Genomic DNA, 144,179 nt, shown 5'->3' on the forward strand with positions numbered 1-144,179 from the left:
GAGCAATAAAAATTTGAACAATTTGGATTAGGACAATACGAGACAATAAAAACAAAGAGTTACAGACAGTCCTGGTACCTCTTTCTGGGCAAAATTAGCCTGAAAAAGGACACATGTTAACAAAGGATTAACCCTTAAAACAATGCCCTGTTGCATATTCATACATCTCATACATGATGCATAAATTCCATTCAAACACAGGATTCTGTCTGGTCAGCGTCAGCTTCTTCCTCTTAATCCTGACGGTGTCTTCAGGGCTGGGCAGGGCGGGAAGGAGTTAGTTTCCTCTGAAAATGGAGCAATAAATTCTTTTTCTCTGAAAGAATTACGGTGTCCTGTGTCTGCTATCTGGTGCGAAAACCTCATTCCTTTCTTTAAGAAAAAATATCCCACATACATATTTTCTATTTTAACATTATGTTATAACCTAAAACTATAACACACTACTTAAGAAAATTAATACAGCATAACTTTCTAACAAAACACATATAATATTAATTTTTATATTTGTGAAAAGCCAATCATAAAATACACATTTTTCACACCAGAGACAGCACGAGTCTGGCTGGGAAGGAAACTTGTAAGTAAAGACCCAAGTGTTTCAGAAGCTATGGGCTTAAACCATTTCTGAGAAAAAAAAATCTCAGTACATTCATTTGCTGAGTGAGGTTTTCTGGCCATACTATGCTGAAGTGCATAGTCATACCACTGCTGGTCAGAAATGATCCTGAACAGTCATTCTGCTAACATACAAGGAGAAAACAAAAATAATCAGGGTTTTTTTGTGTGAGCAGATCAAGACAGCCAATGTAGAGCTGTTCTACTGCTAGCCTAATTTTTCTAGGGTCTCTGTATTTCCCATTTAGAGGATACACTGTGCTTTAAATTTTGCCTGGCATGATAGGTGCCAATAGGTGGGGGGACAGTTATCCCTGTGCCACTGATACATCTTCCACAGAATTTTTCTTTTAAAATGAGTCTTCCTTCAAACCCCAAAAAACCCTGTTGGTTTCTTCATAACACAAGTGTAAATCCCAGGTACAGTCCAAGTAACAGCATTTGCATGTCTTTCTGCTTCATCAGAAGAAAGCTCCCTAAGCTCTGTGCACACTCTGTGTCATCAAGTCTGTAATAAATACATCCATTAATGTGATTCTGTGGATTACCAAACATGTGGGACTTGGAGATTTAATCCAACAAATTTGTGCTCTTGCACATTGCTTACTCACAGTGATAAGAAATGCTGGCACAGCTCCTGATCTCTAGCATAGATATGTCCACACAATTTTGAAAAATCTGTTACTTTGAAAGTTTACTTGAATCTGATTTTTGCTTCATAGCTGAGAGTTAGAATTTGGCCTTACTTTAACCAGTTCCTCTTCTAAAAGAGTGTTTGTAACGTCAGTCCTGTAGCATTCAGTATTTCCTGCTTCTGCTCTGCCTGTTTATGGCATGTCTCACTTGCCACTCCTTCTGTGCCTAGCATCAGGCCTCTGGAATAAACATACTCACCTTTTCCACAGTCCTTTCGATGGTACATATGGCTCTACCCGTTTTATAAAGAAACAGAAGCCAAAGGTCTTGTAAGATAAACAGAACAAGGCTTGAAGCTTTTAAAATGCAACTTGCTTAATGAGGGCATGTGCTGGTTTTGGCTGGGATTGAATTTGTTTTCTTTACAGTGTCTAGCATGAGGCTATGATTTGATTTGTGCTGAAAACAGGGATGTTTTCACTGCTGCTGAGCAGGGCTTGCACAGCACCAAGGCTTCTGCTCCTCCCTCCACGCCACCAGCGAGAAGGCTGGGGGTGCACAAGGACTCTGGACAAGACACAGCCAGGACAGGTGACCCCAGCTGACCGAGGGGATATCCCACACCCTATGGCATTATGCTCAGCATATAGAGCTGAGGGGAAGAAGGTGAAATAAGGGGAGATATTTGGAGTGATGCTGTTTGTCTTCCCAAGTACCTGTTATGCATGATGGAGCCTGACTTTCCTGGCGATGACTGAACACCCGAGCCAAAGGGAAATGGTGAATTAATTCCTTGTTTTGCTTTGCTTGCATGAGCAGCTTTTGCTTTCCCTATTAAACTGTCTTTACCTCAAACCATGAGTTTTCTCACTTTTACTCTTCCATTTCTCTCCATTCCATGGGGGAAAGTGAGTGAGCAGCAGCATGGTGCTTGTTTGTGGCTGGGGTTAAACCACAACGAGGCTTCAAAGGCCTGAACAGTGATCCTACAAGCTACCAGTCAGCACATCAAGCTTTGCTTCCATGAAACTCCCTCAGTTGTCCACAATGATGCTTCTGCCCAGATCCCAAACTGTCCCAGCACTGAAAACACTGATGACTGTGCATTCTCTTACCTAGGCCAAGTATGGTATTCTTTCATCTTCACCCTTCCAAGCTCAGTCCAATAGTTTAAGTAAACCCTTAGAAACTGGATCAGCAGCTCTTAATGTGTATTTCCAGCTGTCAGTTTTAAGATACAAACAGAGGTGCTTCTCACCATGTGCCCCTATGTCTAGTGAGGTAATGTCCTGGATTCTTGCTTAGACATGCAAAGCCATTTCTTCTGCCAGGGATCACCTATTTCAAGGAAATCATCCAAAATGCTGTATCTTTCTTTATCCAGCATATTTCTTCCAGGCCTTTAGCACACTTCTGGCTTAACCCAGGAGTGCCACAGTATTCTGTCTGAACCTGAGTACAGATATGCACAGGGTCGTGTAGTTCTCTCACTTCTAGTTCCTGCTTTCAATATTGTTTCTGTACCTTACTCTGAAACAATAATAATTCATGTAGTTCATGAGCAGAAAATAATAATTCATAGTTTCAGTTTGGTGCCCAATGTGATCTCTTGTTCAGAATATGCATCAGGTCATCAGTGGCCTTTTTTCTTTATAGCAGATGATTTTTTGCTTAATTCCACCACCTGCAAGAGTTTATCACCATCCATTCAGCCTGGAGTCTTGCTAAAATAAGATGGATTGTTATTTGCAGTCAAAATTTTGATACTACAGCAACATAGTCATTTGTCTGTAGCAAAGTTTTAAAAGGTGTGATTTGGCATGTTGACTTCATCATAAACTTCAGTCTGGTTTTACTATTCATTTCCCAGGCTGTTAAGAGGCTACAGTAAAAAATATTTCCCTGTAACTTTTCTGTAGCCTTGGAGTGAGGTAAACTGGTTGAAAGTATTCATCTACTGAATCAGCAGAAATGCAAAGAGGAGAAAAATAATTGTCATAGTGATGACTTTTTTTTTAACATAGATTCCAGGGGGTATTTAGGGAACTATGAGAGTAAGCATGACATCTGTGCCAGGCTACAGATGTCTAAAGGTAATAGAATTTCTAGCAGAGGAATCAAAGTAGTGAACCCAATGTGCCATGTTAGAGATTGCAAACAATATATTGTTTCTGAATATATTTAATATATTATATATATATATTTAATTTTCATATTCTTTATGCCATGCAATGGAATAAAGGCGTTAACACAAATTTCCTGTAGCTCTGTAAGGGACAGTCATGTCTCACACCTCTGCAGGGTTCTTCATGTGTACAGACAGGATGTGTAAGGGGTGGTTCTCCATCCAACAACTCGCCTGGGTTAAGAGGGAAAATCTGGACATTGATTCATAACTCTTGAATGAGACACATAGAGCAGAAGGTAGAAAGAAATTAGCAGCTTTCTAAGTACAGAAGGGTCTTCAACAGAGTGCAAAAAGCATCTGGTTGGAGTCTGTTCTGTTCAGCACACTCAGCAGTGTTTAAGAAAGGATATATACAATAGTGTCATATACAATTATACATATATTACACAATAGTGTAGTGGAAACTTTGCTGGTGACAGTGTTACTCCTTTGACAAGTGCACAATGGAATTGTGGACCACCTTGTCAGAGTGTGGTGGGTAAGCTACCAAGATTCACATGTGCTCTTATCCCCCATCTCCACACACTTGGGCACATCTGAAAATTTTCATCAGTGTGAGTCCCATGAGGCACTCTCTGTGTGAAGGAACTTCACTGCATTGCAAGGGAAAGCTTTGAGTAAGGAAAGAATTGTACAGTTTTTACAGGAGCCTGTCTTGTGTGCCTGTCATCACTATGACAGCAAAAGGCAATTCTCAGCAACCAGTACAAACCCCTCCTGTGCCATCATCAGCTTGGAGCATCCCATGGTGCCTTATTTATGCTGGTTGATTCTCTGGATCTTGCTGAAGGTAATGACTGTAAAAGTGCTGTGTGCCTATTTTTTGGCAAGATCAATGCTTTAGGAGTCAGGTGTGCAAAACAATTCTCATTTAGGTATTTTTGGTCACATCAGTGCTTGTCCATTAACTTCTGGCAATGCAGCTTCACTTGAAGTTGCTATGTTTAGATGATTTTATTGATGTGTGAAACAGAGTGAAAAGTGAAAAGCACATCAGCATGCAGGAATAAAAGTCATCAATTTCCTGGATCACAAAGAATAAGAATGCTCAATAGTTTAATACTAGAAAATTAATGCAGATGAGTCATCCTCACACTAAAACTATAGACAGCTGGATCGTGAGAATGTTTTTCTGTTCTCCTTTCTTTCTTGTAATAAGAACAATGTATCATTGTCTATCACTTATTCTCCAAACTACCGAAGTGTTTTGCACACCTGCCATTTAACTTTTCAGCATGCTGTATGTCACCTGGCTCCTGCATGTCTGCACAACACGTATATTTAACATGTATAGAAGAAAATGCTTTGAAAGTTTATCCAAGCAAAACATGCTTAGAAGGTTAGGAAAGTGAGCACACTTCCCTAATTCACAAAACTATCAAGTAAATTTTTTTCTCTCCTGTCTAATTTTGGAGGGTTGAAGAGGCCTCGTTGAAGAGATTTCCTTGCATGGACACAGAAGTAATTTTTCAATATGAGAAGATGTGGAGTACTTCATTAGATGTTTGTCCTGAGGAATTACAGCAAGATTGGTGCATTGTGAACTAGATTTTTACTGCTTCATCTGTCTTTGTTTTCTCCTCTTATTTTACCTTCATTTTATTGTGCGTGTCATGGTGGGAAAACATTATTTTGTGATTATCCTTGTAAACAAGTAATGCCTGCTTCCTGCAGCCTATATAGACTTATCTGATTTCTAGGTCATAGATAATTTGATAGATCATGGATCACTTGGATAATTTTTCTTTTAAATTAATCAGATTCTGGCCCAAAGGATCTGGCAAAGCTGATATGCCACAGCTGTGCATATGTTACAACAGGCAACCTTCTGATTGCTCCACCACCTCTTTGAAATTAGGTTTTACAAGCTCAGTGAAGGAGCTACACATAACTTATCTGCAGTAGGAGTGGCCTTTGTGAAAGAAATATAAACTAACATGTTATTGTAATAAATACATCTTCTGTTTTTTCCCCTAGTATGATGGAACAATGCTGTAGTGCCTGAAAATTGGAAGTGAAGTGCCATGCAAAAACAGGAACAGAAAGACTATGCAGTACTGTTTGTAGCTTTGAGAAATATTGCATCTGGGGTTAAAATAGTACTAATTTAGGGAGTAGGGATACATGTCTCTGTCTCATGTACATTCCCTTCTCTGTTGAAAGCTGAAGAGTCTCTAGCCAGTTTTTGAGCCTACAGCATCTCCTCCTTTCACCATCAGTCTCTGTTGCTTTGTTCTAACAGCTTCTGTCTGTATTCCTGGAAGTGTAGAAGGAGTGCTCTTCTCCTTCATCTTCTCAGAAAAAGGTAAAGCCAGAACAGTAGATTTTTGGAGAAAAAATGAAATGCTGAGCTACCCAGTGCTGCTGATGGTAAGTCTGGCTAAAGGACAGAAAAAAAATTTACTTACTCGAGCTTATGCTACATCTTTCTGTAACAGAGTCTACTGTACAATGACTTCTAGTGCCATTGTCAAGCCTCATTATTCTTAGTTTTTCTCCTCAGCATTTACTGGATTTCTCTGAAAAAAGGACAGAAGTGTGACCAAGGCAGCTCTTCACGCAAGAGATGCTGTGTGGGCAGATGTGTTATATCTACCTTGTATCTACAATGCTGATTGTCAAAACTTTGGACTCTTGGTAGAAAAAAAAATTGTTGGGCTAGACATATTTTTTAGTTTGAAAAAAAGATGTAAACAACAGGAAGTGGGTGTTGGCAAAAACCTGGCAGCCCTCTATACAGGTGGGAGAAATAATCTATTAATAATCTACCTGGAGCCATAGTCCTTATATTTAGTGTGTCTCTATCCTGAGACACGGCTGCAGCTCGTGTGCTGTTTTCACTGGTGCTGCAAGGATTAGCAGCAGGCCATCTGTTCAGCCACTGAGGAAAACCATGTGATTGGCAGGTACCACTGACCTAAGACAGACGTCTCCTTTTGGTGCTGCCTGCAGAGTGTAACTGTGTGCTGAGTTCCTTCTTCTTTCAAGTTGTAAATGAAATACATTCACTCTGAGGTGATAAAAAGTTGGTTGGTTGTTACGGCTTGTTTCTCTGGCATGTTCAACCACTCTGTGCTTGTCTTTCTCCTTTGCAATTTACTAAAACCTACAAAGTTGTACATCTAATCTCTAAGCTGGCACATGCTGAAGGGATGAGACACTGCAGATATCTGAGGGCAGATAATCCTGTTTGTCTCCAGAACTCCTCCAGGCTGCAGGAAGAAGTGGCAAGCTGCAAGAGGCCTGGACATTTGTCCATCAGTGTAAGGACAAGCAATCTTTATGTTGTTGTCATTCAGCCCAATGTCTGGGATTTGGTTTAATTTCATCATTAAATATAAGTGGAGCTTTTCCAAGAAAGGTCATTGTAAAATTTGATTCAGGAGCAGCCTTTTTATTTCTTGATGTGGAGGCAAGTTGTGCTCTACTTCAGGACTCACAGCTACCATGCAGACAACTGTCAGGCAAAGGACAACCTCCAAAAAGAAGATGAAGCAGATATTAAAGCTGCACAATGGATTTTCAAGGTAAGAAAAAAATGCAGGATTAGTTATACAAATGTCCCGTGGGAGGGGGTGAAATGGTGTGTCTGGAAAAGAGGAGAAATAAATATTGATGTCATGAACAACAGCCATAGGTTGTTTATCACCAAGACATCACTATTCATGCAGTTTTCCTTTTTCCTGAGCCTCATCCCCTGCCCTCTGTTCCTCAGCATGTTGCAACCACAGTGACAAAGGAGGTGGTGATCTGCCTTCCCACTAGTGTCTGCTTTCAAAGAATATAATAAACACATCCATCTAACAAAAATTATTCATACTTTGTGAAGCTAATCTGTTGCTAAAAGAGTGAGGGAAAATATGTTGCTTCATGGTGTTTAGACACTGAAGAGTTTTGCTGTTTTTTACTGGTATGTCAGATTATTTTTATTGGTAGTTGACAAAAGATGAAATGCCAAAGAAATCAAACTGCATAATACTGAAGTCTACTAGGGAGTTACAGTAAATCCTCTTTAGTGAAACTATAGAGTATTCCTTAATTAAAAACAACAGTCATGTATCTTCTAGGTTTTGTCAAAAGCCTGAAAGCTGCCTGAGGGGTGAGCTGCTATTAATTTTTTTTTCAATGCATGTTCCTATGCAGCTCAGCAAGAGAGACAAATGCAAGAAACTGTATCTTATAAAAGCTTTGGGGCAAAGGTGGTGCACCATTGTGCATGATAGGGGAAAGAATGTGATAGCAAAGTCCTGCGCTCCTGGAACCACAAAGGTTGTCTTTTTTCAGACTTAAAGCCAGCATAGAGAGGGGCTAAGGCATCCAGCTGAGTTTGTTGGCAGGGTTGGTGAAAGTTAAGACAGGGGAAGAAGCTGTTCCAAATTCCACATCTGCCTTACAAATATTCAAATTAAAGCTAGAATTGATCTCTCCATCCCATTTCCTTAGCCAAAGTATAACAATTTCTAAGAGGCTATTTCATTTGATTATAGGAATGCACTCATCAGAAATCCTAAATTACTTTCACTGCTTTTGCTGAGAGAAAATGTTCAGCCTGGTTTGCTGATATCAGAAAACTGTTTCTGATAATGAACAAAGTACCCTCTGTTCAGAATTTCATGCCATTCTGTTTTCTGCCCATTTGGCATATGAGCCTGGGGACTTCTTGACCCTCTTCAAGGCAAAAGGGATTTTGTCATAGGCACAATGGCTCTTGAAGTTAACCATTGACAGTCATAGTTTCCGAAACACAGATTCTGAGTTCTTCATCACTCATGTCCCCAGACATTTCTCATTTAGCCATCCTTTAATTCACTGCAGGTGAATTGTTCCCTTCAGCTTGCTGATTGATTTTGTAGATATTGCCTGAATTTGTAGTTTGTTGCTGGGGCTCTGAGAACTTGGTGCACAGTACTGAGTCAGTGACCTCGCAGAGGATAACTAATTATTTTTCTATTCTGCAAAGGATTTGTCTGTAGAGGGGCATAAATGCCACTGGAATGTTCAGAGCCAGCTAGTGTCCACAGTTCCTTTAACAACACTGCTGCCAGCTTCCCTTCTCCTGCTTGCTGTCTGTTCCTTTTACTTTGTTTAGTGCTTTTGTTTCTAAATGCTGCAGCTCTACTGGTGTGTCTCTTATCCCTGGTAGCAGAGACAGCCTGCAGGGACTGCCCAGGAGATGCTCTGTAGCCACTTTCTGAGCTCAGATGAGTTGAAATTGCTGGGATGTGGAAGCTCCAGTATGAGGCTACATCCTCTGGGGGAACATGTCTCCAAAATTTCATAAACCTTATCAGCAAATGATCCTTTCACATATGTAATGTAAGCAATGTTACTGGTAGCTAATGAGTCTACAAGGATTGTGTTAGTGATAGGAAGTTAGAAAACTTACCCATCCAGAAGTGTGTACAGTCCTAAGGCTGGGGAACTAAAATAAACTGCAGGCTTTACTTCACATGGGTGGGAAATGCCTTTCTCTTTTACTGATAGGAAACTACTGCACAGAGTGTTTACATTATTTTCTAGTAGTATTTAGGAACATAACTTCAGGTTTGTAAGTTTCAAGACCAGTTTGTCACTTACACTTCCAGAATCAAGGAGATCACATTAAAACTTTTGTTTTCTTTTTAATAACTGATGGGGAATGCCTGTCTTATGCTCCACTCCCCACTGCTGGACAAACTCTAGGAACTCCTTGGAGGCATACGCTGGGCCATTGTCAGTCTTAATCTCCCTAGGGATCCCCAATACTGAAAAGGCTTGCACCAAGTGTTGTTTGGCATGCACAGCCCTTTCCCCTGCGTGGGCAGAGACATAAACCACACCTGAGTATGTATCTATGCTGACATGCACGTATTTCATGCAACCAAAACTGGAAATTTGTGTGATGTCTGTCTGCCACACTTCACAGCTCCCAAGGTCTCGGGGGCTAACCCCACCACCCAGTGATGTCACTGCCTGAAGCTGGCAACTACAGAAAGTTCAGGATCTTTTGGTAAAACAATTCTATATGTGACACTGGTTGCTACAGAGAGATTATGTTCTTAGACCTGTAATTTGTGTGACTGACAGGGTCCTTGATCAGAGTGATTCCACAGTCCTCATTAATTCCCGTGCTCCCTTCCACTTTAGATGAGATTTCGGATTTGATACTTCTCAATGTGACTGGTGACTGCTTCTGAGAGCAAGTTGGCATCTAATTCAACATGCCAAAGAGTAAAAAAGCCAAAATATCAAATAAATTTTTCAATTAAAAAAAAACAAAAACAAACCTAAATATTTTAATGGAACACTTGAATGAGGTTTATTTATTCTTGAATGTGCTTTCAAAGAGAAACTGAATTACAAGAGAAATGTTTTTGAAAAGTGGTGGGCAGAGCTTAAAGGCCTTTTAAATTCTCTTAATGACATTTAAATTAACTCAATGAGTTGTTTGTTCTTATCTCCATTTACATTGCTTAAAAAGCCTTTCTCTCTGACATGTTTGCATCTTGATATATAAAAGTGTTAAAAAGCAAAAGTGAATAAACTGCTTTTTACCACTACCAACACAAAGATACAAGGACTTTCTTAACCCAAAGCTAACATAGACACATTTATGTGTGCTCCCTAGGAGCTTTTTGCTAGTAAACAAACTATAACACCCCTGAAGCATTATGACGCCTTGCATCATATGTTGCATTGCATGGGGAGATAGTGCAAGGTTTCAAATATATCACAGTTTCTTTCCCCTATGGACAAAATTTAGCCAAAGTCCTGTTCCACAGAGCTCATTGCTATACTTTCCTCAGAAGAGGGTGAGAATGTTCCCCAGAGAGCTGCCACATTTTAGTTCACGTTCAGATTACACCTGGATAGAACCTGTTTCACTTCTATAACATAATTGTGGTTTCTAAGCATACAGTCTCCAGATTTGGTTTGGTTTACATGAGTAATACACTAACAGACAGCAAGGGCCAGGGCAAGTGCAGATAGGAAAACAGTGTGAGGGCTCTGAGGGCATTGCTAAGTGTTCATGGCTCTGACCAGACTCAGCTGGGGCCTCTGCCCTCACCCATGGACCAGCAGCTCTGTTTAAGTTTAGCCCACAGGGCCTGTTCCCTTGAGTCTCAGCCAAGTGACAGCCATGGAAGGGAGCTTCCCACCCTGGGCTGACTTCCTGGCTTGGCCTTGGCTCTCAGCTGTCAGTGTGGACTTGCCTGGCAGTTGTGGGACCTGATTGTAAATCTGATCTGAGAGTTGACTTCCACCTTGCTGTGGTACTGTTTTATGATCTGGATCTTTCTTGAATTTGTCTCTATGTTCTGTTTGCCTTGCTCGAGTAGTGGAGTGGGATGTAGGATCCCTTTGCTTCCAGCTCTCCTTCTGTAAGGGGACAGCCCTGTTCTTGCTAGGGATTGAAGCAGAATCCTTTCCAGTTTCTGCTGACATTTGCCTCACCTGTAAGGGCTTCCTTTCCTCCACAGGGCATGGAGCAGAGAGGTGAAGAACAGCACAGTGTTAAGTGAGGAGGTATGTGCCAAGGAGATGCAGAGAGCGAGTATGAATCCTCCTCAAACAATAACCTGTAGGCTGAGGCACTGTGATACCTGCATGGTTATGCCAGCATGGCTTTCCTGCTTGCCAAGTCCTCTCCATTTAAATTCTGTGTGGGGGACCAGGCAGAAATGGAAATGGCCTCGAGCATGCTGTCTGAAGGAGCAGCCCCAGAAAAGTACGGCATCCTTTATCCTTGCTCTGGCTGATCTAGCTCTGCAGGAATCCTTTGGGTCTGGAGATGTCCAACATTATTCTGTGAACTGCTTGTAGTGTGAAAGTCACTCATGACCATGCATAGCTCACCTAAATTATTTGGCAACTGCTGTGAAACATCATTTATTTGATAAAATAGGAATCCATTCACAAACAGTTCCAGAAAGGTCAAAAATCATAAAAGTTGTTATTTGCAAAACTTAGGTGCCAGTTGAATAATTGCACTGCTTTTATCCAAGTACCCCAGTGTCTTCAGCTGATGAGTGCTGGCAGTCATTAATTGCTGTTACTCTTAACAGTCCCTCTGAAGTCAGATGTTTTCTTTATCTTTTGTAAGAGTAGGAAAAGTCCTGTTATTAGTAAATATACTCACTCTTTTCAGTCAATATCATCTCCACCAAGTGTGTTTACAGTATGTTTTTCATACTTAGTCATTTTTGTGTGTCTGAAAGCTTGTGGTTGTCAGAGGGTGTTGAGAACAAACCAAGAACACACTTCTTCTGTTCTTCTGAACAGATCTTATACACAGTTAAACAGGCTGAAACATAATTGAACAGTCACATATTATCTCTTATGTTTGAGATAGGCAGGGGATGCAAACTCTATGGCTAGGGATTGATCCCCTTTCAGATGCAGCCAGCATTCTTTGTCCATGCCAAAATAGTTATTCTTACACAGCAGATGTAAAATTTGAGACATGTTTGATGCTCTGTTTTATTCAGGAACAAGGTTTCAAAGGGAGACAGAATTCTGGGAGAGATATAGGAGTGTTATAGGGCATTTAGGACCACCAAGTTATGAGCAACTAGTCATACTGACAACTTCTTTGAAGATATAGAGTACTGTTTGATAGGGAAAAGAGTGGGTATTTTGCCAAATAGTTATAGCCTAAGATAATAAAATAAAATCATAAGCACTTAGTTTTAAAGGTAAGCAAAGTTATTTCTAGGACAAGCTGGAGAGCATTATCTCTGTGATGTTCTCTGGTGGTTAATTTAGTTTGCTGGACATGTATCCTTTATAGCAATAGTATATCTTGTCCCTGAAGTGCTTTCACTAGTTAAGAAAGGGCTACTGCTGCACATTTTTACAGACAATCAACCTTTATGAGACCTGCAGTGTTGTCTTGGTTTCAGCTAGGACAAACTTAATTTTCTTCCAAGTAGCTGGTGCAGAGCTGTTTTTTGGACTCTGTGAGACTAACTTTACTAACAAAGTGAAGTTTTAGATGTTGCTAAGCACTGTTTGCCCTAAGTCAAGGACTTTTCCATTTCGATGTTCTGTTGGTGAGTGGGTGCACAAAAACTGGGAGGGAGCAGGGCCAGGAGGACTGACCCAAACTGGCCAAAGGGCCATTCCATACCTCAGGGTGTGGTGCCCAGAATATGAACTGGGAACCGTTGGCCAGGAGAGGCCAATCCAGCTCTGGGGATCCTGCTGGGGGCAGTGGAGGAGCACAGTGTGCTGAGACTGGGTCACCCTGCAGCAGACCTAGCCTTGGAAGACAGGCACTGAGCCACTGGCTTCACTTCTGTCAGTGCATGGCACTCATCTCACCACTTGCTGGCTACGCCTGCACAGCCTTGCAGAGATCTTTAGTGTTGGGTTTGGGCTTTTCTTCCCACGTTTCCTCCAGGTGTCCATAGTACACTAGTCTGCTCCAGGCAGCTCAAACCATTAAATATAACTCCTTTTAAAACATTATCTTTTAATCTTTAGCATGAAAGTAAGAATAGATGAGTGTGGCTTAAGCAAGAATTGTTCTATCAGACAGAAAAAGTTGTGGTGAGGGTGGTGGGACAGGTTGCCTAGAGAGGTTTTGAAGTCTCAATCCTCAGAGGACTCCAAACCCTGCTCAGCACAGATCTGGGAAGCCTGAGGAACAGGAGGCAAAACAAGACAATATGCAGAGACCCCCTTCCAATCTCAACTATTCTGAGAAACAAAGAGCTCTTCAGAGAGTCGAGTCCTTCTTTTTAAACTTTTCTGTAATTACATGGCATAATAATACTTTTAATTCATAAATTCTTTTTTTTTCTTTTTGCATCCAGAAACATTTTTCAGAGAATAGGTGGCTGTATTGCTCATCATTGTCTATGAGCCAATAATAGCTGCATAGACAGCAATGAGAGGCCATTCTTTTGTAAAAGTTGTCAAAATAATAAGGTACTACACATTAATGGGTGGATTACTTGCATATTAATGGTGTGTAAATTTTCTAGTCCTCATAGATAATTTGTACTAATTTGCAATAATGTGTTTTTCTAATTTAGTCATTTACATATTTTACTATTGAAATAGTCCTAAAGCTTCCTGTTCACATATGCACCTTTGAAATGGGAAAAATGCAGATTCCTGGGCTGCTTAAGATATTGCTGTCAGAAAGAATTTAATTAATATGAAAACCAAAAGGCAAGGTGCTTTTACACTAGTTCTGGAAAATTTTCAGCAAAACAATCCTAGACTGACCTGAATTACCGAGATTGTTTTTATTAATTCACAATGACCTTCTTTAAGTGGAACAAAATGTCATGCTGATTAATAAATAACCTACTCAGCCTAAATCTAGATCAACTCATTTGAGATATGGGCAGCTTCGGGTTTACAAATACATTAATTTACTGTATCCTTTCACCAGCAAGAATTAACAATTTAGATAAAGGATGCTGGGAAAATAAACATTTCTCTGGAGGGCCACAGAGACCTTCTTAAAAAGGCATCTAGTCTGGGTGTCTGGGAGCCAGAAGGAATTTACCTTTACTCCATGATATGCCTCTCAGACTCAAACTTGATGAAAGTAAATGACTTTTGGTATAATACAAAATTAAAATGACATACCTTTCTGCATCACCAGCCCAGCATAATGCAGTTGGTGTTGCTGTGACTTGCAGCAGTTCAGCCTCTGTGCCATGATGTGTTAGAGATCACCCAAGCATAACATTCCCATTGTACTCTGATTTATCTCCAATACACCTTATTTCTAATTGAAAGAGGAATTGGTGTATGGGTTTTTTTCAGCTCATATTTCTCAGGGGTTTCTGAGTGCCAGAGGAATCCTGAAGTACCAGATCAGCAAATCCTTCCAGTGACCAGGAGAATGATGTGGGGTGCAGTATCATGGTAATCAGAGGGCTGGAACAGCTCTCCTATAAAGACAGGCTGAGAGAGTGTGGGCTGTCCTGCCTGGAGAAAAGACAGTTCCAGGGAGATCTTAGTGCTCACTTCCAGTGCCTAAAAGGAGCCCACAAGAAAGCTGGATAGGGACTTTTTACAAGGGTATGGAGTGACAGGACAAGGGGAAATGGGCTGAAACTGGAAGAGAGGAGGTTTAGATTGGCTACAAAGAAGAAATTCTTGACTGTGAGGATGGTAAGGCACTGGAACAGGTTGCCTAGAGAGGTGTGGATGCCCCATCCCTGGAAGTGTTCAAAGCCAGGCTGGATGGAGCTCTAGGAAACTTGGTCTAGTGGAAGATGTCCCATTCATAGGGTGTGCAAGGTTGGAAATAGATTATTTTTAAGGTCTCTTCCAACCCAACTCATTCTATGATCTAAGATTATCAGAGGCAGTTCTGGGTGGGGGTTTGAAAGTGTCATCTGACATTTGCTGCTAGGATCAGCCTGAATATCCCTGTTTAAATTCATTACTCCTTGCTGTGTATACTGTGAGTATGAAGAGTAATTTACTCCTCCTCCTTGCCTGTTTGTATACAATGCATGCTACGTGAGATGTGTTTGTGTACAATGCATGCTACCTGAGATGCATTTTTCATGAGTGATGCAAAGACACAAAAATCATGAGTTCCACACTTGCTTTTTCACAGTAATTTCTTTCCACAAAAATTTCAAAGACTCCACAGGAAAATAAATGTTTATTCAAGCCTTTTAATACTTACTCATTCCTACATTTGCTAGCCCCTTCTAGGACAGTTTTTTACTTCCATTTATTTGCATCTTTTCCTAAGGCTTATTCAGTCAAAAAAGAGATGCAAAAAGAGATCAGAATCCTATCACAAACACCTTACTTTCAAAGCCAATCTTCATGTTGCTAGCTGACAGCTAGGTGCATCCTTCTGAGAAGGTCAAAGCCATGCCAAGTCAGAAAATGCAAGGCAGAGACCATCACTCTTTCCCAGAGACCACATAGGGAATGAAAACACCTTGTTTATGTACAATGTAAGTAATTGTATATTTCTTCACAAGCATTAAAATTTAAAAGTGAGACAGGAAAAACATTATTTTTCCATCAGACTCATCCAAAACATGGGCTGAGGGGTAATACTTGGGAAATGGCAAGGATCTGTGAGCAGGTGAAACCTGGCTTGCAGCAGCCTGTGCCTGCTTACTGACAGTTCTGGATGTCTCAGAGAGCTTAGCCTTTCCCAAAGCCCCTCCCTGTCCTAATGCTGATTCCAAAACTTCCAGGAAATTAGATGTTGAGATCTTTAAGCTAACAGATATTTATCCTACCACCTTACGTGGCTGGAAACAGCTCAGGAAGTTAATTGCCTTCAATATTATACATTTAGTGTCAGTCTCAAAGTAAATCCAATCTAAAATACTGAATCAACTGTTAAAGGTAAGAGCAGGGTAAAATAAATCAGGAGCTGCCCAGTGATGCCTGCCAAGCAGCAGCTGATTGTCTCATAAAATGTCACATAATTTTTTCTGGATCACTGTAGCAAGCACTTAATTACTCTCACAAGAAGGATGAAATTATTTTCAGGAGCCTAGAGATGTCAAGTCTATGCTGAGGAGCTTATACAGAAAAAGGGGAAAGGCTCAAAATTGTTTTGTTATTTATTTGGTTCCAGTTGTGAACACAGCGTAATTTCAGGAAGTAGCTGTGATTTTTCCTATGACATTTTGTGTGATTTACTTTAGAACTAAGTAAAGAAGAAAACAGTTCTCACTGTTCTGTTGACTTCACTGCTTCCTTTGAGAATAATCAAGTTAAGAGCAAAAACAGTGGGTCAGTCTTAGACCAAATAGGATAAATTATTTGTTTTTCAACTGTAAAACAATTCATTATGAGAGACAGACAGATTATAATATTTTAAAGTATTAATTTTCTTGCATTGTAGTGCTTCATTTTGTAAAATTATGCTCTTTTCTTTTTATTACCAAACCAATTTGTTCAAACACACATATTCTTATGAGACAGTTGTCTTTAGGGAAGAAAATCTCCTTTTAAGAGATTCCTTGCTAATGCTGTAGTTTAGTATCCCAGCTGAGCTTTGGCACTCACACCCTTTGTGCCTTTTGGTACTTGGAACTCATGCTCAGATTTGCAGAGGTGCTCAGACTGTGCTGGAGAAGCTGCTGAGTTGCTCCTCTCTGACCCCTTGTCCTGCTTTTTCATTTGCAAATTCTTGCTCCATTTACTGATTTACATTACCCAGAATTCTGCATGGTAATGCACAGGACATGTATAGCATTTATATTTAATATGGGTTCTAAATAAGAGAGTTTAATGGTGTTTCTCAGTTTCCATCCAGACCTTCTGAATGGTTCAGCACGGAATAGTTTTGCACTCATAAGACTGACAAAGTGAGTCACAGCCCTTAAAAGCCAAGGACATTTCTATCAACTAGCATAACCTAATGTTCACTGAAATGTTTGATTCTGATTTTGATGACAGACTAGTCTTTCTTGCTGCACTGCATTTATTCTGCTCATACAGACTCTGTGCAGCTAAATGCATGCTTTTCATTTCAGTACAAGAATAGTGTCTTACTGAATGATTTTACCTGGAAAAGAGTGGCATGCTCTGGTTGTAAAATTGTTTCAGACTCACAAAAAAATTATGCTCTCTCATTTATCCCTCTGGCTTCTAAACAGGCACACTTTAAACAGGTTCTTACCAAGCTTTCCAAATCATCAGGAGAAATAAGTTAGAGGTGTTACAGAACAGAGGAAGAGGTCAGGCTATCACAGACAGGACAATTTCAGTCCCACTTTGTGTTTTCTGTGTTTGGTCAGGAGGTATGTTTGAAATGAACCCCAGGAAGGAGGCTGGAAGAGACATTTTGTCTGCCCAGGAGGGGAACATGGTCTTTCAAAGCAGTAGCGTAGCAGAGGGAAACAAGCCTCAAGTATGGCCTTGTCAGTGAGTTGATTTGAGCAGTGATGCACAAAGATGGGACACAAAAATAGGAATGTCCAAAATTCTATCCATCTGGAGTGCTGTTCTCCCTCTCTCAGGACAATTCTAGAATCCAGAGCAAAGAGCAGTGCAGGGAAACATGGTAGACAGCCCTGGAGAGGCCAGAGAAAAAGCCCAGCCTGCATAATGGAGGGTCAGTCTCTCTGTACATCAAAGAGGAGAAATGTGGTTTTGCAGGAACACATCAAGTGCCTCCCTCAGTAACTCTGAGTTGGGTTTTTTTTTGGGGGGGGGGGGTTTGTTGATGTTTTTATTGCCGTGTTTGTTGGGGTTGTGTTTGTTTGGAGTTTTTTGTTTGTTTCTTTATTTCTTTGTCTACTTGAGGTCCTCTGTCCTTAACTTGTAACTCAGTATCTGTGGTGTCAAGGGAGACCTGGGAACTGATACCATTTGTTATGCTGCTTCAAGCCTAAAGCAAGCACAACACTGAGCAGGTGACTTGGGCTGTCTGTAATTACAGTCTCTCTAATCTAGGCAGATACTCCTATAGGGGCAAAATCACATAAGACACCTCTGACATAAATGTTAGTGAGAGATTGTTCAAGGAAACTCCAGGGCTTTCTATTCACTTCCACAGGCATACTCACTTCTACACAACAGGGATAACCTGACCTCTTTACGAGAGTATTGGTTTGGTACCACTGATAAATCAGTACACTGGGATAGATAACACCTGAAGTCTTCCCTTTCTCAAAATATGTTCACAGTTTCTTCTTACTGTTATTCTTATCAGATCAACTCCTTTTCCTCTCATCATCATTCATATGTCTTTTTAAGATGCTGGATAAGTACTCCTGGTCAGCAGATCAATCTAGTTTGCAATGAGTCAAATACAGAGTTTTGTATTAATGCAGCACCAGCCTGCAACATTCTCATTGATACTGTCCTTTAACCTCATACTCTTCAGCAGTCTCTCATTGCCTGCTCTTTATTCTTTTGTTCTTCTTTTTCAAAGGAATTATAGTGTATTTCTCCTTTCATCTTCTCCACCACCAGTCCTACAAGTGCATTATATCTTCTTTTAACATGGCTGCATAATTTTACAATTGATCCATATTTTATAAGGTCCAAAACCTGATGAAAATTAATGGCAGAAATCACAGTGTCTTCCTCAGAAATCTTGTCAAGCTGGAATGTTACTGTGCAGCCACCTTGTGAAACCAGGCTTTCAGACTCACTTTGAACTACTCAAAGATTCTGAAACCTTGATCTGTTCAGGGACACTGGTTGCAAATTGCCCTGTTAATCTTCCTGTCTGAATCAGCTCTGGAATGTAACTATAAACTGCTCTAAAAGACCTAAAAATTGTATTCATGGCAGCTTTGATTTCTTCTTTAATTTAACTATATTTATTACCTTGCAAGTAAGAATTCTGTGTAATAATTAGGTTTTGTGTGACCCAGAATATCAGAGATACTTCTGCAGGTCACGTTTGATTGGTACCTCTTGAGTGACAGTGATACTATGGAGATATTTTTACTTTTTCTATCATGAAAAAAGAGAAATATTGTTCCCTAATGGATCGTTTGATTTCCATATGGGCAGAGAAGAGGAGCCCTAATAGCACAAGGAGGAATAGTGCTTTGGCACTAATCCTTAAATGTTGAGGTTCCCCATTCAAAGTGTAGGTGTACAGTGACACCTTCTGGAAGCTGTAATGAGCGTCCCTGAGCCACTTCCTCCATCGTCTGGAAACTCACAATTTTTGTATGCAGAAGCAAATCTTTTTCTGATCAACATTTTGACCAGAGACTTACCACAGGGTGTATCGTGTCACTGGCATGTACAATAACAGAGCATGGTCGTGATGGAAGGGATTTTTCTTTATAAATCAAAGCTGTAAGGGTTTTCAATTATTCCAAATAATTCAAAGGTTTATGGGGAAAAATAGAGGATAGAATTAGAGATGTATGCTAGCCTCATAGTTTAAAACAAAATGTATGCATTTTGGTTGGCATTTTACTTTTAATTATTTAATGTCATACATCAAGTGAGAGGATCAGAGAATATTGGGAAGATTCAATTTGCCAAACATGACAAATTAAATGAATGACAGCATTTCTTAATGCACTTGCCCTTCAGCAAAGATTTCATTTTTGTGTGTATCACGTTGCAGTTTCTAATTAGGCCTTCTCTGCCCAAGCCACCACATTCCTGTGTAGTCTGTAAATCTGCCAGAAACTCTGCATCACCAAGGATTTTAAGCATGAGTTGGGCCACAGAGCAGGCCAAGGGCTGTCCAAGGGCTCACAAACCCCACTGAGCCCACACCCACCCATCAGCTGGGCTGGGCCAGAATGAGGAGTAGAACCATCACTGAGCTGATTCTGACACTCTGAAACCCAGCATTCAGTGCCAATTCAGTATTACTGGAGAACATATCCTTAGCTCTAATATTGGATTCCATCTCAAATGTTATTTCTCTTTAAGTTTCCTCTGCCTTAGAAGTAACAAAGATGTGATATGTAGGAGTAGAAAGAAACAGAGTTGTGAGCAGAGATGGCAGAGGCTTCCTGCAGCTTTGGAGCAGACACTGACTGATTTAAATACTGAAGCTAAGGGTTTTGTCAGAACATACATATGGGACTGGACAACCCTGAGAAAATACACCACCCTAGAAAATGACCTTACAGTGATGAAATAATTATCAAAGCACTAAGCAGAGCCACCAACTGCAAGAAATTCTGACTGCACTGAGATTTAAATCACATCTAACCATTCTGATAATGTTTCAAGCCCTAATGTAATGCAATCACAGGTTTTAGCATCAGATCTTGAGAAACCTAGTCCTCCAGAAAAAGGCTAAGAGACACCCTGTGACTGCATGAATGACATGACAGTGGGACTTTCACACTTTGGCTTACAAAAAATAACTTCTACTGATTAATTAGCACACCACTATCAATGCTGATGAAAAATTAAATACTAGCAGGCATCCCTGCATGTAGGACAATTTAGTTAATGCTCTGTGGAACCATACTACTCTATGGTTGGTCTTACATGTTTGAAGATGCCAGTTTATTCTTCCATCAACTTTGAACCTATATTTCCCACTTGAAACCAACTACTGATAGATCCATAAAGAAAAGTGGCTTTGCCTGTAAGAAACTGATTTGAAAAAAAACAAATATTTAAATGTTCAGCAAAGCTGCTTCCCATAATAGTCACTGGTATTAAGTGAACATTATGTTCACTTCAAAATATGGTTATTTAAATGCATCTTTTATTTTATATTTTCTTTTTACATTTTTAATTTTTATTAAGGGGTAAGAGAAAGCAAATACTAGAATACTGCTGATACATAAAGAAAATTGAAGTTCAGCTGAAGTCCCTGAAACTCATTCTGCTTCTGAAAATATCTCCTTTCCCAGAAAAGCCTATCAGTCTTCAAAATTATTTGTTACAAGTGCACTTTAATGTCAATGAAAAAGGTAAAAAATGGCTTCTTACTCTCTGTTTGAATTGTTCCCTAATTCCCTATGAATCAGCTCCATTCAATGGTCTAGAAACTCTCCTTTTAACAATTTAAGGGAGCAGGAAACACTGAAATAGACTAGAACACAAAAGCTGCCATAGAAATGTGTATGACCTCTCCTTGGGCAGGGAGCAGAAGTTCAGGTATGAGACAGCAATTAGCCCTCACACCGTGAAGGAAAACAGGCCCAAAAAAAGCTGAAATGTTCATTATGTCACCCATTGACATGTGACTGCATGACTGTTGGAATACAATGTTATTAAAATACAGATACATGTTCTGTATTATCTTTCTTATCACCTCTCCTGAACAGCAAGAACAACTTAAAAAGTTGTTAAGTTTTCATTAAAAAATAAAATAAAATAGAACAATAACAGATTTCTTCATTTCCACAAAGGCAAAATTAGGAAAACATGTAAACTGGACAAGTTTGCAGAAAGAGGGAGGGTGGAGTCTAAGAAACATCCAAAGGGGCAATATTAAATAGCAAAGGTACCCTCATATAAAGCTATCTCTTTCTGATTTAGAATGTAAAAAAAACTACTGCATGCTGGGTAGAATTTCCTCCTAAAATTTATCAAGACCTTATGAGTCTAATGTGAAATATTCAGGAAAGCCAAGTAAAGGGTGGAGGTGGGTTTTGTAATGCCTGATATACTGGTAGATCATACCAATATTGAAACCAGATCTCCTGATCTATTATTTACCATGTATGTTACAGAAAAAAGTGCCATTATATGGGATAATTATATTAAATGCACAGCTCACATGTAAGGTCTCAATTTTCCCTAACTTATTTTTTGAAACAGAAATAAGTGCAAGGTCAAGTACTCCTGGGCCTTGCTAGATTGACATTTTGCTTTCCCTCTATCCCAGTGAAGTTGAATTAACCTGAGCAAAGTAGAGAAGTAGAGGGGACCAAGAGTAAGGTCACAGAGACCCATGCAGAGCAAGCTGCTCTGATGACTGGGGGAATTTTCTTTCATGCATGAGAAATGCATGTTCACATTCCTTTAGGGACAGAAAGGGTTCCAGTCTGGGTCTCTCAGCTCTCTAAGCTCTGTTTCACCAAAGTGCAAGCCCTTGTTTGTACAGCTCTGTCTCATGCAGCTGGACATCAGCCTGCATCCATCACTCACGGGGAAAGGAGGAGAAGATGTCTACATTAACAATTTTGTGAGGACTTTATGCCTCCACACCATTCAGCTGTTTCAGGATGTGGTTGTGTACACATGCAGTGATGCAGAGGCACCTGCCTACTCAGCGAGACAGAGTTGCCTACAAACTCCAACCACATAGTTAGCTTAGGTGGCTTTCTTTATCTAACACCATTTATGTTAGCGAGCACAAATATCGTATTTTTATACAGGACTACCCACCATCACTATGCATCATGAATTTTGAAAAAAAAATAGCCTTCTTTAATAAGATATTAGCTAGAAGCATAGAATGGTTTGAGTTTGAAGGGAACTTAAAGATCATATTTCAAACAATAGGTCATGACTCTCCTGAGAGAAAAGGAAAGGATGGCAGAGTAAGAACATACCTTCCAAAGGGGTTACATTCTGCCAGCACTTTAAGCCTGAACTTGATCAAGCATTCCTGCTAAGATTTAGGATGCCACTTGGGACTGTAGTCTAAAGAGGTCTTAGGAGAGTCACATTTACTCACCAGTCTGAGAAATGACTGCCTGTCCTGACAGAGTGACCAGGAGCTGAATTCAAAGGCCAATGGTGTTAGCAGGTGTTTTGAGCTTGGTCTTAAGTCACATAAACAACCACCTCAGTACATTTACTGAGACTTTTTTTCCTTTCCTCTACCAAGGAGTGAGGCAGTGTCATTTAACCCTACCTGTCAAACCTATAATATCTCCATAGGTCCTGTCTGGGCCTTGGCAATTGTAGTTTGGCACAGAAATCTGTTCAACATCAGTTCTACGCTTTCTGCCACAACCAAAAGGGCAGGGATTCACAGAAGGGCTCCTTGCCACTGGGGAGGAGGAATACTGAGTAGAGTTGTGGGGTGAGAATCAACCTTTCTATTTTTTCTGCTCTCCTGGGAACATCGTCCAGTTTCTGCCGTAGTTCACCTCTCCAAACAGACCTAGGGGAACTCTCTGCTGCTAAGCAACAGCAAGCTCTCCTTCTGTGTAGGAATGGCAGCTTTCCCCGCTGGTTTCAGCTCTAAGGAGCACCTTCCCTGGCATCAATGGCACCACAGTCATGTTCTCCCATTGCTCTGGCGGTGCCTTTGGCCTTCAAGGGCAGCACCATCACAGTGGGAAGAGCTTTCTTCACACCATGTAGCTTTCAGTTCCTCTCTGTCTCTTTGACGTCTGGTTGTAGGCCAGAAACAGGGACAACATTTTGGGATGGTCTAAACCTCGATGAAATCATGAAACCCCAAACAAAAACAGGTAGAAATCATTGCTAGAGAAAAGGGAAGCAGAGCAGTGATTTTTGTCCGTTCCTGCTCAGGGCCCATGCTCCATCCAGGCGGCTCCTTCCCTGCAGGGCAATGGCATTCAGCAAGGAAGGGCAGGGTCACGCTGCCCTGACGCTCGCAGGTCGGGGCGGGCCCGCCGAGCTCCGCGGGAGGCGCGGGGCAGGCTCAGGACCCTGGACAGGTCCGGGCGGCAATGGCTCTGTTCCGCTCCCCGCCGCCGCCGCAGCTCCGTCCGTCGTCTGCGGTTGGCTTTTCGGATGGGGATTTTTTGGGAGCTGCTCTTTGGGTGGAGGTTGTGGCCACATTCGTTCCCTTGCTCCTCCGGCCCTGTGGCCAGCCCCGAACCCCAGTGGGCGCTGGCTGGGTACGAGAGCTGTCCGCCGGCCCTCGCCTGAAGGACCGGCTGAGGAAAGCTAAAAAGACTGAATGTACGTGGAGGCAAGGGGGGATGCGAGGGCAGCAGGGTGTGGGCTCACGGCTGCCAGCACTCCAACCCTCATCTTAGCACTGCGGGGCTCTGCTGGCTGTGCCGGGCCCCCGTCTGCCCCCTCGGTGATGCTCATTTTGTGTTTCTCTCTTTCTCTCTCTCTCTCTTCCCGCCCCGTCCCTCCGCTCCCACACCTCCCCCGCTCGCCGCAGACTCCGAGGCCTGCCAGGGCCCTCGCCTCGCTGTCAGCTCTGCTCTCCAGCCCCTTCCTGCGGCCGCAGCTCCCTGCCCGCCGGCCTTGCCCGCGCTTCGTCTCGGCACCCCGTCGAGACGCCCCGGAGCCCCGCTTGTGTCCCGCGGGCTTGGCGGCGCTGCTGGCCGGGAGCGGGGCTCCCGCCCGCTGCCCGCTCGCCGCCCTGCTGCGGGGCCGCTGGGCTGAGCCGCCGCCGGCCCCCGCCCCGGCCCCGCCGCCGCCGCCGCCGCCCAGCCGCCTCCCCCCGGAGCGCCGGAGATGCCCGGCGTGCCACGGAGCCGCGCCGCCGCAGCCCCGCGCTGCCCCCGAGCCTCCCGGCGCCGTGAGTACCGCTCCTGGGGCCGCGTCCACCCCTTCCTCCTCCTCCTCCTCCTCCTCCTCCTCCTGCTCCCCACACCAGGGAAGCCGCTGTCCGCCCACGTGCCCTCAGCCGGCAGCGGCGTGGGAGTCTCGGGGGCGCCGGGCGAGCTCCCGCGGCAAAGCCCCGGGCGCCACAGCGGAGCCCGCTGGTCCCATCTGCCACCCCCAGCGCCCCCGGGTCCGCTGGCTCCGGCGAGGCGGCTCCTGCGGCCGCCCTGCTCCGCACCCGGTGCGCGGGCGGGAAGGGAACAGCCCCGACGGCAGCCGGGTGCCCAGCTCCGGGGACCGGGAACGCGCAGAGCGTTCACGCACTGGATCAGTCTTGGTTTCACGGGAAGACAGTGTCGGTCTGCCCGGGAGCGGCGGAGGTACTAGCAAGCCGCAGTCGTCCCGTTAACCTTTGTCCCGGCAGACGGCTGCCCGGGGGGTGGAGGCGGCGGATCATTATCGGTGAGAGAATCCCCTAAACGTGGCGATGTCCCTACGGGCGCCTCCGAGGACGGGCTGAGCGCCCAGCCCGGCGGCGCCCGGCACACGCCTTGCCCGGAGCCGCGCTGCCGCAGCCGTGTCACACCTGCCCCGCGGAGAGAGCCCGGCGGCGGCGAGCCCTGCGCCGCTGGAAAGCGGGAGGCGGCTAGGGGAGGGAAGACGTGTATCTTAACACGCAGTTACTTAAAATGCGAGCATGTTCCAGCGCCGGGTTGACAAGCCCGGCTCTCCTCTAAGGCATCTGTGAGCACAGAAGCGCCGGCACCGAGCCCCACGGCGGCACCGCCGCCTCTCCAAGCCCTTCCCACTCCCTCCCATCCGCGCACACACACGCACACACACACACAAACGCGCACACACACACTCCCCACTCACACGCTCTCACGCCGTTCTCTACGGCGTTTCCCCCTGCGGCGCCCGTCCCATGGCTTCCCCCGCGCCCTCCCCAGCCCGCCGCCGCCGTGCGGGCGCTGCTGTGTTTAATTCCGCTGCAAACCGGCCCTGAGCCGGAGCAGCCCCCGGTGTTCGCCGCGCCAGGGGCGACCCGGCGGCAGCCCACGCCGTCGGGCCGTGCCGTGCCGAGCCGGGGCGGGGAGCGCGGGCTGCCGGCCTCGCTCCCTGCGGCTCCAGCCACGGCGAGCGAACCCACCCGCGGCCGCACCGAGCCGAGCCCGCGGGGCCGGGCGCATGCGTGGGTCCGGCGAGCCGCCGCTCCCGGTCGCCCAGCCCGCCGGGACCGGAGGGGAAGCGTGGGAGGACGCCCGGCCGGGCCCCGCTGCCGACACCGTGAGTAGCGCTCGGTGCCGCTCGGCGGCAGCCGGGCACGGCATCCATCCCGAGCTCCGGGCAGGAGCGGGCTCGCCGCCGGCAGCCGCGACCCCCGTGCCGCAGCTGGAGCCGCCCCGGGTGCAGCGGGACGGGACGGGATCGGACAGGACGGGACGGGATCGGACAGGACGGGACGGGACGCGACGGGACGGTGGCCCCCGCGGCCGGGGCGGGACAGCGGCCTGTGGCCGCCCTCCCCGGGAGGAACGGCAGGGACTCGGCGCAAAAGGCGCTTCCCCCGGTCTCCCGGAGGGTCGGGAGCTGCAAGCCGGGAGCCCCCAGCGCTCGGGCTCTCACCGCCACGTCCCTCCCCAGGAGCTCCCAGCGCAGAGCTCGGGTAACACCCGTCTGACCTGGGCCCCGGGAGCGGGGTCAGGATCCCTCCCCGGGCGGGATCGCACCCCGGGCCGCGCCACCTCCCTGGCCCCAGCGCAGGTACCACCTCGGCTCGGCCCCCGCTCAGGGCCCTTCTGCCACGTCTCACGAAAATGAAGCAGCATCCGTGCAGCCCCCGCCCCACCGTGAAGGGGATCCCGCTCGGAGAGCGTCTGCTCTCGGAGCCCGGGGCTCCCGTGCCAAGTTAGAGAGAGAAGCAGCAACAGGCGAGTGTTTCCGTAGAGACACTTCCAGTGCCAGCCTGCCCCATCAAGAGAAAGAGCCCTTCCCGAGCTCTGTCATTAGGTAATGTCAGTGAGTAAGAAAAAGCAGGTAATGAAAATCGGACACAAATACAGAAAGTGAAATAAGATTATCCTTGTAGACTCCAGTAAGAACCCACAGTAATTTAATAGCGGTGTAATTTACTTTATGCAACCGTTCCATTATTTCATTTTTGCTGCTGAAAAATGTAAAATGAAAACTTTTCATATGATGCTTGTCGCTAGGATGTAATGGCAAGGAGTCTCCCTGTACCTCTGTTGCACAAACAGAATGTCAGCATCGAATCCAGTGCTCTGCAGAGCTGTGGGCTGTGGAGGTAGCTACATCACTGCTCTATTACAGGACCAGAAGCAATAAACACCAGTTTGACTAAACAGAACACCGGAATCATTATCCGGTAGGAGATTCCTAGTGGTGGTTCCTGAAATTAGGAACGTCATGTTAAAATTAGGAGTGTCTCTCTAAACTCAGAGCCAACTGAGTGTAAAACTAGCACTGTGTTTTATAAAATGCTCAAAGGTGAGAGAACAATTACTTTATTTCCTCTTTATTTTTTTTATCTACTCCTCTCATCAATACTTACTTTGATATCTTTACTCTGGGCCTCAAATACTTAATCATGGAAGCATCACCTAAGGTGTTATACACTCTCTACCCCTTGCTTAGAACAGACTGACTAGTGATGTCTGAGGACTGAGCTTAAAGTACTGGGGAGGAGTTTTCAGGCTGTAGGGTGTCTGTGTCTCTTGGAGCTCAGGTCAAATGTTGATGAAGTTGAAGCATTTAAGCAACTATCAGTACTCGGTCACTTACAGAAATTCATCCCATCTCCTTGCCACTAAGAAAACTGACAAAGGAGACAGCAAGTCTTGAAGTATTCTGGAGATCTCCTGGCATTCAGAAGTAAGAGGACTCTTAGCCAGAGGTTAATTACTCCTCACTTGCTGTTTTCAAAACTTGTCAAAGCCAGGTGAAACAAAGAAACCCAGGAAGCGTCATGGTCAAAGTGAATGTGTGCTAAGCCAAATACTGATCTTCCTTTAGCATTGAATTGACTTTGGTACTGCTCCTCCTGGCTGACGCTGCAGGCTGGCACTACAGCCGGGCTCCCCTGGCAGAGGGTTGCTATCACAGTGCCTGCGCTGCAGAGCAGCCAGATGCCAGCGTAGTACAATCCGAAGTGAATCGCGACAATCGGAATCAATAGGAAACAGTGTGTGAATCACCGCTTAATGCACTCCAGGGTGAGTCATCCCGATTCAAACCAGCTTTCAGACCAGCACAATGTCAGTCAGCTTCTCACACAGTTCGATGTGAGTCAGATCTCAGCACCGAGTACAATGTGAAATGAGTCACTGACTAACACAGCGCCATGTGCCTCCAGTACCCGGTGCGAGTTGTCAGAGCTTCTGTGTGATATGAGTCACTTCATAGTACAGTAAAACGGGCTTTTTGGAGGCCATTCATAATTAAGCACAATGCAACCAAGCGCTCAGGAGGAGATAATGGGAGTGAGCAGAGTAAACTGCTGCAGAGACCAGCTTCACTGCATAGTAGAGAGGTTTGTAAAATATTAGGAGGAGTGATTTTTTAAAATGTTATTGTTTCTTAAAACAAGCTGCATAAAAATAACTAGAAGCAGGTGCTTTCTCTGACATCAGAGCCAGCAAAAGCAGGGTTGAAGCAGTGGTAAAAATCCCAGCACTGGAGAAGTCTGTGGGGTTTTTTGCTGGTTTCTCTTCTAAGAGAACTGATCAGTCAGTGTGACTGACATACATCCACTGAGGCTGACCCCAGCTGCCACAGAAGACAAGGCAAGGGATGCTGACAGCTTGTGCTGTGCAGACTAGAAGATCCTGACACTGATTTAACTTAATTGCAGTTTGCAGTGACCTAGTTTGTGAAGGACTCAGCATGGGATGAAGTTATATCCATACTTACATTCATACTACCCCACTGTCATAGCATCCACTTAATCAGCTGGACAGAAACTACAGATTGCTATTGTTGCTTTTTCTATGGAACTGGTAAAGAATTCTTTAATGTCTTTCCCTTATTACAGGAGAAATAGTGACAGTGACCCTGCTAAATACATGTTAGAGTAACATTTTCCATGAAGTCTCTTGTGATAAAATCCAAACTAAAGAAATTCTTTATCCAGAGGAGATATAGGCATCTGTCTGAAAAACAAAAAAAGCCCCCACAAAAATCCCATTGAAGCCCCAAGTAACTTGGTTTCTAACAGAAAAGTCAGATTTTACTCAGAGAAAGACTTTAGTGCAGGAAGGTTTTACAGAGAGTGGCCTCCGTGGTGGCCAATTGGGCAGAACTGAATACCAAAGAAAGAGGAGCAGAAGACATCTAAGGCATTGGTAGAAAAATACCTGTGACAGGTGACGTGATCAAGGCACCATTTACTCTTGCTGTGTGGGTGTGATACCCTTTCAGCCATTCCTTTTGAAATGGAAAGCAATGCTTTAAGCTGGATAGATGAACTTGGCTCCTCTGAGCTGCTGCTCCTCTGGAAAAATAAATTAAGTAAAACAAGCAAAGGTACTCAGTTTCTGGACATTTGACATGAAAGTGTCCCAGAGCTGTTAGTTACAGGATAACACTTTTACTTGCAGCTTTATCCACTGAAGCCTTTAACAGGCTTGGGCACAACAGTTGTGTAATAAAAAGAGGTTTATTCCATGCGTTGCCACTCTCTTTTCTGCTAACCTCTGTCTTGCAGTCACAAACTCTCATCCATTTCAGCCACCCCACTGCAATATGCCAAATCTCCAATAATACAAGGTAACTTCCAGGAGCTCTTGCTCTTAACCTACTAAGTGGGCAAGCTGACAACTATGCCTAAAGCATGTGCATATGTGTGGGCGAGTTCATTAACATACATTAGAATTCTTTTCTGACTAAAATAGCACACTGCTTAATGCAGAAAGCCTGCTTGTCACATTTGTCAATGAAAAGGAAGAAGCATGAGCATCAAGTTTCCTGTTCATATTTCAGCTGACAGTGAACTGCCACAGGCTTCAGTGGGAGTTTGTTGCAGCCCCAAATATATCTGAATTGTTAAAAAATAGATTTAGAGATTTATTTGGAGTTTGACCCCAGTTGCAAGCCTCTTATGACATTAGTAGATAAGAACAGAATCTCTTCCAACTCACTGGTTATCATCACTGGGAGGATCCAAATTCAAAGTAGCAACTGTGAGAGCTACATAACCTCACCCAAAGCTTGCTGACACCAAGAGGTGGCTTTCATTGCTTTAGTGGAGTTTGGATCAGGCCTGAAATATTCTGAAAAGTAACTGGACTACATCTGTGCCCTCACTCCAAGTGCCTGTCAGCTAGTGATCCAGCACAGGGCTTCCCAGGCTGTGGAGTTACTGGGGAAGCTTCACACTGTGGCCATGCAAATCAGCCCCAAGAACAAGCTAAAGGCTTGCACACCTGCCTCATGGTAATGCATACAAAGAGGAAACATTAGGTCTCAGTAATTAAGTTTAAGTAATAGAATCTTTGCACTCTGAGCTGAAAAAATGTCATTATGTTTTAGCATAAAGTGGGGATAAAAGTATAAAGTTTTGTCTACAATATTCTCTGTATTCCTGGGTTTGGGGCTTTTTTAAAATTTGGTTGAGGTTTTGTTTTGGTTTTTAAATTGACATTTGTGGCTTAGATTTTAAATATTCATCCTCTGGGAATGCTATTTTCTTGGTAGCCCACCCTTCTGCTGAGAAATTAGCAAATACTATAAATGTTACAACTAAGCCAAATATCACCTGAGGTGTTTTTAACCAGGGAAATAATTTTCACTCCTGACCTTTACACTCCTTCATGTTTATAAGGTTACATGGAGAAATGCTTCATAATCTGAATGTCAGATAGGTATGCTTTGGAATTACGCAAAAGTTATGACAGACATTCTTATCTCACCACCTTAGCATTACTCTTGAGGCATACAGTGGTTTTGTCACTGTTGTCAAAAGTAGCATCTCTGCAGCTTGCCTAGATCCTTGGACTTTTTTTTAAATTACTTATTAGCATTCAATAATATGAGCACATACATTTTTATATGATTCATAGATGCTACCTAGCAGGATAAGAAGCAAGAACATGTGCCATTAATTTTCCTCTATTTTTGTTTCATTGCTCTTTAGGGACAATGTTATAATGGACTGAATTTTTTGTTATCATTATATAGAGAAGGACATCTCTTTCCTTGGGAGATCCAGAAACTCTGCACCTAGGGATCTGCAGAGATGCTACTTTAGACTGACTTGAAACAATGAACCAACTGGAGACAAGCTGATCACCTCAACACCTACTCCCTGTTTTCATTTAAGTATTTGAGTAATTGGCACTGTTCATGCAGAATTTGGATGGTTCTGTGGATTACTCCAGGCAGGACCCACTGCCTGGAAAAGTTTCTTTATGTTCCAGTGTGCTGATTAATATCCAGGGAGAAGGATATCCAGAAACTCCAAAGCTACAAAATCAACCCAATTCTGCACAGACTGCAGGTAGTCAGAGGAGACTTGTAAGTGACTAGTGACTACCTGTCCATAGTCAGAAGAAACTTCCTGCAGATGCAAAAATGATCATGCAGGATAGACTCATGTACACAGTTTAGGGAGGTAAAAGATGTTTTGTAGCTCCAGACAATCACTAGGGATGGATTATGCATGTGCTGGAGTGGTCCCAAGGCACATGAGACAGCTAAGTGTAGGATCTGAGCAGTAATGCAGGTCCCAGAGTCTCATGTGACCCAGCCAACACCACCACTATGAGGACCTGTGCAACAGAATCCCCTCTTGCCATCTAGACACTGACACTGACTGTCCCATTCAAGGATTTGATTCCTCACAGTGACTCAATATTAGCAAAATTACTAACTATTTGTGTTATACTCAGCAATTGGCTGAAACCATACCCACTCTGAGTATAAAAAGAGCATGAGATGGTAGGGGTTGAAGTCCTTTGGTTAAAGGTGTCTTACATCATTCCATCAGTAGCCTAAAAGCATTTTTGGATTCCTCAGGAAATGTGTACAGGTTAGCAGTCCATCTCCAGTTTTCTAATCCTCTGTGTTTTCTTCTCTAACCCATTTTCAAACAAGGCACATTGCTGCTCCAGATGGTGGGGACAGAGAAGGCAGACTCCAGTCTCAAAGTGCAGAGAACACCCAGTACAGAGGGTTCTCATACAATTTTTTCATTCCCACAGCACCTTCAGAGTGGTCTGGAAATCTGATGTCCCAAAGTAACAACTGTAAAATTACATGAATAGAAGACCTTTTCACTATGAGGTCTAAAAATATCCTCTCTTTTTTGCCCCAAAGGAGCCTGAAGTCTACTGAAGGCAAAATAATAACCACCTCAACTCCCACAGATCCAAAAATCAATAAAGCAATTGCTTAAATTGTTGCTAATGTAGGCTGTGCTCTAGAGGAGCAAGGAATTTTGTTAATTCCTACAAATAACATTCACTGGATTAATTGATAAATCTACTGCCCATTCTTGCGCACAGCAAAACTCAAACCAGCAACTGCCTGGCAAGGCTCATTACACAGCTCTGGTGGTTACAGCAAGAAGCAGCAAAGTGTGATGGAAAGTTTCCATGTCCTACAGTGAAATTCTGGATATATTAGAAGCATCAGAAAGATCCTACGTACATAAAATAAAGCTCTTCTGAAGTTAGGTAAACAGTGCTGAGATGGATCACTTATTGCTTGTTCTGTGTACCTGACCAGCCCGACACGGTTTTGTCCTATGGGACTTAATGCTAAGTGCACCAGAGGAGTTTCTACAACTCTGTAATAACCTGCACCACTGCTCAGCTCTCTACCTTGCCATCCTGTTACAGGGGCCCTGGATTGTATTTAGCCCAGGCCAACTCATTATTAATATGAATTAGAGATATGAATGTGTGAACATAAATTATCTCAGAAGTAAGAGTGGGTGTATTAGGCTATATAAACAGCACATGTTTGAATCCAAGTTACATTTTTCTAATCAATAATGATAGTTTACTGTCCAAAGCAGCCTGACATATTGTTAGATATATGATCCTTCCAAAAATGTTTTATATGCTATCACTCTCTAATTGAAATGTGAAAATGCTCCATTTAAAAAAGTACAGGTATCCAGAAGGAAATTAATACTTATTCATTCCATTCATGTGAATCTGCAGCTGACAGGAAGAAATCTGAATCTACAAATACATTCTACATTTCAGTGATCCTTTCACATTTCGAAACAAGAAAGGTTGGGGAGGGGCAGTTGGAAGCTATGTTATTTTTTCTGACTTTCTATTTTTGGTCATTTAGGCATTGCTTGTCAGACTGGGCCTTCAGAGTTTTAAAATGGGTTGTAGTTTCTATCTATATTGTTGTTCTTGTATTTTATTCCTCCTGCTACACAAGTGCATCTCCTGCTACCGTGTCGTGCATTTGTCTCTTGGGAGAGTGGGTGGTTCTCACAAATACAAAAACTATTAAGCTCTACAAGACAGAAATAAATTCAACATTGAAAAAACCACAGTAGCCAAAGTGTAGCAAAATGTAATGCTGCACTCTGCTAAAATAACATTCTTTCTTCTCCTGACACTTCTGTCGGGTCCATGACACCATCCATACATTCCCCCTCAAGTTAAAACAGCAGCATTTCCTAAACCTGGATGAACATTTTAGAAAGGAAAGCAACTTCTAACCCCCGAGTATTTATCTCATTAGATTTAAGTCTGATATTATAGATTAAAAAAAAGACCTCAAAAGTGGTAGCGCAGCTAATCTTAATTCCCCTACAATTGTCATGGCCTCAAAAGAAGGTTTAGCAACCTGAAACAAACCTACACACAAAGGGATCTCGTGACACAGGAGGATGACTAGCTATGTATCCAAAAAATCAAATACAAATAAGATTAAGAAAGCCATACTAATCTTTGTACAAGCTAGCATTTCATCTCTCAAAGACATCTGTCACCTACATATGGCACAACTTTCAGCATAACAGGGAGAGCACTATTAAGTGCTGTAGAGCAAATGTGAAGCTCAGAGATAGGTCAGAAATGAATAGGGACCTCAAGGGGACTTCTCATTTCATCAACAACACTTATCTGCACACTCTGCACACTCTGCAAAGTGCAGTCTCCAAGAAGGCTTCCTACAACTGTGCAAAAAACCAACCAGTACATCCACCAAAAACTGTTTCATGCCGTCTTCAGTTGGGGGGCTCAGTGAAAACCATGTAATTATTAACATCTAGTTTTGTGTTTCCTCCTCACCTTCACAGAAGCACAGAGACAAAAGTTTTTAAAAACTGTGGCAGTCAGACTTTCAATGGAGAAATGAGCATTTCAATGGAGAAAAGAGCCTTTGTAGCAAAGGTCCTTGCCCCTTTGCTACAAAGGGAACCAGCAGGTTTGAGACATCCTCAATATTCACCAAGGCCAGATTTTCAGGAGAGCTCAGGTTCTCACTCAAGCATCGTGAAGCCTGTGAGTTGGCTAATCGGGTGAAAGAAAGAAAAAAGAAAGAGAGGCCCTAACTACTTCTATTCTGTACCACTATCCTTAGGATGGCCTTGAAGTCAAAACCTCAGGAAACCCTTTTCAGCTCCTAGGCTGATACACCTCTGTGCCAAGAGCTCTGGCTCTCCAAGATCCCTCACTCGTACCTTTTGTTCTCTGAATCACACTCCCCTCTCATTGCATTCCCAGGCACGTGAAGAATTCATCAGCCCTTTGCCTTCCATCACAGCACTTAAATGAGTGAATCTTCCAAAGGATTCAACACCTTAGAACTTCCATGGGGGAAAATCAGTGATTTAGCTTTTCAGTTCCCCTGAGGCTGTGGCCTTCAGCATTTCTGGGTAAGACTTTTAAAGCAAACAAAAAAGGAAAACAGAGAGAGATGTTTCTTACTTGCACCTTCCTTTGTTGCTTGCAGCCCATGGGATCGGAGAGGACGGAGATTCGCAAACGGCAGATGGCTGCGACCCCGGAGAGCCCAGGTGCTGCACAGGCTCAGCTCAGCACAGGAAATCGAGGCTCCAATGCCTGCTGCTTTTGCTGGTGCTGCTGCTGCAGCTGCTCATGGTAACCCCTCTCATTTAAGCCTCTAAGGAACAGAATAGGAGGGAAGGGACACATAGCTCCTGCACAGGACAACATAAGCCAAAGAAAACAAATTGTATAATTCTGCAGATCTGGGACACAAAGAAATTGCTGTGCTCTACCACTAGACACAACCCTCTACTCCAGTGTAGAGGGTTGTGTCTAGTGGTAGAGCACAGCACTTCTTTCTCCTGCCATTGAAATAACAGATTTTAAAAGAAATATCTGTACAGTATCTCTATTTCTCTTTTTGTCAATGTTATGTAATGTCTGTTTTGTGCTAACCTCAGCACTGAGCTTCACCAAGGCTCCCACTAAAAACTGAAAGCAATGCCAGAATATGTCAGAGCTTTATTTTTAGATTTGGGCCTTGACAAGGAGTTAGGAGAAGGTGGAAGACTTTTTAGGTCAGAAAATGAATAAGCAGGTGCCCAGCACACTTCTTTTCCCCTGAAGGTAACTGGATCTGTTGTCATTAATTAGTATTGCAAACTCATGGCACCTGCAACTCATATGAAGATAATCATTGGGACCAGAAACTTTAAACACTGTGGGTATTTGCTGAAGTTGAGAAGCTAAGCAGAAAAAAATTCAGAAAAACCCCCACTACAAAAGTCCCACTCCTGTTAAGGAAGAGAATTTATCAATCAAAGCAAAAGAGGAGGAATCACTTGATTCCTAAATTAACAATGTGTTCACTTTCTTACCAGCCCCTCCAGATCCAAGTGATTTCATTCTAAATTGAAGTAAATCTTCCCATACTCAAAAGCCCTGTATCTGGTTAGGGCAAAATGTTACTTCATGGGTAAGAGTAGAACTTGCATTCAAGTAAACAAAAAGTCTTAAACAGCCATAGAGTTTAGCCAAAATTCTGACAGCAAGTAAATCCTTCTTAGAGATTCACTGTCTACCACATAAACACTTCAGAGCAAGCAAACCTGGCACTGAGGTGATGGTCACAAATAACCTTACAGCCTGGGCTAGGAATCTATTCCACTAATATTGTTTTCCACATAGCATCTTGTTCTCTTTGGAGAACACCATTAGAAGGCATAGAAGAGCAGACTGATAATTTCCTTGCTATTGGTACTCAGCTCATCAGAAGCCAAGACACACAACATTCTGCCCTCCCTAATGCAAATAGTGAATATTTTGCAAGGACAAAAGACTGCTTGGAGGTTTGGGGTTTTTTGTCAGATGCCAAGAACTCTGGCTCTGATCCTACCAAGCTTTTCAGCAGGTGCTTAAAGGTGAACCAAGGTAGAATTTAGAGAGACATTAACACTCTGCCTGTACAGGACACAGGACTAGTTTGTGACCTATTGCATGTATGTTAAATCATCCCACACAAATTCCAATGCCATTTCAACAGCTGTCCAGTGCAATTGCAAGTGGCTCAGTCCAGAGCTGCACTACACAAAAATGATTTTCAATTAAAGGAAAAAATAAGACACATTTATATACTACATCATAGTATATAAAATTTCCATTTTACCTTTTAAATTGTTGATAAAGTACTTTTGTTTGGTGATTCTACCTGATATTTTTCAGGATATTCATTTTCTGTGTATCTCACTATTCAAACCATTCAAAGAAAGCAATTTACTCCATAGGGTTTGTGAAAGTACCCAGATTTCATGATGCTTAAAATTCCTATTAGCATTTCAGAATCATCTGGGAAACCAATACAGGCTCAGAAACAGAGTAGCTTGTTTCAGCTTTAAAATAATTTCTGATTTTTTTTTTGAAACAATTGTTTTCTAGTAGCAAGAAATGCAAAACAAACCGTAATTAAGCTATTTATGTTCCCCATTCATAGACCATTTCCTCAAAATAGCCTAAGCTCTTGGAACAGAAAGATTATGAATAGGAATAAAAATAACAATCTCCATGAGTCATGCTGCTGAGCTGCTGAACATCCAATATTCAGCATATTCTTAATAGTAGATTTAGAATGAACTGAAATGAGTCTCTCAGCTGGATGCTTAAAGCCTGTGTTCATTCCTACAGTCAAACCCAAACCTCCAGCCTATTACTCTTCCAGATCCCAAGAGGATACAGTATTGCACTACTCTCTTTATTGTTTACTTGTACATTTCTAGGGAAAGAGCCTGCCTGTAAGTAATTTTCTGAAGCATGGCATGTTCTCTTAGGGAGGCTTTTGTTATTTCGTTGGTCTTTTTCCTTTTCTGTGCATTATCCCATAAGACTGTATTCCTTTCTATTGGATCTGTTGGTTCCCCTCAATCCAAAAATAGTTCTGACAAGAGTATCACTTCCTGTCTGTGTGTGAGAATACATATCACTTTACATATTCAAAAAATGCCAGAACCACTGGTAAAAAGGTAGTAAAGGCTTGAGACCCATATAACCTAACAGAAAAAAGAACTAGCATTGCTACTTACATTTTTCTCTTTTTTTTTTCTTTAAAGGTAAGTTGACATAGTTGATTGGTTTGAACATATGGTTCAGATATTGCTGAAAAAAGGGTTTGCACTATCTGCTCTCCATCTCAGCAATACAAAAGCTTTCCTATATCTTCAACACATGGACTGCTGTGGTAAAGAGAAAAGTAGGTGTCTGCAATTATGGACTAATGGTAGACAAAGACAGAGAAGGAGATGCCCAGTAAACATAAGGCTGCAAATAAGAGTTGGCCAAGAGTTTAGACTGCAAAACAGGCAGAAAAATCCACTGGTTTAACCAAAAATCTTCCTAGAGATAAATGAGATTCTTAGAGATAAGGCAGCAAAACTTAGAACATTAGCATGAAAGAAAGGTAAGATACAAATGAAGAAATTAAGTTTGGTATTTCCCTAGAAGTTATAGCAACTGTGTTGCCTTGTTTCAGCTGGAGGACCCATTTCATATAAATAACAGGCAATATAAAATATAAAAAACACTGGGACCTATTCTTCTTGACATATTTTAAGCAGCTTTACAGATTATATGATAGCATGTGTGTATGCATATGCATTTCTCACTAAGCTACCATAGCCTGGATGAACTGAATGTAGTCCCCACTCCCAAAAAAAAAATTCCATTTTCAAATCCAGTTTCAAAGGAAAATTAATCATCTACAACTACAAAAGAAATTTTTAATAACTAGAGCTATCTTAACTAACATTTGATGAAAGAAGCAGGAGTTCACAGCTACAGGACAACAAAAACTGTCAGCGATCACTAGTGACTACAGCAAACTTTGTTTTTGTAATGCTACAAACAAGTGTTTCCATTCAGACATACTCAAATGATATTCAGCAATGATAGATCTGCTTTTCGTGCTCCAGATCTCCCATTTTGACACATGTATTAGCAATGTGCTAAGATGCAATCAATCACCACACAATCTGGCTGTATCTACATCTGAACTCTGAAAGCGCTTACCCTTCCAAAACCACATAGAGAAGTCTTTAGCTCACTTAAATCCTGTGTCCTGCTTCTGAACTCTTGGCTTTCCTTTCATGGTATCACCATTCCAAACCAGAGTATTGGCCCTCATCACAACTGAGGAGAAAAAAAATGCAAACAAATCCAAACCCACCTACCTTGAAACCTAACTCACATAAAATCAGTGCATCAGGCCCAGCCTAAGTAAAAGCATTGCACTGAGTATACACAGTACGAAAACAAACAGAGAATATATTTGGTATGTGACAAAGGGTATGCATCCCATACACACTTGTGTGTGCATATATATATATATATATAAAATTGGACCCGACAATCCTTATGAGTCCCTTCAACTTGAGATATTTTATGGAACTATGCTCCTTCAGTAGAAAATCTGTATTATAGAATACTAAACAGCTTTCAGCTACACTCAAGTTTTATACAATTGTAAAAATAAGGTCAGAATGTAACTGTGGGTAATGTGCCTATCATTAGCTTCTGTCCTTTTAGAATTTTTTCTTTTAGTAGAGAAGGAAAAGTGTCTAGTGTATGTTCAGTCATTAAAGTTGACTGAAACTTTGTTTGCTATTTTTCAGTCTTACTGTTAGAAATCAAGAAGAAGAGAGAGCAAGGAGAACATCTCATGAACTCCAAGCAGAGGGTATTCCAAACTGTGAGGAAAGGTATGGTCTTTATTAAGTGTTCTGTCAAGCTAAAGTGAAACAAACCCAACAAGCCATACTAAGTAATTGCAATAGTTTACCTGAAATGTGAAAATAACTATTATCTACTTGTCATTTACACCCAATCTGCAAGTCACCTGTTTTTTTACCTCCTAATGAACCAAAGGTCTGATCTATAATATTTTACTTCATTTATATGCAGCATGTAAGCACATCCCCACTCCCATGACAAATTAAAACCAGCATTGTAAACTGAAATTTTACCCTTTTTCCTAAATAATTTTAAAATAATAATTTTTATAATATAATATATATAATTTTTATATAATATATATAATTTTTAAATAATTTAAAAATACACCCTGTTCCCACCCAGCAAGTATGCAATGAGCTTAACCAACAGTGCTCAGCCTAACAAAAATAATAAACCGGAGCTTAAATCCTCCCAAAAGTCAGGCAACAGTTTCTTCAGAAATGCTCAAACAGGTAAAAGCACCTGCAAAATGGTAACATACAGGTGGGTACCTTTCAAAAGGTTTGAATCATTGCTTCTTTATATGTATTTTCATTCAATTTTTAACCATAATTTAACAAGGAATATTAGGGATAGAAAAAATGTCTAGCTGTTACACGGGTACTTCTTTGTTGCAATTACTCTGAGCACTAAACTGCAATTTCTGCATCAAAGCAGAGGCAATCACCTGCATCAGAGCTTTTGATGAGCACACTTTCAAAAAACATCTTATAAATGTGTTTACACGAGTTTGCACTTGGGTGGCTGCAATGAGGAATCAGAACCCCATGAACCTCACAATTTTGTTCCATTGTGATGGCAGATGCCTCCTGCCAGCTGCAAACAGCTTGAGTAACAATCATTCGTTTCTCTCCTTTTGCTCTTCTTCCTCCTTAAGCCCTGCTCCCACTCTTGAAGAAGTAAATGCCTGGGCTCAATCATTTGATAAGTTGATGCTTACTCCAGCTGGCAGAAATGCTTTTCGTGAATTTCTGCGAACAGAATTCAGCGAGGAAAACATGCTTTTCTGGATGGCCTGTGAGGAACTAAAACAAGAATCCAACAAAAGCGTCATTGAAGAAAAAGCAAGACTAATTTATGAAGATTATATTTCTATCCTCTCTCCAAAGGAGGTATATTGCTTTCCTTAATACATTCTTTGATGTTTCTTTGCACAGTTAGTTCTAACATGTGTTTAAAGCTACAGCAATGCTTAGGGAGAATTTCCCCCCGCCCTCCACATTCCACTGCCATCAAGTAGATATTTAGGGGAAGAAGGCACCCACCATTGAAGTGAGATGGTCAAAGCTACTTTCACTGGTTGTAAGGAAGCTCTTCTTATGCTAAGCCTGGCATGCTGATGCGGAATTTTTAGTTTGAGGCACAGATATATGGCTGATCACATTATCCTTGCCCAACTCAAATTTTATTTGTTGGACAAATCAGTTCCTTTTCTCGTTGCACTCGGAAGAGGGTGTATACATTTCTCCAAAAGCACAGTAACCACAAATAAAGTGTCATTTTCAAAGACAAATTTCTCACAGAGCAGCTGACAAAATATGGCATAGAACAAACACAATTACTTCCCCAAAAATTTTCAAAACTATTTTGCTGTTAGCAAATATGTCAAGTTTCAAAGGCACCTCAGTACAGTTTTAATATAACTCTGCCAAGCAGGCTAGAATTTGACCCCTTTCAACATCCTTGCAAAATTGCAATTTAATTTTTTTTTGGTGCCAACTATACTTATGTACTTATAGAAATGCTGTTTAAATCTACCCAGTCTGTTCCTGCAATACTAATATCTCTCTACAGACACATAGGACCTGCAGAAAAAAAAAAATTACATTACTGTATGTTGTATTACTGTATGTTGTAATCATTATATAGCCCTACCTGTGGTTCACATCAACTCACTCTGCTTTTTAACAATTTGATTAAGAAACAGCTTCCCAGGTTACATTGTCCACCTTGCGTCATACTCTTACTCCAAGCTCAGTCTCTTTACAACAGCACCAACTCTCCAGGAAATGAACTGTCACAAAAAATTATAAATGCTCTCTACTACAGAGCAGGAAGTTGGTCTGGAAATAACCCACCGGTCTCAGTAATAATGGGATTGCAGATAGCCTTGTTCCAATAAGGTACCTCAGTGAGGACATTACCCACACTCAAGATATTACTCCACTCAAATTTTAACAGAATCATTTTTTGCAGAAGTTTATTTAGCAATTTTTACAGTCTTGTAGGACACCAGCTGAAATGCTTAAAAAAGATGGCTTTTTCAACCAATGAAAGAAAAATAAGACCCCACCTGTATTATTCACTATTATTTACATGACTTTCTATTTTAATACACAGGTCAGTCTGGACTCCAGAGTAAGAGAAGTTATTAACCGAAATATGCTGGAACCCTCACAACACACCTTTGATGATGCACAGCTTCAAATTTATACCTTAATGCACAGAGACTCTTACCCACGGTTTATGAACTCTGCTATTTATAAGGACTTGCTTCAGTCCTTGTCTGAAAAATCCATTGAAGCATAGAATTTTTTTCTTAAATGTATTTATTTTAAAACAAACAGGACTCTGGGCTACAGAAATCCACAGGGAATTTAGAATTAATCAGATATTTACCTGAAAATAACTCAGGCAAGTTTTACTACAGACTGAATAATTTAAATCCGCACAAAGCTCTGACACAATCAACTGAGTACAGTTTCTGATTAAATTCAGTATTACTTTGAAAAAGGAAATGAAGAGACTGAAGAAGAAACCTTGTTCAAAAAATGCAGTATTTTTTCAAACACAGCAGACAATTCAGACACAAATTTATACCTTATGTCTGAGGTACAAATACCAACTGAGGATGAAACTACAACTGATTTTTAAGTGGAGTGTTAGAATTTTCTTGAAAATGAAACCAGTTGCCCCATCCACACTGTGACCAAAGTAAAAATATTACTGTCAATACTGTGTTACTCTAGGCACTGCCATCACACCTGGCATAGGCACACTCCACTTGTTTTGGTATCTTTAATGCATACATGGTGCACTAATAGAAATTGGCATGGCAATCTCAAGTTTATGAAAGTTACTGGTTGAAATAATGCTGCTTATAAAAAGAAAACCTTTTGCTGAAGAATTGTTATTTTAGTATTAGAATCTGCTGAAAGCATTAAGTTCCCTTTGTTGATGTTCCTAAAATTAAATTATTTATTTCAGAGGAAGACAAGTCTGGGCATTCAAATTCCAAAATAAAGCACAAGAATTCTCACATATTTTTCTCTTCCCTCAGTAGGTGTTTGTAAAACCCTTCACTATTTGTTCCCAAGACGACAACAGTTTCAACCAGCTTGGGTTTGTAAATATGAAATTCTCCCATTTCCTGACAGATCTTGTAAAGTTTCCATCACAGATATATACACAATTTACTTAATAAAAGCAGGAAGATGGAACGTGTGTTCACATACAGCAACATTTCAGACTGTCCAACAGCACCAGCTCTATCCGGTTACAAACCATGTTCATTTACAGTATGCCCAAAGCATTACACTTAATTCCTGGTCATATCTCAAAATCAGTAATCACATAAAATACTAGGAAGAAAGAAAGTTGAATCCACATAAACTATCTGTAGATCTGTTACTCTAATGTCTTCTCTTTTTTAAATCACATGATTCACTTCAATTCCACTACATTAAACTCTGGAGGTTATAGTGGATTTCCACTGAATTGTATTTTTCCCTGTGTATTTATTTAAATGACCCAAATGACATGTATAGGTTAGAAAAAGATATATGGGAAACAGACACAAAAAATACCCCCAGAAAGGGGGTACCAGACAGACAGAGCTCAGTGATGTATACTGTAGCCTTTCCAAAACCTAATCTTTGCCCAATTCCAGCACTATGGAAAATACAAAATGGGAACTTTCTCTAAAAAAAATGAAACAGGGAAGAACAAAACAGAATTTAAGAGATCAGTTTAATTGTTTCCTTAATGCACTTGGCAGGTGACATGTTGTGCCCTTACTGCATTTTGAAGCACATAATGATTTGATTTTCTCAGTACATAGCACCACAGAAGAGCTGGTGCATGGTAATTTATCAATGCTATGGGCTGGTTCAAGCCAGGCTGGATGGGCAACCTGGTCTAGTGGAGAGCGTTCCTGCCAGTGGAGATGGTACTAGATTAAGGTACCTTCCAACCCAAATCATTTATGATTCTATTACCAGTTTTCATTATCTTCTTCCAACAAAACAATATTCAACATGTCAGCACAAAAAAGTAATCCAAAAAAACTAGAGAGAGCAAAGCAAAGTGCTTTTGCCTGCTGTAGCACAGTGGTGGGTGACTAAGTTAAGAGGAAACCCTTCCATGCACCACTAAAGACACAGTTCAGTTAGTGTTGACCACTGCTTACCCTATCAATGCTGCTTACCTCAGCTGAATTTCTATTTAACTCACCCAAAGCACTACCAATACCATTCAGTTTATGTAAAATATTACAATGTAAGTAGTAACTTCAACAAAACAAACTAGGTATCTTCAAAAGGCAGCACTCATGGGGAGCTTGCAGTCAAACAGATGATACTGTATTTGTTTTAATCAGAGTGGGCAGGAGTGCTCTAAACCTCTAAGTTGACAAATAAAGTTTACCTAGGTCAAATTCAGCTTGTTGGAAAGATCATATGCACGAATCAAAATAAAAAACTTCAAAGCATGTCACCTCACAAAATGGAGGATTTAATTTAAATTATCTCTCTTTCCTGCAAAGATACTTCATTAAAAGCTGGAAGACAGACTGAACAATCATAGTCCATATCAAACTATATATTCTATTATTCTGCAAGGAAATGAAGAAAAAAAGATGTAATGAAGTTATAAGGCAGAGAAAACTATACTGGTTTGGGCAGTTTTATGGTTAACACTAAATTATTAAAAAAAGAAAGTAATAATTTCTAAGTTTATTTTCCATGTGCCACAACTTCTAAGCAATGAACATTCTCTAGGCAATTTTCATTTTACTTCTGCATAACAATATTTTGACATTTGCAATGTGCATTCTTTCCTGAATTATCTTACCAAATCTTAATGCTGTGCTTTAGGCCTAAGCTTATACCCACCACCAGTAGCAGAATGCTGATCCCTAGACATCCGGAGAATATCTCCTAAAAACCCAAACAACCCACTCCCTTGAATATCTTGTTATTTTCAGGCTGGTTAATGCTGGATTTAATTGATGGCATGAAGACAAGGAGTGGGGGGAGGGGAAGATGAAAACAAAAACCCACCCACACACACCACAAATTTTTAATTACATTTCATTGCTATATACCTGCTCATAGTGCATAAACTTCTCAGGGCAAAAGAAAAGTGCACTGAAAAGGAAAAGTTTCCATAGACAAGCTGTTACATGAGTAGCAAGAGAAAATAATCATATTGACATAAGACATTATTTAATCATATAAGAAATTATCACAGAATCAATTTATCCTAGGTTGAAAATGAGCACGGTTGGTTTGCCTTGGCATTTATTGAACTGCAGGATATCATTAAGCTGTAACAACTTTCCAGTCCACTGGCATTCTTCCTTCAATGTCTGCACATCATAAAGCAGTAACTCCCACAGAACATGCACACTGTTAAAGACTGCTCTTTTCACCAGCCTGCTAAGCACTATTAAAATTGCATGGGCTCCTTCAGCCAACATATTGTGCTTTACAGTGACCTTTAAATTCCAAAGTCATTAGCACAGTACAAATGGAGAAAAAAAATATTCTGAAGGGCTCTACCATACAAAGTTAGATTAAAATTCATCACACAAGCATCATGTACTTAAGCAGTTTTGGATTACAAAGGATATCAGAAAAAAGATAAAGTGATGAGAAAGGCTATTATATCATAATGTAAAGTAATTTTAAAACAACTTTGCTGTTAGCAGTTTTTAAGAACATGTGTCTTCTGCTATAAAAGGTGTGAGTATTGTTTCAATGACATTATGAAAAATTTTTTATACTAAGGTTGTAACTAAATTAATCCCAAACTCTTTGAAATGCTAAAAGAATTCAAGAGTAGTGATGATCTAGTGAAACAGAAGCTAATATACAGCTGTATAAAATTGTGCTTAAAAGAAGTAAAACTTGTCAGGTTTGTTTCTATGAATGACTAATATTTCAAGATCCTTTTCCAGAGGCATGTGTTTGAAGGGTAATACAACCACATTTTACAGAATGAAGACTTCATGTTGATGAATTAAGTCCTGTCCAGGCTGGTAAGGGTTGTGAGTTTCAATTTAAAATTAATATATGTGATCACAAGTGGAATCCTGAACTGATAAAAACCAGGCCCTTCCTTGGGTTCACAAAAGCCAAGATCACTGGGCAGCTATTTCCCTTCTGCTTAGTGACTATCAAAAAGAACCATTCAGTACAAGACAGTTGAAAACTCATACTTTCTCCTGAATGAGATAACAGAATATATGAGCAAATGTATTATATATGAGAAAATGCCTTCCAAGAAGGATCCAGAAGTTGTGTTTTCTGAGCAGCAGGATGTTCTAGTCTTGCTTACAGAAGATCAGATCCTTAAAGAACACACACACACACACACACACACACACACACACACTTTAGAAGGAATGTGGCCTCCTCTTTCTCTCTATTAGAATTGTGTACAAGCTACCTTACACTGTAGGACAACTCTGCTCCTTCTGAGAGGATTCAAGTGTCCCTAAAGGTAATAACCAAACCTGCTATTCTTAGATGGAGAGATTGATCAGCAGTTCTGCTGCCACGTTTCAGTGCTTGAAATACCCCAGTGTACAGGGTCAGTCACAGCACAACTGCAGCCCGGTAGACAAAGCTAGCCATGGAGAAATGAGACAGCCCCAGCCCCACCTTTGCATCCTCTTTGGTACAGGAAGGCAATTTCAGACAGCTGTGAAAACTGCAGCAACTGTTGAACAGAGGTCCATCCAAAGATCAGTACTGGAAAGTTTAATTTTTTGATTTGGGTAACCAAAATAAAGCATGAATAGAACAGATGCATTTTGGAATCTAGCTGTTGCACTCCACCTTTCACTGGGCAAAAGAAACAGTTTTTTTTAATGGGGGCAGAAGGGAGAAGGATGAAGGCTGTTGCTCAGGTATCATCAGGTGAAATCACATTTTATTTCAACTCCTACTTGGATATACCTGCATCACAGAAAGTGCTACCACAGTTCTGGTTCTTTTAATATAGTCCAGATATAATCTGGTGACTACAGAAAGATAATTACTACACTTTCTCAAAAGATATTTCTTCTAAGTGTCGCAATCAGACACAAAGATTAAAGGACACACAGTGTGAGGAAGGTTATGCAAACCAACCACTGCCTGCCCTGTATAGGTATGCTGTGAACATAGGTGAAATTTAGGTCTACTTGGAATCCAATGTGAAATTTAGGTCTACATGGAATCCAATTTGCTGTCATTTTAAACACAATTCTTTGGACTTGTTCTTTTAGAGGAAACAAAGTGTAAAACAAACTTTTACCAAACAAAGTGTAAACATCTTTAATTGGTTTGTTGTCCTCAAGAACTTGAAATTTGAAAAAAAAAAAATTACATATTTTAGTAAACTCTCAGGAAGCAATGCTGCCAATGGACTTACATACAGGTTAAAAATTAACCCATGCTGCTAGTAGAAAAAAATATTTTCTAAAAGACATTAGCATAAGGTGAGTTAAAATGTTTATATATAAAAATCTATTCAAGAACCTTTAAATGCTAAGCAATTTTCTGCATAAAAAATAGTCTGTAACAAAACTTCTTCTATTTTAATAATTTTTACCCTTCAGCAGAAAAGCCACACTTCCTTGCATAAGCTGACTGGAAAAGATTGCTGTATCAAGTATTAACCAAACAGTTCTTGTCTCCCAAAGTTCAAGTGTCATCATACTATTTCCAACTCATTTGTTACGGTTGCCACTATCACACAAAAAACATTCAACATAGAAAACCTTGGTGTTCCTTTACATTCAAGGAATTTATTTTCCAGAGCTGTGCATACTCTTCCCATCCCCTCATGAATAATTTATACAGTGCCAAAAAAGACCTCCTCAGCCCCAAACTCTAACAAATTAAGTGATATAAAATTAGATTTAATGAATTTAATCTCTTCTAAAGATGTTGACATGTTTTTCCTTGAAAACACATTTGCAAATATTTCTAAACATGCACTGCTAAAAAGCAAACTCTAAAAATGCAGCATTTATATAATTTCTCATATGGAAAAGATCATAATTTTAATAACTTATTCCCACTTGCAGGTCTATGATGGACACCAGATACCCTACATCTCAAAAAATCATTTCATTAACAAAATCAATGCCATTTAAATGAAGGGAGTATAGTATTACCTCCCCAGCCAGTTTAACATAATGAATTGCTTAGCTGGTGTTATTAGGATAGCCTACAACACAATGCCTTTGCTTATTTACAAAGTCTAAGCCCAAGTTGGTTGTCAAGCACATTAAGCAAGACTGAACACTCAAATCAGATTTAATCACTATTTTAGGACATTAGAAATAATGCCTGCTGATAGAAGGTAAAATACATGCTTTGGGCAATAAAATATATTGCATTGATCAAAGCTGGTTACATAAACAAGCTTAACCAACCATTGCAAAAGAGGTCATCAGAACCACTAACAAATATTCAAACCCCATGACTGCAAATTTAGTCCTAGTCCAAAAAGAGCACACAAACTAGAGAGTTAATTAAATTGTGTATTAGTTAACAACTGAGTTTAATGTTATGAGGAACTTACATACCTTTTCTGCTTGCAAAGCAAAGTGAACAGAGCAGAGAGAAACAAATTTCATTCTTACAACCGAGCAAATGTGGAGATGTAAAATACACACAGGAGGAGCGTGTATATTTCAGACCACAAAAAATACAGTACGTTATTCACATAGCTAGAAAAAAACAAGACAATTACCAAAATGTTTAACTGGTAAAAGTTTAATGTCAACTTACTTATAAAAATGAAAAAATATTTTAAAATTCACCATACAATTGAGCAACCTGGCCCTACTGACTACCAGCTATAGGAAGGCATTTAAGGAAATGATGGTTGTGTCAAAACAAAGGCTAACTTGAGGCATGTATGCTGCTTTGAAATAAAAAGAAAAGAAAAACCAAAAAACCCTCTCATTTGCAGGAAGCTAGATGCTTAGTCTAGTTTTTAAAGCTAATTACAAAATACTCGTTTCATACTGGTCCAGATGTCTTGACAATTTCTTCTTCTAACAGAACTGTCAAAAGAAAATAATACTTTATGAGATCTTTATACATCTTAGTTCTAAACCTCTACAAGAAGAAACAGAAATACAACACCATACTTAGAACATGGAAATTACTAATTAAAGCACTTGCTTATATTTTAACCCTTCCTTCGGGCATCTGTATACAGACACTTCTGTAACTGCCACCTTACATAAGGTTTTAAGGACAAATGTACTTTTCCAATTACTGTAAGCAATTCCATCAAATGATTTCTAAGCTTTATATATTATTTAGATATCTCAGAGCCTATATATGAACAATATTCAGCAATAAGCTATGTAAACCAAGATACATAAAATATTTTTTTATGTGGGATTCTTAATGTACACCGTGGCATGGCCCTGCAGAGCTGCAGCATGCTTAACATAGAAAAATAACAGAATGAGGTTATCATGCTTCCTATGGCATGTGATCACACCTTAAACTGTAAATTTTACAAGCCTTCATTTCAGTGTTTCTCTCTTTTATTGAACTACCAATGTTTCTCCAAAGCTTTATAAATTCCTGTTTCCCAAACTTAAAAAAAGATTCAATCAAGTTATCACTGCCCTACACTTATCCTGGCACAGGACTACAGCAGCAGTCATCTCTCTTTTCTATTGCTTCTTCTTTTCAGAATAGCAAAAAAATCAGAAAAAACAGTAACAACAAAAGGTCTAAAAAAGGCCTGTTACACTCACCAAAGCAGGGTTTAAAACCAGCTAAAAGAACTTTGGGTGAAGAAAGAGAAAACAGAGTGACTAGATTGTCACCACTTCTTATGTCAAAGCAGTATTGTAACTAAATGTCGCAACGACTAAGTCCTGACTTCCCTCCCCCTTTGCCACCAACCTTCTTGAGAGATCTCATACCTTCAGTCAAAAATATATTTCTAATTTAAAGCTACTTTGCAATCTCAACATGTAATATCATTAATGGGTTAAGAAGTAACTAAAAGTCAACAGAAAGTGATTTGTCACATTTACTGTAAACCCAAATTAAGCACAGAGGCTGGCTGCCTGCTATCAGATATGCAGAGCAGTCTAACAGTCTTACCTTCCATCTGTTTCCACATTCATTACAGACAACAAATGTTGTCATGGGTTCATCAGCACTGCGGGTTTGAACCTTTGGCAAAGGCAAGAGCCAGAAAGGGAAAGGAAAATCAGTATCTTCAATTTTTTGTTAGTGCGCGTTCAATGTAACCGTTTAAATCAAAGTTTAACATTAAGGAAATAAATTTGCATAAAAATACAAGTTAACTTTATGTATCAACTGAAACTGGGCTGTTTGCCTCACTATAAAGCCACGATAAACTTGGATTTTGAGAGATTTAGTAGCACTAAAATACCAAGTTCTGCACCGAAACTGTGCACGTATTTCTAGAAGATTCTGCACTAAAAGTACAATAGGCAGTACAGCTTTACATACATTTACCAATGCAAAGGCTTAAAATCTCATGACTGAAAATCAACTTTCTATTTAAAGCATATGATAAACAGTACAAAATATAAATGCAGCTGATCCTATGATGAAAATGACATTCCCTGAAGCACAGTTAAGCCAATTAAAGCACTTTCTGTGGTTGTGGGAATGACTGCAAATCAGAGTCTTGTGTTAGTCAAATGGTACATTAAATATATATACAAATATACATGTGCATATACATACATATAATTTTCTGCTATTTAGTCCCTCTGTAAAAATAAGCTTACACACATTAAAAACAGTATCTCTCCTCCACATAAAACCCTTATGAATATGATGTATTAAGAAGAATTATCAAGAATTCAGCATTGTAAAAAAACTCAAGTTTCAGTCTATATAGATACTCAGCTTGGATCTACATAAAATTTTTGGCAAATAAATACAACAAACTTGCTTTACATAAGCACAACTAAGTAGATCCAGCTACCTTCACATTTTATAATTTGTCAGCATTTTGTTGGAAGTTCATTTTGCAATTCCAAACTTTTTTCTCTGACAATCTTTATACAGGACTTAAGTTTTGAAAAAGGAAAACTAAGAGTCAGAATAACCACGCACCTGGGTGTATGTACAGTTCTTCTTTTTGCACTTGCCACATGTAAACAGATCAGTTTGGGTACCTCCTGTTTTAGCCATCTGGTGCTCTCTGATAGCTTCTTTGGTCAAATTTTTGCGCATTTCTTTCAGCTCATCACTTGCCATTTCCTACAAAGGACAAAGAGCAGACAGAGTTTACTAGAGCGTTTTAGCTTTAGAACAAGTTAACACTGTGCAAGCCAATACAATTTTTTATTTAGAATCCATGAACAACAACTCTGTTGAAGGGCAATGTGATTCTACACATTTTTAATTTTACAAGACTTAAGCTGGGCTATTTCACAGCACAGAAGCTACAAGAAGTTAAAAATGTTCTCTTCTTTAACACAGATAGGGAAAAAAAAGTACAAGCTACAACATCAAGCATCTAGAAACATTTCTATGCAAATACACTTCTGAAGTTCAGAAATGTAAGTGAGGCAAGGCAGAAGATTTAGAAGTCCTCCAAAGAGGCAAAAAAGATGTTCTCCCTAGGTTAGATCCTTGGATAATTAACTCATTGACCTACGTAACATTTATTACAGGAAAAAATTTACATTTTTTTGACTTCCATATTTGTACTGATAAAGAAGTAGAGCCATAATTTACCATACGTCACCAGAAATCATATTAACTTTGTTTCTAAACACTAAGCAAAGAGTTCAGAATCACCCATTTTCTTTTTCCTTTAAAATAGTTTTAGTGCATGAGATCTCCACAAGGTCTAGTAATCAAGTGTGCACAGCAAAACCAATTTGTAACATTTTTCTTCAATACAATTTTATTCACCATCCCATGTAGTGGAATGAAAATTTTGTATCAATGCTCTTTCACTACTGTTAAGAAGTAATCTTAACACTAAGGGGGTTTTAGCCATTTGACATTTCAATACAAAACATTAATGAAACAAAGAATGTGCACTGGACAGGACAAAGTATATGTTTGTTCTAAATATGTAGAACAAAGAAAATCAAAATACATACTGAAGGTACAATTTGCTTTTTCTACACATTCTTTCACCAGCCTCTGTTTGCCCTAACCTTTATGTAAAGCTATAGTAAAAAAAAAAACAACCACCAAAAAAAGCCCAGCACAACTTTCTTTTGCAATAAAGTTAGTCATGATTTTCATTAGTTGACCACAACTAATTTCCCTCAGTCTCCAAGATATTCCTTTATATTTCATTTGAGGGGGCAGAATCTAACACATAGAAGCAGAACTGCAGAACTGAAAAGAGATGTTACACAAGATGTGCTTTCACTTTTCTCTCCCATAAAATCTCATTTTTCATTTGAATTTCTCGATCTAGTTTGACTTGTAAAGACACTTTCATGCCCTCTACCCCAGCACAGCCCTGTAATTCAGGTTCTGCAAGCCACAAAAAAGCCACAGTCATTCAGAAGTACACCAGCTTACACAAATTACTTTTATGGCTAATAAATACAGGCCAGGGTGTAAGTCCAAGAGGAGAGCAGTTCAAGACCTGTGCTTTACTTACCTCTGCTGTCATTTTAGCAAATTTGTCAGGAGGAATGTTTCCACATAATACATTTTTCCTTAGGTTAGGGTTCTTTGCATCCTTGAGATTCGCTATCCTACTTCGTACCCTATTTTTGTATTTCATATCAGTGTTTTTTAATTCTTGAAAAATAGGTGCTTTGGATTTAAGGAACAAAACATGGATAAGTCAAATAGAGTAAAACATTAACAAGTAAAACAGAGCATTAGAAAGGATTCATTCTGGGGGGCAAGTTCTAAACCAAGGCACTTCCCTACTGTCCATCAAGTCCTCCCCCCACACCAACCAACAGCTACTTTCCTGTTCAACACAGCAGAACTCACAACCTTCTGAAGCCTAATCATAGTTTAGCACAGGGTCAGGAAATACGAATTTTTGAGTAGTAGGACCTCAACTGTAATTGTGAAAAGTCACCCATAACTTTATGTCCAGTTCTTCTTCTCAGATCTCATCCTGAGAATTAATTAATTTTTGAACGAAGTATTCAAACAATGACAGCTCACTCACACAAACTTTTTTGTTAAAAAACAGAAGCACAGACCGCTGTTCTGGAACGATTCAAACACTGGTACCAGAACCACCCTTTTGAGAACTGTGAATTCATTTAGAAATAAACTTGTAGAAAATTAAATAAAGACACTAGAAAATGATTAAGAGTGTTAACAATAAAAGATTTTAAAATAGCATAGAAGAGCCCAGCATATTATGTAAGAATGCTTCAGTAAGATATTATATTGCTGCTACAAGGAAAACATATTGAGCTGAAAAGAACCCACACATACTCACCTACATGCATTCCTACATATTTTAAGGCAAATCATTTAGGTTGGGCTGATTTTTAAACACTAAATTTATGTACTGATGTGTTAAACACAGTTAACATTTTTGTTTTATATGAAATATAAAACCACTCAATATATAGATCAAGTTGATTAACTAGAAAATTACTGTGTTTTTCAAAAACACTCCTGCTCTAGAGCACACATATACAACAAAGGATATCTTCTTCAATTTGAGAACCCAGCTCTTCTTCATCAGCACCAATAGCAATGTAATCATCTGAGGAAAACAAATGAATAAAATAAATAAATAAACAAATAAAATATTAGCAACCTGACACTCTGTGTTCTATATTCCTGAGATCCCTACAGTTTCAGAATGCTGAAACTCAGCAAATTATAAAACACTTGCAGTGAGTCTTCTTGTTGTATATGTAATTTTAATTTACTCCATACTTAACCTTTCAAAATTTATTACTTGGAAGAACACAAGTAAGCAAAAGAGGGAGAACAGAAGTTTAAAAGAGTCAAAAACATTTAAAAACCAAAAAACTTCTGATACCTAGTTGCAGCAAGCACAAATAGCAACAAAAAACATTGTTATACAGAAAAATCTAAAATATTCCAATGGGCTTGGCATCTCTCCCATCTCCACAGCCTGTGCACAGAACAAACTACTATAAAAGGGAAACATTTTATATTGTGTTTAATCAATTGTTTTAGTCCATACAATACAAGAGTAAGCAAATAAATGTTTTGCATGCATGGAAGAGAAAGATTTCATTATAAACATGGTAATTAAATAACAAACAATCTTATTAGATTTTTTAATGCAAAGCAGAGATGTGTCATAAAAGACGTAAATTAGAAGAAATAGACCACAGCAGTCTTGAAGGCAGTAAAACACTTGAACTAAAATGTCTCAAGATAACTGTTTACTGTTTCTGACCATAATGCTTCCCCACAAAGACATCCACCTTTCCAAGACAGCTTAAAAACAAATTGCATATGATGTTTGCCTCCTCATTTCAACATGGGTATATTTCAGCGAGTAACCCAAACATCATTTGTCCTTTGATCTCATACCAAAGGGCATAAAATAATAAAATAACCTCATTTTTAAAAATGGATCATCAGTTTACATGTGCTATAGAAAGCAACACAGCAAAAAAGGTTTTTGGAAAACTATTTAAAATGAAGACTACATAGAATTATGAATACTAAGATGCTGTGTCTGACTGTCTGGTCCCAAAAGAAGTCTATGAACTATATATCCAGATGACCACTAACCTATGGTCTTTAGTCAACATTGCTTATTGTCTATACCTGAATTTCTATGAATCAAAAGAAAGAATAAAAGAATGAAGAGAGTAAGCACAGATGATTCAGAAGCTTACTTACACGGGGCCAAGTTACACTAAGCTAAGAACAGAGAAACAGGAGCTGGGTCATAATTTTGACAAAAAGGATGCACCAGAAAAAAATCAGGTAATTCTGAAACATCCAGCTTTCAGTTTGCTCCTGATCTAGCAAATCATTCAATTTGTCAGTTTAAAGACACCCGAGTGTATAAGAGAGATAAAAAGAAAAAATCCAGAACAGTCAAGGAATTTATAGATACACAAAAGGCACGAGGTTAAGAGCAATGCAAACTCTATTATTGCAAGCTATCTTAATGAAATGTCAAGAATAAATCAAAATAGAAAGACAGCCTTCAAAAACTAAAATCTGAAGGTTCCCAGGACCTCTGGTGTAAGGCAGTCTTGTATGTAGTCACACCCTCTCAGTCAAAAAGACTGAGACAAAAAAAATAGCAGCCTATACAAAAAAAAATTCAAATTAAGCATTAAGGAGGCAACAACATTCCTTAAAACAAGATCCCCTGTTGGCAATGTATCAGATGAACTGAGCCACAAAATGTCCTGAATTAGCAGCAACAAAAATGCATTTTGAAACATCCCCATGCCATCAAGGTTACTCATTACTTGCACCTTGGGTGAACTGGTTTATGGGTCTACACGCTCAAATGGATGCAAACAGGGTTTATTCTACTCTACAGGGTAGGAGAAAAAGTAGAGTGGGAAAGACAGAAATAGAGAGGAAGGAAATAGTTAAACTTGAAAATATAGTCTACAAAGCTCACCTCCTGTTCTGAGAGCTGCAGAGAGCATTTCTCTACATTTCACTCGTACAGAGTCTGAAGTGCTTGGAGCCCGGGGAAAAGAAGGGATGAAAGAATTTGAGGGAGCACTACCCTCCTCCTTCCTGCTGTTGGAATTGCTACTTGAGCTGCTAAAAAAAGGCAAAATGAAAACCAATATTAATGTTTTTTCCCCCTTCAAATAATTTTGTTTCTGGGCAAAATACGGGTCTTTTGCTACATCCATTTGATGGTATTTGAAAATAAGAACACAAGCCACCTTTTAAAGAAGTTATTTATAGCTCTAGAGTCAGTACAATTTTTAAAGTGTCTTTAGACTATTCACTAGGGTATTTCACACAATAGAGACACAGCAGGTATTTCATTCCATTATATGGCACATAAGCTTTAATTCTCAGTTCTTTACATTAACATGAAATCTTTTTTCCTCCCACAGACCTTTACTTTAAGAAAAAGTGATGATACATCACACCAACTTTCACTCTGCATGCCTTGCATTCAATCTGCTTACTGTACTGAAGGGGTGCCATGGTCATAAAAAACCCCCCACAATCTATGTTGTTTTGCAAACTGCAAACCAAGTTTTCATCTTCCATCTGGACATACAGTTAGAGGTTAAACTTCAATTTTAAAATGGCTGCTGAAAAGAGATCACCGAAGTCAGAAATGTAGAGAAGAAATGGGCTTGCAAATACTCTTTTGTAAATGTTCTTTAGCTCCTGCAGTGACATTAATGCAGGCTTCTTTTTCTGGTAACATACTCTGTGTTTACCAAAAAAAGTGCAGAATGTTTATTAAACTTAAAAGCTAACACACAAAAGAAGCATATGCAATTACCACAAAGCAGAGAAAGTTGTTTTACAATTCTCAAAGCTGGGTGCTAGTACCGAGAGAGGACAGAGTATTTGACAGACCCAACAGATGGATAAACAAAACTTGTCTGGCTATATCTTGACCTATGTTTGTTGGGTTTTTTTCATGTCAACAGTAGCACAGTTTACTTCTCCAACAACACACTGTTCCTTGTACAACTCTATCTTTCAGAGAAGAACACGGCAGCTGTCTCTAATATTACCAATTCAGACCAAATAGTTTAATGTTAATTTATACTGAGTGAGACTATTTGCACAGCCATTAAGAATTAAGCACCTTTCTTCTCTGGCATCAGGGCTGTTTTGTGAGGAAGATGCAGGCTCCTTCTTCTTTTCTTCAGAATCTTTATCAGTTGAAGGTCCATCTGGAAATACAAAACATGAGAAACTCTCTTCTACCCAGAAATAGTAACTGATTTAAAGCAGTGATAAAATATCATGATTTTTCCCGAATCAGTTACAAATGCTATCATCTCCCACTCTCTGCTTTGACCTTCTCTTGCAGTACAGCCTTCCACTTCCCAACACCCTCCCAATGCAGGAAATGGAAAACATGACAACACTTCAGATGCTTTGAGTCAAGTCCAGCATCTGCTTAAACTGGCAGTGAAGACATGATGGAAACATAGACTTCTATGATTTATTTTTTCCAACACTCCTGCATTAGGTAGACAGTAACTTCCCAGGTATTGTATCAAGTCTCTGGAATTCGTCTTCCATGCTTTATATACTTAATTTCCTACTACATACATGCCATTCTTTTTAATTATATTGTGGAAGAGACCATAGTTGGCAAAATATAAAGTCACTTTCATATTTTCAAAGGAGTTTTCCAGACACACAGATAGTAGTTTCTGTGATAGCTCTTAAATTACTTGCCTCAGTATTTAAATATACTTGAATCTGCCATTCCCATACAGGTTATGTTTCACAACAATTTTATAAAGAATAAGGACAAAAGTCTATATAGAAAAGAGCAATCACAACACTTAACTCTAGCGCAGCAAAAATGCATACACCCTTCCATTGTAAAGAGGATTTCAGAGTGGCTAAATTGAGTGCCTGCTTTGATTTGTTCTCTAGAAAGGGTGGCTCTCTACTGCCTACAGAGAAAGCCTAGTGAGATTGGCATCACTGATTGACAGATTTCGTGAATTCCTCTTCCCAAGCCCTTATAAAGCTGCTATTACACTTCTAAAATCGTAGACTGTATTACTGGAATAAGCATATATTACAAACTTTAAAATTAATTAAAAACAGGACAAGAAAAGGAGGGAAATCTGTTAAGGCTCAGTCTTGCCAACAAAGATATCCTGAACTGAGCATGTAAATCCTTGTTTAGGCATCTAAAAGTGTCTTTATTTACAGAGAAACCCCCATCCCTGTGCTTCTCAGAAGAACTTGGTTGTACATAACACAAATCTGGGTCTCTTCAAACATCAAGCTTTTTAATTTGATTTTTATAGAGCAGAAAATAACTGTACTGGCTTTATTTTTATAGGAACAATAAACTGAACATGATTTTGATCCTTTCCTTAACCTGTGAGTTAAGGAATTTATCCAAAGAAATACCACTTTGTTAAAAAAAATCATCATAAAAGGAGAGCAGAGACAGCAGTACTGGATCAGACCAGGCACCAATCTATTATCCTGTCTCCAGCTGCACCTATAAGGACATGCACACAAAATAGTACAGGAACCAGAAAAGCACAAGAAGATACTTCTCCAGAGTATTTCTCCAGCCTTCAAGAGCTCACCCATTGTTTGCAATGTTGTATTCAATCTGTGAGAAATTTCATTTAGGAAAAAAAAGATAATTAAACACAGATGATGCACTCAGTGATCATCTTTAATAAGCTGAAAATGCTATTTAAAAAATCCTAATAAAGAGATCAATTTAACAACTTCTGTTTATAAAAATAATTTTACTAAGAAAGCAAACAAGACTATAAACTGAATGGATCACATGAGTTCTCTGCTATGACAACTGAAGAGAACTAAGAGAAAGAAAACAACTCCCATTTTTAACATGCATACTCACTCTCTCTATGGCAACAACTGATTACATATAATCTTTAAAGATGTTCCAAATATGCATACAATCTTATTTAGCTTCATAACATTTTAAGTACATGTTCATTTTTGTCAGAGGCTTTAAGACAAACCAGTAGATCAAACAGGTATCTTGGGGTACAGCTCAAGTCCTGCAAAGCAGGAGCTGTGCTTCAGCCCATTTACCTACACATTCTTTTCTGGCACACAAGTTGTCAAATTCAGGTCTGACTTGTGTATCTCCCGCTTATTATGCACACACATCACAGTTGTATAGCTGGCACCCAGATCTCTTTTATCAAACACTTCCATTCAGCCCAGCACCATTTCACCAAGGGCAGGCACTGGCCAACACCTGCCAATACCCCAATGGCTTCTTTCCCTTATGGAAGGCAGGATGTACACAAGGCACACAGATAAAAGCACAGCTCCTCCTAAGCTGCAGTCTATGCAAGGATGTCTCAAATCAAGGTCAGACTTGAGCAGCTGAAACTGGACATCTTTAGCAAGTATGTCTTCAAAACTAGAGCTTCTTTAATCACTTGAGAGTTTTTGCTTAATCTAGTTTCAAAAAGCTGAAAATAAAGTTAATATTATCCTAAGTCACTTTATTATTTGTTTAAGTCACTTTATGGCTCATAAATTGGAAAGCATTAGAAGAGATGCTTTCCATCTTTAAACTCACACAGTACTGAGGATATCTTGTTTTACTGAAATACTGTATTGACAAAAGAACAGACTGCAATTAACAGCCTGCTAGGCAGCATTTCACCTATCCTCTGGGGATAGAAAAATTATCCTTGACAAATTAAAAGTCCCTACTAATTAGCTTATTTTACATTCAATGACCAGACTCTAATATAGAGGAAGAATGACATCTAATGGGAACTATGAACAACCACAGAAATTCTAACAAAGTAAGGTGGAAAAAAATGGCCCTTCTGTGAAATATCTTTAAAAATTCCAATGTGATTCACCTCAGGAAGTCTACAGAACATTATAAATATTTATACAATACAAACTACAAGTTGTGCAGTTCCTTTTTGCAACTCCATACAGCTATTCAAACTTACCAAATTTGTCTTCAGAAACAAGTGGGAATTATCACCAATTTTAGGACTGAAAACTGTAACTTCGCAGTTTTAGCTACTGCATCTTCAGGCAGCCATAAAAAAATCTCAAAGCTTTGTTTTTTTATAAGAGAAGTTAATTTATATTAATACTTCTTCTTTAAAATACAAAGAACACGGTAGTAACAAGAATAGACTAGTAGTCATTGGAATAAGACATTCTAAGGTTAACAATGGCACTGCAGTTTCTACCTGGGACTTGCAATTAATTTGAAAGATATTTGAAGCTTCTCCAGTGAAAAATCTCTCCAGGGTCAAATAAGACATAACAGTGGTTTGTGTTATCAAACCAGAAATTTTAAAGATACAGCCAGATAACATAATTAATCTGAATGTTAGAAGCCATTAATAGCTTTCTCCTAGATATTTCTATGTTAAGAGCCAACACTAGACATTTGCTAGTAAAAAGAAAAAACTAGAAAATATAAAGATTAAATGTTATTCATTTATAAATCTAACTTCAGATTAAGAAAAATATTAAAGTAAAAAATTTCCCCAGAAACATTAATGAAAGGGGGCTAGTTATTACCTGGAAGCACATGAAAATTTAATTTAGCGGGATATCGTGTGTTGCCTACTCAGGAATTACGACCAGAACTTGGAAAGTTTTCTGAGAATTCAGTTTAAATAAGTGAAAAGAAAGAGATAAGAGAACAGGTACCAAATTACATAATTATTAATTCAACAATGACCTTGACATGCAATAATTATTTAGGCTCCATTTTCCAGATTCTGACCAAATAGTCTTGAGATGCACAAGCAGCTACACTTGTCAGCAATTCCTCTACAAGACGTAGTAAGGCATGAAGATAAGATCAGTAAAAGTCTCTTTTCAGTAGTAGCTCTGGAAGGAGGAATATCTAAAAGTCCATAAATAAACAACAAAATTATGAACTGTTTGCTAAAGATTTTTTTATCATCAGTGTCAAAAGACCACGACACATGGACTTATTCACTATGTGTTTTTCTTTTATATAGTATAATGCATTGTGTGTTGTTATCTCTCCACTTATTAGCTTAACAAATTACAGACCTACAAACAGTACATGAACAGTTCCAAATATACACTTCACAAGAGGTGATTTCTACAGCTCATACTCGATATGAAAATGAAACTATTGAAATTGTTTTTGCACTTGATTCTGCTTGATGTCTTATAAAGACATGTACTCTTCTTATCAAAAGTAAATAATATTTGTAAATGCTATTAGACTCTAATTTAAGAACTTGCTTTGCCAGGAACATTTTTTTTTTTGAACAAAGCCAGTAGGCTTTGAGATGTCCTTGAACAACACTTATGACAGCATTAACATACCTGTAAGATAGTCCTAGACTGCACCTGCTGGCTCCAGGAGAATCAAATCCAGGTTTGAAATAACAAAGGATTTTGTGAGCAAAGTAATCTTAGTAAAATACTTCTGTGATGCCTGATTGGTGTTATTAACACTTAAACACTCTTTTAAAATAAAATTATTCAGGCACGCCCTTCTTTGAAATAGGCATTTCAAAATGTTTGTGGCCTCACTTTAAGTTTTCAATACTGGCAACAGATTATCACTTAATGTTAAGAATATTGTGCCATGCTTCTGCATTTTCAGTTCAGTATATAGTTACTGGAGGAAAGTTTACCTACAGGTCTAGACATTCTTTTTCACTGTATACTCTTCATTTCAGCAAGTAATTATTTCTTATGAGGGTTATATTCCTTAAGGAATTTTTGTTGCTTTTCTAACATAAGAAACACTCCTGACAACCTAAATGAGTGCGCATAGATTCATTATCTGCACAGCATACTCTGTATATTCAGTGCATAGATTCATTATCTGCACAGCATACTCTCTGTATATTCAGCTACTTGGCAAAACAATCATTATTGGTAAATCCCATATTATAACTGAGCAGCATTTTATTCTGAGAGCTGAATTTAGCTCCTTATGCAAATTGTGACCATCTCTGCTGTATAGTTTAACTTTCAGAAAGTATCTGAAAGGGACCTTGCACTGTGGCTCACCCAGTGAGTCACTTCAGATGGTCAGAAGCCTCAGCTTCACAGCGTCCAACCCCTCCAAAAAACGCTTGGAGAAAAAAATCTGGGAAGGCTCAAGTCAAGCCACAAAGATCTGGTGATTCACAACTCACTTTGATCTGTACTCATGTATCCCATGCATTCCTAAAAACTAAATTCTGATAGCATTGAACTGAAACATTACATGCAGCCTGAACAGTGAACAATTCTTGCCTAAATTCAAAATGTCATTTATAAAAATAACTCACAAAGACTTCAGAGCTCTGAGTACAATGCTTGGTACGATTAACAGCTGTCCGCTTCTGCTGCCATCTTTGCTCCATACCATTTTACATGCACTATAAACAGCATAATCGAAACTGATTTCTCAAGCAGCTCAACATACGGTATTGCGCATTCTTCCAAGAAAGTCAAAACTAATGATAAAACAGAATAAGAGTACTTTGTAAGATTCCCACCCATACTTATACCCTATCTTTCACAGTTATGAAACTTTATGTTCTAATGAGTTACTGAGCAGTGATAAAAGAGGCAAAACATTTGCCTTACTATGCTTTAGATCTACATTACAACCAAGAAAAATTTAACTACCGAAGTTTTGAATGTAAGCAGTGCTGTATTTCCAGGATTCACTTGATTTTATGTAGTAAGTGCATTACCACAATTATGCTAGAGCTGGCACAATTATGACACAATAATATCTGTTATGTAACAAAAATTACCATATGAACGAAGGTCACATACCCACTGCCTCAAGAAATACTCAGTTCTGATAAATGCCAAATATTTCTTATTTGCTTTCCAGCTCCTCACATGTTTGACTTCACCTCATGCAAAATGCCTTAGTTAGAGTCTCCCAGCTGTGTTAAAACAATCTGAATCTAGCAAGCTACAAAAGGGGAAGGTCCACTTGCCCCAGCTGTTTGTTACTGCTACAATCCCTGTGCAGGAAACAGCAACTGCAAACAGGCTGGACCAAAAAGTCATAGTTGAAATTTCAAGCCAGAAGAAATGAACAAAACAATTAGTTTCTAACTGATCAGTTCTCAGCTCTGGTCTTCTGGAGAGCCACTCCAGCACTAGTTGTAACACAGGAGGGAGCAAAGAGGCAGAAGGGGAGTCAGGACTGCTCCTCTGCACAGCAGCCTACACCCAGACTGACCTGCTGTGACCTTCAGGCATCACATTCTTACCCAGACTACTACAGCATGGAAACCCTCCAGGCAGGAGTGACACTCCCCAGGTTTCACAATGTTTGAACCCTTAAACACCAGTAAACTTTAAGTAACAACGTATTAAGACAATTCTGACTGACTTAAGGAACTCAAGGGTTAAAAAAATGAGACAATTATTTTTTATTATTATCAACAAAAAAATGGCAAATCCTTAGGTCAAAGGACAGCAATAATCAGGCAGGTCTCCCCCTCCCCAAGGAGAGCAGCATCTGAGCACACTCCCAGTGAGAATTCTGTTGGAAATGAGAGTATATCCTCTACTATGCTGTCTAAGCTAAGTGGCAGTTTTAAAAATTTGAACTTCCAAGAAAAAAAAATAACTTTCACCAAATATTGATTGGGTTTTGTTTTTAAAACTTAGACTAACAACCTTTAATAAAGTTGTTGAGAGCTAAATCACTCAATCCAGCAGCTACTTTTAGAAGTCTTTAGAGTAACTGATGCTAATATACAAGTCAATTTCTCCACTTATATACCTTACTACTTTTATATACTGATTTAATAAAGCTGGACTTCCACATTTAATTTCAACAATAAAAAGTATATTACTTTCACTATTACCAGTTATCTCTGATCAGATCCTACACTAAGATCCTGTATATGCACTTACTTTTATTATTAAGGTCATTATGAATTTTAAGGTGTTTTATCAGCATGTCTAGTATTATCCAGTTTTAACCTCTAAAACTAACATTATTATTAGGTAGGTTAAAAGTCTTTAAGGTAGCTTTAAAAAGTTTGCTGTAGACACTGTTTTTTCTTACTAGAGCATCAAAGTTTAAGGTTCTGACAAGTTGTCCATTTCTAGACAGTCAGAGTATTTTCTATATCATTTACAAGACAGTAATAAAGTATCTGATAAAACACTTCACAACTGATAAAAATGAAGCTGAGTTCAAATGGTAGGGGAATTACACTCTCCTGGTATTTAGCATATTTTTCCAGACAGAGTGGTAAATATTTAAATCATTAAGTAAATTCTTTTTTATTTTAAAATTTTAAGCTTCAAAAATCTTAATTTACCTAAGCTTACATACAAAGAAACAAAACAGAGTGCACCACAGTGTATGAACAAAAATATCTGGACATATTCTGAGATTTAAGTGTTTTCAGATATATTAAGTACTACCAAATACCCTTGAATAAAACCCAAACAGAAAGGTTTTAAGCTTATGAATTGCTTTAAGGGAAATTAAACAAAAAGTGTTAAGTTGCCAATTAGTAAGCTGTTTAAAATCATTAAGGTTTTAGTTTTAGAAAGCGCAGCTCTGTTTCTCACTACCTGTAAGTTCTAAGAGATTTTAACATTTTAATGTCTTTTTCTCTTCATAATCAAACATCAAAGCCTCCACACTCTCACATGAGATTTTGCACCAGCTCTTCAGAGTACTTGTTATATTTGATGAAGAAAATAGTCAAGAAGTTTGTTAGTGCTTAGTGTGCAGTACAGGCACTCCAGCTCAACTGCAGGCAACGAGACTTCAGAAATTAATCACATCAGAGAAGCTGATGTCCTGCTGTCTGCCAGCCCAAATAAAATACATTAACTGTTTCTCTGCACACACTCTCACAGTAATGGCCTGGGGACAGTCACAGAGTAAAAAACCAATTACACCAGCACAGAAAGTTTCAACATTCACACAAAAGCACAAATATGTCTAAAGCAAGGCAGTGCCAATGATGAGCACCAAGGCTGCACAGAGTTAAAACATGCAAGAGCAGGGATGTTTCTGTTGCCATACCTAACAGCTTCTTCCAAGACTTGATAAGAGATTTTGCTAAAGATGTAACCTCTTCATCTGTGCTTTGCTTGCGTATTGCATTCACTGACATTCCAATTCTGGTAGACTGCAAAAGAAATGGAAATATACATTATCAGAAGTGACAGGAAAACAATTTAACAAATAAATATATATAAATTTGTACTTTGAGATTCATTTTTACAGTATCTTTTTTCTTTTTCTTTTGTGGTGTGTTTGTTTCCTTTTTGCTTGTGATTCTCAGGACAAAATACTGCAAGCCTTTAGAAAAATTATCTCAATAACATGGACATTTTAAAAAGAAATACAACAGTATTACCATCTGTCTTCATCACAAAAATTTGGGGAGGGGTGGACAGTGATTGTGGGCACAAGGGTTAAGGACTGTAGTTATATTTCAGCACTATAAGAAGCTTGCTGACTTCTTCATTGACATCACACTCTTAGAATTCCCTTTCAGTGGTTGTGTAAAAAGCTGTAATACCCAGCTGGGAGCAAGCATGGTTTAGGTACCTAAAAATTTTGGTGATACTGAGATTGTTTAGAATCATTAGCACAGAGAGTTCTAACTTTAGACAGAAGCAGTACTCTCTGTGTTTAAGATTCTAAAGAATGAGCTATCCTATATTTCTGAAAAGGCCGACAGTGACAAGCTTTAAGCCTTTGCCATTACTGCCACCTACAGAGCGAACATGAGAGTAAGTTACAACTCACGCCTTTCAAGACTCAGAAGATAAGGACATAAATATAGCTCAACAGTAACATTTTAGAAGATTTATGGCTAATGTGTAAGTGTAACAAAGAGAAAATTTCTACCCTTTTAGCTTCATAAGAGGAGAAAAGCATTTAACAATATAAATAAGGATTTTATTATCTTTTTGTATTCTGATTGATGACTAAATTTTTTTATTTGCTGTTAAGATGCTCAGTTTTGTTGCATTACCATTTACAGGATTCACTAAATAGAAATTACTCTACTTACTTTTGCAGTAGATCATCATTAACTTCCTTCTTCTTAAAAGGAAAATTTAAATCTTTGTGGCTTGCTAAAAATGGAAATGATTTGCTCCTGTAAATTACTTCTTACAACCCAAACAACACTTTTTGAGGCACCATGGATGAGCTACTGAAATAATCCATATCTATTTCAGCCAAAGAAACACATTAAATATCGTCAGGCCTAAGCATCAGCTCTAAACATGCATTTTGAATGAAAGAAAACAAAGGGTTACTCACCTGTAACTAAAATGTTCCAAGATAGACTCTGCTCACCCACATTAATGGTACTGCCCATTTTCTTGGTATTTTGAACACTTAAATCTCAACAATATGTTCAGACAGTAAAAAATAGCATGTCCTTGAAAATCCATAAAATACTACATCTGGATGAGAAAAATGTATCTACTAAAAAACCCAACCCTCCATTAACAGCTGGGCACAACGACAGCCTATGCTCATCAGCAAAGGGAAAACACACAAACTTACAGACTTAGCTAAGTAAAATCCAAAAACTCAAGTAAAGCTCAAAACTAACCAGAAAAATTTCTTCTTATGATCACACAAGAGGGACAGTTTATGGGAACTTTCTGAACTGCCAGCTTTCTTAAAGCAGCACATAAAAACAACTAATTTGTTTGCTTTTATAGAACACTGCATCAGGTCTACCTGAAGAGAGGAAGTCATGATCTACTAATTTATCTACCTTCTAACTGGCACAGATAGTCACAAAAGATCAGCGTTATAATCTCAAAATTACTATGTTGTAGTGACAAACCAGCTGACAGTATTTGGAATTTCCTTCGTCACCCTGTCTACAGAGCTGTTCTTGCGATTGCCACTGTTAAGTGAAAAACTCCAGTATTTTCACTCTTCCCCACTTTAAATTCTATAGCACTTTTCATCTGCTTTCAGAGTTAAGACAGTCAAAGACAGCATAAGACAGCTGTTTTCACCCTGAAGCACTGAAGCTTTGGCCAGCAGCCCTCAGTTGGTGCAAGCAGTAGTGAGCACAAGTAACCTATGACTGAACACAAAGCAGAGCAGACAGGGGCAGCAGGTGCTCTCTAAACCAGATCAAATGCAAAAATTTAAGGAACACAGCTGGGGAGGGAGAGCAACCACCAAAGGAATCAGACCTGCCTCCAACTTTAAACTGTAGTGTGTGAGGACAGAGAACTGCTGAGCACTCAGACCAAAGCAGAGCCAAACCAACCACTGAAGAATAACCACCCCTGGATTTCTTGCCAGTGAACTGCCCTAAAGCCATTAACAAAGGCTGCACATCATAGCCTGGCTCTGTACATGTGTGTGTAACTTCCTGTAAAACCTGTTTGTGAAAATAAAGGCTGACTGTGTCACTCACTGTTTAGCTGTGCACTAACCACAATTAGCACCAGGGACACGATGCCTTTAATGCTCTGAAGCTGCTAAACAGATTTGCAAGTCAGACCACAGGATAAATTGTGTGAGGAAGCCTACCAGCTCCCTGCCTAGCTGAGGAAGGATCAGCTTGCTTACATAAAACTCATCAGATGTGACACAATGGTATTATTGCCTGTAATCACTTCAGCTTTCTGTGAAAATAAATGTGGCAAGAAAGACAAAAGACACCAGCACAAGTCCAGACTACTGATATGCACCTTCCTATTGCACATACCTGTGAAACTCGTCAGAGGACCTCATTATTTCAGGCTGAGGTAGGAGAGGTATAACACAAAAAATCATCACTTCTCTTATTACACAGGAATAACAGAGCTAGCAGAGCTTTTCTAAATGTAGCCAGCTTTCAAAGCTTCTTAAAAATGGGTATGGAAGTACACTTTTCACTTTTATTCTTCATTTCATCAATTCAAACACAATTGTCAGAAGTCTTGATCTGCACAGAAGAACATAGTGCCTCCACTATCTCATGACCATCACCCCTCCTGACACTGGCACACTCATGACCCACCACCAGAGCAATGAGTACGATTTCTTCACATTTCAGCTCTCGCTCTGAGCCCACCACTGCTTAAGCAAATTTGGGAGGCCAACAAAGAAAGTTTATGTCAGACTTAATATTTTATCAAACTCTCAAGGGAAAAAAAAAAAAGTAAATTTGAGTCCAAATATGTTGCTAAATGCATCATGCAGTGGAACTGTTTTGAATACAGCAATGGATATTTATGAAAAGCTTCCTAACTAAGGTACAGACAATGCACTATGCAAGAGTATCCCAAAGTACTTGAAAGTTCAGAGCTCTCGCAGAGAAATTTTTAACTCCAAAGGCAAAATAATGTTATTATACTTAATGCAAAATATAATTTGCATTAAGACCTGCACAAAGAAACTCAAAAAAATCAGGTTAAGCAGAGAGATTTTCTTGGTTTTGTTCTTGTTTTCTGTGGGGTATTTTTTCTAGGGGGTTTTGAGTTTGTTTTCTTTTTAAAGAAGAAAGTTGAACGTAGGGGACAAAGTATCAGAGTTGCACCAGCATTCATGCATAAAAGTGACACCTTAAAAATCCCATTTTCTGTCAGAAATAGTATTAGTAATAACTTACTAAGTACATTCTGCAAGTATATAGGATGCATGAATCAAAAATTTTATCACTCCTGACACCTTTAAAATTTGAACTTTATATTTATAGCTAATTCTTTATCTGTGACCATTAATTGCCCCTTAGAAAAAAGTTACTTTTCAGTCTCCTCCAATTTAAGTGGCTACTACAGCAAATTGGGTCTCAGATTTAACTGAAATTTTAAAATTTTCACAGATAGGGAATATCTGGCTAGTTTGGAACAAAAGTTGCTCACTGATGAATTACATGAAAAGCTCTGAAACTTGACATATAAGTAAAGTTGACCAAGTTTATTTTTTGAAAGAATTTACAAATAATATATAAAATATTGTTAAAGATGCAAATCTAAGCAACATTAGTGAGAGTATCCATACAACTGGGATAGATTGTACCCCTTCATCACTCCAGCCCAGGAGAGTAAAAGAGGAGTATAATTACCTTAAGAAATACATTACTCAGAATGAGGGAGGGGGAACATGGAGTGTGTGTCGAATACAACTTGTCTACAAGGTATCAACTATGTTTCTCCTTACTTACAAGGCAAAACCAGAACTAACTACATAAGACAGTATCAGACATAATCAGGTGCATTCTCCTTCAACTCTAACACACGGTATCAGACATAATCAGGTGCATTCTCCTTCAACTCTAACACACGGTATCAGACATAATCAGGTGCATTCTCCTTCAACTCTAACACACTCATTTGTGTTAGAGTGAAAATGTAAGATTCTATGTCTGGTAAATTTGTAAGCAGCTCTTCTCCCTTATCCACAACAAAATTCACGACTCTCAATCAGAAAGAGAAACTTTAAGAGTTTGCTGTTGGAAGAAAATACTTAAGATAAGTGTGCTACATCAGGTGAAGTGAGACTAGATTACCATGTAACAAAACTGATGCTTCCGAGGACTTTGGACTTAGGAATCTATTTAAATAGTGTAACCTCCTTTCAAATCTGCTGGCTCCACCTTCTTCATTAGGGAATTAACAATTGCAACACAACAACAATAAGAAAATCATACCTGTAGTAACTCAAGGGTCATGGGAATATTCTTAAGCTCCTTCAACAAATCAAGAGCTCCAGCCTAAAAAAAAAAGAAAGAAAATAAAAACATCAACTTGGTAGCAATCAGGAACTCTAAATAAAATATCAACAATATAATCTTATCTGCCTTCAGGGTCATACACTGGGTTCAAACCACCAGTTCTCAATTTATCCACAGAACTAGAACAAGGAATGGTCCACTTCACAAACTCTAAGCATTAACAGGCCTTAACTTGGAAATCAAAGTATTCACTCAAGACTAGGGAGTTGCCATACCTAACACGGGAGTTTTACCCCATGTAACTCAAATGACAATCAAAGCATTCTGTCAATTACTACTTAACCAATACACATCTTCAAGGATGTTTTGCTTCAGCACCAGAAAAAAATCCAGACAACAGCAGCAATTTTCAGTTCAGAACAAGCACGTCAGTTTTAGCACAAGAACTTGGAGCTGAGAAGCTCTGCCCAGTCCATCAATAATGCACATATATATATAAAACATACACAGACATCATTTTTTACTGTATTTGTGGTGATGTGGTAAAGCCACACGCCGTGGGTTTTTCTTTTTCCCCTGCTAAGACTTTTAGGAAAGGTACTAACTACTTCTGTGTAAGCAGCTTTCTAGATAGATGATTCAAATTCAGAGATTGCACTATTAGATGTTAACAAAGTCTATACCCAGCTACTTTAACAATTCATTCTTTAGCAATATAGGCTTTACTTTAAAAAAGTTTGCATAAATGTGAGCTCTGTAATTCTCTTTAACCTCTCCAACCTTGACGATTTACCAACTCTGCTTCAGCAAAGTTCTGCACACACTTCTGACTGTGCACGTGGGCTGTCAGCCCACACAAACCTCCCAAAGGCTGAGATGATTTGGCTGTTATTCAAGTGCACGTGGTGCTGAACCTGGAAGCTATGAACAGAAGGGAGGCAACAACTGCCTGTGCATCCAAGAGGCCACTCAGTTCACTCAGGCTCAGTTCATTACTTTTTCTTTTTCTTTTTTTCCTTTTTTAAATTTTTTTAATTAATGAGGTTTGGAAATAAATCCCATAAAACTTCCATTTGCAAATCTGTGGAATTTGATTTGCTTTTCTTTCCTTACCTCTTAACTCATCATATTTTATTTTGCATTTTGCTTGCTTTTCAAATTCTCCCTAATCGACTTCTATTACAACACCTGTTGCAAGGAAATGTAAAATATTCTGCTACAACTGCAGTCTTACACTTTAGCCACTAAAGATAAAAAAGCCACCAGGAGGTTGAGAAAGATGGAAGTGGAACTTCGGTGTCACATTTAAAAACCCTCAGGTTTGGACACCTTCAAATGTTGGCTACAACCTTTGTTTTTCAAACACTTCTGACCAAGGAAACCTCTAAACCCAAACATTTCACCAAATCCCACTTTACATAAATTCAATTAACATATAAAGCTAAAGTTTTACTATTTTGCCATGATAGTAAAAGTTACATTTAACTTTTATTCATCTAATACAAAACTACTCCAGTCTTAACCACAGAATTTTAGCAGCAATGATGCAAGACTGAGAAATGTCACAATGTTTTCAGGTGCTAAATTGAGTTGGCATACTAAACCACATCTTTCTCTCAACAGCCATAATCATGGTTTCTTCTGTGCAAACACAGATCCAAATAAAGCAAATTAATTATCTTCACTGCTACAAAACAAAATCAAATTCAAGAAAATTTTCTTAGCCAAAACAAAACTCACGACAGAAGTCAATGTCCCATTTCAAAACATATAATCCAGTAAAACTTACCTCCAAACTAATTAAGTTATTAGCACACTGTACACAGCATGTAATTTTAAAATTAACACACCTGATTATAGTCTGCAAATTCAATATGAAAGTAACACTGTAATGCAAAGTAGCATTCTCTCATCTCATCTTAGAAATACAGCCTAGTCAAAATTCCTTTGCCTGTTATATCCCTTCCCAACTGCACATGTGAAAACAAATTTATTATTCCCAGAGTAAATGTTTTGTGATACTAGCAACTTGATACATAGCAGGTTGACATGCAACAATTTTTTTTAAAAAAGAAAACAAACAAAAAACCAAGCAAACAAACAACCCCCCCACAAACAAACAAGAATAACCCCCCACAAACAAACAAACAAACACCAAAAAAAAACACCAAAAAAGCCAAACCCAACCAAAAAACAACAGATTAACGGATGTTATCTACATTTTATGCTGGTTTCTGTACCAAATTACCAAAATTGATAATGCACTAATCCTTTCTAAGCCTTCACTTCTCTAATCAATTAATCAATTATACTGTGCACCATAAGATGCTTTAAAATTAAATTTAAATTGGTTTTAAACTCTTACTAACTAAACAGCTTTTCATCATCACTTTTCTTAGCATAATGTCAAATGCTCTCCTTATCTCAAAACTAGTGTGGAAGTTGCACAGCATAACTTATAATTACTTTTCTCCTAATGTAAGACCTCTATGTTCAAAAAACCCCCCAAGCATTAAGACATTGTTATAAACCCTCTTTTAAAGGCATTTCTGTAACTTTATAGAAAATGAAAGGCTATGTCCCATTCTCCTAAGCTGGCTGGCTTTCAATTTACCTTGTCACTTAACAGAACTTAACAGCTTCATACAGACTCAGTAGATTACATACAGACTCAGTAGATTACTCCTCTCAGCTTCTTTCAGTTGATCAGACCACAACAGCACAGAATGGTATTCTATAGTCATATTTTAGAAGCTGAGCTTCAGGCAATAGAAAATGAAGCAAATTTTCGAAGACAGCAGAGCTATCCAGTCATGATTCTGTTCTACTTAAAGGAGTATACATTTAATAACACAGACAATTTTATTTTCCTCTCTAAATTTACTCAAGCATTCTTGATTTATTTTTAATCCATGGGTGCAGCCTTAGTTTTAATAGCTATTCATTAAGCAGCTTAATGAAAGAAAGGTGTACTTACATACAGCAGAAGCTCAAAGGAAGGCACTACAGGTTTTAATCCAATCACAGTTCTGAAGGAGGAGTGGTATCTATTTCAATTTGAAGCAACGGCAGAAATGTGTATGGCACAGTGCATTAAATACTAAATCATATTATTTACCCCTTCAAAAAGAACTGCACATATCATTTCATTAAATAGGCATGAAATCTGCACAGCTACAATTAAATCCTTAGTCAAGGCAAATCACCAAGAGTTTGACTCAGAAAGAGTGTCTGCATGGCCTGCCCTTTTAACTCATCAAAAGACATGTCACAGAGTGCTTTGCCACAAGCCAGAGTCACCTTTTGTATGAGAGATCAAACATTTCTTGTCATCTGAACATTTCTTGACAGCTTCAGAGAGAGCAAGTATCAAAGCTTTTTTTTCTTTCTTTTATTATTAATGTGTCTCATCAAATCATTCTCATTCAAAGACACAGACCAAATACCTGTTCTTGATGAGTAAAAATGGAGAAAGGAACACAAGAGGCTGTCAAGAGTATCATTATTCAGTGGGTACTTGTGTAAGAATGCATTTATCAATTCTCCTTCATCTTTGTGAGACAAAAAAGTACCTCTTCATAGAGACGACCTTAATAATTTTGCTAAAGTTAGCATTTTAACTACAGGGCAGAATTAGGGAGGAAATCACTTTGTGCAATAAAGAAATACCTTGTATATGACAAAGACTCAGAAAAACACAGAGACATCTCCTGGTTTGAATACTAAAGTACATCCTCTCCTTCGATGCTGCTAAGGGTTTTTATCATGCCACACACACGGGCTTTGGACAAACTGTCAGATCTCCGCTTTTGGCCACAGCTCATTGAGAAAACATCAGCCGAACAAAGGAGCCACTTGCGTGTAGTAAGGAGCCTGACTGAAGGAGCTCGGTTCCAACACAGCACAAAAGCCCAACGCCTCTGGTGCTCCCTCGCTCTCACTCCTGGCTCTCACTGCTGGACAGAGGTGAACACGAAGCTCCAGCTCTGGCTCCGGCCAGGCACAGCCCGGCCCAGCTGTGCCCGCTGTGCTCAGCCACGTCCCACCTACACTGACCCCAAGGAAGTCACGGCAGCGCTCCCCAGAGCTCTGAAGGTTAATCATGTTACACGTGCTAGAATGTGAACATATTCACGTGCTAGAATATGTTCCCAGCTGCTGTTAGGAATTTTATCCAAACTACTAAGCCTCCCAGATCACAGAGAAATACCCTGTGACCACCTGCAGCATCCCTGGTATGGCTGCTCCCCAGGAACAACAGTCATTCTCATGCTACCTGAGAGCTGTCATTTTCTTTCTGTTATCAGAAGTTTTACAAATAAAATCGAGCTGGCTGCCCTTTATCAGTCCCATGACCATGATATTAAAGCATTTCAGGCAGTAAGTCTTCACCCTTTCAACACCTTGTAGGAAAGAGCCACTATTTCAGTTTTAGAGAAAGTGAGACACAAATGCTTTTGTGCTTAAATGCATGGAGAAGAGAATTAAAAACAAAGAGGGAAAAATTATGGAATTAATAAATGCCAGTCATAAAGCATTGTTTCCTCTAGACAAGGGTCTTGCTGCCACAATGTATCATTTGAGAGTTCAAAGAGATCAGAGCTAAACCATGCCATATTATGGAACTACACAGATTGAAGCATGGCTTGTGTGTACTTACAATGAATTTGTTTGTATTCTGAACTAAACAAATCACCTTGGTTTAATACAGTCAGTATTTCTATAAATATGAAAATATTATTAATAATGCTCTTTATACTCTCCAGTATTAAGCAAGAACAAAATTACTTCTATAAAGTGGAATTGCAGTGTTGAGTTCTCAACTATTACTGTTACTAAGCTTTTAATGCACTATCATAACATATAGGAAAAAAAACCCCTTAACTTCATGTATTATTATTAGTTTCTTGCAGGAAGAACAACAATTACATATACAAGCACAAATGTCCAGAGAATAACCTGATAAAGAAATAGCAAACAGAGGTGACAACTTACTTGCATGCTATTATCTATAACCAGGATCAGTTATCTGGTTGTTGCTCAACACTCTGATTTTACTTTAATGTGTTTGCAGGCACCGTATAAACACCATATGTTATCACAGTTCTTTATGAAGGACATTACATGACAGTAACACTTCAGCTAAGCCAATTGAATCCTGCCTAACTATATTGTTCATCCGTTCTGAGGCACAAGTTATTCTCCAGATTAATAAACACAATTAGAAGTGTTGCAGGTTAAAAAAGAAAAGAAAAAAGGCTCACACTCTTCATCTGTTTGTGAAGTTTACCCACTCGATTCTGGCCCTGCCGCAGCTGGGTTTGGGCTCTCCACTCACATCTTAGTTTTTACACCCCACCTAAAACTCCAGCTCTCACGCCTAAAAGCGACAACACCCTATGTACAGGGGGTACAAGAGGCCGTCTCCGCGCGGTTCCAGGGGGTGACAGGTTTCCTTTCCCCGCCAAGGCCAGCACCGCGCTTCCAGCGAGCAGGAAGCGAGGGCGCAGCTGCTCCCAGCCAGGGCCGGCGCCCGGGCGGGAACCTCCTCTCGGCCCAAGGCGCTGCGGCGAGGGCGGCGGGGCCGCCCCGCGGGGGAGCAGGACCGGCTGCCGTGCCCCCTCCTCTGGCGGAGCCGGGGGAGGCGCCGCGGCCCCGCGGGACGGCGAGGGAAGCGCCGAGGCCGCCGGGCAGCGCGGCGGCGGGAAGGGACAGGCCCCGCGCCCGCGGGAAAGAGGGAGCGCGGCGCCGGCCGGGGCCGCGCCGGGGCCCGCGGCGCCGGCGCCGATCCGCCTCCCGCCCCGTCCCGTCCCGGCGCTCACCGCGTTCTTCTTCTGCACCATCTTGTCCATCTTCTTGGCGATGCGGATGATCTCGTCCTCCGTGGCCATGGCGGCGGCGGCCCGGGCGGCGCCAGGCAGCGCGCGTCGAGCGCCGGCCGCGGGAGGCAGGCAGTGCTGCCGCTCGCCGAGAGCGGGGCGGGGCTGCGGCCGCCCGCGCACCGCGAGGCCCCGAAAAAGCCCCAAACCCAGCAAAAGTACAGTGAGATGTGTCTGACCTCCGACAACCTTCACTGGGCACTATACCGAGCCCGACCGAGCTCAAGAAGCGTTTGGACGACGCTCTTCAGACCCATGGTGTCATTCTTCAGTGTCCTGTGCGGGGCCAGGAGTCGGACTCCATGAGCCTAGTGGATCCTTTCCAATTCACGATAGTCCGTGATCCTATGGCCCTGTGACCCTCTTACCCTCCCCATCTCCCAGCAATGCTGCTAGCACTACCCCTGTTCGTACCTGCGGACACAGAGCGAACCACGTCGCCCGGAATCCTCTCTACGACCCAGCTTTTCTTCGGCTGGCAGGAGGCTCAGAATTACAGCAGACACTTCATTTTTACTAGCGTCAAAGGGACGGGGAAAAGCCCCTGTCCCCTCTGACAGAAAAGGTTTTTATACATACATCTCGTTAAGAGTTACTTTTATATAAAATGTAGTGAGGGTTTCAAATTGCAGCTTCAGGGTGAAGTTTGGAAGATACAGGTTCCGAGGCAGAACAGAGCTGGAAATAAACTTTGACATTGGCCAAGCATCACACTGTGAGGTGCTACTGTGCTTCTGAGGCTTAGATCTAGTTGAAATCTTGTGTGTGTTCCAGCGGGACATACCACATTTATAAAGTTTGACATACAAATATTACACATCATTACTAATGGAATTCTGTTCAGCAGGTGAACTAGGTGCCTTGTTACTGTGATTTGTGATTGAGAACAGCATCACTAAACCATTTTTTGCTGTAAAACAGGGGTGTTTACTTCACAACAACAGCACATCTGAAGGTTACAGGAAGATTATCCCTTCCTAAGATCCAGGAGGGTGCTTACACAGTCACTCAAATCCATTATTAATAAGCAGTCAAATGCTGTGGATGCCCCAGTTGTGAACCAAGGGCTGTGAAATATGGACATTTTGGAGAACAGGCAAGGCAGACCTTTTCCTCCAATAGCACTCAAGGAAGCCATTATAGGAAAAACCATCAACACACTTTCTGTCATGCACTGGGCAGCAAGACTGTCCTGTGTTTTGAAGCCAAATAGAGACAGGTGGGGTTTGGGCACTTCTGCATCCTGCTTAATGAACACCATGGCCAACTTTAAGGCCTGCACATATTAGAAAAAACTAATTATTATTTGGGACCTACACAGGATCTTCCCCCAGGTTAGCTCTGGGCCATGAACTGGACAAGCATACAAAAACTTTGTCTGCTGCTTTTTTGTTTATTCTGCCCAACAGGGGGTAAAAAACCCCACAAGAACAAAGATTAAGAATATTTTTTAAGGAAAAGAATACCTTTTCATTCAGGAGCAGATTTTGGGAAGACAGAAATAACAGAAGGCATCTTCTCACAACATTTAAGGGATTGTGCCATTTCAGGTTTAATTCCATTTTGTCTAGATTTAGTTACCTAGTACCTGTAATAATCAAACACCAGCATTTAACCTGATGCTAACCTCAAATGAAGTTTAGCATCATTCATTTATGTGATTGACCACAATCACATAAATTATAAAAACAACAGACAGGGTGTTGGCAGCTCAGAGCTATTGCTACACTACAGGATCAACAAGCTTGTACATATTCTACAGTAGGTACAAGTTAGGTCAGGGACAATACAATCACAAAACTAAAAATCTCAAATCAGTCACTTTGGCTAGTTTAAATGCATTTAAGCTCTGGAATAAAGTCATCCAGATTTTTCTAAAATTTCTTTTAAAAATACAATTCAACACCTACTTCACTGGAAATGCATGGAAAGAGTTCAAAATGCAGATGAAATCTATTGACATCCAAAATGTACCAGGTGAAAAACTGACAATTATAAATTAAATCCCATGAGAGCACTTATAAAAGGAAAGCATATCATACTTATTTAACTTCTAAGCTTTAAAAAGTATCATCAGAGAAATATTTCAGTAGGAAAATCAAAGAATAATCAGATGGCAATGCATACCCTTTTTATTTTTTGCAAGTAGATGCATTAAAAGAAAACATAATACAGCTCACATTATTTATATTGTATGCTACAATACCAGAACAGTATAAATTAACTGAACCGTACTGAACAAATTCTTTATTTCAGCTGCTCCACCACCCTGGGGAGAGCAAGTCTTTAATGAAAAGGAACACACAGCACTCCTCATGCTTGTTCTCTTTTAGCTGGTTCTAAACCAAGCAGCTTTGTTCAGCATCAGTCTCTTCTATAACATGTCACTCCAAGCCCAAAGAGGAGTAGGAGAGGGAAAAACAACCTAACTGACCTTTTCCTGTCTGTTTAGCATCATTCTCCTAAATTAACACATTAGATAGAAGAAATAACACACTGTGCATTGCACTGCACTTACCTGTTATGGCACATCCTCACTTTTCTCTTGCAACATTTTCTAAAGGGTATTGCACACCTGCTCATGCAGAAAACCTGTGTCCAGCTCTCATTTGCTGGACCATGGGGCCTTCTGCAATACTAAGACTTAGCAGGCAGAGATGACACTTCCTAAAAGAGTGAACTTATGAAATAATGTCAATTTTTACTAACTAGTCTCTTTTGATATGAGATAGCATTTTCAGAAATTTGGGGCAGGAGAGGCAACACAGTAGCACATTCACTACTGCAGAATTTGAAGTAAAGAATCTCTGAACTGCTATCAAGGCACTTAAAATCCTACATTTTCAGGACTGATATTCTGTATGGAAAAGCTCCTCTAATTGGGTAGTAATACAACTGTTGAATATATAACATTCATAGCATTGCAAAACCTTTTATGTAACAATGTTATGGCTATTAACCATCTCCTCTTTATCTGAGCCCTGGGTGCAATGTCTTAGATCTTCCAGAATCTCAGCTGGTCTGAATCAGCCAAGTGGTCACCAGCCTTTGCAGAGGAAGAGATGACTCCAATCACAGGCAAATAAGGGGAGCTATAGCAAACGGAAGTTCCAATTTCTCATAACAAGATTTTGTTCAAAAACTTGAAAAATAGCAATAAACATCTTGATTAGTTGTTCTATAGCTATACAACAGATGAGTTGGGTTTTTTTATTTACTTTTTTCAAAATGCTACTTACTTTTTCAAAATGTCTTCACTTTTTTCAATTGAGAAGCAGTAATGTTAGGCATTCAAATATATAAAAAAATTAAGCTAATGTTTTGGGATTTTTTACTTCTATTTTAGTTTCTAGAGTTTTTAAGTTCATTAGACTTCTCTATTCTGTGGTAACTTTATCTATTTTTTTAATATAGACTTAAAATATTTAAGCCTTTTAAAGATCCTCTCTGTTAATTTCAAATACTACAATACAGCTAGCAAATTATTTCAAGCACAAACTACTTTAAGAGTTTACTTGTATTTCCAACCCAGGAACATTCAGACTCCTTCTGCTCCATCTGTTAATGCAGAGAAGTAGCTCTTTAAAACAAACCTTAGGTGAGGGAAGTCTATTTTCTCCTCACAAGCACAAGCTAAACCTCCCACTTAGATGCCTGAAGCAAGTTCACTACACCTCTGCAAACTGGCTGGAAGTTTTGAAGTTTTACTAGTTTTGCAGATAAAAAAGGAGGCAATGGGTTGCTCTTTTCTAGTCATTGGTCCTAAAAGAAAACCATTATCTACTGGTTCACTTTGTGGACATCCATTAAATTATACAAGTACTTTGTTTATATCAACTTTATTCAGCTACATCAAAGGTACCTGTTCAACTCAAAGACAATTAATAAAATCTGTTATCCCAAAGGCAAATATGGTAAGATGAGAGTGGCAAGCAATGAAAAGGAAAGAAAAAAAAGGGGTGGGGAGGGGGCAGGGCCAGAAGGGGAAATCTGTTCTACAGCTATTAATCTTCAAAGAATCACATTTTCAATTTAACCAACAGACATTCTAAAAACTTCTTAAGTCATGTTCTTCACTTACACCACTGCTCTAATACTATAATTGATAAAATTTGATACACTACATTGTCTTGTTTTGGGGGTTTTTACTATGCTAGTTTTAGGCAATTTTTCTCCTCATAATTACCTTATCAGGGATGCCAGGACTGAAAGTAAATAGAAACTGAACATTACTCAAAATATTTTTCAAAAAATATAAACTGCTTGATTGCTCTGTGTAATATTGCATCTTTATTGTTACTAGCTATTCTTAGACTCTTGATTTGCCACAACCTATTCACATAGAGCACTGCATCTACCACACATTCCCATACATTTATGAAATTCCTCATTGTACTCCACACTGACTTTTGGACATTGTGGAGACAAGTAGCCTTTAAGTTGCTTTAAGCTGCTTGAAGGGGGAAGTCTGCCCTTACCACACATACACTCCATTCCCTCTCTTCCCAGATAATCCCACTTTTTCTCTAGAATATCCTGCACTATGTATAGCACTGATTGCCCTCAAATATTAAACTAAATAGTACATGTAACCCTTGACCTGAAAATTGTCTCTAACAAATCTGTGAAGTGGTGTGTATGCCAAACCTTAATCAACTTCAAAGCCTTTCCAACAGCACAGAACATCCAGAGAATGGTGCAGCAATCCAGAGTGAGAAGACTTGGGCTCTTCAGTGTCCTAGAATAACTTTACTAGAAAATAACTTAATTTCTTTGATCTTTCAAAATTATCGCAAATTCCAAGAAAACAAGTTAAAATAAAATTAACCCAGAATTTGAAAACCACCCTCCAATCATACTTAGGATCCTTTCAACAAATAGCAAAACCTAACTTGGTAAGTGATTTTTTTTTTTCAGTAACTACAAATCATTGTTCTTCTGTATTATAGTATGCATACATTACCACACAATACATTTCCAAGGAGCCTCTAGAGTGCCTGCTTCACAGCACATAAAAGCTCAACTTCCTTCAGGTAAATATGGAAAAAATCTTTAGTAGTTGTCCAAATACCAATTGAAATTTATTTCACAATGATTAAAAAGTGAAAGCTCTTACATTTTCCCTAGTACAGAAATAATTTCCAAAGTTAAGATTTCTTATAATAAATAAAATTAGTAAAATAAATTACATTTTAGATGTTTATAGTAAATATAAATGGCTTATATGTCTTAACACAAGGAATAATTGTTCAGGATTTGTAAAATTTAAGAGACAGGCCTTTTACATATGGCTTCATTAACATCTTACAGTTTGCCCTCAGTCATATCCATCAACCCAAATAAGACCTCTACATAAAAGATGCATCCAAATTATTTCAATGAAGTGCAGTACACTCCACTAGAGAGAACATGTTTTAATTAACAGTTCTAATACCAGTTACAGTGTACAGTACTTTTATCAATCTACTGTGTTGTAATTATACAAGATAGGACAAAGAGACCAAATCATACAGCCCTCACCACAGTACAGACCCAAGTAAAGTTTTACCTCAAGAATAGCTGGAAAATTTGGCTTATAATATGCAATTCAACATGTTTATTCAAAAGTGGGCAATATATTCCAAGTCAGACTTCTGACAGCACAAAACTGCAGTCCAGTTTAAGTACCATTGTGAATTAAAAACACCTTAAGGAGTTAGATACCCATTGAAACAAACTGAGCTGCAAGCAAGGTATTCTCTTATCAATGCTTTCACAGGTTTGATAGACATCATCTCCTTTGGTGGAAAGTCTCCCATTACAAAGAATAGACAGTATTGGAAAATTTCAAATTGTAGTTTAAGAGGATAGGACATTCATATTTAGAACACTGACAGTCCAACTTCTCCATTTTAATAGAATACTATGAAAACTCCCCCATCAGACTGAGCTATTATTCAGCCTCAAGTACATGCATTATAACAACAATCCCAGCATCAAATCACTTCAGGTAGAGAAGATGTTCAGCTGCAAGATCATACACAAAGTTTCAAACCAGCTGGGAAGTTATAAAAGACAGGAGCTCTACATACACAGTGTAATATGGGAGGACACACAGACTTGAAGTTTTCTGTAGCTTCTGGGCTCTTTAAGAACTCCCAACCACAATATAAACATGCACGCCTGAATTCAAAAAAAAGGAGGAATATTCTTCCTAGAATACAGAAATTCAAAGTAAGTCAAAACATTTACTTATACAGACTTTGGTAACACAGCTCTTTGTAGATATAGCAAGCAGCAAAACAACATGAAAAAGAGTCTTGTTATGATAGCTGAGTGTTTGAACAAAGTTAACACATAAAAAGCATTGCTAGAAAAACATCTGAAAGCATCATGACAGTGACAGCTGAAGCTGACTTGGATTAGAATGTTTAAGTACTAGAAGGTGACCACAAACTGTAAACACAGTTCACCAAATTGAAGAAAGTGTTATGGAGCTAACATAGAAGGAAGCTAGGGCAGATCCCATTTTAACATCTTGGAAATACTTTTTAAAACTAATTCTTGCAGAAGGAAAAATATGTGAAATGAGCACACAGTCAATTAGAAGTTAAGACAGATGGACAGAGTTAACAACAAATCTACAAACAGAACATGAAAACAATGAAGGAAAAATTAGAAGCTTGTGCAAGAACTTTGGAAATACACCAATGCTCAGGGAATTATTTAGACAATAGGGGAATGAAAAGAAATCTAAAAACTAGGAGAAATAACATATAGTTTGCTTACCAAGACTGCAATTTAGTAGAATTGCAAAATCAGCTAATGCAATTTGGGAATGACTCCAAGCTAGGACATAATGTTTTCTCAAGAAAACTTTGGCACAACTACAGTAAGAATATTATGGTTTCTTCTGTGAACTAAATTAACTGAAAGACAAATTGGCAGATCTATAGAAGAGAGCGACTGAGAGAAATTACTAATTAAACTTCAAAGTTAATAAAAAATGCTCTCTTAACTACACAGATGGAATATCTAAAACTGTTTCATTACCATTTAGGAAAAAAAAAACTCTTTTTCAATTTTACATATTAAAAGATGTTTAATAATCCAGAGAAACTGGATTAGAAAAGAAGCAGCTTCCTAAAAATGAAGTGCAACATTAAAAAAAAAAGCTGAAAACTGGTTAACTGGTTACTCAGACTAGGTAAACAGGTCAGATCTCTGGCAGCAGCAATGTTAGAGGAGAGATATAAAGGTGCAATTCCTCACGTATGTATTTGTACTGGCAGATACCTGATGTAAATCCACATACACTCTAAGAGGACCCCTGGGAGAGGAAAAGTACCTTAAAATCAGGTGTGCAACACAGTGCTGACATGACAGATACATCCAAAATAGAAATAGTCTTTGACTGAAAGCATATTACAGGATAGAACATTGTTATGCAGCAAATTATGCAGTAAAAAGTGTAGTGCATTGTTTTAAACATTCCTAGCGTGGTGACAGCCTCTGAATGCTACAGAACAGCTGCTCCCTGCAGTAAATTATGGCTCTGAACAGAAAAAAAGCTACTGAGTGTGCATCAACTCCTGTAAACTAGTGCATTCCACAATTTTAAGGTTCTGAAAGAAGAAACATTCTGTATCTTGTAAATTTACTCTTTTTTTCCCAGGATAGGTCTTTATATTCCTAGGCTATACTGATCTGGGGAAATGTAGAAGGATAGATTTTAAAAGAAAATGCTTTGTTCCAATTCAGAAAAAAAAATCAAGTCTCAACATGTAATAAGAGAAGGTATTATATGGTATTATCTAAAAGTATCACTTTAAAGTTTAGCTAAGTTATATCCCAATTGCACTTATATTTCTAACAAAAAATAATTCAAATAAGTGTGTGTTACAGATAAGAGTTCAACAATACACAGGAACTACGTACATGCACTATTTTCAGTTATTTTCTCCAAAATACAGAGAAAAAAAATCAACACAATTTTCTGTAGTTGTTCATGTGAAATACATAAACAAATTAAAACTACAAATAAAGCATCAGATGAATATTCAGTATGAAAACAAGAATTTTTTTAAACAAAACTCAAATTAATCCTCTGCACTTTTTCAGAATTCTGTTCCAAGTCCACATTTGCAATGAGTTTAAAAGAAAAAAGACAATAAGACAAACAACAGTCTAATAAGGAATGAGTCCTTTTAGAATTTCCACAGTATTTATCTATATGAACATTTTAAAATTGAGGTGGTTTAAATATAAGAAATACCTTTGCTGACTTCTAGCCATTATAGAACTACCCTTCTTATCTGTTAAACAATTAACATATAATCCTTAAGTTTTATCCCTGGGAGCATTTATTCTACCATCACATGCCCACTACATTACATGTTCTGTACTTTATGCCCACTGTGTTTTATATTGTGTTCTTTATGCATTCATTACATAAAAGAAATGCCATATGTTTTCAATGAAGAAAGAAAGAACAAATCACATTTTAAGTAAAACGTAACTGGTCACATCTATGTTGCTCACTTAAATTTAGTTTTTTATTACTTGTACAAATAGTTTGAAATTCTGCAATCAAGAAAAAAAAATAATCTGACATTTTAAAACAGTTACATTCTGTCATTGTTACCTAGTTCCCTCATTCTCATCCTACCCAGCACTGGCTGAAAAATACTAAAAAGATTATCATTTCTTGTACATGTGCATTATTTAATCTTCATTGTAAGTATAAATTTGCAACACAGTAGTAACACTGCAGGTATAGAAATAATGTTTCCTATCAGGCATATGAAAAGATTTACCACTCTACCACAGTTGATGCTGGTGTATTTATATAGAAGGCTTCTCACAGATAAATTCAGTCTATGGGAGGTAGATGTTTGTCTATGAACTGTTTTACATCCATCATTTCCTGTTTAAAGATAAAAGTCTGTATTAGTTGAAGTCCTCTACTACTACGTAATCAGCTACATTAAATCATGCTTTAACATTTGAGTTATAATGAGCAGCTGGGCTAGAAATATTGAGCAATCAGTTACTTAATTACCACTCTGCACACAAGTCAAGGCTGATAACTTCACAGTGCTGATACGCCCTTAGTAGAGGCTAAAATACAAGAAAAAAAGCAAAGACTACTTTTCCTCTGGAGCTGAACAGGCAAGCTACGTATCAAGTGATCTTGATAGCACCAGGTTGACTGTGTAGCTAAGGCCATAGCTTCCTTTACACTTTAAACTTTTACAAGTTAGCAGCAGCATGAAAAGCCAACAACTCCTCCTCCTAACCATCCAGTTTCATTTTCAGCATGCTTCCTTCCTTAAGGAAAAGAAATACAGCAAACAAGACTGAGAAACTAATCCATGGTAATCTTTTTTTTAATTAAGTTACTGTTGTAAGAAAGACCACTACTAATATATTTGTGTAACAGCTCAGCAATATTACAGGCTAAATGCAGTGCTACTCTGTAAATGTTACAAAGAGGTTGTTCAAAGTTACAGTTCCCACAAGATGCAACAATCTAAATTAACAATGTTACTGATGCTGGCAAATCTGTTCTTTGCTTCCTCTTTGATTTCTTGCTCTCATCACTTGCTTTGTTGAGTTCTGATGCTCCAGCTCCCTGAAGGCTGCAGCTTTTGCCATTTTAGCAAATTCAAATGATTCAAGGAAGTTTCTGATCCGTCCCAGAGCCCCGGTACAAGGAGGAAGTGAGGGCCACGAGGTCAGGAGCAGAAGGAGTCCACCCCTTTCTGGCAGCAGGAAGTTCTTACATCAGCTCAGCTGTCTGCTGAGCCAGAACCATAAACACAGGTTCTGAGGCTGCCTCTTCCATAGTGTCAGACCTCCCTCCCTCCTCCTTCAATGTCTCCATCCTCAGAACTACCAGGATTCTTCTCTCCAAAACACCATCTTGGATTTATGCTATGAGAATTTGTCTTTTAATTCTAATTAGGTTTTTTAACTAAGCAAATAATAAAAATTTGGGAAAAAGAGCATTTTATAGACCAAGTCGCCTAGTGCCCTAAACACAATCTTACGAGGAAGTTCTCATCTGTCATACAAACTTCTGCTTTGGATGATTTTTAGCCCAAAATTCAGTAACTCATCAAAATAAACAGCACGAAGCATGTATTAAAAAAAAAAAGAAACAAAACCAAAACAAACAGAACAAAGAAAAACTAACCCCCCCCCCAAAAAGCCTATAAACATTAGTTTTGAAAGAAAAAGAATTAACTATAACCAGCTAAAACAGGGTGTATTTAGAAAATTACCTCAAGAGATGAACTATGCATCATGCCAGAATAAGTCTTGAAGGTTACATTGGCTGGATTTATCATAGTCTTCAGCTTCTCAACAGTGAGGGAACCAAACATTACAGGAACCAGGGGGTCACAGTCCCCATGGCACTGAAGAACAGCAATATCCTTGTTGACACCACTGATAGGGCCCTAGGAGGGGTGGAATTAGACAGGAGAAGAGAAGAAGGAGACTCTAAGTGGAGATAAGGCTAACACCTTTGAAATAAAAAAACCATGGCACTATACCCTGTGACATGACAAGCAAATTGAATTCTGAGGGGAAATAGTACAATGTACAGCCTTCAAGCAGCTCCTTATGAAGTAAGCTCTGTACCTGACAACACATTAAGCTCAAAGACTTGCAAATAAAATTTTGACAAAAAGTTTTGTAACACAAAGTCATCATTTCTGGCCAAGTAAAAAACTTGAAACTTTGCTCACTCAGTCTCTAATAAAAACTTATTATTTTAAAAACTTCCAAATTATCAAACAACAGTCATCTGGTAATAATGATGACCACTAATTCTTGCACAAGATTCAATCTTCAGAGATACTCATTCCCCAAGTGCAAATCATCTCAGGAAAGAAAAAAATACCTGAGGAAAAGAAGCCCGTAGAGGAAGCCAGCAGCTGAGGGCTACGACACCTGCTAATTTCTGATGTGTTGTAAGAGCTGTATACAATGATAAAGCACCTCCCTAAAATAAAGAGATATAAGTTTTATTAGAATAATGACAGTAAAGTTCTTTTCAATGTTTGCGTCAAAATCCCTGATTTCTCCTTTAAAAGTCTTTTCCCTATTGCAATCTATTCTTCTTTAGAGCCAACAACTAAAACCAGTACTTATGTACAATGTTTGTTTTGCTTTTTCTTCTCTCTTCCAAGTCCATGTAGCCAGTTCAGAGGTAAGCCAGCAAATTTACTGTAACTAACAGTTGTTAAAAAACCCCAAAAACCAAAGACTATTCTCACAACATTTTATCACTGTAATAATTTTATCACAACAGTATTATCACCACTTTAATATTTAACTCATTTGTATGCAGACTGGGGAGTTGATGTATGGACCAATTGATCAACTGACCTACCTACCACAGATGCCTTACAGGTGTAAAGGAAAAGATTCCCCTGAATAAATCCAGACCACCAAATTCAATTAAAAATACTACCAAAATTTTCAAGCAAAACTATGTAGGTTATGTGCATAAAGATTTTAAACAGACAATTTATCTTAGTACTTTTTTTTACACATGCATGTTCATTTTCCAGCGAACAGTAATTATTTGCATAAAACCAAAAAGCTTCATTTGTTAAAGCAAAGGAAAATTGGCACCTTAAAATTTTAGAGGCATCTAACATGAGCTGATTTCAATTTAAGTGTCTGGGTTTCTGAAGTTAATAAAGCTAGGTTACTTCCCTAAAGAAAAAAGACAATGGTTCTTTCCAACCATACCTTACCTGAGAAAAGCCTCCCAGAATAATTCTATTAGAAGGAATTCCGTTTTTTACTTCTTGATCTATCAGTGCTTTAACTGCAACATAAATAAAGGCCAGCTGTTAAAATCCACTCCATTCTCTATAAAGTCCAGAAGAGGAAAAATGCCTTCTTTCTGGCCTCAAGAGAAAGCTAGTGAAAGGAAAATCTAGGCTTCTATACATTAAAACTACCAGAAGATCTAGAGTACAGTCAGAAATGTCAGTGCCACTGTATCATTTCCAAAGAGAAATACATGCAAATAGGTTTTGCAAAAGCACCAGTGTTGGGAAGATGACATCCTCTTCCCAGTAAAAGCAACACAACTGGATGCTAATACTGCTCTGACCTGCTGCACTACCCAAAAGCTCTTTAAAAAAACCTACACTTGTTCCCATATTTCAGAGTATGAACTGTTTATACTGGTGAATTACTCTACTTACTAATAAAGTTAAAAAACAAACAAAAAAATAAACAATTCATCTAGCTAAACTTTGGTCAGTGATAATACCATATACACATATTCTTTTCCCTAAAAAATATTGGCTTTAGAAAACCTGTTTCAGACTGATAGTTAATTTTCAAGAATACCTGGAAGTACTTTTAAGACATAAAAAATACTCCTAAGTATACCATTCTCCGCTGCCTGCTTGATTCCAGCTTCATCTTCCTGTGAATCTGGAGAAAGTCCAATGATATCAAACCTTACAAAAACATCAACAAGAGCATTACTCATTAGAGCATCCATTCCACTTCCTTAATACACAAATAATGAAATCTGGATGTTTTCCAGACAAAAATGTTAGCTGTCATATTGTTTATTACCAACTACCCATAGATCACAAGAAACGCTGCACAATCTGTGAATGTGGCTTAAAAGACTAGATCTAGTCAACAAGGCTTTTCTGAGTTTTGACATCTTCTGTAACTTACTGCAGATTAAGCAGCACAGTCTTGATATTCGCTCAAAAAATATTAGCAGGCATTTTGCTGCATGTAGAAATTAAAATACAGTTTGAAGAAATATAAGAAAAACAAACACAAGTTACTCTGGGGGGAGGGGGGAAAGCCCAAAATCCAATAAAACTGAAGACTGGTTTCAGATCATTGAAATCTACCATGTTCTTCTTGTTCTCTATTCAGAATGGATGTTCTAAAGAACAGTTTCTACATATCCTACTGACCCAGCAAATACTGCTCACTAGTAGCAATAATATTTCCACTCCAAGTCTCTGCTTCTACTGTCTAGGAATTCAGACACAATGCATACGACAGACCATACCTGTAGAATAAAATGGGGTTTTGTTCTAAGATATACAGATTAGTCCTGAGGAATAATCACTACCACAGATACAAAATGATAACTAGAATGTACTCATGACAGCCCTTTTAGTTCTGTTATTTTATTAGAAAATATCTAAAGTAAAATGGTTTAGACTTGTATGTGATTAAAACCAGATACTCAGGTTGTTCATGATTTTAAATTAAGAACAATGAGTTCATAGCCCCAGATATAATTTGATTAGAACCATCTGCATTTGAAAAAATACTTACCAGGATGGCATAGACATGTTCATGTTCAAAGAAACAGGCATAACTGGCCTAGAAATGAGAATGAACACTCCTGACATAAGATATATACTTAGATTAATAATACAGATGCAGTAACATCATGAAATTGCGTATCCTCTAACTCTGTCTTACTTTTAAACAGTAATTAACATTAGTTGTTTTGCAGCATCTATTGAAGAAACTCTCTTGAAACCTGCCAGCTCAAACACATTTAATATTCAGGGGTGAATTACCACTCTCTGTGGAGAGCAAGCAAAACAGTAATGGGCTGCTTTAAATGTGCATGTGTGTGAGTGCATATATCTCATATACATTTTTAATATACATATATCATTTACTTATTTGTAATTAGGAATTATTTATCACAGTTCCATTCACAAGTCCAGTGGATTAAGGCACCTTATACAGCAGCATAACCAGGAAGCAGCCAAAAGCAGCACATGGTGGAACCTGGCCATGCCTGCTTCTGCAGCTGAATCTGCTTGGGCAGCACCTGCCCTCACTGCTGAGCTCCCTCCCAGACCTGTGCCATCTCTTCAGCCACAGCAAGGCAGCTTCAGGGGATCATGCCATGGATCAAACCTGGATTGAGTTTTAATCTATAGCAACTGAGCAGCATAAGTTCCGTGGGGAAGGACTGAAAGAAGACAAAGGGCAAGCAAAGAAAACAGCAGATATTGCTAAGCTCCTTTTGAATGGTTCAGCAAAGCTGGGACATGTGGTAAAATAAATAAATAAACCACAGCTCAGTAATCCACCAAAACATTGCTTCCTTCTCTCCCTATCATCTCTGCTCCGTGTCTGCCAAGACCATTGGAGCAAGAGACAATCTGAATTTTGTGTTAAAATAAATTAAGATTATAGTTTATTAGTTTTTCTACCACCAAATCAAGAGCAGACAGATCTTACTGCCTTATTTACTGGTGCCTGATTATGCTTAGAAGTATTTCACTTCTCAAATTGAACATAAAGATAGCTCAAATTGCATTTGCTGAAAATATCACTATACTGTTAATCTTTAAACTTCTTTGTAACCTACAGCAAGTTTCAATCTACTATACACACACCCAAGTTTAAGTACAGCTGGCTAATGCAAATTGAGTGTAATGGTAAGTAAAATACAAAAAAAAAATTCCTTGATAAAACTGTTTTTGACAAAAGATTGTTGGGGGGAAAAAAGAAACCAACAAACAACTCAATCCACTGGGAAAAAAAGTCAAAATACTATAACTTTGTACCTAAAACTTTACAAGTATGTTTTCAGTCTGAATAAGTACCCGAACCAAAGTACAAATAAAAATGAAGTTTTATCCCAAAGTAAATCACACAGAGTTTCCTGAAAACAAAAACCACTTAATAGCATCAACACTATTTTAGAATGGGCTTTTATATAAAAAACAAAAATGCAGGGATAGTCAGATACCATCTCACTTCTGAGGTGTCTCTCTGACATCTGCACAAGTGTTTTAACAGATGATGTCTCTACAGAAAAAGGTAAAACAAGAAAGTTACAAACTTACGCGTGTGGGCAAATGTATTTCACATGGGGGCTTTTGATACCAGCAAGTGCTTCTGACCATCCGTGCCTGTTGACAAAAACATTTTCAACTGCTTTTAGGTTTTGGCTTAGCTCTTATTTCTGAACTGGTGCATCAGCACAGACCAAGTATGAAACATGCTGAATTAGATCAATATAAACACACTTTTAGAAAATATCTACATCAACCACAGTATACTATGAATGTAGTACTAAAGTTAGAAGGTTTTTTCAGCCCTTGAATGCTTGTGGCATATATATAGTCAGGAAGACTTGATCTAATTTGGCTGCCATAGTTGTGGTGCAGCTACAGAAATATCACTTTGGCTGCAGGCAAAGCCCACTCTGTGTCTGTCTGGCTTTAATAATTTGTGTGCCAGAACAGATGCACACAGGTATCCTGCTTCCAGGCAGCACAGAGGGTGCTTTGCTGCTCCTGCAGATCTCAGACAGCTTCTCTGACAGCCAACTTGGCATTCTGTGAACCACATTTCTTGACATGGGACAGTAGCAAACTGACACCTAAGCTAACTCCACATGGATCCAACCCAGTCAATTAGCCCTATTAACTCCAGCTCAGCTTGAATGGTCTTGGATTCAGGCAGTCCTAAACAACACCCCAGACTGCAGTGGCTTTTTAATCTCAAGCAGATACTGTGTATGAATGTCCATAACAAAACAAGATCTGCACAGCAGGTAAGTTAATGAGCTTCCCCCAAACCAGAACACTGGAGAGTGTAAGGTCAAGACTCACTCCAGGCCTCATCTAGACAGGAACTGACCTTGACTCAAATCTGAACCCATGCACAGCCACTGCACATGCCTGCACTTGGCTTTCCAGAACACTCATTTCACCTATATTTCCTGATTTTTCCTCATCATTTAGTATTCCTAACTCACCCACTAAATTAGATACTGGGAATTTGGTTCTAAGCAGAGAACACCTCTAACAAATTTGTTAGTGATACAGTTGAACTAATCAGACCAACAGCAGACCAGCCATAAAGGCATGATTGGTTTAGTTTTAATACCATCCTGGAAAGTTAATTAATGCATGCTATCTGAAGTTGAAGGCCTTTCCAACACACTGACATTTGAAGCACTGACAATAGTATCTCAGCCTACTTCCCACTAGTACTTTTAGATATATTATTAACAAATTGCAGGAAATATGATTTGCACAATATTTGCAGTATCACAGAGGGTTGAATAAGAGTCTAAAGGAGAAACACTACTGAGAAAAAAATAGTTACATAAGAATTTAGGGACATATTTTAGCTAATTATGAAGTTGACAAATTTGAAAAGCAACATTGTGTACATACTAATGCAGACTCCTTAGAACAATTCTCTATATGGCACCTTTTGTTCAGATTTTGACAAGTATGTACCAATATTTAAGTGCCATTTATACAGGAGCTAAGACAGAAAAAGCATGTAACCTCTGTTAAACACTTTCCAGAGTAAGAAAAATGCAGCTGGTAAATGGAAGTGATCAATTTAGAAATTCATGTGAAGTGGAACAGGTCAGTTTAAACTTGAGGGAGTTATAAAATTGTTAATAGGTTTGCTTCAGACAATTTTTTGGGTCACTCCTACAGCTTTTACTTAAAAAAACCACAAACAACAGTATGTCAGAGGCAGTGTATCTGATCTAATCTGCAGCAGACTAGAAGAAGAAATACACCTAAATCACTGTATTTCCTTCCACAGAGGTGTCATGTCTTGTCAAATGCAGACGTTCCAGTATGCTCACTACATTTGCAAGATTGAGGCTGTGCATTAGCTCTGACATTGAAATGGAAATGCCACCTTGTCTAGGGAATACAACTCAGGTTAAAGAGAAAGTCTCTGTTTTTTACCCCCTGCCAAAACAAACACCAAGCCAATTTGCAAGGACTCAAATTCCAAAAGCTCAAAAGATTCTGCAATCACTTGCTGAACATTTGGTGCCAAGATGCAGGCAGTGCTGCTGCCTCAGCTGCCTCCTACCAGCAGAAAGGAAGAGGGGTAATGCAAACAAGGTGTTGTGTCAGCACAACAAATCAGAGCAAAAACCTCCACTTGTAGAATACTGCCAAGTGCATGGACTTGACTCTTCTTTAACTTACTAAATGCCCAGGGTATGCAAGTTTTAATTCTGACAGCTAATTTTAGTTAGTACTTTGGAAAAAATAACATAGCAAGTTTCAACCTAGATGCAACATTCAAGTTCCAGGTGACAAAAAAAAAAGGTTCTTAAAAAAATATTATGTAATTTTGGCCACGAGGGAGCACAATAGACAAAGCATTCATACTACTTATTTTCAGTATAAGTGCCAATTCCATAGACAAAGCATTCATGCTACTTATTTTCAGTATCTAAGTGCCAATTTCTTTAAAGTCTTCCACTAAAAAGGCTTCAACACTCTCTTAACCAGTTAATTCAACGGCTTTAATGAATGCATGCTTATTTCTGGGCACACACAAGCTTCAAAAGGAAACATTACACCAGAGCTAGAATGCCTCCCAGAAATTCCCTGCTCTTTCTTTCCATTTCTACTCAAACATGGAAATAACAGGAACAAGGCAACAAGGCATTACACATTTTATTTAGGGGGCTTTTTGTGGAGTCTGAAGACCATATTTCAGAGACAAAAATCTGTAGATATTAGGTGACTACTTTGGAGTTTGCTTATTTAGATCAAAGAGGCCTGGATTTTAGTGTAAGTATGACATATTGATGAAGAAACCACGGACTAACAGCAGCCATTGGCAAACCAACAATCCACAAGTCTAGAATAAAAAGGACCTCTAAATTTAGACAAACACAGGAAAAACAGAAACCCACTCTCGGGAAAGCAAATGACCAAAAAAACCACAGACTTCTTTTTCTAAAAAGTTTGTCTCAGGAACAAAAGTGAGATCATATTGAGACCAATTTAGGTGACTAAAGTTTTCAAGGACTTAGTGGAAAATTTTAATTAAATAGTTGTCACCATCATTGCAGGACACGTGAAGTTTTATCTGCTGTTGGCCGCTGCATTCAGTAAAGGGCAAAATAAGAAGCTTAAGTAAATTTTAACTGCTCACGTGTTTAAAATATGCAGGTCGTATTTGAAAGTATAATAGCTACTGAGTATGCAATAGATCAGAATACACACCCGGTATCTCCTAATCCGTGAAGAAAAATGACCTGAGGGAAATAAAACAGCAACAACACAAAAAAAAAAGACAACAAAGGCAGAGGTTTAGGATCACTGAACAAGCACAGGAGCCCCAGGCGCCCACCCAAGGTCAGGCGCGGTTCGGAGCGCGGCACCACTTTCTCCTAAGAAAACTCCGCTTCGCTCACTTCCCCTCCCCGGCCCCGCCGCCATCAGCGGCCGCTCCCCGCGGGCACCGCTGACCTTCCAGGTGCCGAGCCCGGCCCGCTTCTGCAAGGGAAGGCAAGGAACGGGAGAGACCCGCCCGGGTCGGGTCGGGCCGGGCCGCCCGCCCGCCATCCCCCTCAGCAGCAGCCGCGCCTCGCCCCGCGCCCGCCCGCCCGCGGCCGCCGCGCCAACAAAGCGGGGCGGCGGCGCTCCCTGCCCGCGCTCCCTGCCCGCGCCCCGCCACACTCACGGCGGCCGTGGCCTTCCTGGCGGCCGGGACGATGGCGGGCAGAGGAGCCGACATGTTGTTGCCGCACATGCACCGGGCTGCGGGGCGGCCGGCGGGACACGGGCCAGCGGCGGGAGGCGACGCGGGAGGGCGGCGGAGCCGGTGGGAGGGGCGCGGGCGGGCGGGCGCCTTGTGCTGAGCTGTAAGGCCCGGGGGAAGAAGGAAATTACGGTATTCTTAAATAGGTGAAATAGAAAAGGCTAAGTCACGGGATGGCAGGAAAAGCAGCACAAATATAGCAAACAGCACGGCGAGACGGGGCTCGTCGGTACTCATCGGGTCAGATGCCTTCATCGCCGAATTAAATCTCTCGGCTTACAGCTCCCAAGTCACTGATTCTTACTCATCTTGAGATGTGTTAGGCTATTCAGCACTCTGGTTGGAGTTACTGGATCATTCTAGTCCATTCCAAACACTTAGACCAACTATGAATATGTATGGCAAACACATTTCTATCAGAAGGGAATACTTTGTTTTTTGTCTTCTATTCCATACATCTTTGTCAGATATTTACTCCTAGAAAATCAATATGCTCATTGTGTTTGCCGGGTGGTAAGTGGCTGCCATGGATGCTTGTTTGGCAGCTCCAAGAGCAGCTGAACGCACACTATGCTTCTTTCACATCCTTCCCACTGCTGTGCCCCATACCAAACAGGGACAATTTTTCACAAAGCTTTTGCTCATCAACATTACAAGCATTGGTCGCATAAAATTTATTGGAGGAGCCCTTATGACAGCTGTGTAACACTGAATGCACATCCTCTTTTGCCATGATTGTTAGACGGCTTTGATACATAGTATTGATGCCAGGGAATCTCTGTTATTGCTAAAATTTGATGATCTTCACTGGTAACTTTTTGTGGTTTGATGTGTCTCTTAATTTAGCGTGTGCTCCTTCCTCATGCACTGTACCAAATTCAAGTGTGTTAAGGAAATACAGTTTATGCACTAAAAATTCTTCCAAGATTAGGAGCTGCACATTATATCAGGTGCTTATTAAGTATGCTGAACCTTACTCTTGCTTAGATCATCTTTTTGGGACATGAAAAAAATGTTGCTTTCCTCACTACTCTGCTATTTACCATGTAAATGTCACTTCCATTAGGTGAGCTGCTGCTGAACTTCCAGCCTAAGAAGTAATAGTCTGCTAATAAACAGAACAAGATTTTAGTATTTTAGTCAGCAGAGCTGGAGTGATCTTACTTGAATTCCTGGTTGCTGCTAGCATGGCCCCAGGGGCACTGGGGAAACGTGAGCTCTGTGTGGATTGGGCATGGGGCATGTCTGCTGGGCACAGGCAAGTGCTCAAGAAACTGACCTTCAGGAATGCCAAAGGAATTGCTGGAAACATCTGAGCTGTGAACCTTTCAAAAATGGTACATTGGTTGTCCCTTCAGAGTGAGATATCTATCTTAGGTATGATACTTTTCTACCTGATTTGAAATTTCTGTTTAGAGCAGTGAGAGTTTTACAAGACAAAGCATTCCTTAAATTATTTTGTTTTCCCTGCCCTAGAGGTTAAAATGGGCTTAGATAAGATGGTTGTCCATACCGGCATCTTGTGTATTGTTACAATGTAATTTTTTCCTAATTTTTTTAAAGGGGGTAAGAAGCTACATAGATTTCATACTGAAACTCACAGATTTCTGCAGCATGATTGTCATTTTACCTCCATTTATTTTCATTGCTGACAGAGCTGCTGCCTGATCCCTTCTCCAATCTGAAGCAGACATTGAACATGGAAGAAGGTACCATCAAACAGAAGTTTCAGGATGGAAAGCAGGATATTTCACTGAGGAGTATCAGCTTTCACAACGAGAGCTGTCCTTTCTGCTCTGTAACTCTACAATGGCAGCTTCTACAATTCAGTTTTTCACTGCACTGAGCCTGCACCCCACACACCCTTCCCACCAGACCAATATACTGATGGAAGCTGCTGTATGGTTTTCCATAAACTAGGTACACATTTAAAGTTAAAGGACTGAAATAATAGATGTGATCAAGTACTGCAGCAGTACTAGGAACATCTCTGTCTCAGCAGTACTAGGAACATCTTTGTCTCAGTGTTGACTGCAGTAATTTTCTTCCAAATGTTGAGTGAGGGGCTCAGCTTTGCATTTGTGCTCAACACAGGAAGGATAATATAGAGATGTTTTTGCAATTGCTCAGCAGGGCTTACACAGAGCCAAGGCCTCCTCTGCTTTTCATGTTGCCATGCTCATGAGAAGACTGGGAATGTATGGGAGGATGGGAGGAGACACAGCCAGGACAGGTGACCTCAATCACCAAAGGGATATTCCAGACCTTACGGCATCATGCTCAGTATATAAAGTGGAGGGAAGAAGAAGGAGGGGGGATGTTTTGGGTGATGGTATTTGTCTTCCCAAGTACCCATTACACATGGTGAGGCTCTGCTCTCCTGGAGATGGCTGACCACCTGCCTACCCATGGTAAAAAGTGCATTAATTCCTTCTTTTGCTTCGCTTGGATGCACAGCTTTTGTTTTCCCTATTAATGTCTTTATCTTAACCCACGAGTTTTCTACCTTTTATCCTTCCAATTCGCTCCCTGATCCCACTGGTGGGGGATGGCTGCTCCTGGGGTGAAGCCCCGGGAGTCTCCCCCCGCAATGGATACTCCAGTACCTGCACGGGGGGCAGCTGAGCCAGGCTCGGTGCACCGCCGGCCAGCCGCGTTTAGAGGCAGCCCGATGGTTTTAGAGACTCGGCTTGGGGACACTCGGCTGAGGTCTCAGTAATAAAACAGCAGTGACAAAACGCCAGCAGGGCCCTGTTCCCAACCATTGGAATTCCGAGCACCGGGCCCGCCGCCGCCGCCTGCGCGACACCGCTGCGAAGGCGCGGCAGTTGCGGTTTACGGCGCTGCCGTAAAGCGGCGCCGCCGGGCGCGCGTCCCGCGGGCGCCCTTGGCAGGGAGCGGCCATGAGCGGGAGCGGCGCGAACCGGGGCCTGGAGCTGCTGCGCTCGCTGCCCAGGGTCAGCCTGGCCAACTTACGGCCCAACCCCGGCTCCAAAAAGCGGGTGAGTGCCTGCGGCCTGCCGGCTGGGCCCGGGCGGCAGGGCGCGCCCCGTCCTGGTGTGGTTTGCCCCCAGGGCTGTCAGAACGACGTCGTCCTGGCACGGCTGGGAGAGCCGCCTGGCCAGAGGGAGCGTGGAGAGGCTGAGGAGAGGATGGCACTGCTGTCTGTGTGTGGCATCCCCAGAGAGCTGGCTGATGGGTGGTGCTGGCTGAACCTCAGAGCATTGCTGGGGCTGGAGGGGAGCAGTAAAAGGCTTCACACTCCAGGTGTTTATGGGATGGAGTAATGTGTTTGGAAATGGAAGGGTAGAAGGCGTACAGAGAAAAGGAATGTGATGCCAGCTAATATTGTTGTTCTTATTTCTCGAAAACAAATCTGTGAGCTGTCTCCTTATAAAGTGGTAGAGAAATTACAAAAAGAAACCAGGGAGAAACCCTTGTGATTTGGGGGGAATATTAGTGAGCAGGGAGATGAGGTTCAAAGGCTGAAACCATAGGAATAGAGTAGGGAACAGCAAGCAGCACTCTCCTGAAAGTGCTGAAGACTCCTGAATAGTATTTAAGTGCAGTTTTGTGCTAGACTCGACCATCCCTGCCACCAAAGGAAGCTGATTTGTCCCCAAACTATTTGTGATGCCAGCCTAAAGCTGCACTCTGCAAAAATCACATTAACTGCTTTTCTGTTTTTCCTCTTAGAAAAGATCTATGACTTAATTTTTCCTCAAGAATCAGCATTTTCTCAATTGTTTATGTCTCTGAAACGAATGTTTTGTAGGTACTGGTCTTTGTAGTAGTTGTCTAAATGTACCATTGATTGTTTTGAAGGAGAGACGACGTGGCCGTGGAAGGTATGGGGGTCGGAAGTGTGGCCGGGGGCACAAAGGAGAAAGGCAAAGAGGGAATCGGCCCCGACTGGGCTTTGAAGGTGGCCAGACTCCATTTTACTTGGCCATACCAAAATATGGATTTAATGAGGGACATAGGTAAGTGTCTAAACATTTACTTAGAAATTAATCATTGTCTCCATTTCTGATCTTTCTCCTAAAGCAAGAATCCAGGATGCCAAAACAGGCCTAACTGAAAAAGTTCAGCTTCCCGAATTCCTCTCAGGTTGTTAGCTACTTTACCAGAAGAATCTCCCATTTCTTGTGAGATTATTCTTTTAATTAATTAATTCCTGTTTTGCACATCTGCTTCTTTACTCTCTTCTCCTCATAATCCTTCATGTGTAGCAGACTACCTTTCCTCTTCCAGCTGAGTGAATTTCTCCTCTTAAACTATTCCTTCATTCCTGCTTGTTTTTCCTTTTGCTTCATAACCCAGTGAACTGACTGGGAACAGTCCCAGTGACTGGAGTGAGGATGCTGGACATGGAAGTGTAATCCAAAACCTTGCTTTGTTGTGTCTCCTCACTTTATTCACCAGAAGCTCTGATCTGCTGCCAGCCAAACAATTCTGCTTCTCTTCATGGTTCTACCTTTTCAGCCCTCTGTCACTGTGGTGTTTGTCTGTCTGTGCCCTGCCTGTTACATCTAGGATCCTAACAAGCTCTTTAGTACCAAATCTGCTGGATGAAGCATTAAATCACCTTTCACCATTGCTCTCCTTGGGCATTTTTTCACATGTTACTTGTTTGCGTCATGTCCTTATTCCACCTTTTTCATGTTTGAGGTTATTCTTCTAACATGTCTTTTCTCCAGTGGCTGTTCTTACCTGGAGAGGTGTGTGTTAGAGGTGTTTCCAAATTTCCTTTGCTTATATTGATAATTAAAAAAAATTATTAAAATTAATCAAATTTTTTGAAAGCTGGGTTTGCCTCGTCAGATAGCATTTGTGTTACCTGGACCAGCAACCATTTTGTTGCATTTTGATCTGGCCTTGCAAACTTGTGTGTCCATAAAATCCTGTTACTGGCAGTAGTAACAAAAGCCTGCTACAGCAAGCAGACAGTTCAAGGATGAAAAGACTAATGTGTATTTGTGAATTGTTAGATTTGATTTAATGTTCCATTTCCTGATACCACTTCATCAAATAGCTGAGCACTTTTATATTTCCATTCTTAATGTATGCAGTAGAACTTACAGACTTGTCCCAGTTTAAGGGTTTCCTTTGAATCTTAATAGTTTTGAGATGTGACTCAAATTCTATTTTCAGGTACTATTATTTCCTCCTGTTTGCTAAATTATTACAAGAGTAAACAAGAAGCACTTTCAATAGCTGAAGGCAGAGTGTAAATCCAGAGTGTAAGTGCTGCAAAGGAAATGCTGCAGAATGCAGACACTCAGCTTCTTATGGTAATAGTGGTCAAAAGTTCATGAATAACCAACAGCAAAAATCCAGCCTCCTGCAGTGACAAGAAATTATTAGGATCTTGCTCTTTTTAACAACATCTGACAGCATGTGAAAACAGAAAAAAAAGTACTCTGTAGTTTCAATGTTGTTTGCAAAAATTCAGTGTCAGGCTCCTGTAAATGTTCCTGTGGTGAGCACTGTAAATGCACTGGAGCAACGCTGTTGGGGTGGAGGGAGCACGCTGAACAATGTCTCTGCCTGTTTGTCTTCCCCTCACTCCTCCTTCTGCCTCCACTTCTTGAGCCCTTCTCTGTAAGGGGCTGTCTGACAGCACAAATTCTTGTTCCTTGTCCTTTGTACGCGGCTTGCCAGTAACAGAGATCGGCTGCTTCCCAGTTTGTGAGCTGCCACTCAGAGCATTCCAATAGCAGCCATCAAATGGATTGTAGGAGGAAGTTTTGGGTATCAGCACAAGTGGTGTGCATAGACAGGGATAGACTCTGGCTTTGGAAGCTATGCTAAGGATTGGTTTGTACAGTAAAGTTAGATCTTGAGAAAAAACAAAAGTAGGTTCTGCTACTTTTGTTTTGAAGGCAATGGCTCTTGTCAAGAGATTCCATCTCCCTTTGGGGAATGTGGGTTAATGCATATTTCCTCAATGTTTCTCTTCCTTGATGGTGTTTTGAGGGAGATTCCTTTCAATACTTTCTGAGATGTTGGGTACAGTGGTAATGGATCAGAAAATCTTGTATGTAAGCTATGCATGTACAGAATTTTGCTGGTAGTCTTTGATATATGTTTGTATTTTTGTTTTTTTCACTGTGTGTCAGCGAAGCACCCAAGGTGGATTCACTTTGAAAGTGGTCATTATTTACAGTCTTGTTGGTTTGCCAAGGAGTGCTGACACTGTAATGTCTTAGTAGTTTTTTTAGTTTAGGAGTAGATAAAAACCAGAATATCTCAGTTGACCAGTTGCTATTAAAACTTCAGTTTGGTAAATTTCTCATTGTCTTGTTTGGGTTGTTTGATTTTTTTGTCTTTCTGTCCCCAGCCTCAGACGTCAGTACCAACCTCTGAGTCTTCAGAGGCTGCAGTACCTGATTGACTTGGGCAGAGTTGACCCCACGCAGCCAATTGACTTAACTCAGCTCACTAACGCCAGAGGTGTGACAGTGCAGCCTCTCAAGAGGGATTACGGTGTCCAGCTGGTGGAGGAGGTATGCAAACAACACACTTGGTACTTCAGCCTTTCAGGTTGCCATTCCAAATTAGTTTGCTGTGGGACTTTTGTGGATCATAAATCCACTAGAGGGCACTGTGTGTCAGCAAAAAAAGAAATAACTCTGGAGGATGTCTTCATACCCAAGGGACTGCAGAAATCAGAGTTAAGGAGTACATAACAAAAGACTGAAGAAGTATTTTACAACAGAAAACTGAAATGTACTGAAAAAAGTGTATGACTATTTTGGAAATGGAAAGTTTTTTTATTCACCCCAAGTGACTGAGAGCAACTTGGTTACTTAACTCTGTGCATGGAACAGACAATTCATAATATTTTTCCAGGATTTAATGGTCCTTATGAATTTTCAGAGAAGAATAAATGTGTGTCTTAAAATACTCATTTTAATGTTACTGTAATATCTGTTGAAATTTACAGGGTGCTGATATTTTTGCAGCAAAAGTAAATATTGAAGTGCAGAGAGCATCTGAATTAGCAATTGCAGCCATAGAAAAAAACGGAGGCATAGTAACAACATCGTTCTATGACCCAAGGAGCTTGGGTAAGAACTTCTTTTAATTTCTGCCTTTTATTTTTTTTTTGGATGTGCAAAGATTAAATGATCCAAATCAAAGTTTCAAACACAGTTTGTAGTAGAAAGTCATCAACTTCTAAGCTTCAAAAACAGCTACATGTATGTTTATAGAATCATAGAATACTTTGGGTTGGGAGGGACCTTAGGGATCATCTAGTTCTAGCCCCCAGTGAGGAATGACAATGCATCCTCAATTTTGCCTTTTTTAACCATTCACCTGTTTAGCCCTTCCAGTGTTAGTAATTGTATACCAATCAACCAGTTAAGGAAATCTGAATAGCTTTGTAAATAGAGGAACTAAAAATACTGTTTTGCTGGATTTTTGTCTTCTGTTTCCCATGTTTAATAGCACTAAGAAAACTCAGGAAAAAATGGATTTTAAAAACACTGTGGATGTTTATATTTTTAATTTAAAATACTTTTCCACTTGAAGTAAGGAAGTAAGTTACAGAAGCTCAGAATCATTCCAGTTAAAATGGCTATTGTTTTCAGAACACTTTCACTGAAGAATGAGGCTTTGCTTTGCTTGAGGCTGCATCCTGCCTAGCATTCATTCATGCAGTTTTTATTGACAGTAACGCAGCTTTCATGTGTGAATGAGGCTGAGAAGAAGGGGAATAGACATTTTAAGTGTGCAAAATATGTTACCCTGGGGTGATATAAGTTCTGGGATTTTTTTGGTTCCACAAAATAATAAAAATAATAAGATTAAAAGGTTCTGGAATATAATTTTCCAAAATCAGTAAAATCTGAGGAAGAGAAGATAATCCCACAAAGGACTAAATAGGTGCATGTGCCATTGAAACTTTATTTAAAATACTCATAGAAGCACTAAATTTGACATTAGTTGGGACACTGTGTAAATAGCTGTGCAAATGCATGTCTTCAAACTGGGAAATAATAATTTAAATAAGTTCAGTTATGGTTATCTTTCCCTAGTAGTCATTCTAAATGTATAAGAAGTAGCAACTCTTCCAGACTGGCATTATAAATATCAATTAAAACAGAGTTTTTTGTGTGGTTAAGTGAAACTTGCAAACCACTATCTCATTCTGAACAAGAATATTCTTGAGATTCAATTTTTTGCTTAGTCCTTTTTGATGTGAGTGTAGTAACTAATTTAGTACAGAATAAGAAGACGTCATTTAATGTTTTTAAATCTGTGTTATGAAGTGCAATCACTAATCTTCTCTCATGTTTGCCCACAGAAATTTTAATCAAGCCAGTGGTATTTTTCCTGCGTGGCAAACCTATCCCAAAGCGAATGCTCCCACCTGAAGACCTCGTCCGTTACTACACAGATCCCAGGAATCGGGGCTACCTGGCAGATCCATCCAAGGTTGCAGAAGCCAGGCTGGAACTTGCCAAGAAGTATGGCTATGTCTTACCAGACATAACTAAGGATGAACTCTTTAAGATGTTAAGTGCACGCAAGGATCCTAGACAGATATTTTTTGGTCTTGCTCCAGGATGGATCGTAAACCTGGCAGACAAGAAAATTCTGAAACCAACTGATGAGAATCTGTTGAAATACTACAGCTCATGAATTCAGGACTGGACACAATTGCAGGTGTACAGGAAACATCTGGGTATGAAATAATGGGTAGAAGTGATGTGTGTTTGTTTGTTTTTAAGACTCCTATTATACTAGAAAAAACATTTTTTTCTTCATGTAATCTTCTGGTGTAGCTCTCAACTTTTTTATTGTCATAATAGAGTGTATCAGAAGTCTTAACATTTGAAAACAATGTGGAGTCTGACATAAAGTGTGGGTCTGGGCACTTTCTCTTCCAATGGTTTGCCAGTTATTTTTTTCAGACAAAAGGTTTCAGTGTTGCATTTGTTTCAGAGGATAATTCCAAAGAGTCATTTGACCTAGTAATTAGTTTATATTTCCCCCCTCTCAGTTTAAAATGGGAAACGTGACTCTACAAAACCAAAATTAGTTTTACAGTTGTATTGCATAAAATTTCTAGATAAAAGTTCTAGAAAATGTATCTTGAATAGTTCTAAGAAGTATTTTTGGTTGGGGAAAAGTAAAAAGAACCAGAAATAAAAAAGTACTAAAGATTGCATTAACCTCTTCAATTCCATAGCTATATTTTGGATTTTGCCATTGCTATCGATAGCACTAGAGCTTGAGAGATCTTGATTTTTCTTTTATTTCTTCATATGCAATTGAAGAGGACAGAGTGTGCAGTTCAACATAACTTTCTATCTAAATTTGGGACTGGGGGGGAAGATAGCTGTCTTAATTCAATGGCCTTTATTATTCAGAATTTAAAACTTGTCCTGACACAAATGTAATCTTATTAATAAAGATGCATAGCAGAATCCAGGGTCAATGGATGACAGTGACAGCACATTATAAAGGATGGGGATGTGATGGACGAAGTACACAGTCAGAATTCAGTTTTCAGCTTGATCACAAATTGCATGTGTGACAGTGGACAAAATAATTTAAATGCTGTGAAAAATTATGAGTAAATTGTGTTTATGGGAGACAGCATTTTAATCACACCAACTTGATTAAGTCTTGAAAATATTTTTCAGCAAAGGTTTGTTTTATCAGTTTCTCCAGAATACTGCATTATTACTATGCAAGAGTATTGTAGGTTTTGTGTGGAAGCATTGGGCGTTGTGTGGACTGGGCATTTGAGACAGCGAGGCAGACAGTAAAGAAAGATGAGAGGGGAGACCAAGATGATGTATCAGAATGTGCTCTGACTCCTTGGAAGTTAATGAGCTGCTTCATAATTATGTGGTTTAAGGGAAACTGAATTTGGCTTTAAAATAGTCATAATTTGATTATAAGAATGCAGGAAACAGTTCAGGAGAACAGAACATGAGATGTCATTTTGCTTTCCAATTTTGATGTGCCTTTGGAAATGCTACTTAGAGTTTCCTGTAGCTGCCAAACCATCCCATCTCATAGGGAAAGTCCTCTGTGTGCTAGAATCTCCTTTTTCTCCTGTGTAACATCTGTATTTTGCTGGTATACCTCAATGGGGGAGGATTTAAGAAAAATCTTCTTTTTCTTTCAGAAAATAAAATGAAGCAGATGAATTTTTGTTGGTGTTTGTCAACCAGCCCAGATTTTTCCTTTACTCAACAACCTGCCTTATCAATTAGTATGACTATCTGTAATCATAGAACAAAATAAAAGAAGTCTTCTCATTCTGATTAAATAATCTGAAATCAAGAGATTAAGAATAAAAAGTCACTAAATTTTGACAATTTACTCTTCAACTCCTATTGTTCCTTGTTAATGTGTGTTAAATGCTATCAGTAATGTTCATTCCCCTGACTTGGGGTTTAAGTATAGGTGAAACATAGCAAAACAACAGCAATATAAAATTGGACAATGAATAGCAGGAATTTTGTTTTAGTGGCATTAACATTCATATTTTATAAGGTGTCCAACACTTTTTTGGCACGTTAAGAATAATGCTGTGTGCCAAAAAAAGTACAGTTGGTGTTAACTTGAATGTGAAGTAAATAACTTTCTCACTTTAGATGTATCCTGTTCTGCATCCTGATGATTGTTGGTTTGGAACCTTAAATGACAAGCAATACTTTTTTATTTTTCTTTTTTTTTTCAAGTTTTTGTTATTACAATAACTTTACAATAACAATATTACTACTGCCTCCATTTGGGAAGGAGTTGGAGAGGGGGAAGAGTATTTATTGCCTTCCCTTATTTGTGCCATAATGTTTCTGTTTTTATGAATCAATTCACAATTGTATTTTGTGGAGGTGGTGGTACTCAACAGGAAAGCTACTTAACTGGAAGTGAAGAAGGAAGTTACTCATATTAGTGAAGACCAGAAGACAAAAGTGTTTATGTATCATTGTGTATTTTGGGGAGGAGAAGACGGGGGAAGGCAAGTTTGTTTCCATTTCTGCTCTTTGTATTAAAATGAACAAATTGCTCTCAGCAAGTTTTTTTCTGAATCAACTTCTTTGATACAGACACGCGTGCACACGCTGGTTTCTGTAGGTTTCTAAATGGTTTTCAGGTGAAAGGGTAACTTGGATAAAATGATAACAGTGAAAGAAAGAATGAAAACAGGAAACAGATGTCTGGTGACGTTGAGGGATTGGATAGCACTTATTCAGTGGACGATGTCTTAGTCACAAGGCAGCTGTATCCTGGCTCTGATACTACAACGCTACAAATACCTTGGAGCCAAAACAGCCACGTTCCACAAAATCCGGTCATTCTACTTTATAAAGGTGATCTTTTATCATCTTATACTTGGAGAGGGCAAAAAAGGGCTATATGTTCCTTTATTTAAAATATGCAATGATTGTCTTTTTTTCTCACTTCTGTTAACAGTAGCCAGTATTTTGTATGAGTTGTTTGCATTTTTATTTACTAGTGTAAAAAGTCACAAAGCGATAGATGATTTCCTGTTCATTTTATCTCATCAGGAACACAAGTCTCCTAGCAACCAAACACAGAATTATCAAAAGCACAAGTAAGTTATTGACAAAGTTTCTAATAAATCCATAATAAGTAGTGTCCCAAAGGACTCTTGTTTATATGTCAGGCTTAATGGGGCAGGACTAAGCCAATGCTGGCATCTAAAGCCATTCTCATTACTTAAGTATATGGACCATGTTTTCATGTTCATAAGATAAAGGATTGTCTTGGATATCCTGTTTTGACAGGGCTTTTTCATGTGCAACAAGGTGTGACACGGCAAGAAGTACCCAATCTACTGTAGGTGGAAAAGTATTATGGGGTAGCTGAGGAAAAGGAACTTTTATTTGTGTCACAAAGTGCTGAAAGCCGTGTCAATTTTTATCAGCAACATCATACTTCTGAATGACTACTTGATGAAACTGATTACAGATGTGAGACTGCAATCTAAATAAAGATCTGTAAACATGTACATACCTTGTTGTTTCATCCTGTGATAATCAGAAATCATGTGTTTCTTGGGAGCAGATTCTACTGACTGCATCCAGTCAATGCTATACTTACAGGTGGCTGGCTGCAGACTCAAAATGAAGTGGATTAAAATATGTGTTTTCCGTTTTCTCATATGTATAACAGTGATAACATGGCTTCATTATACTTCATATAAAATTTGTGTTTAACAGTCAAAAGTTGACTGTACAATCCACTGATTTCCAAAAAAGAATAAATTAAATCAGTGGCCCTGATCTGAATCTTCGCTGGCAGCGTGCCAGCATTGTTTTGAAGTAGAAACATAATTGATGTTAGTCCTCCAGGAAGTCATATAAAAGTGATCAATTTTCATTACTCTTCTCATTACTATTTTATTATTTTCTACTATTATTTCTATTTTCTATTATTTTCTATACTAAAACCTTAAAGTCTAATGCAGAACTAATTTTGCACTCCTTAACACAAGTTTTTCAAGCAATTTGAAATTGTTGCACAAGTCCCATATTTTATTTAACCGTTATGTATATCTAAAACATGAATGATGCTCTGTATATCCAAAATGTCCAGTTCAATATCCTATATGCAGCTTTATATTTTAAAACTTTCTGAAAATGTAATCAGTCAGGAATAATTTTATGTAGCTCACAATCTGTACTGTTTAAGGTTATGGTTTGCTCTATGAAAAGAGAGGTCCATATGTGACAGGGTTCTTGCCCATTAGAGGAAAATTAGGAACATTTTAAGCTCCTTTATCGCCCACCCAGGTGGCTCCTCTTGGTCTTTTGTAGCAGAAATACACAGCATTGTCTAAAGAAGGATGGTTTCTCAGTGGAAGCAAACCATCCTCAGATGTATTCTTGTCTCCTGTGCTTAATATTCCCTCTGAAGCATCTGCATCTTCCCAAGGTCTCTTCTCACCTTTCCCGTTGTAGTGGTGGGAACTACAGGGCTCAATCATTCTCACAGTGTCATCCTGTCTGGCCCACTCTGGGTTTGAAAATCTGGTTGTTTTATGTGCCCCTGGAGCAGGAAAAGTGTTGATCATTCCTGCATCTGTTTATATGGGGGGGTTGGGGGGGATTGGCTTGAGTTTCCTGGACTGGTGTTGCTTTTGTTGTTAAAAATGTCAACAGCAATGTTGTTTACTTGTTAACCTTGTAGATTCCAAGCCACATGCCAAGCAACTTGGAGGGCCCTTTGAGCAATGGATTTAGTGTTTATCAGTCAATGAACACTCCTAGAAGAGTGTCTGTGCACTTAAATCAGAATTGCACACACTAGATACCAGTATGAAAGAATAGACAATTTTGCATTCAATGGACCAATGCCCAAATCTGTCTTTCCTTGCACTTTTCTTCAGCCTCTGTAAGAGTCATTCTGTCTCATGATAGCATTGTCCTGTCTGGGCTTTACTCTATAAATATGGGCAGATTATAAATATGAGCAGATTAGTCCATATTTAGCTTGAAAATCTGCCATTTGTTTCATTCCTTGGGCTGGTAATGAGAGCTAGGAGTTTGTGAACATAGAGTGGCCTATGAAAAATAAGTTGATGTGTAAATTTATGGTAAACTAGTTCTCTAGGGGTTTTTGTGATGCTGGTATAGATTGCTCCCTGTGCAGAGTACCTTAAATTAAAAAAATAAACTCACTTGGTGTCTAGCAAGGAAGATGATTTTTTTAGTTGAATGTAGCTGTGGTTCAGTGCTGCAAAAATTGGCATCCAAGTTCCTTATGCAGTTATTATAGTGAGGTATTGTGTTAGTTTCAAAATTAATGCAGGTCTAAATTTACATTGCTTACATGTAAACAGTACTTCAAACTCCTCTCATAGGAGTCTTGCTGCTTTTGTTGTAATGTGATTGATACAATCATTGTCTAGAGCCTAGAGAAAAGCCATGTTCAGCTTGAAGCAGACATCTAAGCAGTTCAGTGACACTCTAGACTCCACTGACTGACAGGAGTTGTAACATAGCACTCTTGTATGCACCCAAAACTTCAGCATCTGGAGCTGAATCCCACTCCTTTTTTTCAGTGACCCAAGATCCAAGATGCTTGAAGTTAATGGTCAGAATTCCTCTACAGGATCAACATATTGCCAGTGTGTGTTGCTGAGCTTTGCCATTGGGAACTTGTGAAACCTGATCTACTTGGTTGTATTTATCTTTGAAAAGAAGCAAGCTCTTAAAATTATTTAGTGAGAAAAAGCAGTCTAGAGGATCTCTTGGTGCCACAAGAAGTGAGATGCTGGCAATCAGACAGTGCTATGTTAAGTTGCTGTCTCTGCTATTGGAGACAGCAACTTCTCCAGGATACAAAAATTGGTGACGTCCCCACCTGGAAGTCTCTGAATTTCAAGGTGGATGACTCCCAGTTCCCAGCCCTGCTCAAAATTTGCCTGCCTGCCTTCTTTGACCTTTGTGTAATACATGCTGATGTTTGTGCTTGTTCTAATGTATATGTTTACTCTATAAGGAAAGAACAGAAATTAAACTCACCTTCATTTGCAAAAGAAAAATTGGGAGAGCAGGATGGTGCCTCTCTTGAGGTGTCTGCTTTACATGTGCTGCTTATAATGGCTGGAGAAGGTGACTGAGATGCTTAAACACAGATGTTGTCTCACTGCTGAGAAGATGCATCCAGTATATCTCATAGGGTACCCCCTACAGCTACTGTGACAGCCTGTGATGTTAGTATAAAAGACAGATTTGGTAGGGATGTGCTTGGTTTTTGTGCACAGGCAATCATTTATACCTTCCTTTTCTTTTTTTTTTTTCATGGTTTTTTTTCCTCTTGGCAAGGCCATTGTGCTTATTGCAGCAGGCAGTCTGAGTATGGGCCATGTACTAGGCTTGAAAATGTTCCAGACAAAATATTATTCTACTGGTTTTATGTTGGACTGTTGTAGTGCATTTTTATATTTTGTAATACTTTAAAGTAGTTTTGTTTTGTATCCCCATATTTTTCCCAAATGGTTTATCCCAGACTGTACCCCCCTCCCTTTACCTGTGTTATCCCTCTCCCGGGATGAGATCATCCCCAAACCCCCACCCTGGCTCTCTGGCAATCACTCAGCCTCCCATCCCCTCCATCCACAAGTTTTGGTCCAGGTCGTCGAGTGATTAGCCAGAGGCTGGGAGTCAGCCCCCCAAGCCTTGCCCCATACACTGTCCTATATGTCTATCCCCCAGCATCCATCCCTTAGGGTCACTAATATTGGTTGGTAAAATGTTCTCTACTTTGGGTTTCCACTTCCCTTTAAATGTGACCTTGGCACATCTCCCAGGGCTCTCGGCAGGAGGCCCCCTGAGGTGCAGGAGCTCCTTTGGGACTCAATAAAGCCTTGGATTGACCCCTGCTAAGAGTCGGCCCTTTCTCTTCTACCGATGTCTCTGGTGTCTCTTGTGCTGCACAGGGCCCAGCCCAGGTGCCCTCAGCACCCTCGGGGCACACACAGAGAGTGTCTCCCTGCTGTCAGCCCAGGTGCCCTCAGTACCCTCGGGGCACAGAGAGTGTCTCCCTGCCAGCCCAGGTGCCCTCAGCACCCTCGGGGCACACACAGAGAGTGTCTCCCTGCCAGCCCAGGTGCCCTCAGCACCCTCGGGGCACACACAGACAGTGTCTCCCTGCCAGCCCAGGTGCCCTCAGCACCCTCGGGGCACACACAGAGAGTGTCTCCCTGCCAGCCCAGGTGCCCTCAGCACCCTCGGGGCACAGAGAGTGTCTCCCTGCTGTCAGCCCAGGTGCCCTCAGCACCCTCGGGGCACACACACACAGTGTCTCCCCGCTGTCGGCCGTGTCGAGGCTGCCCCCCGGTGTCTGCCGACTCGGGACTGGCCCAGGGCTCCTGAGAGGCTCGCAGAGAGACCGAGACATTGGACTTGGGTGATGTGATGTTGCTGCTGCCCTGACTTCTAGGTAAAATTTCTGAGCTAAATGTGACTTTGCTGTTGGGACTTGTTTTTATTGTTGTTTTTGGAAGGCTCCAGCCATTCCAAGTTCATAATTAAAAGCAGGTATTTACTGTAGGATGATTGTGAAATGAATTACCATATTGAGGATGTGATTGTGTGGTAAAGTTCTACCTGGGTCAGTTTTTGTGCATTCATTTGTATGTCTCTGAGGGAGTTGAAGAACTGGGGTGCTTTGATTTTGTGTTTCATGTGGGAAAGCTTATCTGTCCATTAAGAGAACCTAAGAATAAGATGGGAGGTAAAAACCTGTCAAGTAATTTTTGCTGCATCTTGTGAAAACTGCATGTTGTTCCAATTCCAGCTGTTCTTGACTGAGCTGGATGGCTTTGCTTATGGCATATTGGGAAACTGCAATGGCAGCAGCCCACCATGGGGACTGACATGCACCTATGGTATGTAGCAGGCTGGGGCCAAAGAAGACATAATTTTGAAGACTTGGGAACGTGAGAATCAAGGTATGAAAATGCACCTGAAGAGATTCCAAATTCAGAAATGTGTATTCTGCAACACCACTGAAACTCTGCTGCATGTTGAATTATGCTTTGTTTTTGCTGACTATACTGTTATGAACTGTAAGTAGTCAAGAAATTATTTAAAGAATATACATTTTAGGTTTTCTTTGTTGTCCTTAGAGTTTTCAGCTCTGCAGGAATCTTGTTTCCAAGTATTGTTCCTGTATCCAGCAAGGCTAGAAGCAAATTTAAGAAGCAGGAGCCAGCATTTTCATGTGATGGCAATATTCCAGAAACTGGTGCTCTAGGATAAACAGTAAATACTGGAGGCTTGCAAAACACTTACTCATTCATTGCTAATGCCCTGCTGATATTTTCATTGTTAGAGAGCATAATTTCTCTGCTGTCTCTGCAGGTGACATCCAGTCACATCTCCTCAGCATGAAACCTGTCTTTGTTTCCAGCATCCAAACCTGAAGGTAACAAATATGATATTACCAGGTACACAGGCACCCTGCACAAACATCCTTCTCCATCTGCTCCTCTGCCCTAATTACGAGACTGCTACGGTCATTTGCGGTGCTGGGAGTTGGATCTGCTTACTGGGGACAGGGAGGAGAAGGTCCGGTGTCCTGGTAGAGGCAAGGCTGACACCTAGTGACCAGACGTATTTATTCCTATGGGAATTCCCTGTGTTCTGGTTCAGTCACTATTCACTCTTACCTAGGTCTGGAAGGTTTAAACTTCAAAGTGAATAGTTAGTTTATTTCATCGTCATTTTTGGCCTTTGTTTTCACTGTTTCTAGAATGCTCTTCTGAAGACGGAGTTCAGCTAGCTTGCAGGCTTGTTCACACCAGATGTTGTAGAGGATTTTGTGTGTAGTCTCCTGGGAGCTGTTCATGCCAGCTGTGCTGAGTAAGCTGAGGTGGCTGATTGCAATCAACAGTAACTTCAGAACATCATGCTTTTTGACTTTTCCTTAATAAAATCATGGCTGACTACAGTATTTGTATTATTCTTGCTCATCCTGTGGTAAAGGATTCAAAATCAAACGTTTTGGGATATTCTTTGAGTTGCTAAATTTTCTTCCTGCAGATGTCAGCTGGCCAGAGGTAGCATCTTACAATTAGGCTGCCACCTGGAAAGCACTACCTGTTCCATCATCATTGCAGATCCTGCTGGAAATGCTCTGAAGTCTGGGATATTAAAGAGGAAGAGTAAAATCTAGCTAAAAGACTCTTACAGAATGCTTTCTTTGGTTATGTAGATTAGCATTTCAGGAGCATAACATATTGATGAGATTTGCTTTTAACCTTTACCAAAAGGAGTAGACATACCAATTTAGGAAAACAGCCCCCCAACCTGAACCAAAGGAATCACCTGCCATGTTGACTCCAAAAGTAGACTGCAGAAGGTCTCAGTGGTTGCCCATGCTAATGGATTTCATACTAATCCCTGCACTGAAGCCCTAAAAAAGCCTTCTTGGAGCAGTCCTTGGGATTGGAGGAATATTTTTTCTTTTAAATGTCTCTTGTCATTTAAATGAAGTATTGGAAATAAGGTTGTGTTTGCTACTAGCACTGTGTATGACTACACAAAGAGTCAGAGCTCAATGTTTTTCTGTGCCTGAAAGGAAACTTTGGTTCTTCCTGAATGAAATAACTAGGAACTTGCACAAGCCCTGTGTTGTTGAACGGAAAAGGCAAGCTTTTTTCCTTCAGATAATCTTTTATATCTCACTCAGAACTTTATGTATGGCCCTGATTCTGTATCTGTGGCATGTTTCTAATTAGCCCATGAAAAAATAAAGGTTCTGTATTTTAAAATCTACTGATTTTTCCTCTGCTAACTGTTGTTAATAGGATAGGAACCTCTGGAGAGAAGGCTAGCATATTGCCAAGGCAAATTCTCCTTCACAGTGCTGTGGCACTAGGAATGAGAATAGCAAGCCTTATAGAACACATACATACACTGAAGATTTTTTCCCTCTCTGAAAACTGGTGGTCCAATTCCATGTCTCAAAACCATCACCCAGTACTGTTTGTCTGAGGTGAAATTTGTGGTTTTTTATTTGTGCTTGCAGCCATCTTTGGTGTCTCACAAACAAAATTATAGGGTTGTTCATTTGCATAGTTACTTTGAATAATTATTTTAAAATTCACAAAATCTGACTTCTAAACTTAATTTTAATCAATTAATTAATCTTGACAAGAGCCACAGAACAGGTAAACATGACTTTGACCGTGAGTATGTAATAGACTTAAAATTAGTCATGTTTAAAGAGAAATATTTGGGACTCTGAAGACCTGAAGGCCTTAAATGTGATCCCTGAGGAATACAGAAGAATTCCATAAGGAATTCTTTATATAATAAATACCCCTTTTTTTCTTTTTTTCTTTTTTTTTGGTAGGTAATGGAAGTTTTGTTAATTTGGTCAGACTAAGCCAATTGTTTTCATTATTTCAGAACCCAAGTGCAGGATTCCTACCTTTGTTCAGAACAAAGGGGAAAAATGAAGTTCTCTAGTATCAAATAAGTAGGCACAAAAAACCAGGGCATCTGTTAGAGCTCCATTTCTATGTACTGGTAGACATCACCTCTGGAAAACCTACTCAGAGCCTCAGTCTTTGTCAGTCATGTGCTCTTGCACTTGTAGCAGTAGCACCAAAGCAGCAGGTGCCCAAGGGTACATCCAGCTCCATGTCTACTCCAAAATAACATTTGGTGTGGAGCTTCAGCAGTGAAGACATGGAAACATGTGCAGGCAGAGCCAAGGTGTGCTGGTTTTGGTGGTTGGGATAGAGTTAATTTTCTTCACAGTGCCTGGTGTGAGGCTCTGTTTTGGATTTGTGCTGAACACAGAGCTGATAATGCAGAGATGTTTTTGTTACTCCCTTTTCTGCTTTTTGTGCTGCCACACTGGTGAGGACCCTGGGGGTGCATGGGAGGGTAGGAGGAGACGCAGCCAGGACAGGTGACCCCAGCTGACCAAAGGGATATTCCAGACCATGTGCATCATGCTCAGTATAGAAAGGCAGGGAAGGAGGAGGAAGTGGGGAGGCATTTGAAGTGATGTCATTTGTCTTCCCAAGTCACTGTTACATGTGATGGGGCCCTGCTCTCCTGGAGATCCTGAACCCCTGCCTGTTAATGGGAAGCACTGAATCAATTCCTTGTTTTGCTTTGCTTCTGTGCATGGCTTCTACTTTCCCTGTTAAAGTCTTTACCTCAAGCTGTGAGTTCTTCTTTACCCTTCCAGATCTTTCCCCAGCCCCACTGGTTGGGGCAGTGAGTGAGTGGCTGTGTGGGGCTTGGCTGCTGTCTGAGGTTAAACCAAGACACAAGGGAAATCACTCAGAGCAATCCCCTGTGCTCAAAACTCCCCCTGACACCTATTTCATGTGGTGACCTCCAGCACTGTACCAGCCTGGAGATGGTGGCACACAGAGAGCCCTGTGAGCCAGGCAGGTGCTCCCATGTCCTCTCCACTGCTGTGAGCTGGATGCAGAGTAGCCTGTGTCCTTCCTGCCCTGGATCTCTGGGCTGAAATGCTTTGTTGGCTGGATTGGGAGCTGAAGTGTTGACCTGCCTCCTGGCCTAACACAGGGCTGTGGAAGAGTTCTCCTCTGACAGAACTCACCTGCAAGGCCCCACTATCAGCTGCCACATGGCAATGGGAGAAGAATTGACTTTCCTTTCTTTGTGCAGTGTCAAACCCAGCCAGGACAGTCACTGGCCCAGTTCTGTGTGCTCCTAAGACCACCTGCCATCCTACTAAAGCAGAGAATGATCCAGATTCACATGCCTTTGTCTGAAGTCTGCATGCAGCCATGTAGGAACCAACAAGTAAGGCAGGTAGCTCTGTGGCTCTTCTGATTCTATTGTATCCAAAATTGCCAGAGCTTTAGTGCTACTTCTGACTATCCAAGGAATCAGGCCACCTATATTTCCCTTTTATATACAAGCTTTACCACCACTTTACCTGGATTTTTCCTGTATTTTATCAGTAATGCTATTGAACTCGTCATACATTTGCAAATATTAAGTACAATGGCATTTCCTAATTTCCTTCACAGATGAAGCTGCAGTTAAATGAAAGTTAAAGCTCAGTGTACCTATTTGATCTTAGTTTTTCTTCTAGTGACTCAGGATGTGTCCTCACTGCTCATTCCCTTTTATTTTACATGGCTGTGTTCTAAGAACACCAATTGATGAAACCATAGTAGAAGAATTTATGGTATTGAGATTGTTTGTTGGGGGGTTTTTTTGTTTGTTTTTTTAATTGTTGTTTTAGGTTTTTTTTTTGTAAAGACGACCAGGAAATACATAATTTTACAATGAAAAACTGTTTTGTATCTCTGTTCACTAATACTCTTTATCAGAAGTAGTCAGCAGTTTGTGATAATTTCTGCCTAGAATGTTATTGACTCCTTTTTGAAACAGGAATTTTTGAAAACTCCTAATTCCAGTTTCCTAGAAAAGCTTATCAACTAGTCCAAATAAAGACATCATGTGAACTTTTTTGATCATTGGAGAATGAATGAATTTTTTTGTATGTATGATCAACTTTTTTTTTTTGAATGATCAGCTTATTCAGATTATTAACATGAACAGAAAGTGCTCACTAAAAGAAATAGGTCACAGGTCTATTATGAAAGAAAAAGTTATTATGACATGGAGAAAAATGAGAGAAATGACTGAGTCCTACAGGACATAGGTCATCCTGACTCATGGCCTGTTTCTATTCTGATTAACCTATCTGTACTAATTTGTTCAGATCAATTAGATTACATATCTTTGTGTTTTTTTCACATCCAATCTGAAAACAAATGTGTCCCTTATTTACTATGAAAATACTGTAGTTTGTTTCCCCTTGACTGATAATCAAAATCCAATCAGCAAGCTACTCCCTGGCTACTACTTTGTTCTGGTAGAAATCATAGTGTACATAAACCACTGATTTCATCAAACTGCAGCCTGGTGGCCAAAAATACACCATCCTTGTATATAATCTTAAAGAGTTTTCAAGTAAAAGTTTGACCTGGATGCCTGGCAGTCTATAGCATTTCTGGGAGGTTGATAACTAGTTTTCCATTGCTCACAAAGTTTGGAAGGCACAGACAGGGCAAGAGCTGGCCACGTTGGCTTTGCCACTACTTCACTAGATAGCAGGGTTCTCAGCTGCAGGCCCACCTGGGAAGGAGGGGAAATATGCTTTGGGAGTTAACAATAATGTCAGCTGGCATTCCTAGAATATGACAGCTTCTTATAATTTACACTTACAGTCAGAAGCTGATTCCCTTAGTTGGGTTCAGGGAATGATCGAGTCAAGTTTTCTTGTGTTCTAATCTGATTACCTAAGGAAAAATGTTGTGCAGCAGCACACACTTGCCTGTTTGTGCATGTATTTGGCTTCCCCTTGAACCTTTCTTTTGAAACCTCTTGAACTGTTTCAGTTCTGCTTTATGGAGGAGTAGAAGTGTTAAAGAGGGAAAGGTCCCACAAGCCCCATGAAGACAAGCAGAAGACTGGGAGTGGAATCTCACATATCCCCCATAGACTGGGGCTTAAAAGTGAGTTATTTTCCTCTCACCAGACACCACTTCACCAGACAGCAAACACAGGCTCCCAGACTTCAGCTGGAGAATCCAAGCTTTAGCAGGGTGCTGCTCCTAAGTCACAGGTGAGGGCACATGTCTGCTGCCCTTCGTGCTGTTGGAAGGATACACAAAGGTACTGACTGGATAGGGGAAGGATGAAATCAGATCCACAAAAACCCCATCAAAAGTAAAGTAGAAACATTTTCCCCCTGAGTATTTTACAGTCACAGAAGTCATAATCCTGCTTGTAACAGTAGTAAGAACTACTTTTTCTGCTGTGGTGATTTATACAAACTTAACACCCTTTAGTGCTGGAAAATTTAGAACTGTAACTGATACATTTGGTCGCCTGCAGTGGGTCTGAAGCTGCACATATAACCTTCTGCTTTCATATCAACAGTCCTAAAATTTTTGAAAATTGTACAAGTGTATTTAACACAAATTCAGCTCTGTAAGTTGAATTTTTACATGCTGCCTTGTTCCAGTTTTGCCTCCATTTACATGCTGCTGAGTTGTTTTTTTTCACTTGTTGCCTCTAAACAAGGGAGACATTTTGTTTGTCAGTGTCAGAACAGATAGACATAAAGCACAGATCAATATAGAGAATGAAAGTTCTAATTGGTAGCTGCTATCAGCCTAGAAGATTCTCCTTAACAAGATAATTTCTTAAATTTCTATGAAAGGAACATTTATCCTTCTTAACTCATGCCGTGCAAGACTTGGTGATTACTTTTGTTGATCATTCAGACAATCATAAAGAATAATGTTTTGCTTAAACTGATGTTGCAGATGTAGACTGATTTCAAATTGCCTAAAGAATACCTTTCTTTTGATGCTAATAGTCTACTTTATGAGAGGAACCAGCTTCTTTTCCTCTCTGGCTGGGACTGGGAGAATGCACCTGCCTGGGTCACTTGGTGGGAAGCAAGAAGGGGGCTAACTGAGCTGTGCATGGGGCTAGCAGGGTCAGCATGTTCCTCTGCTCGAGAAAGAGACCAGCTGGTAATTCCTGGCATCTGCCAAGGGGATCTAGCCACCAAAATAGGTTTATTATAATACCAGCCACCAAAATAGGTTTATTATAATACACCAGCACCAATGATGTGGAGCAGCCAGCTGCCCTGTGAGGGCTGGGGCTGAGCTGGGTGTCTCCCACAGCCGCAAGGGCCAGGAGTGGGAAGGCTGCAGCAGTCTCCAGTTTGCAGGCATGTTGTTCTTCACTGTAGGGTTTGTGCCACTGGTGGATAGTTTCTTCTTCAAGTGCATTTCTTTCTGACACTGATTAACAAAATCTATTTCTCTTGTTTGGAAATGGCAAGTGAAAAAACGTGCAGAGTGGGGACAGGTACAAGGTTGCGTGAAAAGATTCAATTCCCAGGTCTGAATTTGAGTTGAATTCACTTGGAACAGCTCTGCCAGTGGCAGTGGTGATCTGCAGGACTTTGCGAGTGCCGCAGCACCGGTGGATATCGGCAGGGAGATGCGCGCAGAGTTACACAGTGAGAGGTACACCCATCACCTCCACTGCCTTACGAGAAACTATAATTAAGGCTGAAGCGTGTTTGTTTGGGTTTCTTTCCTCCCCGACATGAACACCCCAGCCCTGGGGAGAAGGAGAGCGGCGCAGCGGCCGCTGGGGGGAGATGTTCCCCCGGGCTCCCCGGCTCCGAGCGCCGGCAGAGCCGGAGCGCTCCGCGTCCTGCCCAGCCCTGGCATCAAACCCTTCTGATTTGAGGAGAGACGTCTCGGGGGGGCTCCGAAGCAGGAATACTTCAAAATGTGTTTTGCACCACAGCAGAGCGAGCTCTTTAAAACGGTGGGAAATGTCCCCCAGAAGTCTTTTTTGGTAACGAATTACCCGTGAAAGCTTTTAACGCTTTCAGTCACGCGTGGAGATTAATGAAGCAATAGCTTTGGGGAGAAGGAGAGTTTTGAAAGATAGTGGTTAGTAAATGGGAAAGCTGCCATTATATTACCTTTACATTTCCTGGTGTTTACAGCTGCAATCCTTGAGGATATCTCTAAGTCAGCAAGGGTTAGATGAATACTCTTACTACAATGAAATAATGAAGTGGTAGTGAATCCTTTAAGATTGCCAGGAAAGAAGTGTTAGAATACAAAAAGCAAAGGTCTCTTGTAAAGACACCTTTTCTTTCTCTTAATAGATTCAAACGGTGATGGGAAGTATTCATTAAGCATGATGTGTTTGGACCAGATTTCAAAAGGCTTAGAATTATATTAAGCTACATCACACTCCAAACAGCCCCACTGATCTGCTATTGAAGTTACTGTTTGGTGGGAGTAAATTAATTCCTCTGGCTTGCAAATTAAAGAATTGAAGGTATGCTGAGACTTAATTTTCTGGGTGGGAAAACATCACCAAGCAGTCAAATATGGGAACAAGTGGCCTGGGCAAATCAGGTACAATACAAATACACATCATTTTCATGTTTATTTCCATAACCAAAGTGTGGAAAGCCTGTTTTGTGACGTGCAGTCCCTGTTTATAGCATGATACTCTAAATATCCTACAGAAAAGGATACTTTTCACCCTAAAATCTGGCAGTGCACTATTCTGTGGACCCAAGCACAAAATAGCCAATTTGAGGATGACAAAAAGTAGAAGCAGTGTATTTCTGCTGCTGATATATGTCAAGACCCCTCTTGATATATATACAAGACCCCTCTCCAGTCTAATAGACTGGGTAGCCATAGCAAGTATGATTACTCTGCATGTATATGATGAATGATGCCTGAGAGTTTTGCTGAAGAGTTCAGTAAATGCAGATTATTGTTTCAGAAGGCAGAAGTGATTCCTGAAATTCCTGTGATCATCTCTTTGAAAAGATCAATCAGAATAAAATGCTGAGCAGGCTAATAAAGGACTTCTCAAGCTCTCCAACTATCTGATTAATTTCTTATGATTTTGAGGTAAAACTATGGATCAGTACATGAAATATGGTCCAGGTTAGAAAATGAGCTCCCAGATATGAACCTGGTTTATGGACTAAGCTGAGATCTTACTGTTCAATTGCTTTGTTCAGGTGCAGAAGAGAAAATAAAATCCTACTTATTTCAGAACTGTCCTTGATGTTTCCACAGCTTTTGTGATACTTTCACAAATGGTAGAGAATGTCCTAAACTTTCTTCCTAATTCCCAGTTAGACAAACTGTCTAGAGTCAGAACAACCCTGGCCTCATACTTCTTCCTACAATCTCCTGCTGAGTGTAAAATATGGCTGTCGTGTGGTTTGAATAAGGCTTTTAATGTGCCATGGGATGTCACGGTCCACAGAAATGGAATACAGTGTTCTACTTGCTGAGAAACAGAAAAAAAGCTAACCAAACTGGTTTCTTCCTCCTGAGTACATAGTGACTGGCTGGAAATCCAATCACTGAGACTAAAAATACCAGCCTTGATCACAAAAAAAAAAAAAAAAAAAAAAAAAAGCACCTGACAGATGGATTTAGTCTTCCTTCATCACAAACATTTATTTGCCACTAAAAGTTCGGTGAGTTCACTGGTCTTGTCTCCCAGCACATTATTGACAGACTCTGGCATGAGGTGGATGGATGTTATTTCTTCAAAGTAATCCCTCCAAGAGGGAATGGTCGGTGCTCTCATGGGAATATAGTTCCTGGTTTATAGTTTGTACATGGCTGGGGGGAAAAGAAAAGTTCATCTGATCAATCTGATCATATAGAAGAAAAAAACTCTTAAAATCAGAGCTTGGTCCCTCCCCACTGCAGTGCTTAAAAGAGCTGAAGTGTTGACCCCATAGTCCTCACAATTCTGCCTACTCTGACCAGTCTGGGCAGTGATTTCTGTGAAATGCCAATGAATACAAAAGTACTTCAGGAACAGCACACAAGGAGTGCAGCATCAAACATCCCCAGTCCTGCTAAGTATTCCCACAGATTTCTTCTTTCTTCTTGCCTTTTTTTCCTTCCTTCTTACTGATGCAAAAGCTGCAGGGCCAAGTGAGATGTGGGATGGGTAAGTTCTATCCAGCCCTTATGAAGACTCACCTGTGGAAATGGTCACCAGCTGATGATGAGATTTCAGAAGCAAAATGAATCAGCATTGCTTTGAGTCAAATTTTGTCCAGTGGACTGGAAACCTCAGAAAGTGTGTAATGAAGACCATGGCCACAGGCTTTGTTCCTAAGTGCTCAGGCATGTAGAGAAGTTGGTGAGATGGTTTAAAGATACCTTCTGGAAATCTTTGCTCCATCTTACTCCTCTACCAAGGCAGACCCTTGCACAGTCCTGATTCTGAGGATAATATTACTTTTCAGCACTTTCTTATTTCCAAGCCATCACTGAGATATATTTTCTTCTAGGCTTTACAGCACACTTTTTTACCGGCTTGGACTCAACCAAGGCTAGTCTCCATTTTAATAGATGTATTTTCCACAGGAAATTAATGTATTGTTTCCCCAAAGCTATTTCAGTCTCTAAACCTCACTGCAGTCTGCCCAGTTGCACGATATTTCAGCCAGCCAAACAAATCTAGTGCCCCTGACAGTCCTTTTAGTAGTGTTAGCCAAGGGAATTGTGTCAGGCTCAGATTTACTACTTGGATCCTCCAAACGACAGTGCCCTGCAAGGGATCTGGTGGATGATTATCCCTGGGATTTTTTTTCCCCAGGAACCCTGTTTGGAGGGAGTACAGTGTTTACCTAATTGTTGTGTTAGTTTTCTGACGGTACCAGGATATATGGTATATATGGACAGTATGTATATCATGGTACCTGCAGACACCAAGATATATGGTATTTATGGATTGTACATTTATATAGATAGCAGTATATTCTGTCTTTGACTGTGGATTTTGTATATTTTAAAAGTCCTTTCATTCAATATTCTGGGCATTTTTAAAATTAGCATGAGTAGTTTGATTTCTCCCTTTTCTCAAGAGGCATTAATAAAATGGCAGTGGGGGGTGCAGCTTCACTTTTGCAGTGTGAAATGCTTGCAAGCAGCGAGGATCCCTTCCCTGAGCTGCTCTCTGTCGGGATGACAAGTCGCTGGCGGCTGTCAGGTCTGCGTAGGAAATCTCCACAGCGGTGCTGAGAATGTTTATTGTAGGGAGAGAACTTTTGCCCTGTGAAGTCACCTCCTACTAGTCACCAGTAGGTTTCTGATATTCTATCACAGGAAATTCCTGGTGGACCACAAAAGCAATCCCCTGAGTCCAGCTGCTGGCGGGGAGCAGTGGTGCACCACACCGCCCGGCTGAGCCTCAGCCTCCAGCGTCGGGCAGAGCACCTGTGCCCTGCAAAATGCAAACTCTGTGCTCCTTAAACAATGTTAAAATGAACTATACAAAGGGGCAAAGGTCAAGTGAACCATTATTGTGCTGCATTTTATGCAAACAAAAAAAAATGTATTAGAGGATGTGCTTTGTATTGTAACAAGGTACTGTAAGATTATATTTAGGCTTCGTGTCTTTGAAGCCCTTGGTAACACAACTGTATAATCACAGCTCTTGATGTTAATGAGGAAGTTATATTATAAGGTACCCCATCTAACTGGGAACAGTGTAGGAAGAATTAATAACCTCTAGGAAAGCATATAAAACCAGCTCTCAAGACCTCCAGTGCTGTCAGATTAATATATACCCATTTCTACAAAGGAGAAAAAAAAGAAAAAAAAAGCAATAGACAATTACATTTGTCACCTTTGAACACAAAGGCATTGCTTGGCAGGTGCCAGTTCTTTTTCTTGCACAGCTTGGAGGGCACAGCCCTCATTACAACTCCATTTTCCTCTGCTCTTTTGCCAGGGTTTCAAGCATTCAGTCACAGCAGCAAGCAAGACTGGATGAACATTTATCTGTATGAGATAGTGCACAGCAGGGAAGCAGCCTTGGAAAAGATGAACACCATGTATGTGGCTGGATGCTGTGGGGCTGCTCAGCCTGTAACTAAAAGACATCAAACTCCTCCTTTCTTCATGAAGATAAGGATATTGTGAAAGCAAAACAGTGACCCCTGCTATAATTGATGACACACCTCCAGAGAGCTGCTATTAACCTCTAATCAATGCCTAATTTCATCTGTCTGCAACCTCAGGATGTGTAAGCCCTCTGAAAAGGGCCATCTCTGGAGCTTTTAGGATTTTGATGTCATGCTCCTGTTTGGTTCTTCTGAAGTTCTTCCCTGTTCATTGACTTTTGCATCACCACACCAAGGCTGAGCAGCCTCATCAGGGCAATCTGTGCCAGTGTGTGCAGGTGCAAGCAGCAAGGTGCCAGCACTTCAGGCATTGGCTCCTTTAACCAGAGCAGTGCAGTGGAACAAATTATGCTTTAAGATGTTGTGTGGTTTGAGATTTAGGAGGTGGTGCATTTTTTTGCATTAATGAGTATGGCTGCCTGATATGTATTTTGCAAAGAACACTTCTGGGAGGGGAAAACTATGTGTGGCTGATAACAAGCACTGTGGTAACCTACAGCAGCTGCACCAGGTCCTTGTAATCCCAGAGCATCATATTTCCAGACCTAGGGGAAAGACATTATAAGAGATGTTATCCAGAGTCCCATGTGATTTAGAGGCACATGCACAATTTTTTAAAACAGACTTACTGAGAAGTGTTGGGCTGGGTAGGGCCTGTAGAGAAGTCAGTTGGGCATTTTTGAAAACTGTACCCCTTATTTTAAAAGAAAGGAAAACGTGAGGCAATCACAGCTGATTCAGCATCCGGCAGCCTCAGCCAAGTCATATTTTACCTCTTCCCTTCCCTCCCCACACAAAACTTCCAGAAAAACCTGCAAAGAAAAGGCATATGTGGGTAGGAGGAGACCTGCTTTTAATTTCTGTACCTCCTATTCAACACAATGTCACACAATGCACAGGATGCGAATATCCCAAGGCACCTTATACAATACAAGTAACAAAAGCACACACACATGCACCAGAAAAGGGGGAGCAGCAAGCATGACATGGTTCTAAAACAAAATGCAGGTAAAGCTGTCTGTAAAATGCTTATCTAAAGGGGATATGTGAAAAAAATAATCTTGCAAAGGGAGAAGGTGGATGCTGAAGAAATGTTCAGGTGATCACAAGACTTTGATTTCCATTTCAGAACAGGGCTTATCTGTTTTTCCCTACCGTGTTGAAAGTAGTGGTCAGATCTTCATTATCAACGGGGTAATCAGTGCCTCCCTAGTGAAACACCACTGATGCTTCCTTCTGTGATCCCATCTATGGAGCAACCTGGAATCAGCACTGAGTCATACCAGGGCTGTTCCTTGTTTCCTGGTCTTTTCACTGTGGAGAGAAAGTGTGTGTAGGAGCTGCCCACTCCCACAGACCCACCACCATCTGTTTAAGAGAGATCATTCATGGGACCCCTATTCTGGTCAAGTGATGGAAGGTATTTGGAGAAACACCCAGCATTAAAGCTACTGTCAACACTAAATGAGTGCATCAGAGCCTCAACAAAGAAATCTAAGTTTTCTTCAGCTCTCTTGCTGATGCATTGCTCCACAATTCCATTAGAAAGATGGTGTTGTGGATGAAGCAGCTGGAACCTTGCCTGACCTGCTCCTGCTTGCAGGCTCATAAAAAGTTACTGATGAAGGAGCTCACAAAATCTGCAAACCTACAATCTACAAAAAAAATCTACAATCTACAAACAAACCCCCATGTAGTTTTGAGATATTTGCAGCAATAATGTTTTCTATGTTTTTGAAGAGGAATAAAAGCAAAACATTTTAAATAAAAAGTAAGAGACAAGATCTTATGGTCTTAAATGCACCATGTTTTAATGTAAAGGGGCTTTTACCTAGATAGAAAACACTAGATGATTTTTAGTCAAAACAGTTCAAAACAGTTTTGAAAACAGTTCAAAACAGTTTCAAAACAGTTTTTTTTCATCAAACTAGATGATTTTTAGTCAAAACAGTTAGCTAGGGCCTTAAAATCAAATGTGAACATACAGAGGCAAGAAACTGCAAGAAATTTAAGTGGTGTGTAGCCATGAATCCCTTCTCCTTATTACACATGGTCACTAGAGGAACTTAATATACATTACTTCTGTGTTTAAGAAAAAATGGAGCTGGCACTTTTTTTACATTTGCATGTTGATGGGCAGTTGCTATCAGTATAATGTAATTTTAGTGGCCAGATAGAATTGTTTGCAACACCTTAGCTGCCTAATTCTGAATCCAAATAAAATTAACAATACATAATTTTTCTTTTATAGAAGCATGGTTCCCACATCAAATCCATACTTGGAGCAACATTAGTAAGAAATTTACTAGGAAGAAGGGCAAAGAACAGAGAAGACTTTTTTTCTTTACACAGTGAGACAAGGCAGAGATTTTATATGTTGACTCTTGAAATCATGACTGGAAAAACCAAATGGCCCAAACCCATCTGCAGTCCATGGTATAGCAACCATGCCTTCTGTGGGATGTAAAGCTGTAACTGCTGTGCTTTTAAAAGCCATATCGAAGTTTTCTGTAAAGTATGTGTGCTTACTATAGAGTATTGTATATCACTACTCCTTACATTGCACTCCAGCCTTTGATTTTGTTTTCTTAAAAAAAAAGGAAAAAAACCCACAAAAAATGAACAAAGTTGTTGTTTTTTTTATACTAGGCAAGTAAATGTTACTTTAAAAATGAGTTTCTATTTGGTGTGTGTTTGTACATTGTATCCAAAGTTTTGTATTTTGATAAGAGGCTAGATAAGTAAAGAGCCTCTCATGCAGAGCCTCTCAGTCCAGCCCCACTTCCCAGTGGGCTCCTCACCTATGGATTGTAGGCTGAAGTCTTCCCCTTCCCCACACAGCTCTGCAGAATCTGGCTTTGTCTGGCATCTCATAGTCCTGACCAGTTCAGGAAAAGGAGTCATTTATGCCTGGACATTGGACTGATTGGTGAAAGTGACCAAAAATGAATCAGTAGGTTTGTTCCAGTAAGTGATTTCATTTTTTCTTGTGTTGAAAAAAATTTACTTGGCTGAAAGCCAGTGATTTGTCTAGAAAGACTCTGAACACAAATGACCTCTGCTCTGTGAAAATTAGCTTGCACTGTGCATCAATACCCTTTTACACGTTCTAGCATCTGTAAGTGTGCACTTATAAATCTCTGCTTTTATAGCAAAATAGCTCCCAAAGCTTATTCCATGGATACTCTGCTTATAGTTTCTTGCAGAAGATAGAACTCTTATCTCTGCAAAACATCTGGTGATGTATTTCCAGTCATCAAGAATCCAAATTACTTTGTGGACAACTGATTGTAGGCAGTCAACTTTTGGAGAGTGTTGTCTCTTCTACAGGAATTGGATAAACTGCATGAAAAATTACTGGTCTGATTACCAGTAAACTTTTCTGCAGTTTCAAATTACTCCTATTTTGCACTGTAAAAACCAAGACCTTGTGGAGGGACAGAAGCTGTTAGATTTTGAGTACGTAAAATCAGAAAGGCTGAATCAACGTAAAGTAGCCCTGAGATATGAGTCCATGAATTTAAGGAATATTTCAAGAGTGTATTGTGATCAACTGGGCTCTCTCTGCTCCATAAAGGAGTAGCTCTGTAGAGGAGCCAGAACTTCTCACTCACATGGGCTACAGTATCACTAGATTGCCTTAAGAAAAATTTACTTTTTTTAAGCAATTAATCTGTTGCTTTCCGTAGGTCTACTTTTGAATGGCAAAATAACCTTTCTCTGTACTGAGTACAAGCTACATTGGATCTGCTATGCTGTAATTCCAAATGTCCTCCATAAGATTCCAGGGCAAAGAAAAACGATCAAGATTTTAAAAACTGAATAAAATATATAAACCCCACATAGTGAAAAACTAATACTTTTAGTTAATCTTGAGAGAAGAAAGGGTTTTCTGTTGGGGCAATCTGCACAGAAAAGGAGCAAGCTTCATGTGAGCAAAGGCACAAAGAGAATCTTTCTGAGATTTTTGGAGTGTAATAAAGCATAACCTAATCAGGGGTGACAACTTCACACAACGAAACAGGTCTGACAGCCCAGTGCTTCTTTGGTGCATGCAGAGCTCTGATGCTGCCCCTGATTAAAAACAGCCTCAGACCCCAGATGGACATTAATCACTGATATCGACAACCTCAGCCTGGCAAGGCAGTGGGAAATTTGTCCAACCTCCAAACCCTAATTTTGCAGTTAAGACTTCTCTTTCATTTTGGTTTGCTCTGGAACCACAAACATAAACATCTCCATTTTTGTGGGTTGTTAACACACAGAACCTGAACTGATGATCAGAGCCATCTCCTTCCTCTACTTGTCTGCACTGGGTTCCACCAGAACCTCACCTAAGGGTGATGACAGTGATAACAGTGAAATTTGCTTTTAACTAGCTACAGTAATGTCTTCAGATCAGAAAAAGCACTTTGGCAGTTTGTGACCCATATTCAGTTTTGACTCATGCTTGTGTTTCCAACTAATAACCTAAAAAAGCCCCCAAACAACCACAAACCCTTCTGTTTCCACCCCATCCCTGCAGCACAAGCATGTCAGACAGAATGACACTTTATTCTAAAGCTGCTGATAAAGTGCTATGGCTTTATGATAAAGCACCTGGTTTATGCTCAGGTACAATACACACCACCACACACTTTAGTGCTTGTGCCAGTTGCTATTAGGGGAAATGAGCAGTTGACCATATTACTGACTCCTGCATCTCCCAGGAGTAAAATTTATTTGAATAGCTATGTGTGAATTTGAATCCCCTTCCCAGTCTTGAATAATTAATCTTGGGAAGGCATGATAAGAATACTCCAAGTATGTCACTTAAATGCAAGGGGTGAGCATGGGATATTCTGTTTTTAATACAGGTTCTGGCCAGGAAGCTTCATATCCAATGGACATTCTCACATTTATATAATTAGAAAAAAATCACAGGGTCTATCTAGGATTGTTTGGACAAGAATTGTATGTTATTGTCTCAGTGCAGCAGGAATGTCAGCTATGAAGAGAGGAATTCTTCACATCCCACCCATGGGAGCAAGAGGGAATCTCTGGCACATCCCTGTGTCCAGTCCAGCAGTGAGACAGCTTTCAGTTGTTGGACACAACACAAATTAACAGTGAACTGCAAAGTAGGGGGGAGCATGGGTGTGTTTTGCTTTGACTGCGTTGCAGGTCACAAAGGACACATTTTCCTCCTGATTTTTTTCCCCTCTCTGCTTGTGTTTCTTTTGTTTATTTGTTTTTTTAACATCAGGAATTTGGGTTTGTTTGTCCCTGGAAGACTCTGTGACTAAGCTGAACTAATAATAATGCTGTAGTGAATGCTGAGAAATCAAAAGGAAGGGATTTAGTGGTAGATGTGGTAGCAATAAGTAAATGGTTTCACTTGATCTTTAGGGCCTTCCAACATAAGTGATTCTATGATTCCTGCAACTGGGGCAGTGTCAGCACATTATGAGCCACCTCTGCCTTTGCTAACATTGCACTGATAATTGGAATACTAAATTTCTTGGCCATGTACCTGTGGGGTTCTGGGATGGCCAGTTCTGAATACTAGCAGCGTTAGGTACCCTATGATGGATCTATAAGCCATTTTTTTTATTCAAGCATTCTGATGCTGGCCAAGAGAGTTGAGCTCCTTGTTTAGCTGTGAAAGGATCTACTTCCACCTTTAAAATTCTCCAAGTCAGGTGTACTTGATTTTTCCCTCTCTTGCTTGCCCTGTGCTAGAAGTGCTGCATCACATTCCAGGACACCATGGAGACCACTACATATAGGATACTTCTTCTTCGTGGAGGCTGCCACAAGGCTTCTGTGAGACACCATTTCCCATTTCCTCTGTACTTATCCAGCTCCAGAAAAAGCATGGTCCCAAGAACAACATCCAGCTACAGGTCCTTATTAGAGAAATAGAAGCTGGCAGTGTTGGCACTTGTAGTGCCCTCTAACGCTTGCAGTGCTGAGCACAGGGCTGTGTGAACAGGCCAGCACAAGGGAAAGGCTGAAAGGAGCTGTGCACTCAAACCCCAAAACAGCTGTCCTCCAGCCCAGACAGGTCACAGCTACAGAGTGCAGTGTGCACCCAGCCAACTCTCCTTGTTGGCCCTCTGTGGAGATGCTGGTGGGTGTGTTTGTTCCCTAGAGCCCAGGCGCTTTCCATGAGAAGGAAGTGTGGAAGATATGTGTGATCTGATGAGCAGCAGCCACCACTTCCAGGCTTCCAGGGGGAAGAAAGCCTAGAGGGGTGACTTTGGAGAGGAACTCTTCCAGCATTTTCCTTCTTGCAGCTGTGGGCTGCTGAGAGCCATCAGCTGAGTGATCATGGGCTTCACCTGCAGGTCAGTGCATTGCTCCTGCTGGGAAAGTTTTCGAATGTTGGCTGGGTAAAGCGTGTGTGCCAGAGCAACAGAAGCAAGGAGTGCTGTTGTGGGTGCTGGACACCTTCACACAAAGAACAGATTCCTTGGGCACACCCTGGGGCAGCCCATAGAGGTGTGTCACAGTCTGGAGTGGGCACCAGAGTGTGTGGCACTGAGCAGGGCAACAGAGCATCAGCACTGAGGCAGGGATATGAATTTGGCTCATATGTGGGTTTTGGAGCCAGGCTCAGAGCCTGTGCCATGGGGATATCTTCTGACATCCTTCTGTTCCTCCTTCAGGGCCTTCACAATTGCTTCACTGCTTGAATTGTACACTAAGTGCTTGGGGCAGGGGTCTTTGCAATATTGCCTGGCAAGGACATGGAAGATAAGGACAGCAACATGCAAACATAGATTCAGAACTTCTTGAGTCTTCATTTCAGGCCCCTGGTTTCCCTCGTATTGGTATTCCCTTTCCAGCTGAAGTCTGTTTCTCCTGGGGAATTTTGAAGCCATAACAAAAATAGAGGCATTTTTTCCATTTGATCCATTTTGTACACCAAAAAAGAATAGACAAATAGGTGATGCAAGCTCACTTCTAGTAAAAAAAAAAAAAGTAGCTTTAGAAGTGATTATTAGACATAATAATTTATTTTTTGTTTCTGTACCTGTGTCTTTGATTGTAGATCACAGCAGTACCCATAAGGATAAATATGTCCAGGGAATCCTGAAAAGCAGCTCACAGGCAGGATGGCAGGAGTAGGAATCTATGGGTGAGCATGGCTAAGCTGGCTCAGCAATTTAATGAGCTAAGATTGATTAATACTTCTTTCTAGTGCTACCTGTATGAAACATTTAGGTCTTTGCCATATAATTTGATATTCATTTATTTACCATTAGTTTGGTAGCAAATTTTAGCTTTTCCATGCCCAAGTACTGCCTTTATATTCTGTTAATTTTCTGCCTATTGTTTTTAGCTACTTTTAAGTATAATGCATCCTATATGAATTATTTTATTAAACAGTGTTTTGAGCAAACTCACTGATTACTGGAAAGTTGAGGTCTGTCATGGAACCCTCCAACTTGCAAGCTTCCAATACCTAAAGGAAACCTACAAGAAAGATATAAATAGAAAGGCTTTTTGCAAGAGCCTTTACTGACAGGACAAGGGGCAAGGTTTTCAAACTGAAAGAGCATAGGTTTAAATCGTATTGGAAAGAAATTCTTTGCTGTGAGTGTGGTGAGGCACTGGGACAGGTTGCCCAGAGAAGTTGTGGGTGCCTTGTTCCTTGAAGTGTTCATGGCCAGGTTGGATGGAGCTGTGAGTGATCTGGTCTAGTGGAAGGTGTCCATGTCAATGGCAGAAGGGCTGGAAAGAGGTGATCTTTAGGGTCCCTTCCAACCCAAATCATTCTGTGGTTCTGTGATTTTATAATCCTTGTACTTAATGTCTGTTTGAGCTTTCTAAGAGATTATTTCCATTTTAACCATGATACTTTTCAGGATTTAGAATGCAGAAATTCAGTAGCTCTTTCTGAATCTACTTGTTAGTCTCACCTACCTGGAATGAGCTGATTTGGGATCTTGGTTGCTCTATACATCTTCCTAATCCTGATTTTCCTTTGCTAATCTAATGTCTCATGTAATTTAAGGCTCTGAATACCAATGGTATCTCATTAATAGATTTTTTTTTTCTTGTACATTGTTTTGACCTAGATCAGGTAACTGTTGGTCACTACCTGTAATGAATAAATTGGAAGTCTAGAGTGCTGGCTGGCAGATTCAACTAAAAAGCTAGGGCTAGAGTGATGAAATAAAGGACACACTTCCTAGTGTCATCTTGTTTTTCAGTGCTTTAAGTTTTCAATAGGTGTACCCAATCATTTCTTTCAGGTACAGCATTATGCAGTTGAATACATATTTTGTGGGACTATTAATTTAATAGAAAAAAAATTATTAGCAGCATCCAATAAAGAAATTATTCAATGGATGAGTGTCTGTTCTGCACAGTCACTGAATGAAAATTATCTTTATCTTTTGAAAACCAAAGTATGTCACTCTGCCATATCTCTTTAAATTCAACTTAATGGTTTCTGTCTTTATTTAGTTTGCAGCCATATTACCTCATCTCAGGCTGGCAAGGCTGGGCCACCTGGGATCTTGTGGGCGCTTTGGGAAGTGTTGGTGATTCAGCACAGCAGTTGGCATGCTGCCCTCTGAGTCTCCGTGGAAAAATCCCTCACCACTGCACCTGGGCACCATCTGTTGAAGGAGGTGGCATCTGTCAGATGAGGTAGAAAACCAGCCCTTGGAAACTCCAGAGTGTTTTCTCCAGGTTGTTACACAAATAGTGTTCTACCTAAGTAATATTGTTATGAATTTTTATGAATATTTCTCTTGAACTGCCGAAATACATACAAGCACACACATCAGTAACTTCAGTACCTTCTCTGTTCAGGAGATTCATAAATTAATAACAGTCCCATACATGTATTAACTTGTAATACATTTGAGGGTTTAGCACTATTCCAGCGAGTATTGTTTAAATTGGGAGGATATAGAAGGCAAAAATCTTTCTTTTACTGTATAACAAAAAGTGATTGAGCTGGGTTTAACTAATATGCTAGTAAACCCTGGTGAAAATTCCTCTTGCTTAATCAAGACAGTATCTAAGGACTCAGATTTTAAAAAGTGTCTCCTAACCAGGCTGCTGTAAGCAAATGACATTAACAGACAAAGGGGCTTCTTTTTGGCTATATTTAGTAGTGACTGTGTGTTAAAAATGTGAATGCCACAACACATCCTCCAGTGACTGTCACATCTTACTCTCCATCTGGCTTTTGCGAATGCTGGGGGCTTTAGGAAGAACATTTTGCTTGTTTTGCTAGCAAAGATTTTGATTTCTTGGTCAAAAGGAGAGAAGGACATTTCTGGTCTAGCCCCAGCCCCATGGACCTCCTGCTGCACTCCTCTGTCTTCCTTTCCCTATGGACTGGCTGGTGTTGAGCATAGTGGCTGCAGGGAAGAGGTGGGCAGGGTGTCCCAGGCAGGGGAGAAGCAGTCCCTACAGTCAGACAGATCTTTCCCTTCTGTGGGAAGTGCTGCTGTTAGGAGCTGGGGAGACAAGAAGGGCAGAAGTGAGCTGGGGGAATGGCTGAAGTTTGTTTGGCCTCCCTGGCTCAGCTCCCTCTCCACTGGTGACTTCATATGTTGGCTTGGAAAAGCTTTGCACAGTGACAGGCACAGAACCATGGAGTGGGCAGCTACAGGGGCAGGCTCTCTGGAGGGAAGCAGTATTCTCTGCATGAGCCAACAGAGAAAAGAAGAAAGGTCCTCACTCCTCCATACCATGTACATTTTTCAGTATGTTTCTGAAGTCCACACATCCAAGAAGTTGCATATTTTGGCTCAAAATCTACAATAGAGACACAAAGTTAGGCAAGTAAAATAAAATAAAATTTAATACATGGCAAAGGTGTTTCTGGTTTTAATGAAATTTTTTTAAGGATGGTCAGTTCTGCTGTGCAAATACAATGAGCTGAGAGATTTAAAATACCCAAATGGGAAAAATCTGTGTGATCATGTATTTGAGGCAGATTCATCTCACTTTTATCTGCTTATCTGAGCCTGATGACTTGGTGGAAATAATGCTCTGGACATCAATCCAAAGTTTCTCCTGATGCCTCTGTGACATTGATAGATTCTAGCACAGCTTCCAAACTGTTGTCTGATGGTCATCTTGTGGATAATACACCTTTAACCCTACCTCTGCAGAGGGGAGTTGCATTATTCCTTATTACTTGTCTCTATCCAGTCCGAGTTCACGGTGATAAATCTAGCTTATAAGGCACTTACAAAGATGGGTGTGGTGTGCTGATAGCATTCATGATTAAGTGCTTTCCTGTGTCAAATATAGCCTGTAATATACTACAAACAGGCAGTCGATTTTTTATACAAACTGATCTGGCTGCTATCAGACTCTGACATTTTATACTAATACTTAAAATAAATCTAGAAACAGGAAAGAAAGTGCTGAATTATTGTTTTAAGCTAACTGTGAGGGCTTATCTTCAAAGTGACAGAGTTTCTATTGTATTTAAAGAAACTGGTCAGTATACTGGCATAAAGGTTAGAAGTACGCATGAAGCTGGAGTTAAGTTCCAGCCTCAGTTTTCACTTTTGATATAAACCCTCTAAGATGCTTTTTTTTCTTGTTGTTCTAACATGAAGATTTAAAAATACTATTGCTTTATTTTTTTCCCAAGCTTGCCAACTTTGCGTTAAAGCCTACTCCTATTGAAATCACTGGGAGTTTTGCCATGCATTGTAAAAGGTCTGGGATGTGGCAGCATGTACTAAAATCTTTGTGATTTGTTGGATTACTTGGACAAGAGCTAGGGGTATGTGAGCTACCATCATGAGCCTTTTCTTTCCACATCTAATCTCAGGTAACTTTTGCATGCCTTTTGAGATCCCTGGTTTAATGGCTAAAAAAATGCATAAAGTTGGGTCTCCTTGAAAATGAATAAGACAATTTTCTATCTGAAAGTGCTCCCCTTAGTGTATTTTAAAGAGTTGGCATTTCACTATATATAATGACTAGTTAGACACAGACCCAAAATCGAGCTGGAAACAAAACTGATTGAGTATAATATATTTTAATGAAGGTCATTAAATGGTCATCTGCTAAAAAGAGGGCACATGTCACAATCATGTGTGAGATTTGGACCATCTTGAGGCTACTTTCACTGCCAGGCACTTTCCATGAGCCTGGCTGGGACTGAGCTTGTCAGTCATCTGTGCAGCACACCCCCATGGTCACACCAGGCTTGGCTCCAGATGTGGTGTGCTGAGGGAAAGGTGGATCACACACTGGGATGTGATCTGAGCTTCCCTTCCCACAGGCTGGACAGATCAGGTGTGATATTACAGACCCTGGGAGATTTCTTGAGTCTGGCTCATCATGAGCACAATATGGGGGCTTGGAGTTGGAGCTCCACCTGGGCAAAAAGGCAATGGTATGGAATTCTGAATGAGGACCAGGAGAATGGAGTTTCCCATCCTGAGCCTGTTCTCAGGTCTAATGGCAACTTCATTGCATAGATGTTTCTTTTGTCATTTTGCCTAGAAGTGAAAATTACTAACTGTGACATGTCAATGTCAAATTCTGAATATAAGGAAATGTGACACTAACACAAAATGATTGAGAAATAAAAATTAGGAGCATCTTTGAAATGCAAAAATTTGTAGTCTTGAAAGAATGGACTGACACACTGCTCATGAAACATGTAGGGAAAAAAATCTATTGAATTTATGCATAATGACTTTTTCTTATTACTGTTACCATATGTTGTAACTCTTCTCATAGGCCCTAAACCCATGAAACATCAACAGAGAACAACTCAAACACAAGAGAAATCACATTATTAGAATTGCTTGCATGTGCAAGGTTGCTGATTAGTTTACATGTCCTTGCTTACAGCAAGAAAATCCAAACTCCAACACTTTTTTTGGCAGCTTGATTAGTGTTTTGGGTGGGTATTATCAAAAGAAAATTATTTCTTTCTCCAACTGACTAGTCTGAAAATCAAACTCAATTTTTTTTTTAATTTGTATATAACTTTTTGAGTCAATAGATATATGTGGCATTGTACATGTGGGGTGAGTGGCTGATGAAGGAATAAAGCTTTTCTAAGGCATGTGTGAGAAAATATTTTTTTATTAGAAATTAGAGCATATATTTCACTGGTTTAATTACCCAACATATAAAATGCTGTTACTACAGTCTTTGACTTTCTGAAATCATCTGAATAATTAAAATTATTCTTAGCTAATAGAAAGCGAGGAAAATACTTTTAGTGCAAGTGCATTTGTTTCTTCTTGCTGGCCAGTGTTCTAATTGAGGTTAGAAGTGGGATTTGTGTGTCATTTTACTAGAGAAACACTTCTTTCCTCAAAGTTAAAAATTATTTCCTGAGAGATTATATTCAACAATATTAAAATTGCAAAAATTACATTCCTGTTCCTGGAGCGTGGAAGTTTGGTGAGTCCTTTTAACAGACTCTGTTTAACACACTGTGATGGCAAGGGGTGAGGCAAAATTGAAGGAAAAAATGCCTGACTGACAGCACCCCACCCAGATAAGGCCACTGCTTAGAGAAACTCGGGAATGTCTCAATGCAAGTGCTGTGCCAGGAACACACGCTCCACTGCATCCAGGAGTGATTTTCAATCATCCAGCTCTTAAAGAGGTCAGCAGTAGCAACAGCATGCAGGCTTGTTCTCTCCTCTCAACACAGGAAAGACTCATGCCCCTCCTCAATCTGATTTAGCTCCTTTTTCTTGCAACCTCTACCTTATTTATAGAATCACAGAATAATTTAGATTGGAAAGAACCCCTGAAGGTCATCCAGTCCCACCCTTTGCTCCTGACAAGGCTGATTTAAAAGCCAGATGAGGTTATTCATGGCCTTGCCTCATCAGGTTTTGAAAGTATCTGAGGGTGGAGAGTCCCCCACCTCTCTAGCTGGGTTTAACCACTCTTACCATAATTATTTTTCTTCTTATCCGTGCTGAAAATTTCCCTGGATGCAAGCTGGGGGCATTGCTTATTGCCCTTTGGCTGCACGTCTCTGAGACAAGTCTGACTCCCTCTTGTCCTTTAAGCAGCTGAAGATCAGAGTCATATTCAGAGTCCTCTCCATCCCCAGCCTTTCCTTCTCCAGGCTGGTAACCTCGGTTTCCTCAGCCCTCCCTGCACATCGTGTCCCACAGCCTTGGTGCTCCTCCACTGGACTTTGTCTGACCCTCTAATGCCTTTTACTGGGAAGCCCAAGAGTGGCCATGACAGAGCCCCCCAAATGTGGCCTCAGTGGAAGGGAGCAGCTCTTGGCTGCTCTCTGCTCAGGCAGCCTGGCGTGTTTTAGCTTTCCTTGCCTCAAGGGCGCACTGCTGACTCATCTTCCGCAGGTTCTCCACCTCAGATCCTGCTCTGCCCTCCCAGGCAATCTCCAGTTTGCATTGCTGCAGGGGCTTCTTCTGTCCCATGTGAAGGACCTTGCATCTGTTCTGGTGAATTTTATGAAGTTTTTGTCAGCCAGAAAGGATATAAGGTGTATATCAGCAAATCCATCATCCTTTCCTTCACAAGAAGATCTTTCCTATCTGTCTGTCTTTGAGCTTTAACTTTCTGACTTTTGTCAGAAGCCCATGGACAAGTAACTGGCTTGCACCCCTTAAATTTGGCTCTGCACCACAAAATCTTTGTGCTTTAAAACACTTTTTACAGCCTATATATAGTCTGAGACAGGATTTATAAGGTCCTTCACAGATGAGGGTAGGTCTAACTCCCTCAGAGGAGCACCCTACCCTGTGTTAGGCCAAAAAGCAGTAGAGAAGACTGCAAGTGATTGTCTCACTGGCCAAAATGAAGAAAAAAAACAATGAACAGAAAGGACACAAACCTAATAAGGCTATTTTCAAGCATCTGAGGAAAGTATTCAATAGTTAGGGGAAATTTACAAAAGAAATACAAAAAAGGAAAAACCCAGTCAAAACCTGAGGAATATCATATAAAAATTGGCATACAAGAAATTAGCATATGAGACATTGCCACCAGAAGGTTCACCCTGATCTTTCTTCTATGGAAATGTCAGTGGCCCATCCCTGGAAGGGTTCAAGGCCAGGCTGGATGGGGCTTTGAGCAACCTGGTCTGGTGGAAGGTGCTCCTGCCCATGGCAGGGGGAGTTGGGACTAGAAGATATTGAAGGTGCCTTCTGTGATTCTGTGATGGTATGTTATGTCATAAACAGGACCCTATTTCTGCTCTTGAAAGTGAGAAGGAGTGTAATAGCAGCTTTTTCTCCTACTGGAAAGCAAGAGAAATTTCTGAACACACATGTGGAAAAAATTTAGAAACATTCATTATCTGGGAATATGTTTTTTTTATCACAGGTAGCAGAAAAAGAACCTCAGAGGACTGAATTTTATACTGAATTCCATGTCTCCTATTCTGGTGATAATATTCAGGAGAATGCTAAAGGAGTCTATTGAGAAGGCAGGGCTTTGAGGAAAACCAGGACATTTACACACCCGATGGCAATTCTGCCAGGCTTGTCCCTGGCCAATGGATAGTAGTTACCCACAAACTGTGTATCAAACAGCTGAATATATAGTCCACAATCTCTTAGAAACTTCATTTAGGTCCTAAACCTTTAAGCAAATCTTCTATAATTTGTGTTAAACTCTCAACTTTTCGCTTGAAATCCCAAATTATTTCCTTGCTGCCTCTTCATATGTGATTAGGTATATTTTCTATGCTCAAAAGTATTCTCAAAAAATATTTGAAATTTTTTGAAGATTTTTAAAAAAGCTGGATTGTCATCTCTTTTTTCAGCAATACATGATCACTATCCTAATTAGAAAAGGGCTGATAATCATACTAATATCTGTGAGAGCTCTGCTGTAGAATTCACCTGGGACAGATTCAGTGTCTAAATTATAACTAAATTTTTGCATGGTCAAATAAGAGATGTGAGCAAAGATGCAACAGTTCCCTCCATCATAATTATTTCAATGACCATGTGTTCATCCTGCAGAATGGAAATACCTTGGAGCAGGAAATAAATGTGGGAAGGGCACAAAATCCAGCTGTCTTTTGTCCATGACACTGTGAGGAGGAAACTCTAGAAAGCCTCAGTGTCTGACTCATGGCATCGACTTCGGAGTGAAATTGAGAATGTAGCTTCTGACAGCAGTGAACATGGCCAAAGGCATTGACAAGGCTCAGGGGTCAGACTCAAATGTGACAGACTGATCTAATTTCTGGGATTTGACAAAAGCAACACATCTGGTTTAAAAAACAAAACAAAACAAAAATTTATGTGAGGGAAAAAAGATGGCTTGGAGTGTCTGAAAGGCCTTTGCCAGACGCTCTCACTCAGCAGTGCAGTTCTCACTGTTCTGGATCACTTCTTTGCTGTTTATCTTGAGTAAAGCCCTTTGTAATTAAGTTAATACTGATTTAATCATGACAATCATAGCTGGTAGATATCCAAGGAAATGATAACAAAAATTAGGCAGTGTACAGATCGCATCTATGGCAAGAGATTGAAGAATAAAAGAATACTGCAGGGGCAGGCCATGCAGCAGTTTTTTTTTTTTGAAACTGCTGTTGGAAACAAAACCAAACAAGTGGGAAAGTTAGGGCTGCTTCTTCTGCAAGATTACACATGATTTGTGTAATGTACTTGGACTAGTTTCTTAACACAATCCCATGAAGTGGTGAGGGTTTGACAGCCACGTTATTACATCGCAACTTGGCGGAGAGTCTGTGGGAGACAAACTCATTGTGTTTTAAGTCATTTGTGCTCATTAGCAAGTGCAAAGTCATCAAAGCCATGTTTGCCTTCTGCTAAGTGGAGCTGCAGCTCTCTCACCTGGACTCAGCATCATTCAGATATGCAGCAAAGTTGTCCCATCTAACACCTCATCTTTTAAAGAAAATGAGTTGGGATTATGAGACATTAGGCACAGCTCCACTGTTTCCTCAGGTTTTCTAATGACCTGGCGAGCTGTCTGCCCAACAGTAGCAGTGGATTGGAGTCCTGGGGGCAGGTGCTGGAGCCACTACCTGCAGTGCCACTACAATACTTCATCAGGCTTAGGCCTCCATCCTTAGACAGGAGCTTGCTTAGATAAGGTAACCAGTGCTAGCAGAGGAAAACCCTTTAGCATGATTCATGTGTTACCTGAAACAATGTCACAGCGCAGTTTCAGATTAGAAAATGTAATTACCCTGATCAGTTGTTTACAAAGAAATTGTTTGAAGCTTTCCAAAGACATTGTTTGCCATCGGGGCAGTATCACTTCCATTGTGTGTTTTGTGTACTGGCCTGATAGATAATGATGGGAGCTCCCAGAAAATGACTCTCCCTCAGAGCATCAAAGTTCTTGTAGTATTTGTAACCCAGCTACAGAAACTCATGCAAGATGCATGCAACAGTCTTTAAATCCATGACTATTAAGCTCATTATGTTTTAATTTGAAAATTGGACACTCAGTTTTCAAAGATTTATGGCCTTATCCTGAACATACTGAAGTCAATGGAAGTTTTTCCCTTGGCTTCATTTGGAACAGGATAGAGTTCTTGTGATGTAATGTTTGATCTCCAAGCAATGGATTCAAGAAATAACTAGATCTGAATAGTTATCAAGATCATTTATAGCTAATCAGATAAAAATTCTACAATTTTGAGGGAAAGAATGAGAGTACCAGAAATTCAGAGCCACTGAATGCCACGGAAAGACATCGTGGAGAGCATTTCTGTGCTGACAAAATTTAAATCACAGTCAGAACCATTCTAATCTGACTCAAGCTGGAAAACCCACAGCTGACTTGCAGAGCTGAGCAGCTCTGAAGGACTGCCATTTAATTTTAAATTCAGTTTAAATTGAATTGCAGTTCAAAACTGGTGCTGAGCTTAAATGCTACTTCACCGTGGGGTCAATATATGAGACAAATCTCTCACCAGTTATAATCTGGATGTAAAATCTGTTTGTAAACCTTTGAATGCTGGGAATTGCTATGTCTGAACACAAACAAGTTCAGATTTTTTCTTTTTTTCCTTCTTCATATTAATGTAAGGTTGCTTGGTGTGGAGATAAGAGGAATTGACAGTAACTCTGCTACATTGATTTTCTGGAATGGGAATTTTTTCTAAATGGGAGGAGCTTTGTAAATTAATTAACCCAACACAGTGACAAGAGCAGTAGAACACAAAGGTGAAAAAAACATCCTTAACCTTAATTGTGCTTTAACATTGCTGATTTCACAGCTATGTGGACACATTCTGCCCTGACTTATAGTGCTTTACAGATGGGTGCTTTGAACTTCATCTTATCCTTGTGTAGACCAGACCCTGGCTGCCCTTAGTCTCTGAAGATGCTTGAAAACAGCAAGTCTAACACATGCAAGATTTTGCTATATTTAAGTCACTAGTTTTCAGCTATTCTAGTGGACCATCAGGTGTGTGTAAAATGTATAGGCTTTGATTGAAGGGATAACTTTATTGTGAAAATAAATGCTACTGAATGTAGCATGAGCTGCTCAGAAACCCAGCTGAGCTGAGTAAGCTCAAGCTGCCAGCAAGATGGTTTGCTATCCAGTGCCAAAACTGAATTGCATTGCTTCCTCTTGCTATGGTGCTGGTGGCTAGTTGCATGCCCTGCATCAGTATGATGTGACACAAAGGTGGAGCAGGGATTCATATTTGTAAAATCTGGGATTCAAACCTGAAAAAAAGCTAGTCTGGGAGACAAACCCAGAGAAATCTTTCTGTATGGCATTTATTAACTATTACTTTTCAAGGGTGAGGGACATTTATAGTAATCTTTCACCTTTGCCAGCAAAAGAAGGAGTAGTTTCAGTTATCTTTGAAGCCCAGAAGGCTCCCTGTTCCTGTGCAGAAGTCTAGAGAGCTGCCAGAGCCACAAAGGCATGCCCCTGACATCTGTAAGCCATGATTTCAAAGATCTCCTCCCCCTATACACACCCTTTATCCCCCCCTTCACTTTGCCTTCCTCCTCCAGCCTGATCCCAATGAGTTCCTTGCTGGAGGCTGTGCCAGAAAGAAAATGCATATCCTTATTTTAATTACCCTTTAATGGCTGGGAGAGCTACCCTTACCCCACCATACCACTTGTGTCAGAGATCTGCCCCATGAACTGCTGGAATTATTGACTGTTAAATGTTGGCTGCAATTCATGACACTGGTTTTACAAATCCAGAGCTAGGTCTCACCTTTTCTGCAGTATCTCTCAGCCAGCACCGCTGCACCATGATGCCACTCCGATGTTGATTCTGCCACCAGCCTTCCACTCATTTTTGGTAATCAGATCACAGCATTTTCACATGCTTAGGTTGTCACTAGGGAAGCATTTCTTGTCCCCCCCCATGCTCCTGACAGCATTGCATAAAGCCACTTCCTAAACACAGCATAATGAACCGGAATTTCTCCTCCTACAAGAGGCCATATCCTCCCTCCAGCTGCACACACAGAGTCAGAACTTGTAAATGCATGCTAGCCCATGGCCTTACACAGTGCTGTTTCTCCTGGTCTCTGTTGGAAATAGCAATCCAGATGGAACTATTCGTGAAATCCAGAGTTTGTTTTTCTTGTGTGCAGTAGCTTTCCAGTATTCCAAAAAGAGGATTCCTTTGGAAGGGGGCAGGATAAAATTCTTGAAGAATTGAACCCATTGATCTGAGCCATTTCTCCCATTCCCAGAACAGCATAGAGACAGCCTACATACAGGTATGAGTGTAGCAGGAAGATCCAAGTGGTTGGAGCACTGGAAGACACTGAAAATGTGAAGGGGTCTGAAAAACTGGTATTTAATGCACTGATCTTTGGAGCCTTCACAATGAGCATTGTTAGATATAGGATCTGCTAAACAATGAGTCCTTGATAGGACATAATACCTATTCAGAAGCTCAGCTTTGCACACTTGCTCTTAAAACATCCTTAGCTCAACTTAAATTTACCTTTGTTACACACAATGCACATGTGACAGACGGTTGCATTCATTCATCTACTTTAGATCTTTGACAGGCTTACCTACTCTCTGCTGTAAAGCTGAGATTCTTATGGGTTCCTGAATCAATGTTATTGCTGATTAGTACCATTTGAAATTGTCAGTGTCAGATGCTTCAGGTGACACTGAAATAACATTGAAGAAAAGTTAGAAACCTGGAGGTCTGTGAAACCTGATTCTGTCTAATTGCCTTCTGTGCTTACCCTCTATTCCCTCCTTGGACAGTTTCTCCTTTTGAATAAGAAATGTAATTTCCAGCACATACTGTCCTTCATCTACCAGCTAGTAAAGACCTAAAAGTACTGCTTGTTGTTAGCAATTGGTTGAGCACCTCCTATTACCTCAGGCTGGCAGCCAAGCTGGCAGGTCTGGGAAAGGTATGACAATCCAGGATGCAGTATCCTGACTGTACATAATGTACTCTGCCAGCCAAGCAGAGGCTTTCCATAGTGAGAGGCATTCCTCTAGTATGACAGGAAATGGCAAGGACAAAAAAATGGCAAAGATTTTCCCCAGAAACACCCTGTTCTGCTTTTATTTCTTAAATGGGAACTGACCTGTAAACAATTGCTTTTATAAACTTGCCTGCTTTTTCAAATTTTGCCAGTAGCTACTACAACCACCTGAACAAAAGTAACGATTTGAAAATATGTAAACATTTAAAATATCATAAATTGAAAAAAGAAAAATTCAGGGCTTCAAAGCCTATAAAAATATGTGCATTTGTTCAGCTGAATTTAGAAGAGTTACTAACTATTTCCAAGAGCTAAAGAAAAATTCGAAAATAGATGTTTGTATAAAATATGTGCCTAAATTATAGCTGTTTATGGCAGTCTCTGGAGACTCTCAACTGGAAAAATATTTTCTGGAGGAAGTGCTGACATGCTGTAGTTCCAAAGAGCAAATCCATAGTGTGGCAAGACAGTCCCTCCTAGCAGTTAAGGTTTTAATCAGAGGTAAACACTACTTAGCTCATCTGATACAAACTCTTCCCAGGAGCTAAGCAGGTCATGATTCAGATTTCTGTCTGCCACTGTAAAGTGCAGCGTTAATGGGGGAAAGAAAGAGGAGAAGAAAGAAAGGACTGCTAAACATAGGAGGTCATTCTTGCCCGTTGGACAAGCCCGTTCTTGCTTCCCTAAGAAGAGAGTTTGCATATTAGTTGAGGCAGGAATGCCAAGCTAACCTTTCAAGGAGGGGAACTTAAGAAGTAGAAGTAATTGTTGGTGTGATTGGCCAAGTCAGAATGATCTGAAAAGCTCTTCAGGGTGATTGTGATTTTGATCAAGTACAAGAGTGAGGAGGAAGTAATGCATTTGCCTATGTTCCTTATTTAACAGTCAAAAGAATAGATGAAAATTATAAGTAGAAGCTGTGGAATCTCCTGAAAGCAAATTTATTACCTGTAAAACATAAAGAAATGATAATCTTAGCTCAAAATCTGAGCAGGAGAGATTTCACTCTTGCCCTTGGCAGCCCACTCATTGCTCCCATTCCCTGCTAATTTAGATGCTGTGGTAGAGAGGCAGACTAGCCCAAATCTTACAGCTATTGCTAGTCCTTTCATAACTCCCACGTATCCCTCCCCTTCTGCAGTGCTTTAAAATGACATTGGATATTTATGGGGTTGATAGTGAAAAATATAGGCCTGCTTTTAAATGGCCATCACTTTTTGTCACCAGACAGCCTTATTATCTGTGATTGGAGAGGGTGAAAATCATTGGCATGTAAATAAGGTGCTTGGCGAGGTGGCAGACGCAGGGGCTGTGGATTGACATGCACGGGGGAGGCAGCGTCAGACACCCTGGCTTGTCAGCTTGGCTTGGAAGGCTCAAAATCAACGAATCACAGAATTATAGAATCATGTAGGTCCTCTTGTAAACCTCACAGGAAAGTCCACCACTAAACCATGTCCCTAAGTGCCACATTTACACATCTCTTAAGCATGTCTAGGGATGGTGCCTCAACCACTCCCCTGGGCAGCCTGTTCCAATGTTTGACAACCCCTTCTGGGAAGAAATGTTCCCTAATATCCAATCTAAACCTCCCCTGGTGCAGCCCAAGGCCATTTGCTCTTGTCCTGTCTCTTGCTTCTTGGGAAAAGAAATGTAGACCCTCTTCTCCACCACCTCCTTTCAGGTAAAGAGCAATAAGAATGTTCTGTTCCCACACGTGACCCCAGCCTCCTTTTCTCCAGGCTAAACCATCCCAGCTCCCTCAGGATCTCCCCATGGGATATTTTTCTCCAGACTTGTGATGAGCTTCATTACAAAGGGCTTGTTCCTCTTTGGACTCTGGCCACTTCTTTGTCCAAATCTAGGAGATTATTCTAGAAAATTAGAACATCTTTTCTGCCAAATACTAATGTATACCTTAAATATTAAATAAATAAATAAATAAATAAATAAATACCTTAAATATCATTCTTACTGTTTAAGCTAATGAAGGATGAGGCTAAGTGCTAATGTCTGTTTATTCTTAGAGACTAAGTTATCTGCATTAGAATTTGTCTTTTGTTTGGTTTGTTTACACAGTGTTTTCAGACCTGGTTTTCTAAAGGTTAGGGAGGAGAATTACTGAGGCTTTGAGCATAAATCTCAGCTGCTCTCTGTTCTGGGCTTTACCAGCTCTGTGCACCTACTCACAAGGATGCCTTTATTATCACTTCACCCATCTTTGCCTTGCAGTTTCCTGGTGCAAACTGGAAAAGAGGGAGCCAGAACTCACTGTGCCTGGAATTTACAATGCTTTAATCCTGTACTGGATATTAAAGGCAACTAGAAAAAAGCTTATTTGGATTATCAAGTCCACATAAACAACAACTTATCAGATATCTGTATTGTAAACGAATCACTCATAGTACTGAGGAATATCACTGGAGACACATATTTCATGTGCTTTATGATTCATTGTTTTTCAGCTGCCAATTTGAAACAAAACCTTAAGTATTTTGAATTGTTTCTTCACTAAAGCTGCAAAAGCTATGGGGAAATCTTTGGTTGGAAATTCTGATGCAGGTGCATATTATTTTTAGGGATAGTTAAATAATATTCTCATACACTGAGGTAAATAGGACAAGCTGATTGATGGCTACAGAATCCCTGCAATTCTATCTGAATACCTCACAATGTTCTGTTAATTATCTCACCACTCATTAGAAAATCAATGTTCTCTTGTATCAGTTAAGACTGCTGCTATGTGGTGTAGGGAAACCTGTCCATGGTTGCTCAAGATGTCTGGATCAAAAACCCCAGTGTCAGTCACTTATGTTCTCGATTATCCCCCTAATCAAGTTTTCCTAACAGGGAAATACAAAATTTCCAGACTAAGTCCTCCCTTCTGTTCTATGGTTTGACACATCCCCCCCACATTATCCAGCTGTCATCCCTGCATATCTGTGTGTGACTGCTTGTGGATCCTGCCTCTGCACTTCCAGCCTCTCTTGTACCCAGCACTCCCTTCCACTGCCAAGAAATGCTTGTGCCTTCAGCAGCTTTGCACTCTTCCCAAAGATTCTCAGTGCAGCATGGTGGGGATGTGCAGACTTAGATAACCAGTTGTGTGTTTTTCTGGGGGCCAGATTAGCTTAGAGTATCCAGTCACGGCAGCACCAGGACTGCCAGAGCTGGCTCCAAGCTCCCCTGGTCACTGAGCCTCTTGCTTATGTCAAAGATATTACAAGGAATCATCATGCCCACAGAAATGTGATTCTGAGGGTGTATTTTGATGTTCTGACTGTCCTGACCAGCCTGAGTGTCCCCATGGCAAATTGTTGGTGCCATGTGGCAGGGTCAGCTGCTGGTCTGTGGTTTCCCAACAGTCAGAAAGGAGAAGTGGGGAAAAGGAGGTAAGAAGTGAAGGGAGGAGCAAATCAGCTGCTGCCAAACCCATGTGGTGAAGCATCCTGTGGCCTAACCCACCTGGCTGCTCCACCATGCACCCTGCATCAGCACTGAGTGATGAGAATGCTGCAGAGAAGAGAAGGGCACTGGTGGGCCAGAGGGGAGGGGAAGAGAAACAGGAAACTAAGAATGGAAATCAGGAGAGAGGCAAAATCCAGGTGGAAATGTTTCGCTGGTGTGATCCATGGTCTTCTTCAGTCCCCCTCATAAAAAACCCTATCCCAATTTAAGAACTCTTTCTGCATTGGGGGATGAAAAGCAAGACTGGCAGCATGAAGATAAGGACCAGGGTAGGCAGAGGTAACTGGGTTCTTGTTAGTGAGTCACTGTTTTATGGGCAAGGCCAGCATTTTGTCTGGGGAAAGAATTTTCCTTCAGAGTAGTGGGCAAAGAAGAGCTGGCTTTATTGCTGGATCTTGCAAAACATGTAGAGCTTGGAAAAGAGTTAGAGAGACCAGCATTAATTACTGCACTCTTGGTTCTGTTACTGCTGGAAATCTCTATGGCACAATTAAAATGAAAGTGTTAGAGTGAGGGGTGGGGCCCAGGATGCTGGGGCTGATAATAAACCTTATACTAATTGTTTGGTTCTGGTTTTGGGCTTTTTTTCCTGGATCCTAATGCTGCACGTTTCTAGTTACAAATTTAGACAGTAAATTTTGGAAATGTATGTGGGTCAACAGGCAATCTGCAGTCTCAGTCCTAACAGTAAATATATTCTGGGTAGTTTACATTTGTATCTAAGGTGATTGTAGGCTGTCTCTGTAGGATCCTGCAACCTCTTTATTTTTTTAATTCCCACTACCCTGGATTTAGAGTTCCCTCTTCAATGGTGTGCTTAACTTGGGCTTGTGACATTATTGACACCACCCAC

The 144,179-nt window shown here is 40.1% G+C and overlaps 4 protein-coding genes across 7 annotated transcripts; 2 read left to right on the forward strand and 2 right to left on the reverse strand.

The window, feature by feature from the left end:
• The first annotated feature begins 24,188 nt into the window (after positions 1–24,188).
• RGS20 (regulator of G protein signaling 20) lies at positions 24,189–42,234 on the forward strand. Of its 3 annotated transcripts, none has more exons than XM_036401487.2 (5): positions 24,189–24,275; positions 34,241–34,389; positions 38,397–38,483; positions 39,395–39,629; positions 40,858–42,234. In XM_036401487.2, the coding sequence occupies exons 2-5, from the start codon at positions 34,244–34,246 to the stop codon at positions 41,044–41,046; spliced, it is 657 nt and encodes a 218-aa protein (XP_036257380.1). In that variant the 5' UTR covers positions 24,189–24,275; positions 34,241–34,243; the 3' UTR covers positions 41,047–42,234. The 3 variants fall into 3 exon arrangements, with proteins under 3 accessions (XP_036257380.1, XP_036257388.1, XP_036257373.1); XM_036401495.2 differs by lacking the exon at positions 24,189–24,275 and adding an exon at positions 24,598–24,763; XM_036401480.2 differs by lacking the exon at positions 24,189–24,275 and adding an exon at positions 24,996–25,588.
• Positions 42,235–47,259: 5,025 nt separating this feature from the next.
• On the reverse strand, positions 47,260–73,952 carry TCEA1 (transcription elongation factor A1). Of its 2 annotated transcripts, XM_036401464.2 has the most exons (10): positions 73,837–73,952; positions 67,991–68,053; positions 63,391–63,496; positions 55,483–55,570; positions 54,316–54,464; positions 52,396–52,452; positions 51,373–51,527; positions 49,857–50,003; positions 48,867–48,938; positions 47,260–47,800 (listed from the first exon to the last, which is right to left on the reverse strand). In XM_036401464.2, the coding sequence occupies exons 1-10, from the start codon at positions 73,903–73,905 to the stop codon at positions 47,792–47,794; spliced, it is 915 nt and encodes a 304-aa protein (XP_036257357.1). In that variant the 5' UTR covers positions 73,906–73,952; the 3' UTR covers positions 47,260–47,791. The 2 variants fall into 2 exon arrangements, with proteins under 2 accessions (XP_036257357.1, XP_036257348.1); XM_036401455.2 differs by lacking the exon at positions 47,260–47,800 and having other exon boundaries at positions 47,807–48,938.
• Positions 73,953–79,292: 5,340 nt separating this feature from the next.
• LYPLA1 (lysophospholipase 1) lies at positions 79,293–92,513 on the reverse strand. Its single transcript, XM_036406266.2, has 9 exons — positions 92,371–92,513; positions 91,911–91,942; positions 88,752–88,817; positions 87,214–87,261; positions 86,293–86,363; positions 85,644–85,717; positions 84,782–84,883; positions 84,159–84,335; positions 79,293–82,798 (listed from the first exon to the last, which is right to left on the reverse strand). Exons 1-9 carry the CDS (start codon positions 92,437–92,439, stop codon positions 82,745–82,747), a joined length of 693 nt encoding a protein of 230 aa, XP_036262159.1. The 5' UTR covers positions 92,440–92,513; the 3' UTR covers positions 79,293–82,744.
• A 2,795-nt stretch (positions 92,514–95,308) lies between these two features.
• On the forward strand, positions 95,309–104,452 carry MRPL15 (mitochondrial ribosomal protein L15). The gene is made up of 5 exons (XM_036406366.1): positions 95,309–95,450; positions 96,274–96,431; positions 98,792–98,957; positions 99,398–99,521; positions 100,763–104,452. The coding sequence occupies exons 1-5, from the start codon at positions 95,352–95,354 to the stop codon at positions 101,098–101,100; spliced, it is 885 nt and encodes a 294-aa protein (XP_036262259.1). The 5' UTR covers positions 95,309–95,351; the 3' UTR covers positions 101,101–104,452.
• The last annotated feature ends 39,727 nt before the right edge of the window (positions 104,453–144,179 follow it).

This window comes from Molothrus ater, chromosome 1, assembly GCF_012460135.2.
Source record: "Molothrus ater isolate BHLD 08-10-18 breed brown headed cowbird chromosome 1, BPBGC_Mater_1.1, whole genome shotgun sequence".
In the NCBI taxonomy this organism is placed as follows: Eukaryota; Metazoa; Chordata; class Aves; order Passeriformes; family Icteridae; genus Molothrus; species Molothrus ater.

Bases quoted from the DNA above. Each gene is read 5' to 3' on its own strand.
- RGS20 (XM_036401480.2), top strand. From the start codon at position 25,490: ATGCGTGGGTCCGGCGAGCCGCCGCTCCCGGTCGCCCAGCCCGCCGGG. The intron at 34,390-38,396 runs GTAACCCCTCTC...GCTATTTTTCAG, and splicing joins TGCTGCTGCAGCTGCTCATG to TCTTACTGTTAGAAATCAAG. The intron at 38,484-39,394 runs GTATGGTCTTTA...TTCCTCCTTAAG, and splicing joins ATTCCAAACTGTGAGGAAAG to CCCTGCTCCCACTCTTGAAG.
- TCEA1 (XM_036401455.2), bottom strand. From the start codon at position 73,905: ATGGCCACGGAGGACGAGATCATCCGCATCGCCAAGAAGATGGACAAG. The intron at 55,571-63,390 runs GTATGGCAACAG...TTGTATTTCCAG, and splicing joins GTCTTGGAAGAAGCTGTTAG to ATGGACCTTCAACTGATAAA. The intron at 52,453-54,315 runs GTGAGCTTTGTA...TGTTTTCCTCAG, and splicing joins TGCAGCTCTCAGAACAGGAG to ATGATTACATTGCTATTGGT.
- LYPLA1 (XM_036406266.2), bottom strand. From the start codon at position 92,439: ATGTGCGGCAACAACATGTCGGCTCCTCTGCCCGCCATCGTCCCGGCC. The intron at 86,364-87,213 runs GTAAGTATTTTT...TGTTTTTGTAAG, and splicing joins AACATGTCTATGCCATCCTG to GTTTGATATCATTGGACTTT. The intron at 84,884-85,643 runs GTAAGGTATGGT...TCTTTATTTTAG, and splicing joins TTCTGGGAGGCTTTTCTCAG to GGAGGTGCTTTATCATTGTA.
- MRPL15 (XM_036406366.1), top strand. From the start codon at position 95,352: ATGAGCGGGAGCGGCGCGAACCGGGGCCTGGAGCTGCTGCGCTCGCTG. The intron at 95,451-96,273 runs GTGAGTGCCTGC...ATTGTTTTGAAG, and splicing joins ACCCCGGCTCCAAAAAGCGG to GAGAGACGACGTGGCCGTGG. The intron at 98,958-99,397 runs GTATGCAAACAA...TGAAATTTACAG, and splicing joins GTGTCCAGCTGGTGGAGGAG to GGTGCTGATATTTTTGCAGC.